At 45.0% G+C, this 135,312-nt stretch overlaps 16 protein-coding genes, 4 long non-coding RNA genes, 1 other non-coding gene and 1 pseudogene across 30 annotated transcripts; 12 read left to right on the top strand and 10 right to left on the bottom strand.

Annotated features, from left to right (window-relative positions):
- The first annotated feature begins 4,852 nt into the window (after positions 1–4,852).
- LOC106865763 lies at positions 4,853–7,126 on the top strand. Of its 5 annotated transcripts, none has more exons than XR_002964482.1 (5): positions 4,853–5,023; positions 5,108–5,742; positions 5,834–5,891; positions 5,983–6,549; positions 6,637–7,126. It is a non-coding gene; the product is annotated as an uncharacterized LOC106865763 (long non-coding RNA). The 5 variants fall into 5 exon arrangements; XR_002964484.1 differs by having other exon boundaries at positions 4,853–5,742; positions 5,983–6,162; positions 6,318–6,549; XR_002964485.1 differs by having other exon boundaries at positions 4,855–5,742; positions 6,637–6,769; positions 6,876–7,126.
- Positions 7,127–8,957: 1,831 nt separating this feature from the next.
- Positions 8,958–10,217, bottom strand: LOC100826524 (peroxidase 1). Its single transcript, XM_003563978.4, has 2 exons — positions 9,930–10,217; positions 8,958–9,839 (listed from the first exon to the last, which is right to left on the bottom strand). Exons 1-2 carry the CDS (start codon positions 10,143–10,145, stop codon positions 9,093–9,095), a joined length of 963 nt encoding a protein of 320 aa, XP_003564026.3. The 5' UTR covers positions 10,146–10,217; the 3' UTR covers positions 8,958–9,092.
- Positions 10,218–23,714: 13,497 nt separating this feature from the next.
- LOC104581600 (peroxidase 1) lies at positions 23,715–25,187 on the bottom strand. The gene is made up of 2 exons (XM_010229506.3): positions 24,873–25,187; positions 23,715–24,703 (listed from the first exon to the last, which is right to left on the bottom strand). Exons 1-2 carry the CDS (start codon positions 25,086–25,088, stop codon positions 23,957–23,959), a joined length of 963 nt encoding a protein of 320 aa, XP_010227808.3. The 5' UTR covers positions 25,089–25,187; the 3' UTR covers positions 23,715–23,956.
- Positions 25,188–27,513: 2,326 nt separating this feature from the next.
- On the bottom strand, positions 27,514–31,408 carry LOC100828652 (putative xyloglucan endotransglucosylase/hydrolase protein 1). Its single transcript, XM_014896475.2, has 4 exons — positions 28,832–31,408; positions 28,589–28,689; positions 28,232–28,431; positions 27,514–28,088 (listed from the first exon to the last, which is right to left on the bottom strand). Exons 1-4 carry the CDS (start codon positions 29,091–29,093, stop codon positions 27,689–27,691), a joined length of 963 nt encoding a protein of 320 aa, XP_014751961.2. The 5' UTR covers positions 29,094–31,408; the 3' UTR covers positions 27,514–27,688.
- Positions 31,409–31,642: 234 nt separating this feature from the next.
- On the bottom strand, positions 31,643–37,460 carry LOC100828348 (NLR family CARD domain-containing protein 3). Of its 2 annotated transcripts, none has more exons than XM_003560820.4 (17): positions 37,006–37,460; positions 36,443–36,649; positions 36,244–36,302; positions 36,005–36,142; positions 35,608–35,682; positions 35,447–35,530; positions 35,299–35,360; positions 35,099–35,168; positions 34,150–34,225; positions 33,922–34,052; positions 33,243–33,302; positions 32,801–32,875; positions 32,631–32,735; positions 32,453–32,548; positions 32,279–32,359; positions 32,091–32,192; positions 31,643–32,008 (listed from the first exon to the last, which is right to left on the bottom strand). In XM_003560820.4, exons 1-17 carry the CDS (start codon positions 37,358–37,360, stop codon positions 31,940–31,942), a joined length of 1,845 nt encoding a protein of 614 aa, XP_003560868.1. In that variant the 5' UTR covers positions 37,361–37,460; the 3' UTR covers positions 31,643–31,939. The 2 variants fall into 2 exon arrangements, with proteins under 2 accessions (XP_003560868.1, XP_010227806.1); XM_010229504.3 differs by having other exon boundaries at positions 36,443–36,656; positions 37,006–37,148.
- A 730-nt stretch (positions 37,461–38,190) lies between these two features.
- LOC100826209 (chaperone protein dnaJ 16) lies at positions 38,191–46,163 on the bottom strand. Its single transcript, XM_003563977.4, has 12 exons — positions 45,682–46,163; positions 42,541–42,664; positions 42,370–42,452; positions 42,168–42,279; positions 41,990–42,094; positions 40,233–40,283; positions 39,666–39,752; positions 39,467–39,575; positions 39,237–39,385; positions 39,095–39,148; positions 38,732–39,018; positions 38,191–38,650 (listed from the first exon to the last, which is right to left on the bottom strand). Exons 1-11 carry the CDS (start codon positions 45,846–45,848, stop codon positions 38,737–38,739), a joined length of 1,323 nt encoding a protein of 440 aa, XP_003564025.1. The 5' UTR covers positions 45,849–46,163; the 3' UTR covers positions 38,191–38,650; positions 38,732–38,736.
- Positions 46,164–48,318: 2,155 nt separating this feature from the next.
- On the bottom strand, positions 48,319–60,624 carry LOC100825895 (putative DNA glycosylase At3g47830). The gene is made up of 5 exons (XM_003563976.4): positions 60,196–60,624; positions 59,924–60,124; positions 51,703–51,759; positions 51,385–51,632; positions 48,319–49,235 (listed from the first exon to the last, which is right to left on the bottom strand). The coding sequence occupies exons 1-4, from the start codon at positions 60,526–60,528 to the stop codon at positions 51,390–51,392; spliced, it is 834 nt and encodes a 277-aa protein (XP_003564024.1). The 5' UTR covers positions 60,529–60,624; the 3' UTR covers positions 48,319–49,235; positions 51,385–51,389.
- LOC112270160 lies at positions 52,684–55,247 on the top strand (annotated as a pseudogene).
- A 4,198-nt stretch (positions 60,625–64,822) lies between the features above and the next one.
- On the top strand, positions 64,823–67,002 carry LOC100825276 (U-box domain-containing protein 39). Its single transcript, XM_003563974.4, has one exon. It carries the CDS (start codon positions 65,121–65,123, stop codon positions 66,726–66,728), a length of 1,608 nt encoding a protein of 535 aa, XP_003564022.1. The 5' UTR covers positions 64,823–65,120; the 3' UTR covers positions 66,729–67,002.
- A 400-nt stretch (positions 67,003–67,402) lies between these two features.
- LOC100825581 (protein CREG1) lies at positions 67,403–70,376 on the bottom strand. The gene is made up of 6 exons (XM_003563975.4): positions 70,152–70,376; positions 69,288–69,323; positions 68,989–69,190; positions 68,294–68,372; positions 68,001–68,118; positions 67,403–67,771 (listed from the first exon to the last, which is right to left on the bottom strand). Exons 1-6 carry the CDS (start codon positions 70,313–70,315, stop codon positions 67,741–67,743), a joined length of 630 nt encoding a protein of 209 aa, XP_003564023.1. The 5' UTR covers positions 70,316–70,376; the 3' UTR covers positions 67,403–67,740.
- Positions 70,377–71,244: 868 nt separating this feature from the next.
- On the bottom strand, positions 71,245–76,146 carry LOC100824971 (protein JINGUBANG). 2 transcript variants are annotated; one of them, XM_024458598.1, is made up of 3 exons: positions 74,921–76,146; positions 73,279–74,762; positions 71,245–72,816 (listed from the first exon to the last, which is right to left on the bottom strand). In XM_024458598.1, exon 3 carries the CDS (start codon positions 72,779–72,781, stop codon positions 71,540–71,542), a length of 1,242 nt encoding a protein of 413 aa, XP_024314366.1. In that variant the 5' UTR covers positions 72,782–72,816; positions 73,279–74,762; positions 74,921–76,146; the 3' UTR covers positions 71,245–71,539. The 2 variants fall into 2 exon arrangements, with proteins under 2 accessions (XP_024314366.1, XP_003564021.1); XM_003563973.4 differs by having other exon boundaries at positions 73,279–76,146.
- Positions 76,147–77,919: 1,773 nt separating this feature from the next.
- Positions 77,920–79,300, bottom strand: LOC100824667. The gene has a single exon (XM_003563972.4). It carries the CDS (start codon positions 79,123–79,125, stop codon positions 78,214–78,216), a length of 912 nt encoding a protein of 303 aa, XP_003564020.1. The 5' UTR covers positions 79,126–79,300; the 3' UTR covers positions 77,920–78,213.
- Positions 79,301–79,400: 100 nt separating this feature from the next.
- Positions 79,401–82,167, top strand: LOC100824367 (ribosomal RNA small subunit methyltransferase G). Of its 2 annotated transcripts, XM_003563971.4 has the most exons (8): positions 79,417–79,718; positions 79,811–80,012; positions 80,121–80,230; positions 80,513–80,591; positions 80,677–80,744; positions 80,841–80,907; positions 81,643–81,729; positions 81,818–82,167. In XM_003563971.4, exons 1-8 carry the CDS (start codon positions 79,515–79,517, stop codon positions 81,841–81,843), a joined length of 843 nt encoding a protein of 280 aa, XP_003564019.1. In that variant the 5' UTR covers positions 79,417–79,514; the 3' UTR covers positions 81,844–82,167. The 2 variants fall into 2 exon arrangements, with proteins under 2 accessions (XP_024314380.1, XP_003564019.1); XM_024458612.1 differs by lacking the exon at positions 81,818–82,167 and having other exon boundaries at positions 79,401–79,718; positions 81,553–81,691.
- Positions 82,168–82,412: 245 nt separating this feature from the next.
- Positions 82,413–84,196, top strand: LOC100828046 (metalloendoproteinase 3-MMP). The gene has a single exon (XM_003560819.4). The coding sequence runs from the start codon at positions 82,798–82,800 to the stop codon at positions 83,947–83,949; it is 1,152 nt and encodes a 383-aa protein (XP_003560867.1). The 5' UTR covers positions 82,413–82,797; the 3' UTR covers positions 83,950–84,196.
- Positions 84,197–88,485: 4,289 nt separating this feature from the next.
- On the top strand, positions 88,486–89,232 carry LOC100823744. The gene has a single exon (XR_001407434.2). It is a non-coding gene; the product is annotated as an uncharacterized LOC100823744 (long non-coding RNA).
- Positions 89,233–105,126: 15,894 nt separating this feature from the next.
- On the top strand, positions 105,127–106,174 carry LOC104581599. The gene is made up of 3 exons (XR_002962319.1): positions 105,127–105,545; positions 105,853–105,911; positions 105,987–106,174. It is a non-coding gene; the product is annotated as an uncharacterized LOC104581599 (long non-coding RNA).
- Positions 106,175–106,940: 766 nt separating this feature from the next.
- On the bottom strand, positions 106,941–110,263 carry LOC100827435 (protein NRT1/ PTR FAMILY 5.8). 2 transcript variants are annotated; one of them, XM_010229500.3, is made up of 5 exons: positions 110,106–110,263; positions 109,766–110,021; positions 109,443–109,663; positions 108,118–108,656; positions 106,941–108,051 (listed from the first exon to the last, which is right to left on the bottom strand). In XM_010229500.3, exons 2-5 carry the CDS (start codon positions 109,848–109,850, stop codon positions 107,280–107,282), a joined length of 1,617 nt encoding a protein of 538 aa, XP_010227802.1. In that variant the 5' UTR covers positions 109,851–110,021; positions 110,106–110,263; the 3' UTR covers positions 106,941–107,279. The 2 variants fall into 2 exon arrangements, with proteins under 2 accessions (XP_010227802.1, XP_024313411.1); XM_024457643.1 differs by having other exon boundaries at positions 110,134–110,227.
- Positions 108,501–109,764, top strand: LOC112270022. The gene is made up of 2 exons (XR_002962320.1): positions 108,501–108,639; positions 109,277–109,764. It is a non-coding gene; the product is annotated as an uncharacterized LOC112270022 (long non-coding RNA).
- A 2,944-nt stretch (positions 110,264–113,207) lies between the features above and the next one.
- On the top strand, positions 113,208–118,524 carry LOC100827123 (O-fucosyltransferase 15). 2 transcript variants are annotated; one of them, XM_010229499.3, is made up of 10 exons: positions 113,208–113,649; positions 114,432–114,521; positions 114,604–114,718; positions 114,839–114,906; positions 115,517–115,605; positions 115,722–115,842; positions 115,937–116,080; positions 116,404–116,732; positions 116,928–117,168; positions 117,523–118,501. In XM_010229499.3, the coding sequence occupies exons 1-10, from the start codon at positions 113,383–113,385 to the stop codon at positions 117,841–117,843; spliced, it is 1,785 nt and encodes a 594-aa protein (XP_010227801.1). In that variant the 5' UTR covers positions 113,208–113,382; the 3' UTR covers positions 117,844–118,501. The 2 variants fall into 2 exon arrangements, with proteins under 2 accessions (XP_010227801.1, XP_014752880.1); XM_014897394.2 differs by having other exon boundaries at positions 113,517–113,649; positions 114,436–114,521; positions 117,523–118,524.
- A 339-nt stretch (positions 118,525–118,863) lies between these two features.
- LOC100826819 (glutathione gamma-glutamylcysteinyltransferase 1) lies at positions 118,864–122,919 on the top strand. Its single transcript, XM_010229498.3, has 6 exons — positions 118,864–119,473; positions 119,566–119,729; positions 120,464–120,515; positions 120,600–120,827; positions 120,910–121,416; positions 122,457–122,919. Exons 1-6 carry the CDS (start codon positions 119,003–119,005, stop codon positions 122,541–122,543), a joined length of 1,509 nt encoding a protein of 502 aa, XP_010227800.1. The 5' UTR covers positions 118,864–119,002; the 3' UTR covers positions 122,544–122,919.
- Positions 122,920–126,920: 4,001 nt separating this feature from the next.
- Positions 126,921–130,589, top strand: LOC100823445. The gene is made up of 5 exons (XM_003563968.3): positions 126,921–127,407; positions 128,760–128,884; positions 128,965–129,056; positions 130,066–130,152; positions 130,309–130,589. Exons 1-5 carry the CDS (start codon positions 127,073–127,075, stop codon positions 130,423–130,425), a joined length of 756 nt encoding a protein of 251 aa, XP_003564016.1. The 5' UTR covers positions 126,921–127,072; the 3' UTR covers positions 130,426–130,589.
- Positions 130,590–132,873: 2,284 nt separating this feature from the next.
- On the top strand, positions 132,874–133,017 carry MIR5199 (microRNA MIR5199). Its single transcript, NR_126950.1, has one exon. It is a non-coding gene; the product is annotated as a microRNA MIR5199 (primary transcript).
- Positions 133,018–135,312: the final 2,295 nt, after the last annotated feature.

Here is a 135,312-nt window from a genome sequence, read left to right as displayed (position 1 = left end):
GGGAATATATAATATCATAGAAAAAAAGGAAAAACATGATCAACCAAAAACTACTTTTTTGGTCCAAGATGTCAGTAACCCCTATGTTTCAAAACAATATATTACGGAGTAATATTTTATGGAATTCTTGTTACTGCCATATTATTTTGTTCATACAATATGTTTGTTTTGTACAAATATGCAGCAGTTAAGGGGAAAATTTTTAGGAAAAAGAGATGCGGTTTGTTGGATATCAACGTTCATCTCTAACTCTACTTATTTCTTTTTATATGGAAAATAAAAACATGTGTGGTCACTTGACACCAATATTTAAACACAATAATTTGAGTAAAGTTCGGTTTGTACTACTCCAAAGATCACGTTTTGTGATAGTGAGTATTCCATTTAAGATTATTTTTTCATTGATGTACCTCATTTAGGGAACTTGTTGACAAATGTACCACATTTTACAAATTACAATGAATAGATAGGGCTTCATCTTACTGGCTGACAATGCAAGCCACGTGGACACGTATTCCTAAAAAAGCATTCTCACCCCATCTCCTTATTCCATTCGGCGAAGTTCGTAGGTTCTTTCATCACCAATTTGAAAGAGTGTTTGAGCATCACCTAAATCACGTAAAAGTCTAAATTTTGTAGTAGTTTTTGGGCGTCCTATGAATTCTTAATAATGGGAGGGGGTTGTTGGTTGTTGTCAGGGAGTCCAAGATTGTCGATTTGCCTGGTTCTAGAGAAAGCAACAAGCCTTTGTCTACTTGGTTTGACTAAACCAGACCAAATGGGCCAACAATGCCTCCTTTTACGTGGCAGCGCTAGACAATAATATCCAACGCGATAACGAAAACTTATGTTGTATCTGGGTGAAGATGGGCCTAGGTCTGAAGTTGCGGGGGGGGGGGGGGGGGGGTTGCCTTCTTTCTTCAATTGTAAGCCTAAAAAAGTACCTGCTAATTTAAAAATTCTAGTCTCGACTCGAGGGGGCAGGACCCGACCTCCGCTAAGCTCCATCGATGCCCCCTTTGCTAGCTTGGAAGCTTATTATAGGAATTTGTGGCCAAATGGCATGCCTCGTCAGCCCAACGGCTGGCTGGCCCATTTCTGTCAGTTTGGGGCATTTTATTAATGGCACACATTGTATGAACAAGTTCCATAAATGTGGCGTTGGTTACAAGTCTTAAATGAGGTAGTCACCAACAAAAACATAATATGTATTGTACAAATTGGAAAATGCTCATAATTTTTAGTGGTATCGTGGTGTGTGTTTTCAGGAAAACCTACATGTTGAAATAATTCGTTGCATCGTAATGTGTTTATGTTTACTAAGATAATAATACATGGCTCGTGCCAACTTACGATTTGGCTTGGTGCGAATTTAATTCCCAGAGGACCCAATTAGATGTGTACAATGTGAATTTGTCAGCCTTTTTTGATGATTAGTTTTTTTTTACTCCATGTTAACGTGTGTTGTATTTCTATGCCTAGCTGACATCAAAGGTTATGTAGGTACACCAGCCAAAAAAAAAGGCTATGTAGGTACATTCTCTAAGGGACTCCTAGCACTTTCAGCTCCAATTAGAGGAGGTAATCATTTGCTCTCGTTTCACTGACATCAGCCATCAGGTCTTAAGCATGACACATGGAGCCCCACAAAGCGTGCCCCCACATGCCAAACCAAAATCAACAAAACCGAAGAGCGCTAGATAAGGGTCCCGTGGCCGTAGCCCTTTCTTCGTGTCCTTCCCACTTCGGCAGGCCCACGACGATTTGGGTTTCCAATCTTAATCAGAGCCCGGTGCACGTCCTTCGTTGTTTTGCACGCCGTTCACGCCAGCCCTTTCCACTGACACACTCGTCCTAACGTTTGTTGCCCACACGTCAGTTTCTATCAGGGACAACGAGGCTAACTGGCTAAGTTCGTCTTTTGCGAGCACTGAACGTCCCGTGCGCCGAAAGCGCGCCGCGCGCGCCTATCCGCCGTCCGTTCGTTGGCGGGCCTTGGAAGTGGACGGAGACGATAGCTTTCACGGGACCCCTTGCTTGTTTAGATTTTAGAACAACACCGTGGGTACCATGCGGCACGCCGATAAGCTTTGGCGGCTAACTAACCGTGGTTATGAGTTGGCAAAGGCCGTTTGGGATTTGCGTAGTCTGTGGATGGATCGGGGCGGAATCTGGTTTTTGCCTGTAAAGGCTGCTATTCTTTTCACGGGAATCGTGTACGGTTGCTGGGGCATTGATTGTCGTTGGGTTCCATCGCAAGTGCCATGAATCATGATGCTTACGTGCAAGGTTAGTGTAATCTCAAAAGCGTACATCCTCACACGAATGCCAGCTGTGCTTTCGGTGAAAAAGGTTGCTTTATGCCCCCCTGAAGATACATGAGTACAGCTAACATTCTCTTGATCAACAGACAGCAGGTACATTTGATTTGGCCACGCGCTGCTGCAGGGTACATCGCTGCTCTTTTTTTTCTTCTTTTTGAGAGAGAGTGCATTTGGCGCATGTGTAGCGAGTAGCGACATACTCCTTCAGTTTTGCTCCTTGGACCGCTACAGCATCACTCATAAGACGTGCCACGGGAGCCTCTCTCGGCCCATAAAGTGCAAGCAAGGTGACACTAGCTCTGTTTGGTTCCTCCCTCTCAAAAAAAAAAAAGCTCTGTTTGGTGCTCTAAAAAAAACTCTGTTTGGTTTGAGAGCAACGTGAAATGAAATGGAACGGTTTTATTTTTACATAGATGGAATGGAATGCAAAGGTCTAGTTCTTTATGTTTTAGGAACCAAACACCTAGAAACTGGTTCCATTTGACCAAATGATTTCTATTTATTTGAGAAACCAAATGGTTACATTCCAGTTTTCTATATTTTATGAACCAAACACATAAATCATCTCAATTATTGGAATCATTCTATTACATTCTAGTTCATGACCTCAACCAAACACTACCTAGTAATTCCCTCTTAGTATAATTTAGCATCACCAAACCGGCATTTTCCCATTTACGGGCTAGAATGTGGCATGGCCGGTCAGAGACCTGCAAGATGTGACCGAGTACACTATCTATTCCATGGAGCCTGTGGATCTCATGATTTGTACTTTTGTTATTTCGGTTTTTTTTCTCGCCGGTTCAGCAACAAATCAACGGTTCGACAATCCACGGTACGTACGCCGATCTTGGATTCTCATCTCTCGGGTTGAGCGAAGCGACTATTCAAACCTACGAGGTTTTTCTAGCTTGTGCAGGTTTGGTCTTCTGTAATTTCACCACCAGAGACATGGAAAGATATCACGACACGGATTACGATCTAGCAATTTTGACTTCAAAAAATCTTGATGCAACTTTTAGCTTTATCAGAGATCATTATTGTTGATTTTTGTTTGCGATTATTCAATCATTTGTACAATGTTTCTCCAGAGATTTTTGTTGTTGGTTTTTCTGTTTTAGGTCTTTGATGGTACTATATTTCTTGCATCAGGAACACCGAAGTTTCTAATAAAAAAAGATGTATGGGTAAAATCATGAAACGAGCCAATTTTTTTAAAATTTCTTTCTTCTAGAGGAGAGGATACAACAAAGTACAGAGATGAGTCCAAAACAAGTTCGCGCCTTGATCTGAAGAAGAGGGCAAGAAGCGACTCTAAGATTCCTATTGATACAAGCGAAGCTGGGAGGGACTACATCTTCGTATCGATGAGCCGCTGCATTGTTATCCTTGAGGGTGTGGATCACCTTGTTTTGACTCTTGAAGTGGAGGGAGAAGAGCTCATCTACCCTCTCCATTTCTGAATATAAAATATTTTAGTTTTGTTCTAAGTTGAAAAGAAAGTTTGATCGATATGATTTATATTTTCATAGTATAGTTATTTAATACTGTGGATGTTCATTTATTTCAGATTTGATCAAATTTTAAAATTTTGACTTACGACAAAATTAGAATATCTTACAGCTGGAAGCGAAACGGAGGCTGTAACTGTTACCCGACGATTCATGATCCATGACCAGGGTCTTGGCAAACATTCTTCCTGTGTGGTATTGTCGTCCTTTGGTTTGAGCCCCGTGGGCTGCGGGCTGTGGCTGGCCAAAAACACACAGGGGCAACGAAATTGCGCCCTCGTTGAAGGAAAGCGAGCTTAAAATACACGTGAGCTCAATAAAGATACACGTTAATTCGCCGACCAAACACGATCCCCGCATGTTCCCAGCTAGCCAGCCAGGCAACTCGATTATCCAAGGTTGCACCCAACCCAATCAAAGAGACCCACGCACCTATGGTCGCCGCGTATAAAGATTAAACTATGTGGACTAAAATTGGCAATGATGAGACTCAACTATTGAAACAGAATGTATACAAATGATTGGATGAATGAATGTTTTAGTATTAGTACCAGTATATCCTATTGTATACTCCGTATTTGATTACGAGATTATGTATACTACGTAGCAGGTAAAGTCAAATCTGCATGTGGGCTTCCCCCGCGGCCGCGTCATATACATAGTTGTAGCAAATTGAGCGATGTATGAATGACAATGTCACAATGAGGAGATTCGGCCACGACCGGACAAAAATCTTCAAGTCAATCGGCCGGCGAATGATTCAATTCACCCGGTCATGCATCTTCACGGGTTAGAACTACTTTGCATGACCAGTTATCAGATGCATCATTAGCACTTGTACCAATTGTTAAGCCCCACCGCGCGCGTCGATCTCGTCATCCCACGTTTTAATTTTCCGCTGTGTGGAGGCGTGGAGCTGATCAAGGACGAGCCCTGTCTCCGCGTCCTCCGTCCAGGACAAATCTCAGACGGAGCACCTAGTTAACGGAGCACCGCAGGCTAAGCTCCCAGCGTTCATTTTTCTTTACTGTTCCTTAATTTTCAGTTGCGTTAGTCCGTGGTACGTCCGTCCTCAGTTCCTCACCCCCGAGCGAAAAAGCAGCAACCGATCCCCACGGGATACCCAAATCAATCAATCAATCAATCAGTGCCGCGATTAACTCCAGCGCTCGCCCAGAAAAACCATCGGTACAGCAAACCAACCGGGTATCCACCAACTGCATCTTCTTCCACCGCACTCCCGATTATCTCCAATCCCGTGATTATCTCCAGGAATCGAGCCGCCCGCGTGAGACCGTGATCGCCGCCTTGACTCAAGCCGCCGCACAAGCAACCGCCTCCTCAGATCGATGCCGGCGCCTCCATCCTCCTACAACCGCTCGCCGTCGACCTCGACAACGCCCCTCGGCGCCACCTCACGGGAATCACCTCGACGTCGCCACTAGCCGCCACCTCACGGGAATCACGTCCATGTACGGGAATCGCCACCGCCATCGACCACGATCCGGCCACCGCCCCGCCGGCTGCTGCTACATTGCCGGCGCCCCGCCGGCCGTTGCTGTATTGTATCGCTGGGGAGAAGGGTCTCCGTGGGCAGTTCCGTATTCGAGCCCGTCTCACGCTCGAGGGCGGCTGTCGGATCAGGAATCGACATGGGAGGCAAGCAGGGGACGCAGCATACGGCGACACGCACGTGTTTCTCACGGTGGGCCAATCGACATGGGAAGCAAGCAGGTCTCGAGCGCCCCGCGCCCGGGAGCAGCGTGCATGCACATGGAGGCACGGCTGTGCTGATTGCACAAAACGTGTTTGACGAAATGGCTCAAGGGTGCTGTGTTCACAAGAAATGCTGTGCAGGACGCCCATGTGGATGAATCTCCTGGTCTGCAATTTGTATGTTTGCTTTGGTAAGAGCTTAACTAACAAAAAAATTGCATCCTTTTTTATTATTGTGCTAGATGTCGAATTATGATTGGTTTTTATTATTGCTTGGTAAAGGAGTTGCATCCATTGGACGTTGCAGATCATATCAGAATTCAAAGGTTTTTCCATCCAGGTAAGCTATGTGACCCTTGCTAGCTCGTGTTGGTTCCTAGACATCAATCTTGTTTAAACTAGCTAAGCTAAACATTTCAATATTGATTTAGTTACATTTCAGATAAAGTGGTTCCAGTGTGCTCGCCGTTCTAAGGAGCATGCTTGCCGTTCCAGCGTGCCGCAACCAAAAGGCTCGCCGGAATACTTGCCACATGCTACAACTTATCCAATCTTAAGTAGTTCACAGTTGCATCGAGTAGACTTCTCCAACTGTTCTTCCTGCATCCATGGTATGTGCCTCTTTCAAATCTCCACTACCACTTGTATAACTAGCTGATTTCACTCAGCTCACAAATCAAAACTTCAGATTTTTATTCATCAGTAGTGTCAAGTGTGCTTGAAACTACTAGCGATATCATATAACAGTGCTTGGGAATAATTTCAGGAAAAAAATATAGTTTTTGTTGGCTAGGAGGTGCCTATAAAGTGTATCTTCTGCATCTTGGCTTAAACACTTTCCAACATATATGAAATGTAATGGCAACACTAAACACAATGTGATGTGTCTTGAGCAAATCATCAATGAGCATGACCAAAGCTGGTGAGCTTGATGGAGGAGCTCGGCCAAGAGAGGTGTACCTTGTGTGTCATATCTCAAAAAATCATATACCGAGATGGTAAGTTTGAGCCGTCCTGATTCCATCCATACTTCTCTAGATTGTGATCTTTATGATGGCGTTTGGGTAACTGATTCTTGCTTACAGTCTTGCAGGATCTCACTAACAGGTACAATTAATTATTGATTGAGCCGTGTTGCATAAATGCCTACATACAAATCATAATCTCCAAGATGCCTGTAATCTACCTTCTGTGATTCTATCCTATTATACAGAACAGGTACCAAACTATGCCAGTTGTTAACATCAAGTCATGTTCTTGTTTCTTCAGTCTCTCTTTCCTAAAAAAGTTGTGTACTCTGGCATATCTTATATTTGGTGAGAAGATCATTTGGTAGAAATGAGGGGCTTGAAGATACCAATGGGAGGCTGTAGAGAATGGCCACGTTGTTCTTGTAGGCTGTTAGTGAAGGTTTGCTCCTACCATTTCATCAGCTAATAGATGTGGTCCCAAGTGTTTTTATCGTCAATGCTCAGGATCTTTGTTTCCAATTTGCCTCTCAGGCATATTTTTTATTGTAATATAACTACTTGAACAAGCTTGCCCTATTAATAGATTGTTCCGGTTTACGTTTCCTTGGTGTTGTTTAAGGTGGTACTTTAGATAGATCTGTTTATGTATTCTTGAGCTCTCATATTATTTGTCGTCGTTTTTCAATGTTTTGATATTGTCGATTTTTGTTTATCTTATCAATTCGGTATAGCCGATATGTATCCCATGCAAAGGACATACTCCCTCCGTTACTTAAAAGATGTCATATTAGCTTTCATTAAGATAAGGTTTTGACCACAAATTACTATGTCAAGGTGTGGTTTATATGACATGAAATTAGTATCACTAGATTCGTTATCAAAAATACTTCATGATACTTGTAATTTCATGTTATATATATATATATATACACACACACATTTTAACATAGTAATTTGTGGTCAAATCGTTGTCTTAATGAAAACTAATATGACATCTTTTAAAAAACGGAGGGAGTACACCTTATTTTTAATATTTTGATATTTTCAATCTTCGTTTCCATTACATGTTGAACATGAGGCCGTCGCGAAGCACGGGCATTCCACTTCCAATTTTTCATAGCTTTCCGTTTTTCAACTTCCATGAGAGAGCTTACAAATTTAAGAAATTTAAGTTTTTTTAAATAAAAATAAAAGTTACTCACTCCGATCCTAAATTGTTGTCGAAATATTACATGTATCTAGACGTTTTTTAATAATAGATACATTCATATTTAGGCAAATTTGAGTCTAGAATTTAGAATCGGAGGGAGTAATTTAAATTTTGTTTCGAAGAAAATTGGAATGGCCTAAGCTGGGCTGCTTTGTGGGCTTCTAACATTTTCTTCCTTTTTTCGTAAAAGAAAAAAAACGCAATGCTATGGCTTGCTACGCTGTGTGATGCATGCGGCCAGGTTTATCGCTCCAATAGTATTTATTAAAAGAACCACCTTCCATACAGGACTTAAAAATAAACCGACTGATAAACGACGGCTTATCTCATATGATTTAGTTTTCACACAACAAAACTGATTACTACCAACCCGCCCAACCAATGCCGCCTGCACACACACCAACCTATACCCTAGCCAAACCCTAGTGTTCTTATCATGTGCTAAAAAATGTATCAAAGACGACCCCATGCCCTTCAATTCTATGCCTCCTAGCCAGGGACGGAGCCAGGAATTAGACATGAGGGGGGCGAGTTGTGATTAGGGGGGGGGGGGGGGGGGCGAAATTAGAGACTTTACCTATTTTAAGTGTTTTTTAATGAAATGATTAGTAAGTACTGAGTAAAATGTAATTTCTTAGCTCCGTCCCTGCTCCCGGCCTCCACCAATGTCCTCTCTTCCTCCATGCACAATTAGTGACGGCGAAGAACCATGATCCTTTCTTCCAGTCACATAATACTCTTCCTCCCCACTGATCAATGCCAATGGACCCTATCGATCTGTGGCAGCCTCGGTGGAAAGGCCGAACTACCAGGGTTGTCCAAGTGGCGGTGTGCAGCTAGTGCCAGGACAACAATGCCACATGGCAGCTGAGGGTATTCGTCATGCAATGGTATATTGAGAGGTGGAGGGCGGTGGTTTTGAAAACGACTCTAATAGTCTTCATTTAATAGTGGTGGTTCAAATGGGTCGCGATGCTCCGTGTGTCTCGTACTCTCATGTTAGTAGGAATTCTTTTAGTGGTTATCGACGTACTCGTCGACAGAGCCTACCAATATTGTGACTTCGTCAATCTCAAGGACTCCATGACTCTGGTATTCTCTAGGCGTCGTGTGAGTGCATGCGTGTGTCTACGTGTAATCGGTGTTTCTAAAAAAATGCCATCACATGTCGATCGTTGCATGCACGCCTGCACATCCAGTGTCAAGAGATTAAAGCCTAATCAGCTAGCCTTAGCGAAGAAACAATTTACTGAATATATGATGATAGAGAATAATTTCTCACACTACAAATGAATACCATCAAACACACACAGATATGCATGCACCCCGCTTAACAACACGTACTGGCTCCACGTCGTAGCTAGTTGAGGACGTAGCACTTTTTCCTGATCTCCCCCTGGCTCCCGGTGAGCACACCGACATTACCCATCTTGATCATGGACTCGCTAAAATCCCTAAAGAACTCCGCGTCAAACTTCCCCGAGGCAACTCTCCGGACGTAGTCCCCAGTAGTTGCATCAGCCAGGAGCGCGGCGTCGGAGCGGAACAGGCCCCTCCGCTTGGCCACTTGCCTATAATAGCTCCCATCAAAGGTCTTGTAGCTCCCAGGGTCCATCTCCGCCAGCACACCGCCGCTCCCGCACTTGAGCCTCAGCCTGTCGGCGTACTCGCTGTCCAGCGACGGATCAACGGTGGAGTTGGAAAGCCTGTCATCGAAGGACGCGCAGTGCGCCGTGCCGAGCGTGTGGCCGCCCGAGAGCACGGCTAGGTCCTTGAGGTTGAGCCCCTTGGAGGCGAAGATCTTGGCGAGGAGCGGCACGTCGCCGGAGGCCGGGGGAAGCTCGTTGCTGGCCTCGGTGGCGCTCGAGGCCATGCCATCCCTCCGGCCTAGCGCTACTGGCCAGTGGGGCCCGTGGGACAGGACCACGGCATCGCGGGACATGAGCGTGAGCACGTCGGCGCAGGAGACGATGCCCGGGCACGCGGCTTCCAGCTTGGCTTTCACCCGCTCCACGGACCCGAACCCGCGCAGGCTCTTGTTCGGCTTCGCGTCCTTCTCCGCCGTGTTCCCCGGGGTCGACTCCAGCAGCACGGACGCGTCACACCCCTGCAAATTATGTAACTCATGAGTATATGTTCCATGATGACTGATGAGTACGAGAAGTAGAAATGAGACGGATTGACGGCAAGTATGTACCCTGACGAAGCAGTCGTGGAAATGGAGCCGGAGGAGAGGGCCGGCGAGGCTGGGGGCGGCGGCGATGATCTTGGTCATTTCCTCTTGTACGATCTTCTCGGCGTCAGGGCACGTCTTGCTGTAGAAGCCGATCTCCAGCTGAGCCGCTGCGGCCGAGCTAGCTGCGAGGATGACCAGGAGGGCCAGAGGGAGCTGCCAAGACCTCATGATCTCCATGGACGTGCACGTCAAATAACTAAAGCTTTAATTGTATGTGGCTATACAGAAAGAATGTTTTGCTGCTAGCAGTTGAGTGATCTATGTCCTTACAAACTCCCAGTATTTATAGATGTACATGTGCGTTTACGTAGTCTTGGCCCTGTTCGGTACATGCATGTGAGCATGTCAACGTGACAACCTGTGGTTGTACACAGCCACACAGGCATGTGCTAACTTCCAACTCAACGTCGTAACCGCCTCGATTATCGAATGCAAGCGCGGCTAAATGATTGGAGCCTGCAGTCCTGCACAATGTCTGTCCCTGGGCCGCGGTTTTGGGACAGTTAACCAGACCACATTCTCTGGTGGAGTACGCCCACCGGGACAACGGATCGAACGTCCAGTAATTTTGGTGGGTTCTAGATTGGACGGCTAGTGCGGCAGATGGCCCGAGGATGTCTGAACAGCAGTACTCCTTCCGTACAACAAAAGATGTCTCAAGTTTGACTAAATTTGAATGCATCTATACACTACACTAAGTCATGTCTAGATAAATCCAAATTTTGACAAACTTGAAACATCTTTTGTTGGACGGAGGAATACTGTATTTTGTTGTCTCTAATCTTTATGTATTGTATAATTGAGTGACAATAGTTGATTTGGTAGCAATCGAGGGAGTATTCTACCACTTAAATCTTTATAAGTGCAAAGATAAACATAAGTTGCAAGTCAAATAACGTATGCATGAGATTAGCTTGAATATAGGTCTGACTAGCTAGGGCGGTGGGCCATAATTTGGCCACGGTCTAAACAGATCAACTTAAACACCCTGTTGAAGGAAAGCGCATAGAGCAATAAGCGAACTTATGGGGTGAAAATCTTTATTGAGTAAATTTCACAGAATTACACCCTCTGTGGCAGTTGTCTTACAAAACCACGGTTGCTTGTAATAGTGTCTCGAAACCACAACTTTTGGGACAGCTGGTCTCAGAATATCTTAATCTTGTAAATCAAGGTGGTTGATGGTGTTTTCGACAACTTTGGGGCCACCGGTTAGATGCCACGTCATGTTCCCTGACCCGTTTTCGATGCCACATCAGTTTTTACCCAACCCAACCCGTTAAGGGGTCTATTACCACCCCTCGGGCGATCCCCCAAATTCCCCACACGACAGTTTCCTCAAAAGTTGTGGCCCCGAGTTGTCGTAAACACCATCAACCATCCTAATTTTTGAAGTTAGGGTTTTTTGAGACCAGATGCTTCAAAAGTCGTGGTTTTGTGAGATTATTACAAACAACCGTGGATTTGTGAGACGACTACCATAAAAACTGTGGTTCTGAGAAATTTACTCATCTTTATTCAGTTCAAACTTGTTAACTTTCAACCCTGCCCACTAGATTTTAAATAAATAGATAAGATAAAATGTGAAACCTTTCATCACTTAAGGACTTAAACACATTTCATGGAGAAAAAAAACTAACGAATCCCACATCATGCTTTTTTCTAAAATGACTTTTAAGTGATTAGAGGTTTAGAGGCCGGTTCCATCTTTCGCCTAAACTTTTTATGATAGATCTATGCTGATTGAAATTGCAAATTTTCATGTTTCAAACGAACAGAGAGAGGCTTTCACATATGTCACCGAGCTTCAAGTACGGGTGAGCTTAATACGGATACACGTTAATACGCCGACCAAACACGACCCCGCATGTTCCCAGCCAGGCAACTCGGTTATCCAAGGTTGCACCCAGAGAGATCCACATATATACGATTTCCGCGTACGAGGAGTAAACCATGTGAACTAAAATTGGTAATGATGAGGCTTATTATTGAATCAGAGTCTATTATATACTAAAAGCAATATGAGTGGTACTGAGGGGAGGCTCCACGTTGATCCACATCATCAGAATTATTTTGATCCTCAGATCTGAGATCTGAGGGCCGCGGCAAAAGTTTGTCTATGTCCTCACAAACACGTTCAGATCTGTAGAAACAATATTACGGTCACGTCACGTTGGGAAGTTGGCTGCGAAAAGAGTTAACCGAATTAGCCTACTCCAAACATGTTACCATATATACATTGGGCTCTGGGCTTTTGGTAAAAAAAAAAAAGACATGTCACGTTTCTAATCAATTCTCTGTCCATCACAACTTATGTTAAACAACACCAGTTTTATACGTACATTCTCTGGAGACCTAGAGTCGATTAACACCACGGCAAGTATAGATGTCTGATGTCGCCTGGTAAAAAAAATAGATGTCTGATTCCGCCATCCCTCATCGCCAAGGCAGTGAGAACCATGCCGAGGAGAAGCTGCCATCCCTCATTTGAGTTCTGGTAACGATTCGATCACACAGGTTTTTCGCTCCTTTTCACAAAAAAAAAGAAAAAAAAAGGAAAAATATCTCCGGCGATAAGGTAGCAGCACATCTCCGACGGGAAGGTATGGCCCTTTTCTCGCTGCACGTTTTCAACAATTGATGAAGTGGTACCTTCACGCAATCCAAAAATTTCGGCTTTTGGTGAAAAGTTGTAGCCTACAACGAGTGTCTAAAATTGTTACCTGTTGCACAAGATCTTTGAAATTGTACTAACAAACTCCAAAACCAACAGACTGAGTACTCTCCAACAATCGGTCAAATGACCTTTCGTCACAAAGCAATATGAAGGGTATTAAGGGGAGGCTTCACGCTGATTCACACCACTTGAAATATATTTAGACCGTTAGATCTTATTTCTGATGGTTAAGATTTAATGAGGTGGGTATATCTGATGGGATAAAGACAAAATATCAAAGTGGTTTGAGGCTCATATAGACCCATTATGCTGACTAAGCTAAATATTTATTTGTATGCTATCAAACACAACATCAGAATGCGTTAGACGATAAGTATGCTACGCCATGACAACTTTTTCATTGTTTTTTCACGGATCAAAAGAATATTAAGTTATAAACTCGCTATATTCGCCATAACCTATATTTTGTAAACACAATTTATTGACGAGCATTAAAATAATTATAATTGTACATACCAATATGTGATCCTAAAATTATCTATGACTACTAATTAACGCCTATACAAACGACTGGCAAGAAAGAAAATGAAATAGAGCTACAAAAGTGTGATGGTTAGGATTTAATGAGGTCGGTATATGGCTATGGACTAAATATCAAAGTGGTTTGAGGCCCACATAGGCCCAATATGCTAACTAAGTCAATATTTATTTGTATGATGTCAAACGCAGCATATTGCGTTAGACGATAATATGCTATGACATGACAACATTTTCTTTGTTTTCGCGGATAACGAGATTATTAAGTAATAAGCCCACTGTCCGCCAAAATCAATATTTTGTAAACAACTTTATTAACGGACATTGAAAGAATTATAGCTCCGCATACCAACACATGATCCTAAATTTATCTATGCTACTAATTAACATCCTATATGAGCAACTTACTAACTAGATATCCTTACGGAGTCAAATACCAACAACCAACTCACGATCTAAACTTTAATGCACGCTTCGGTAGCATAATCACGTAAAACTTTAATCCGACATGGTAATATTTTTAACAAAAATCTATTATGCAAGCAATATGAGGGGTCCCGAAGGGAAGCTCCGTGCTGATCTACATCATCTGAATTATTAGACAGCTAGATCTTATGTCTGATGGTTAATATTTAATAATTTGGGTATATCTTATGGGATAGGGACAAAACATCAAAGTGGTTTGAGGCCCACGTAGGCCCAATATCCTAACTAAGTCAAATATTTATTTGTATGGTGTCTAATGCAACATAGTGGGTTACACGATAAATATTTCACGGATCACAAGAATATTAAATTGAAAGCTCACCGAATTCGCAAGAATCTATATTTTGTAAACAAGGTTTTACCGTACATGATGTTTTTTCAAAACTACTCTATCCGATCCATATTAATTGTCTCAAATTTGTCCAAATATGAATGTATCTATTTGCCTAAAAAGCGTCTAGATACATGTAATATTTCGACAATTAATATGGACGGAGGGGGTACTAATATAGCTCATACACATGACCTATCGGTGCAATCAAATGATTGGTCAATTCAACTTGTGAACTTTATTTTTGTGAACATATGTGATTTATATACCACGCATGACCGGTCACCTTAGGTAAGGAACATCATGCACACTTGACTTTAACTACAAATACACAACTAATATCATTCAAACAATAAATTAGTTCGATAAAAAATTGATCAACCAACGTGTGAACTTAAAATTACGGACTACGATCTAAAACCACATAAAAAATATCGTGTCATATTCAAAACAGATATACTTCCATACTTTTAGGTGTATTGTGATTTGTTAATTCTACTTCTCTAGATGTATATTTTTTTAGCTTTGACTGTACTCCCCTGTTCCTAAAAATCAAGGCATTTTTTGTTTTCTTTAACCGGGCTTTTGACCAAAAATTACTCTATCGACGTGTGATCGACTTATGTGACACAAATCATAACAATAAACAAGTACCTTTGAATACGATGCAATGGTGTCAATTTTAGTTCACATTATTTCACAAAAAATATAAATTAGCAGACTAAGTTTGGTCAAAAGCTCGATCAAAAGAAACAAAGTACGCCTTATTTTTTAGAATCGGAGGGAGTATATCGACGCATTGTTTGAACTTTATTTGAGTGTATCTGTAGTATCGTTTGCTAATTCTGTGTTTCTAACAACCAATCATGCTCATAATTTGGGACACAAATTTTACTTTCATAATGGTCTAATGCTACATACAAATGACACATCATTGGTTTGGTACTTTTGAAATGATACGGCAATACATATATCTCTTTGAGTCAAGATATTAAAGATGTAAAGGTATTTCCCGCGCGATCATGCGGGACACCATGCTAGTGTACTTAATACTTAAATGCACAATGCAGTGCTAGTATATCCCTAGCATGCAAGTCAAATCTGCATGTGGGCTTCTGCTGCGGGGTACGGGCTGCGGCCGCGCCATGTATACATGTTTGTAGCAAGCGATGGATGAAGAGGTCACAACGGGGAGATTCAATATCGGCCGGGACACAAATCTGCAAGTCAATCGGCCGGCCGGTGCGCGCACTAGTACAAAACAGGCTATAGGCGACCCCCATCAGTGGCGGATTTCAAAAAAGCGCCACTGATGGGGAGCCATCAGTGGCGAGCCCGCCACCGATGCCTTTCTAGTGAAACCCGAAAAACCCAAAAACCATCCATCAGTGGCGGTTTTTCTAAAACCCGCCACTGATAATCCCCTATCAATGGCCATGCTATCAGTGGCAGATTTTTATCTAAAAACTGCCACTGATGGGGGTCCATTAGTGGCAGGTTTCGGATTAAAAAAACCCGTCACTAATGGCTCCTGAGAATTATCAAAATCATAACTAAATCATAAAAAATTAGAAAAATATGGTTCTTTTTACTGAAGTCTCCATTTCTATTGCTTAACATTTTTTTAATATTAATATCACATGGTGTTTCACACAAAAAATTATTTTCCATTTATTAAATGCAAAAGGTGGAGTATTTTGTGAAACAAGTATAGTTTTAATAGTTCAAAATGACCGCATGAGGCATTTTTTGAGACAAGTATACGAAAAATAGTTCAAAATAGCAAGTGTCCGATTTTGACACAATGTCGACCGCATGTATGAATTTTGAAACCAATTTTGTTATAGAAAATAGTTGTATATTATACTAAAAATGCACTTTTAGACCAATTTATATCCTATCAGTGACGGTTATGCTGTAAAACCCGCCACTAGTGGCCTTATATGCAAAACGCAGCACACACCTCCCTATAAAATGTAACAACCCTAACCCATCCCCTCCCACCCCTTTTCTTTCTCCCTGCAGCCGCCACCCCCCTATCTCTCTTCTCTCCCCCGATTTCTCTCCCACGTTCTCTCTTCTCTCCCCTTTCTCTCTTCTCTCCCTATCTCACGCCGGCGATGAGGACGAGCCGAGCGCCGCCCTCCCTCCCTCTCTCTCTGCTGAGGGCCTGCAGACTTCTTTCCCCCACCTCCCTCCCAAGCCCATCTCCTCCCTGCCACCACTGCGCTCTCCTCCCCGACGACGGCCACCGCCACCCTTGCCATCTTGGGCTCCGTCGCTGCCGGAACTGCTGGATCCTGCCTCCCTCTCCCCCAAATCGGTGGATCCGGCCATCCCAGGTCCGGATCCGGCCGCCCTCTCCCCCAAATCGGCGAATCCGGCCATCCCAGGTCCGGATTGGGTCTTGCTGCCACCAGATCCGCGGGCTGGGCGGCACGCTCTCCCTTGGCCCGCGGGCAGCTGCTGTTGAATCACTACTACAAAATACCCCTTCCATGGACCCCCTCTAGTGGCGGTTAAAATGGGCCCAAAAAATCACCGCCACTGGAAGCCTTTCGGGGCATCCACGAATAGTACCAGTGGCGGTGGCAAATCACCGCCACTGGTGCTCGAACACGAGTGGCGGTGATTCCCGTTTCAAAATAATCACCGCCACTGGAGCACCAGTGGCGGTCATTAGGACAGCCACTGGTGACCTCTTAGAACAGCCATAGGTGACCCTCCGCCTAACAGGGATTCTTAAAAAAAAATCAAAATGATGTGATTCTTTTTGTTTAAGTCTTAATTTTTATTGATTAACATGTTGGAACAATAATATAATATGGTCTTTCTCATAAAATATGATTTTCCATATTTTCAATGCAAAAGATGAAATAGTTAGTGAAGCAAGTACTATTTTTATGGTTCAAAATGGAACCTACACAATTTTCACACAAACTAGAACATATTTAAATGTCTGTGTCCAAAGGCTTTGAATTTTCTAGCTATATTGATACTTTTCTCCATTTAAATGAATTTCTAGCGATTTCCCATAAGTAATTCAAATTTGAACTACAAGTGTGTGATAGTTTGTTCCTAAAAAATTCAAAAAATCATTTTAAGGTACCCAAGTAAGTATTATGTAAGATTCATATAGGGTGTTGAAATATCCATCTTGCGAAAATGTGAATAATATGAAAAAATTGTCAAAAAAAGTCAATTCTTTGGCATGGAGTCCTTCTATGCGTATTATTGCCATGAAAAATGATAAACTTGTATTTTGACAAATGTTCAAAAAAATCCTTCACAAAATTGACTATCATGTATGAATGTTTATGAGTTTTAAGCCAAATGACCAAAGGCACAACCATTTCTATATCATAGTTCGTGATAATAATCCAATTTTTGCACACATGTGCGTCTTTGCATGCCAAACAATTTGCCAAAGAGCTTACAGATTTTTAGTTTTTAAAAATGTTTTTTCAATTTCTAAACACAAAAAATGAGATATTTTGTGAAGCAAGTACAAGTAATATGGCTCAAAATGGCACCCAATTTTTACACAGAATGTAATAGATTCATAAACTTATAACCCGACATAGTGTAATCCAAAACACAAGTATATTGTACTAAAAAAATAATTTTTTTAACAAATTTATAAACCTCCAATGGCAATTTTGCAATAAAACCCGCCACTAGAGATAGAAAGCACAAAAAAGCCAATCCAGATGAAGTCGGATGCTCATCCCTGATTGGCTGAGGCTAGGCGCAATGGATCGATGGGCTGGCGTACCCGTGACTCCGTCCGTCCCCTTTCCTTCTCTCCATCCCCTCTCTCTCTCCTATTCTATTCCTATCTCCCCACCGAGTCCCTCCTCCACTGGCCCTCTTCTCCCCACGAACTCCTCTCCCTCTCCTCTCCTTCTCCAGATCTCAGCCTCCTCCTCTCCTCTCCCTCTCCAGATCCCAGCCGCCTCCCTTCCTCTCCAGATCCAAGCCGATCTCCTCCTTCCCGACCTCTTCCCCAGCGCCTAGCACCCTCCCTTCCCTCTTCCTCCTCATAACAGGCAGCAGGGGCCGGACCGGAGAGGCAACAACGGCGGCAAGATTCCCTTGGATCCGGGGCTCCAGTAGCAGGCAGCATCGGCGGAGATGCGCCCGCGACCCCGTGCGGGTCCCTTGATCTCCGGCACAGCGACGGCGACGGCCCATGCAAGGTAAGTGCTCTCATTGCTCTCTCCCTCTCTCTCTGTCTTCTCTCACTGCTTTCTCCCTCTCTCTCTGTCTTCTCTCACTGCTCTCTCCCTCTCTCTAACTCTCACGATCTCTGTTTCCCTCGCGATCTCTCCGTGCTGATGCAGTTATGTCCTCTTCTCCGTGCTGCAGATGTAGGTCTTCTCCGTGCTGCACCTCAAGATCCAGAGAGATGTGTTTGTGATTGTTAAATTGAGTTTTGTTTCTGTGTGTTGTAACTCGATTTGGTTCTGTGTGTTGTAACTCGATTTGGTTACATGTGTTGTATGTGTTGAACTATTGATTCGTTTAACAGGCGGCAAAATGTGTAATTTCATTTTCTCAGATTTTCATGTGTTCCGACCTGTGATTCGCTGTATTTTTGCATCCCCGGCAACCGCGCAGGGCAGGCCGTGGCCTGCCTTTTTTTTAAATTGCAAAATGGTTACCAGTGGCGGTCATTTCGACCCGCCAGCAGCAGAGGTAGCTCCGGTGGCGGTGATTTCACCCGCCATTGTTGCTCACACCACCAGTGACGCGTGGTTGGTGGTGGGTCGTATGCCCGCCACCAACCCCTATTTCTAACCGCCACTGGAGGCAGTTTCTATAGTGGTGAATCGAAGATTGACACGATGGAGCTCGAGTTCTTCCAAGCTAAGTCCCCCTGTCCCTCCCTCTATTATTCATTCTCTTGTGATGCTTGTGATTGTCAATCTCTTGTGATGCTTATGATTTCCAATCTCCTGTGATTTCTATTCTTGTGATTATTTCAATCTCTTCTAACTGTGTAGGTTCTTGACTTGGAAAAGGGAGATCTTAAGTAGACTGCATGATTAGGTGGACTATATGCACATGGAAGTTTAGTTTACATTTTGTTTCGATTTGAGATTCAACAAAGCTGGATGTTGTTGTGCCAATTTCGTGTGTATGGATGTAATGATGCCTCTGTATAATTTTATCCGAGAATTGCATTTGGAATAAATAATTGTATGGACTGTGTATAAAATAATATGTACTTCAAATGCATATGGGCATATCACTACAACACAAATTTCTTGTAGAGACATTTTCATTGAGGCAATATACTCTTTGTCTCTACCTAGAGACAATTTTGAGACAGAGTTTCATGTATAGGCAGTTTATGAGATACTATGGATAATGTCTTAAATATAGAGACACTAGTTGAGACATTATGTTGTAGAGACATTTTTTGAGGCATTTAGTAGATTGTCACAAGACTCATGTAGAGACATGGTTTTGGGATACTTGATGAAATGACCTTATGGTATGGTTAGAGACACTATCTGAGACACATTTTATGTTGTGTAGAGACATTCTTAGCAAGTTTGAGACATGTAGTAGACTACTCATAATAATTTCATTAGAAGTATAAGTAAGAATTGGTATCAGGTTGAGATGGTTAGGTGAGTGTGTAGTTTTCCTTAAGGTCTTGAGTTCGAGTATAGGTTTCAACATGATTTTTTCAATGTATATTTTCTAGCACATGAGTATAGAGACACAATTTAATGTCTTTACAAAATGTCGCATTGAATGTAGAGACAATATATTGTCTCTATGAAATGTCTAAAAAGTATAGAGACATAATGCAATGTCTTTACGAAATGTCGTATTGAACGTAGAGATGGTATAGTGTCTCTATGCAATATCTAAAACAATAGAGACGTTTTAAATTAGTGTCTCATCACACATAGCGACACTGTCCGTAGTGGTAGTTTTGTGGCATTGTACGAAGTGTCTAAAGTTATGTACACTAGTACAAAATGGGCCATATGCAACCCTCATCAGTGTCGGGCTGACTAGACACGACACTGATAGCCCTCTATTAGTGGCGGGTACAGAGCACACGCCACTGATGGACCGACTTTGGGCCATGCTTGATTCCTCGGGACATCCATCGTGGCGATCGAATCTGATACTGCCACTGATATGCCTCTATCATTGGCTTGGGGTATTAGTGGCGTGTATCACATGGAACACGCCACTGATAGTGCGATCATCAGTGGCGTGTCCTAGATGTAGCCCGCCACTGATGGTTCTGCCATATAAATAGCCCTAGCGGCGGCGGCTGGTCGCACGCTGCGCGTCTTCATGACATATTCGAATTAAGTCATTTGGATGTTTGTTATATGTCCTATGTCAAATGCAGTATATAACTTTCTATTTGGCCTTTATTAAATTATAAACAAAAGGTAAACAGGAGCAAAGAGCACTATCAGTGGCGGATTTTCATGGGGCACGCCACTGATAGTTGACCTGCAAGACTTAGAATTTTGGAAAATTTTGTTAACCTATCAGTGGCGGGTTTCGCGATTATACCCACCATTGATAGATCAGAGGGATTGTGTTATTAAATTTTTATTTAATTCTTTGTTCACCCAAAAAATTAATGGACTGTAATTTTGAGTGTGTTTAGGCATGTTTCTATCCCAATCAAAAAATGAATCCAAAATTCCAAAAAAAATGTCACATATTTGTATGATTTTGAGGGTTGCTTTTATTAAATTTAATTTATAAATTTCAATTTTGATCAAAACATTCTGAAACTTGTCATGGAAACAAGTATTACAGTAATATAACTACACAAAAAATTTGGTGTGAAAATATGAAATGAAGCACATAGTTCATCCAACTTTGGCTCTTATGAGTCAATCTCCAGTACACCTTTTAACATGAGATTCCAATTTGGACATATTTTGTACTTAAGTTTCTTATTATTATTTTTGTATGTTAAGGTGGACAAATTGAGCTTCAATTCCAAATTTGAGCTATTTTTGATGTAAAATGAATTTTACAAATTTAAAATACTCTAAAATGCCCCCAAAAATCATACAATTATATGCTAATTTTTTGAATTTGGGATTAATTTTGTGGTTGGGACAGAGACATGCCTAAAGACATTCAAAAGTACAGTCCATTGGTTTTTTGGGTGAACAGAGAATATTAGGAATTTAACAATTATTGGAAATCAAATTTGCTATCAGTGGCGTGTTTTTCTTGGGGCACGCCACTGATAGCTATTTGCTATGAGAGACTTAGATTTTGAAAGTCCAAGTCATATCTATGTGATAGTTTATGATAATGTATTCATTTTTTGCACATAAGGTGCATCTTGGAATGCCAAACAATGTTGCCAAAATGGATTTATTAAAAAACATTATTTCCATGTTGTAAAGTCAAAAAAAAGAAAATTTAGACCCATCGGTGGCGGGTTTTCAAGATGACCCACCACTGATCGGTCTAAAATAGAAAACACACCGAATATGTGTTCCTGCATCTAATTGGTAAAGCATCTCACCCATGGATCGATGACATGTATCTCCCGACACTGTTGATCTCTCTCTCCTCCCATCTGACGCCCGAAACTCTCCTCGTTCTCTATTCCCTCCCAAGCGGCCATCTCCCCCATCTCACTCACTCTTCTGCCTCTCTTCCTCCCGACCTCGTTGACGCCGGCAACCGCTGCCCTCGGCCCCGTCCGAAGATGCCAGAACCACCGCCGCCCGGCCGCCCCAGGACTCCGTCGAGCCCGTCCTCGGCCCCGCCCGGCGCCCCCAGATTCGCCGCCGCCCCGGAACCCCGTCGAGCCCGCCCGCCTCCGTCGACCATGCCACCGTTGGATCCGGTTTCCTAGGACCCCGCCGCCGCTAGATCTTGTTTCCCCGGACCCCGCCACCGCCGGATCCGCCCCCGTCGAGCCCTTCACCGCCGGACCTGCCTCTCCCTCTCTCGGTGCGTCTCTCCCTCTCCCCTCTCTAGGATCTCTCTCTCTCTCTCTAACTCTCCTGAATCTCTCTCTCACTGTCCACAGAGGAGGTTGCCGCCGGTGTCCCTCGCGCGCGCGGAGACCGAATCGGCAGGCAGCGGCGGGGCGGCTAGCTCCCAGCGGCGCCGACGAGCTTCCTGGGCCTCCACATCGCCAGATCCGGCCTTTACCCGACACGACGCGTGCGGATCCGGGCTCTCCCTCGGATGTAGTTCGTCGGCCGGTGCAAGGAGGACGACTGGAGATGGTGGCCCACGGCGGCGTTCAACAAGACGCGGACTCCCTCGGCATCTGGTACGTGTCTGCTTGTGTTGTTCTCCGTCCACACCATCGATTTGGAGCTCCACCATGCCGTCTACAAGATTGCAAGGCTGCTTGGCCATGACATTTTCTATTGAATTTACATATGTGAATGTGTAATTTTGGTATACTGTAAATCTTTGAGAATAGATCCGAAAATTGTATGGACTGTGCATTGTATGAAATAAGAAAAAAAGAGTAAATGTTGATTAGTTGTTTGCATGTGTATATAAATTAATATGTAATTATATTTTTTTAATCCCTAAATGACCATCAGTGTCGGGTGAGACATGACGTCATTGTTTGCACACGAGTATCAATGTCGGGTATAGAATACCCGACACCGATGGGTGACCCCATCAGTGGCGTGTTTTGTGTCCGCCATTGATAGCCTTACTATCAGTGGCCAAAAGTCAGTGGCGTGTGAGGCACACGCCACTAATAGCGTTTTTTGAATGACACTGATGGCCAGCTGTTTTGTACTAGTGGTAGAGACAATTATAATGTCTTTACGAACCAAAAATCTACAGGCTATTTCTTTTGTAGTGTATGGAGTAATTTTTTTTGTTTTCTAAATACCCATTAGTGTCGGGGCAGCCTCACCGCCACTGTTGGCATATGGGCATCAGTGTTGTGTTTCTACCCTCCACTGATGGATGACCCATCAGTGGCCATTAATCAGTGGCCGAAGGCATTTTTTGCCCGACAGTGATGCTCTTTTTGTAGCAGTGGCGAATTATTCAATTCGATCACTAGCTCGTCGTTCATGCATCTTCACGGGTTAGAACTACTTTGCATAATCAGTTAGCACAGCCACCAACCCCCTCGTTTTCTCCCGCGCCGTGTGGAGCTGATCAAGGATGACTGGATGAGTCCTTTGTGTATGTCTACGTGTGTGTCTACCGTCCAGTACCACGGCTGTTCACCACATGAATGACCATCCATCTTACACCTCTAATCTAATCTCACACAAGTATATGGGGTCTCGCAAGTATATAGGTAAATTTCTATCTTTAGCCCCGGTTTTAAAATATAAGACGTAAAAACTGTCGATTGCCCAACTTGCTAAATTTTTACCAAGCTTATTTATTGTAAAAACTATCAACATTTAGAATGCTAAATCAAGATCGCTAAATCTATTAGTATAAAATATTTTTTCATAATGTATTAGTTTGAAATAGTAGATGTGTTATCATGTTAACATCTTTAGGAATCGACGTCTCGCGCGATGTGCCACACAGTTGCCACGTCAGTCCGGCCCACATAATCACAACTGGCAACACCCCAAACACTATCGCATGCATGCACAAAGAAAATCGAGGGTGTGAAGGTCGACATCGCATTGCTATATGCATGAACACTGTTGCGAATCGTGTGCTTTATAGATTTTCTGAATATCATTTCCTATATATCTTCTATTTTGGAACAGAGCATATCACACAATGTGTGACACATGTCTATTTATCAAAGTACTGCGTTACATACATGCATACTAACTTGGTAAAGAAATAATTTACTGAATATTTGGTGATGACAATAATTTCTCACACTACAATGAATACCATCAGACACACAACTAAAATTAACGTACCCCACCTTAGTCCGCTACTCCGCTTAACAACACGAGGACTTACGTACGAATCGCTGCTCCACACAGCCTAGTTGAGGACGTAGCACTTCTTTCTGATCTCCCCCTGGTTTCCGGTGAGCACGCCGACGTTGCCCATCTTGATCATGGACTCGCTGAAATCCGTGAAGAACTCGGCATCAAACTTCCCCGAGGCAACTCTCCGGACGTAGTCCCCGGTGGTAGCGTCGTCGAGGAGCGCTGCGTCGGATCGAAAGAGCCCCCTCCGCTTCACCACGTGGCGGTAGTAGCTTCCATCAAAGGTCTTGTAGCTCCCGGGGTCCATCTCCGCCAGCACGCTGCCGCTCCCGCACTTGAGCCTCAGCCTGTCGGCGTACTCGCTGTCCAGTGACGGATCAACAGTGGCGTTGGCGAGCCTGTCGTCAAACGACGCGCAGTGCGCCGTGCCGAGGGTGTGGCCGCCGGAGAGCACGGCGAGGTCCTTGAGGTTGAGCCCCTTGGAAGCAAAGATCTTGGCAAGGAGCGGCACGTCGCCGGACGCCGGGGGAAGCTCTTTGCTGGCCTCGGCGGCACTCGACGCCCTGCCGTCCCTCCGGCCTAGCGCTACTGGCCAGTGGGGCCCGTTGGACAGGACCACGGCGTCGCGGGACATGAGCGTGAGCACGTCGGCGCAGGAGACAGTGCCTGGGCACGCGGCTTCTAGTTTGGCTTTCACCCGGTCCACCGACCCAAACCCGCGTAGGCTCCTGTTCGGCTTCGCGTCCTTCTCTGCCGTGTTCCCCGCCGTGGACTCCAGCAGCACCGACGCATCACATCCCTGCAATGCAAATTTACGTAGCTTGTGAGTCGTGGAAATATGGTTGTGTGCATCAATCGATGTAGAGGCCAGGGGGCTTCTAAGCTTCTTCCTTTTCGAAGAAAAAAGTGAGTCGTGGAAATGACAAATGAGACGAACGGCAACGCAAATTAATTGTGTATGTACTTACCCGGACGAAGCAGTCGTGGAAATGGAGGCGGAGGAGAGGGCCGGCGAGGCTGGGCGCGGCGGCGATGATCTTGGTCATCTCCTCTTGGACGATCTTCTCGGCGTCAGGGCACGTCTTGCTGTAGAAGCCGATCTCCAGCTGAGCCGCTGCGGCCGAGCTAGCTGCGAGGATGACCAGGAGGGCCAGAGGGAGCTGCCAAGACCTGATGATCGCCATGGACAACGTACACGATCAAATTACTAAAGCTTCAATTATATGTGACTACAGAAAGAATGTTTTTGCTGGTAGTGCTTGAGTGATCTATGTCCTTACAAACTCCCTGCATTTATAGATGCCCGGCTACGTAACGTACGTACGTAATCCTGGCCCTTGAGTACATTCATGTCAACGTGACAACCTGTGGTTGTACACAGCCATGTGCTAACTTCCAAACTCGATCAATGTATGTAACCGCCTCGATTATCGAATGCAAGCGCGGCTAAATGAAGCAGTCAATGCAGGAATTATGAGAGGAAGGAACCAAGGCAATTATCCGTTTGTGTTACATAGTATTGATTTGAGGCATCGGTCATGGGAATAACCTCCCATGTGCTTAACTGACCAATGATTTGGGCCAGCGCTGGAGTACTCTGTTTTTGATCGGAGCTGACTATATGCAAATTAAGGATATTAAGAACCAGTCATGGTGTGTTTGCGGCTGTCAAGGTCGAGCCGACGCGCCCCACCGCCACGCACCAACGTCTTCCACCTCTAGATCGGACACCGCTGCCACATGCGCTAGATTTTGAGAGGGAACGAGAAAATTAATTCAGCTTCTCAACTGGATTTTGGGTACTGAGAGCTCAAAATTATAATCTTCGAGTTCAAAGCTATGATTTGGGGTAAATTAGTTAGTTGCTGAATTATTTGTGACTGAAAGTTCCAAATTGTGCCCTTAAAAGTTACTCCCTCCGATCCATATTAATTGTTTCAAATTTGCCCAAATATGAATATATCTACGCTTAAAAAACGTCTAGATACATGTAATATTTTTACAATTAATATGGATCGGAGGGAGTAACTGCTTAGCGGGATCTTGTCGTGTAGGTAACTCGAATGCTACCAGCCTACCACAACCGTTGGATCTCCCTCCAAAGGTCCCTCCCCCTCCTGGACTCAAACCATAATCCACGTGTTGAGTAATATCAGCAATACACTTATACAAATATATATACCCAGCAGGGATTTTAATTGACACCCCCGATTCCAAGACTAATTATTGACATCCTAGAAATCACAAACTTGGTCATCTAATTTAGTTGGGTTCACATGCATGTCATCCGGAAGAACCATTTTTTGGCTCAAGGCTGAACTGGTTTGAGTTGTCGAACCGAACCGAACCAAACTGAGAAAAGTTAGAACATGAATTAATTTTGTTAGTTTTAGAACTATTTGAATTTTTTGCAAAAAAGAAATGACTTCTTAAGTGGGGTTTTAAATTTCATCTCAACCGGCACATTTGTTTGAGACATGAATTCAACAAACATTATTTAAAAGTTTGAACATTTCTAGAAAAAATTGGCATTTCCATAAGCTAACACAGGAGGACACACCTCCGGTGTTGCTGCGACATACGAGGGACATGTAATGACCACAAGAAAGTCTTTCCAATGTCTGATACGGTTTGATGAGAGTGGATTTTTTGCACCAAGTGGCATTCGCACCTGAAATCAGAGCCGTCCGTCCTCATCTAATGGAGTTTCTTCTTATCTTGGACGACCATGGAATTCAGTTTTGAAATCTTATTAGCATCTTAGTTATGAGTCCTTGCAATTTTTGTTGCTCGCCTTTCATAAATATGTGTGGTGTGGTCTCGTTGTCGAAAAAATATATGCATGTTTAGTGTTCTCTTCGTGAATATAAAATTGGACAATTTTTAAGTTTTGTCAACAATCTTCTTTTCTGAAGGCCAATTCTAAATTTGAAGTCTTAATTTGATCTTTTCAACGCAGAATTTATGGGCCTTTTAAGGCTGTGTTTGGCATCGCGGTGGATTATCATAATCCCATGTTTTCACCCGCTTATCGCTATTTTCGTGTTTGGCTAACCAACTTAGCGCTACTTATTTGTGTATTTTTTCACAACAGATTATAAAATAAGTTCAACGCAACATGGTTCAGCAATGCTAAACTGAACCTAAGAAGGGTGACTGAGAATGGAGAAAAAGACATAACCTCGAGTGGTCCTAGGAGTAGCCCACGCAGACCCACTGAAACATCAGTCTCGGTATCGTTCTATGCCACCTCATATCCAACCATCATAATAGATGAAACAGTTTTGCTATATCTAAGTTGCTTCATTTTTAGTTAGAGATAAGTTGATTCTTGAGCCGTTGGATATGATTTGTGTTTTGAGATTCGAAACTGATGATGGAAAAAGAAAAGTAAAATGAGATCTAGATACTAATCTAACGGTTCTGATTCGTCAATTTGGGTTTAAGACTTTTGCTTAAAAACCAGGCAACTTGGATATACCCACACACCCTGAAACGAACATAGTTATTTATCGGTCAAATTTGTATTTCTTTTGCTTCTTGATACCACATATTTTGGCTGAAATTCAGTGGCGTGCTATATATGCCCGGCCGCATGTTGTTTGAGTGTTGTGAAACCATTTTGAACTCTTTTTTAAATCACTTTTTGAATGGCAAAGCAGAGACCAGCTGCACTTGTGCACTACTAGGTCTCAGTGTGCATACAAGTCACTGGGAGAGCAATGATCTGAACTAATTATTTTGATCCAAGCTACTAGGTAGATACACACATAGACAGGTAGCTCTAGGCGTAGCTGCACTCCGCGGGCAGCTTGTTCTTAAACCTCCCCTTGTCAGTGCAATAGTCGTAGTTCATGTACTTGTTCCTGACGTTCTCGTAGGCCGCGTGCTGCTCGGCGGACAGACTCCTGTACCCGCCGCCGTTCCACCACATGCCCGGCGACGACTGCGAGTCGCACGGCGTGGAGCTGGTGTTGGCGCAGCCCGCGACGTCGAAACCCCTGAACTCCGCCGCGAAGGGTCCCCGGCTCCAGTCCACCTTGGTCCTTCCGCCGTCCGTAGCCCAGTCGGAGCCGTCCCACACGCTCCCCTGGACGACCATCTGCTTCTCCGGGAACTCGTAGTCCGGCACGCTGCCCGTCAGGTTCCTCAGCACCCTCACCGGCGTCTCGTCCACGAATAATCTGCCAAGAGAAGAATCAATCAATTTTATATTCGCTCCGTTACTAAATTCTTGTCATGTTTTAGTGCAAATTCGAACCAAGAAAAAATTGCTTTAGTCAATTAGTTACATTAGCTGCTAATGGACCTAGGAGTATATACGTACACGATCTGGAAACAGTTCCAGAGGATCCTGTAGTCGTGGAAGTCGGCTGCTGGGTCGAACCAGAGGGACAGCCTCTGCTCCCTGTCGCCGTGGCCGTTGACGAAGACGTTGGTCTGGAGGGTGATGGGCTTGCCGTCCACGTTGCCCAGGAACTCGAAGTCCACCTCGTCACGGTCAGGCGCCGAAGAATCCGACGCCAGCTACGTACAAGTCATAAAAATGTTACAGTAAATTGCTTTCAACAAATTAACGAGAATTAGATGTAACAACATCGGTCGAACGATCGATGCAGATGCCGTGTTCCCTAGATTCTTTTAGAAGAAAAACAATGCATATAGTGGATCAGCAACAACTCACATAGAAGGCCGTGACAACTCCGGCCGTGTACCCGGAGGGCACCTTGATCCTCATGTGGAAGAACCCTGAACCGAATCTCAGCTTGGAGACGAACCCAGCACCTGCACCTCTCATGGGAAAAATCGTACGTGCAGAAGTAAGTACACAAACTGAAAGTTAGTTCTATCATGAATTCCTGTAGATTGCAGTTAGGCACATGTCATATATATATATGTGCACCAGCTGCTGATTAGCTGACGTTACCGTTCCGTCGATCCAAGGTGAGACGAATCTCTGTGCCCATGTCTACCAGGTGATAGCCATCTTGGCCATATGAAGGCACGTAGTTCTCATCGAACGCCGGCGTCGGCTGCGGTGGTGCTGCCGCCGCCGTCTGTGGGCTAACCAGGGCCGCCGGGAGGAGGATGAGGAGGAGGAGAAGCCATGGCTGAACATTGGAAGCAGCCATTGCTAGCGGTTGTGTGTTGCCACGAGAAATGTGTGCCCGCTTGCTACCTGGTACCATGTAATATACTCCCTCGGCTCCATTATTTTTGTCTCAAATTTGCCCAAAAATGAATGTATCTATTCCTAAGAATCGTCTGGATACATGTAATATTTCGACAAGAATTATGGGACGAAGGAAGTACTATGCAAGTGTGTCGCAGTCTCTTACGTACCCAGCTTACCATACACGCACCCATGCATATGTAATGATAGTCGTCTTAGTTTTGACCACTTTGCTCAATTTTTTTTTTGAAAAAACACAGTACAGACACAGACGTTCACAAATACGCACGCACACTCACCCCTATGAACACACACCCGCACACACTATCCCTATGAGTGTCTCCAAGAGACTGGTCCGGCACATCATCTTGAGAGTGACGTAGTCACCACATGCGCCTCGTAATTGACGGGTACGTCGCTCAACTGATATGCATGGAACCATAATGAAGTTTGATTAATATTGGAAGTTTGGACTCTGGTAAGGTAAAAAGGCTTCTTTAACGGAAGTGTGAACTGCGTGTGTCGTGTGGACTTAGATCGATTCGTTCTACCTGCCAAGGCTTCTCGACCACGCATATTAATGCATGAGTTGTGCATATATCAGCATATCTATGTATGTTTCGTCGTCGCCGTCATCGTAGTGATGCCTTCTTCCACATGGGTCTGTTGCTTAGTTATCCGTGGTTCTTACTATCTGATGAAGTCATGCATGTGTATCGCGTACGAGCATGTATAGATTTGCTCATTCAGACGTACGGAGTACGTACCATCATGCATGCATACAGTCTTTGATGAGGGCATGCATAGCATATCTATTAATGTGATCCTGTCTTTGAGGTCGTGTTGCAAATATGCCTCGTTTAGAGAGAGCATAAGTGGAGTACTAATATATCCAACGATCGAGTTGTTTCATCTTTTTTTTTTTCCCTTCCGCGTTCACCATTCTTATTCCAAACTTCTCTGCTAATCGATGGCACAGTACTACTAAAGATAACTGCTGCTTCTGCAAGTACGTCTTAGGAAGTCGGATACTAAAATGTTTGGCACGAATAGGACGGAATGGCTTTAATTAATGTAAATGGCTGTCTAAGAAGCTGGATATGCAATTAGACTTGTTTCCTCACGAAGGTGATTTGATGACAGATCTTGTCCGGCAAGGTTTTAGAGTTTTTATTGGCTAATTAATTGCATCTGTCATTTTTGGAGAATTAGACAGATAATTGCCGTCAATTAAGATACATGACAACATCACAGAACTTTCAAAACTGAAGTGCCTGACGAGAGCTACAGAGTCAAGGTCACGCCAAGTTTATGATGTCACCAACCTTGCAAAGATAGATCAGTAGTTGTTGCTGGACAGTGCTTGTTCTACCAGACTTGTGCTGGGGAAAGAATATGTTACCATCAGCACATCCCACATGCTGCTGTCCGAAAATAACATGTTATCGGTATACCCAGATGCATGGTGTGAATATCTGAGAGTTACATGGAGGTATTACAATGGGAAAGCAAAGACTATTTAACGGGCACTAGCATCCAATGCAAGGAAAAAAAATGGCAAGCTTCTTTCCTTTTTTTGTTCTGGCAGACACTAAATTAGCTGACAAACAAGATGTCTACGAAACTACGAAATAAGAAGTTCGCAGCAATTGTGGTAGCCACAGTAGCATAGTACGAGTAGCATGCTAAAAACGACAGAAAAGTGTAGAACATCTCTTCTGATTTTAGAACCAGACTGAACCTAAAAGCTACCATTACCCCAGGGTGTGGCACATGACATGAGAGGGCAATGATATGTGTGCCCCTCATAAAACTGAAGGGTACTGTATCACATTAACGGCCAGATGTTGGGTTACTAGTACAAAAATTGCTGTATATAATAGCGGCCAGATTTTGATGTGTGGCATAAATCATAATAACAAGCACAACCAGATACAAATTCAATGACGTTAATTTCGTGTCACATAAACCATTTACTAATGAAGTAATTATCGGACAGAGTCTCATCTTAACCAATCAGAGTATGTCATACATATTCGTAGGGCAGGACTAACATTTAGTAGTGTCACTAGTCAACAAAATGACATAAATTGAAATGTCCAAAGTTGATTTTGCATTCATCTTTTATTTACCACCCCTTCCAGAAAAAAAATGCATTTGCATTTACAAAATCCAAGGAATGCTGAGCAAAGTGGCCGGGTTATTACAGTTTCCATCACAAGAGACAATAGAAGATGACCTCAGTGAATCCCGTTCAACATGGTACATATTGCTAATTTGGAATGTACCACATGAATCTGTCTGTCATGTTCAGATCACAACACCATTGAGGTGGGCGGTGTGGGGATGAATGGAAATGCACAGCAATATGGTCTAGTAGTCAGTAGAACATCATAAGAGCAGAAATGTTTTTTTAGACAACCTCATGACAAAATTATTTGGCATGAAAATGACTTACTTGGTACCTAAGTGACCACTGTATGATTCCAAGAACAAAAGTTATTATATGTTCAACAAGACTTTGAGACAAACTGGCAGAAGTCAGTACTAAGTGGCCAAAATCCAGACCAGAAAAGAGCATATTGGCTATTACAGTCGATATGAAATTATGAATGCTAATTCAAGATCAGTTTTTTCGGAAAAGATTGCATATAAACAGCTGAGTGACTAAACTACACAGTCAAGTAGTTTACCAAAATTTCGTATGACAAGCATAAACCATGCTCTTCCCCCCAATTTCTTTGCTCTACTTGAATAATGCCCAAAAGCCTCCATTATGCGGCCTTGTGCAAAAAGCATGCCTTCCAGGCAGAAGCTAAACCATTTTGCAGCAGCTACAGTGCAAAGAGAAAAAGATGGTAACTAAAAATAAATATCTATTTCCTTTTCGCTCATCTCGTATACATGATCCCGTGCCTCCGTTAGAGCAACCTGTATTGACTCAAACAACCCGTCAACCTACCTTTAAATGCGGAAGCATATGTAGACACAAATTGTTAAGGAAACAACTAACCTGTCCAAATTTACCGAAGAAGTTGTTTGCAAGATTTAACGATGTGATTGCAAGATCTTCATTAGCCTTAAGTGCTTGCGCTAATGCAAATGCCCCATCGTCCTGTCACAAGTATAAACGATGTTGAACATACTGAAGATCTAGACAGATCCACCAATAGATAATAAACTGAAAACTGTATTTCTTACTCTAATCTCATTAAAACCCAGGTCAAGTGATTTCAAGGACTCATTTATTGTCTTTAAACTTCGTGCCAAACAGATAGCACCCTTCAGAAAAAAGGAAAAGGGTAAAAAAAAAAATCAATAGCATGGATACATCAAGTGTGAGTTTGAGTAAAATGTATCAATGGTTTTGCATACATCATCTCCAAGTCCATTTGCCCGCAAATCCAATGTAGACAATGTTGTATTACACTTCAAACAATCGGCAATGAACTCTGCCCCTGATACACCTATCTGCAGGATAAATAACTTGGCTGTAAGAGGCAAGAGCACTAAATTTTGTATCTAGGATTCTATTTTTTCTGAAGATTATTACCTGGCACCAACCAAGCTTAAGGGTCTGGAGTTTGCCGTCAAACTTGAGAACATCGCACAAAGCCTTTACCCCCTCTGGTCCAATTGGATTATAACTCAACTCCAGCTACAGACAACATGAATCAGTGGAGGTACCTACTGTTGTGCAACAAAAGTCTTAAGATGACTTACTGTTGTCAGCACTGCATTCTCTTTCAAAGTCTCAGCTATTGCAGTTACCCCTCTAGAATGAATGTTATTACCACCCTGAGAAGTAAAACAAATTCAGGGCTACAGCATGCATACATATCTCTGTTTACATGCCCTAGGTTCCATTTGGAACACATTAACATCAAAAGGGTTTTCTAGGATGTTTTTATGCCCACCTACAGTCCGACTACGGCCTAATGTTTAGCTGATAAGCTGACATTAGAAGAGCAGACGTGCTCATGACAAAAACTCAAGTGGAAGTAATAGTTTATGAAGTTAGCACAGAGCAACATAAAATCTTGTTCTGAGCTTATGTGGTAATGTTAAGTTTTTTAAGTGATGTGTGGTACTAATGTAATACAAAGTTAGAAAAAAATAGAGACGTATCTGAGAATCTTAGTGTCGATAGTCAAACGGTACTCACAAAGTCCATAGTAGAAATTGTTTGGTTCTGTTTCAGAGCATCTGCAACCTTTTCTGCTCCCTGGTAAAAATTCTGTTAGTCTACATTAAAAGCCAGAAGAATTGGAAATGCAACGTACAGCATTAACAAGTATGCTTATATATTCAACATATGGGAACTCATGTGAGGAATGATGTGTTCGTTATTATCAATGCAATGCAAAAGTACGAGACTATAAGATTCTTTTCTAAATGAAGGCAAATGATTTGCCTCAACTCATTAATTAAGAAGTTTGTTGCTAAATTAGAGGAAAACCAGGTGGAAACCATGATTACAACAGAACAATGAACAAGCATTAAGACAATAGAAAAATAAACGGCTGACATGCTAGCTTCCAGCAGTACAACAAATACGTCTTGACAGGCAGCCATTGGCCAAGAAAACAATCAATCATCTGAAAGACAGTAACATAGATAAAATCTTATTTGTTTACTCTTTATGTTTTCTTCTTTGATTCAGAAAAAGAAGTAGAGATAACGACATATACATGTCAAGTTCCATTAAAACAGAATAGCTCCACAAGTTCCAGAAGGAATGTAACTGACAGCCAATGTTCTAAAGCAGTCCAATTACATATAGACATCATAACATTTTTAACTAACAAGGGTAAGTAAAGACTAAACAGTAACAACAGTACTACCTCATCGCCGACATCATTCATGTACAGACTGAGCCATCGTAGAGACTTTGTCCTTTTGATGAAGTCAGCAACATAAAGAGAACCTTCTGATGTAATGTTGTTGTTGCCAATATCCAAGACCGTGATCTTGCCTGCATTGAGCAAAGCAAGCTGTGAATTATGAATTTTTACAACAAATCAACTAAATATAAGTTAGTTTCACATGATATGGTTAGCCAGAGAAGACACCTTTGTGAGAAGATAACGCAGACATCAACACACGTAACCCTTCGTTCACAAACCCATTTCCATGTAAGTGAAGTTCCTAACAAATGTTTAAGGTTAATCAACAACCTGATAATTATGATATAACAAACATGCAGAGAGGAATGGATGGCAGGCTTTAATTAGACTAAAAGTCACCATAGAGTCATCAGCAATGTAAGTGAGCAAAATGAAGAAACATAAGAGTTCACAGAGAATTCCTAGTTCACTATCAACCTAAGGTCCTAATCATTTTTGGTCATATATAATATCACCTTCAGAACATGTACCAGCATGACTTAAAAATTCCAAAAAAAAGTGAAGTTCTTTTTCAAAGTGAAGTTCTTAATGAACTGATCTTTTAGTTCTGCCTGCTAGATAGACAACATGTTTGCAGAGCATTAAATCCAATTTATGCTAGTATATGTAATCTAATAATCTTTCCTGCTTTTATATACATCTATTTTGAAAAAAAAATGGAAACAGATATAACTTTAATGTTCCATGCCCCTTTAATGTTCATTTCTATCTTCTTTTTTAAAATAAATCTAGTCAGAATTCCAACTTTAAACCCGAGCAAAACAAGCAGATTTAACAAAAAAAAAAACAGAGTGTAAAGATGTAGCAGAGCAAATTTGTCATATACTCCCTCCGTCCCATAATTCTTGTCTCAAATTTACCCAAAAATGGATGTATCTATTTCTAAAAGGCGTCTAGATACATGTAATATTTCGACAAGAATTATGGAACAGAGGGAGTATATGATATCTGGACCCATCCAAAGATGTACTTAGCCCTTTAGAACCAAGCAAATATTTGTTTCGTACTTAATAGAGACAAAAATGGAAATCTGGTTTCCATGGAAACATTGCAATTTCACAAAATATCCAATATTTGAAAATTTTAGAAGTATTTAATCAAATATATGTAGTACCCTTAGAGATTTGTTCCCGACAACTCCTTTTGCTAGGCTGGATGCACCGAGAGGACCACCATAGTTGCCACTAGAATACATCAAAGAGTACCATTAGTTAGTCACACAAAATAAATACAAATCAAAGTCTCAACTTTTCAGAGTTTCATATGCACATTAATTGTACACATGTAAAACCACTGGGTTTCGAAGCGACTAACTTCAGATACAAGCTTCTTAGCGCATTATTCTCCAGAAGTGCTTCTGCAATACTTGCAAAACCCTGTTCCAAGACAAGAAAAAGGATGCGATCATATGGTAAGCCCATTCAAGTGCATGTCATTGCTTCAATAGATATTTTATGCATACACTGTATTCTATAACATTGTTGCTGAGCTGTACAATACGTATTGTTTTGTTCTTTTTCAGCATATCTGAAATTGCTTTTGCCCCCTGAAAAGAGAATTTCATGTTACATTTAACCAGACAAACATGGAGGGAGGGAGTTGAGCGAGTGAGGGAGGGATGACCTCATCTCCAATATTGGTACTGTTCAGCAGGAGCTTCTGAATACCTACGTTTTCTACCAATATACCTGAAAGACACTGTAAATATTCATGAGTGTTACATTCAGTCGGAATAGATGCAAATTTAATATATCCAATTTAGTATTTTGCTTAAAATTTGCAAGCCAAGGCTGGGCTGCTGCTAATGCAAACATCTCAGCAAATAAGAACTTAAATATTTGAAAAACTAACATGAGGTGAAACCTTCTAGTTAGCCTGGGAAAACAGTAAAAGTAATAATATAGGTAATTACTGACTGTATAGGTTGAGGGCACAAAAATCAGAGCATAATGTATGGTTCGCATGGTATTCATCACGTAAATTACAGGACAAAATGTACGGATGATAAAGTTGAGAAGACCTTAGCTCCTTCATCTCCAATAGCATTTCCAGATAAATTGAGAGTTTTTAGAGCTGTGTTTATCTGAAGAATGCCATCAAAGGCTTCTATTCCCACAGCTGTTATCGCATTGCCAGAAAAGTCCACCTCTTCTGCACTCTGGGAGTAGGGAGCACAAGCATTTTTCAGAAAGATGGGTATAAACTATTTGTGCAAGTCTGCATTTGGATTGAATTCAACCATTTTGTGGGATGTCTGACCTTGTTATAGGCTAAGCTTTCTGCTAGAAAGAATAGACCCTCATCCCCAAATTGACGGCCTGCCAAACAACTGGACTATTGAAGAGAAAGACAGTATAGTACTCTAGTCGAGATAAAATAATAATTCAAAGCTTGCAGCTTTAGCTCAGCATGGCAGCATTTGCTTGTACAATTATCTAACTTCAGTTCTTCGAGTTACCTGCCATGTTAACGTTTTTCAGAGTCCTAAGTTCCTTGTAGAACCTGTTCAGATTTTTCTTCGACTCCTTTTCAGCTTTAAAGCTCGTAGATGTTGACAAATTGGAACCAGCAGCAAAGGACCACATGATCCCAGAAGATGTAGGTTCTGCAGAAGTCCGGTCCTTTTTCTTCCCGGGGAGAAAATTCAGAACCACCCTCCATACGACTGTCCTCTGAAACAGAGAATTAGTAACATTCTAGAGACCACCTTTCAAAGTTTAAACATATGCTACATCATGTCATCAAGTTAACGAATACAGCATCCCATATGGCATACCATGTTGTCTAAGCGACTAGGAAGTTCCGGCTATCAGCAGGCCTATGCTGTGGGCACATTCAATGGACCACTAATCGCCCATATAAATCAGAGTATTTCGTATCGGATGTGCTTTGAAATGAGCAAGGAACAGGGCATTTAATCGTGATGCTAAGATAACTGTTCAAGTTCAATTATTGGAAGTTGGAAGAGAAAACGAAATGGTCAAATGGGAACCGCATAAGGAGGAAGCAGTCAGGCCATACCAAAGCTCAGCGCGAGCAGCGCTCCGGCCGGGACGATGTAGCCAGTGACGCCCCTCGCTGGCACCGCCAGGGGAGGGGCGGCGGGCTCCCCTTGGACCTCGCGGTAGGCTTTCCGGCGCGCGCCTCCGCGTCCGACCCCGGGCGGATTGTGCTGGCTGTGAATTCCGTCGAACACCTCAGACACGGCGCGCGGCGCCATGGTCCACCGGCGGGCCCGCGGCGGCGGGGACGGGAGGAGGCATCGAGACAGCGGGCTCGAGCCGAAGCAGGCGTGGCGGCGATAGGCGCGAGAGGAGGGAGCGAGCAGGGACGGCTTGAGGGGGCGGGAGGAAGAGAGGAGGAGGGAGGACTCCATCGGATGCGGATGGTGTCGGCCGGAGGCCGGATGAGAAGGTCAGGAGGAGACAAGGAGGGGGTTTTGGGAGGGGAGATGCTTTCGTTCAGGGTGAAGGGTAAGGTTGTGGTCGTTTGTGGATCACGTCGGGTCAGGTTTAGGTTCGAGGAGCTTCAAAAAAAAGAAAAAGATTTAGGTTCGAGGTTTAGGATCAGAGATTATCAGAGGCGTGGCGTCCCCGGTCCTGCCCATTTTCGATCTACAGGTATATTTAGAAAATCAAGATATACAAAGAGTGACATTTCGTCTGCGGCGGAAACATTATTTTAGTTTCGCGAAGGTGACAACTTAAATCCGTCACGCAAAAATGCTAGTGAGCGAATGTTTCCTTCCTGCGCGTTCCTTTTGTTCACTAGTGACCGCACATCAACTTTTTTATATTTTTTCACGAAATGCAGCCTCACTGTCTTTATTAAAAATAAGAGGTAACAGTACAAGTTACAACATCACAATTAAAACCTCTCGGTCTTGCTACGCACAGCAGATCAGAAAGTGGACGTAAACAATGTACACAAGCTTATCGTTCTACAGTGCACACCAACTTTAAATAGGCTCCATACCGACTTTAAATAGGCTCACCTGTAAAAAAACTGTAAATAGGCTCTTAATACTTGTAATGTTTGTTTGCAGTTCAACATCCTGGTCAGGTGGGACTGGGCTGCAGGTATACCATTTACCGCAACAAGAATCTTAAGATGTGATTACATGTGTTATGTGCCAGAGGTTTTTCAATAAAGAGCGTATTGGCGAAGACGTCCGCTAGGTTAGGAATTGTGCACAAGAACTGAAACTGCACATGAGCTAAAAGCCTAAAAAGAGGTGAAAAGATTGTGTTTCGTTATTTACACATCAGCAATCCAAAGAGAAGAGAAAGAGAAAATGTGCACAGCAGGTAATTGGACAACCGAACAAGATAACACTATTTACAACCGGCCAGAAAGCCAATCAAATCAAGCTACACATCATCACTTTGAAAGAATATGGAATTGGACTACTAGCAGCATAACCTTACATGCTACGCTTGCTTGTCTCATAACCACACAACATGAACTCGTCTCAATCAAACTCAAGGGTGGCCTCTGGCAAGTAAAAGCTTCAGGGAGAAAAAGAAACGAGATATCTTCACAGCACCTCAGGCTTGACCTTCAATCTTTCTAGCGAATAAACTAGGCAGTACAAAAAGGAATGAGGTAACCGCAAAGAGAGTGTTCTTCAGGGCAATGACAATGAAAATGCTGTGTATTTGCTTACCTACAACAGCAGAAAGGTGAAACGTTAGTACTGCAGCACAGTGGATGATTCATAACAGAGCACAGCTAAAGAATATATTACACTGCTCAGCATGGCTTTCTCCTGTCAACTTTGAAAGGAATGTTTAACCATTTCTTTCTCGGGAACCGCTCTTTGGTTTTCTTTTCACTTGAATCATTATCTTCACTTCCACATCCCTCCAAGGGCTGATCCTTCACTTTCTTTTCCTTCCTCTGATTTTTTTCTTCATCCAATATGGACCCTTTTAAAGGCGATTTCGCTTTATTCCTGCTCGAACTCCGTTTTAATGGTGGATTGGTTGTATATGATGCATGGATTACATTCCTTTCATTCAGAAGCTCGTCGATCTACAAAAGGCCATGTGTAATCAAATTAGAACATCACGAGAAGCAAAAATGACTTAAGCATCAAGACCCCACATACTGTTTGCATCTCTTGCGTGTATTTGCTGGTCATTTCAGTGAACTTTGCCAAAACCTGCAAAAGATGGTGTTTAAAAAATGTACCCCTTCAACATTAAATATGCAAAGAAAGAACCTGATAGAAAGAAAAACTGAGCACATACTTCCCTATACTCTGCCTCGAATTTAGACAGCTCAGCTCGTTTTGTGAGTATCTTTGCCTCTACACTTTGTAGCTTCTCCTTTTCAGCAGGGAAAGACTCACCACACACAATCTCTATAGTATAGGTTGCACTTTTGAAGAAATTGTCACCTGAATGAAATAATACAGTTTTAACTTTTAAGACATTCCACGCTCAATTAATTAACACTGCACCAATAAAAAATGGCATACCATAGACTGCGAAGAAGTGGGTTCCTGGTTTCAGTTCATTAATGTCACATGGTTGAAAGCTATCCAACCTTTTAAAAAATGCACTATCAGGGTCCTTCGCAGCAGGTGCCTGAAAGTAATTGAAGCTTAGTAGGGGGTAAAGATCATAAAATCACTTGGGGGACCCGAAAAGGTGAAAAGCAAAAATTTGTAAACTCACCGAGTTATTTTGCTCAAAGCGATACACAGGAAACCCGAGAAAGTACATCCCTGCAGAAGTAACTTTGCCGGCCTTTACACTGTCTTCCTGCAGCAGGCTGCATGTTAGGTGAAACATACTCAAGCTACAACACATCATAAATCTTAACAGAACTGTTGCTGATGTGATTTAGTCAAGGTCATGAAAGCAAATACATAGTTGGTCCTGACATGGCATTGCAGTTTTTTTTTGGGGGGGAGACATGGCATTGCAGTTGGACAATAAATCTACAATCCAAGAACATATGAAACTCAAACTTGCTCATGTGAAGTTCAGTCATACCACAAAATACGTGCTATGTGATGTTGTCATGTACTCTGAATTACATGCAAATTTCTTAATTTCTTACGATGAATAAGAGAACCCACAGGTCATCTGCTCACAACAATATTTTAATAGGCTGATCTTTTTCTTACTTTGTCATCCAAAACTTCCCAATGATTGAATCCACCAGCAGATTTAGTTATCTAAGTATACGACTCTGACAAATTCGTTTCTGCTTTTGAGATGTAAGTTTGGTCTATGTACCTGCAGAGCAAGGCTCAGCCCACCAGTTTCTTCGAGCTCAAAATAAAGCAGCTGCAATTGAATAAAATAAATCCATGTTTTATAAAGGCCTGAGTAAAGGAAAGCAGACATGAAATTTGGAGGGATTGAAATATCCGTTCAATAGAGCATGCAATGCTTAAATTTATGACAGTCAGAGCACAGTTAACCAGGCAAAAAAAAACTCATGTTGTAGAAAATTTGCTTGTGCAAACTTATGATAGTTTCCCATAAAAAATGCTTTCACCAGAATGTATGTAGTGGAATAACACTGGGGCTTTTTGTCAATTCTATTCACAGAAGTGTCATCTTCGCTCACTGTTTTGTGGAAGCACATCCCAATTCCAAATAAAATCCTGGTTTTGTCAGGAAAATGCTACCATATAGTGATGATGGGTGCTAGACAACTAATGTCTCTGTTATTCAAGATGCCCTTATATGATCCATTTCTACTAAGATCTGTTCCAAATATTAAAATAGCAAACCTCCAATTAAATATAGAGTTGTGAAATGACAACCAAACCTACCAGCTATTAATAATACGCTACTAGTAAGACCACCCACATAGCAGTCTACACATAGAGTTGTCAATCTACCAACTGGATTTGATCAAAAGATCAGTTTACCCTTTAATTTCGTTCAAGACACCCAAGAGAAGCTTGCATGACTAAAGGGTATGTTTGGTTGAAGCCTAAGAGTGCCTAGGTATGCTTAACATGCTACCTTGTGGCCAAGAAAAATGAAGCCACCACCAATTTGCTTGGCCAAGTGATCTTCTCACAACTGCATGCGTCTACGGCATGTGGACCAATCTGCCAAATACTTGGCTAACTCGGTCAAACTTGGCGATGGAGTGTGGCAAATTGTGCCAAATTTAAGAAAATGAAAAATTAGAGGGCAAACTGAAAGGAGAAGTGGAATTACCCGCACTAATATGGGTGCTGTTTTTTTGAGAAAGCTAAAACAAATCGTAATTTCTTAATCCAATCCTGACATATTTCCACTCCACTGACACACAAATCATAAGTGTGAACAAAACTTCCAGATATTACGTATGGCAATCTTGTCTAATAGGAAAATATACTCCTAAAACAATAGGTACAAATTTCAAATATGTGCATACCAGGATCAACAGTAAGTGAGATAATTATTACACACTAGCTAAATGCACGTGCGTTGCTACAGGATTTACATTTTTTTTTTGCATAAGTTGCATAATGTATTTTGCCCTTATATTTTCAAAAAAATTCGAAATAACAATTATCTCAAAATATGCATCAATCCCAAAAATTCTAGGTAAATTACGTTGATTTTCTAGCAATCTGAAAAGATTGTGATATTTATCTACGATTTTAAATGTGTGCAATTATATTGATTTTCTAGCAATCTATAGAATAGTCTCAATGGAGTGAACGGACTACCACCAACTCAGATCTTTATAAGAAGTAAAGATGTGAATATTGCATTTACATGTTGACCACACAGAAAATATAGAAAACGATAGGTTATCATTATTCATTACTACCATTTGTTTATACTTTATAGAAAATCATTTAAACATCACCAAGTAAAGGAAAAGTTTTCTCTCTGAGGAAACAACTGTGACTTCATAACTCAAGAATACAAGCAAGCAACTAGAGAGCTTAATTCAAGCAAACAAAACAGAGCACCATACAATGCATCGTTAAGTGTACTTAGATAACATGAAAAGAAAACTACATTTGCAAACAAACACCAACCTTAAATTTGCTTCTATCAATTGAGTGCACACGACAAACTAACCCCTTCTTAGCTTCCTGTTCTGTTATGTCTACAGAATAAAAATGAGCTGTTTGCTTTTCCACCTGGCCACATGCAATAATTTGGTGTTACTAACATGAAAAAGAAACATAGCATAGCGGAAAGCTAGTTGCCAACCTTCTTGCGCACAGAGGTTCCTAGCTGGAGCTGAGAAACCATAACAGACCCATTTAATGCTTCCTCCAAAATGGTTGCAGAAACTGTTGTCTTAATCGGTACACCAAGTTTACTACATGTATGTGCATACAATCAAAACACAGAAAAACACAAGCTAGCAAACTATTGAAGGAAAATTGTACTTAGCAATTACAAATTTTACCTAAAAAGAGCTGCAAACATGGTGTTTACTGTATTGAGACTCGATAGGTCCAGCTCCAATTCCTGGCTATCAGTTTCAATGGCCTGAAACATAGTGCAGCAGTTGACATAACAATATAACATGTTAAAAGAAAATGATTAGCACACACCAATTCAGCAGTTGATTAATTACCTCGAATCCTGATGTGTCATACTGCCGCCTCTTATTGGGATCCGACAGAATGCTGTAAGAAAATGTGACTTCCTGGAACATGTCTGATGCAACAGGGTCATCAGCATTCTTATCCGGATGGTACCTGCCGAAATTTACCAGTAAAAACACTGAAATCAGTACTGGATCAAGCTACTATATGCACAAACCAAACGTTCAGATGAGAATGCCTCCGAAGTGAGACAGGGAAGAAAAGCCTAAACATAGCTCATAGCTGAAAACTTCACTAAATAAAAGCACACATGACATATCTGCCAGCACTCAGTATGTGCACCATTTCGTGCAAAAACGAACAAAAAGTTTCCACCTAAACACGGACATGGAGACATGGGTGAGACATATTGGCTGAACCAGCTGATCAGTGTCCGTATGACTTGGTCTCATCTATAATCTCTATAAGAGTGAAGCCCACTAAAAGCAACAAATTTAGCAAAGTCAACATGCACTGTGTCCACGTCAGCAGGTCCTGAGTTTTTTTCCTTCACTACCTTTGTTCTGCCTTGGCCCGGGTTTTTTTCTCTCGCTGCCTCCGTTGCCTTGCCGCACGTTCCTTCCGCCTTCCCACAACTGCCGCAACCATATCGTGCCTCCCGCACCCTTGCCGCAACCATCGCACCCATCGCGATCCCCATGGCACTGACTCAGCCACGGCTCATCTTCCCTGCTAATTGCTTCTTTGATGTCGCCTCATCTTCTCCACGTTAATGCTGCCACTATCTCCCCTGCGCCTCATCTTCTCCACTTTAATGCTGCCACTATCTCCCCTGCCACTGCGATCCACAATCTCCCAGCCACAAATGCATATGAAACGGCCTCAAGCACGCATCGCATTTTCCGGCGACTGCAGAAGAGATTACTCCATTTAACTGATCCTCCACCACCATGGCTTCTAAAAACCTGACTCTGCTGCCATCGTTACCTAACACGCCAGCCTGCTCGCATCTACATCTTCGTCATGGGCCTCCTCGGAAGGTAGCTGGAGCTGGGCACTCCCGATTTTCAGCCTCCCTTGAATTTTTCAATCCCAAGCTTATGTTTTAGAATTTGCCAGACGTTAGATTTTGTCCGGCTCAATGGGTGTTTGCAGTTTTTCCGGCAAGGGTCATGGCTTCTTCGTTGTTCCAAAGTCGGTGCTTATTGCTTCATAGGTCTGTTAGCATTGATGCAGAAGCTCTTATCTTTGAAGTTTCTTACTTACATTGCATGAACACATGCATCTTATATTTTTTTTACCCGAGCTGCTTGCATCTAGCTCCCATCTCTAAACATAATTGGTTACCTTTTATTTGTCTCTGTGCGTATGAGATTGCGTAATTATTTTTTTGACAACCTAATATTCGCTGTTCAATGGCACAAAGCTGGAGGGTCTCCAAGACCTGCAGCTGTAATCACCTCTTTCTATTTCATCTTTGGCAGCTGGGTAATGCTGTAGACGCCACAGGAGAGGTCTATCCTCAGCACTGGTACCTCCTCAAACCTCACTGCCCCTGTTTTCTAGAGTTCTCATTGCCCCTCTTTTCTTGAGTTGTGTCAAGTCATCTCCTTTAGCAGTTCTTTCTTTTGATGCGTTGCAGATAAGATGTATCAGTATCACTATCACCCTCATGGACTACTCATCCTGCTGGGGTCGGCTTATCTTCCCTTTGTTGGTTCTAACAAGGTGGCCCTTGCAATATGGCAGTGTTCAAAACAAGGATGGGATGTAATTCGCTCAAAGAAAAGCAATCTCCTGTATTATGAACAGAGCATCTGATCCTGGTATGTGTTTACTGAAATTCCCACGAGTGATGGCACTGCTATAGATTGCTCCTACCTAATATTTCAAAGCAATGCAAATCGTTCATTGGATTAAACTGGAGGCCTCCCTAATTTTTCCTGTGAGCCATTCGGCTGGTTTTGCTAAATAGCTTTACTTTCCTACTACATGTTTACTAAAATTTTATAATAACTTTGTAGAACTATGCATGTAAGTAAGCATTTTCTAGCGGAACACTTTCTACAGGATCATTTTGATATAAGAATATGCATCGAGGTTTCCCTCACTCCACGTTTGTTACTCTCTGATTTCTTCAGTTTCTATTGCAGAACAAAGCATGGTGAATTGGTGATGCTAAGATCTGTTTCATTTTCATATTTCTCATGGCAGCAGCTGGCTCTTTAGTTTTTTTTCTGCCTCCTCATACTGTCACCGTGCAGAATTATAGGAGTAGTCCTAATTTGCTTCAATTACGTATGTGCAGATAACTCATTAGGTTGTGAGATGAAAGTAATGCAGAACGATGGACACTTCACTCTTTTGTGTTTTGTTTGATTATATTAATCAAGTGGTAGTCTGCACAAAGTTGATCCAGCCAGAAACATCATTTACTAAAAAAAGCATGTTCTTTTAGAAACTCCAATTATGAGTGATCTCTAGATCTTACTTTTTGAGATATAAGTTCTGTGTGATGAAATACACAATAAATTTCTCTCGGCATTGTAGGTTTTGCCAAAAACGGAGATATCCCACCTAATGTAGTCTTGCTTGATCGGCTCCTTGGTTTATTTGTAAGTTCAAGAATTGATGTCACAATTTTGAAAGATATGGCTGAGTTTAAACAAAAAAAGTAGAGCATTTGTCAGCCACAACCCAAGAACCAGAACATGGGCATAAGGTGGAGACTTGAGGGACGCAAATGTAGCTCATAGAGTTTTGACTAAAATACTGTTTGATATTCATGTATACATTTTTAGCATGTTTTCTCTAATCATAACAGAAGCATTTTTAAATATTTTTAAGCACACGGTATATTCTCACAAAATTATCGTGCTTTTGGTATTCATTTTTGCAAATAATTTGGTACTAAATTCCACAGCAACGCGCGGGGTATCACCTAGTTCAATAAATGGGGCTGGGGGCAAAACCCCTATTTTTCTTTTTTTTTAAATTGTCATTCCGTCTAAACTGAAGCTTGCCTCTTTTTTTGCTAATTTAATCATTTTTCTTACTTTAATTAAAGGGACTTTACTCAGGAGAGGAGCCTGGCAACTGGCCGGGGTGGCCGAGCGTCGGCTCCGCCCATGGCAAGACATGGAATCTGAGAGCAGAGTCGGCGGTCTTACTTGAGCGCCATGCGGCGGAAGGCGCTCTTGATTTCCTGGTCGGTGGCGTTGCGGCCCACCCCGAGCACCTCGTAGGGGTCCTTCCTCTGCGCCGGACCCGCGGCGGCGGCCGCCGCGGCCGAGTCTCCCTTCTCCGACTTGAACGACCCGAACCTCGACCCCACCATTGCCGCCGCCTTCCTCCGCCACCAACCTCTTCTTCCAAACGGTTGCAGCCACAGGCACTGGGCGCGGGCGCGCTTGGATCTCGCCTCTGCAGAACGTCCAGGTCACGCGCCCGAGCGAGCGGCTGCCGCGGCCGGCAGTGGGGGCCGAAGGCAGGCTAGGGTTACAGCACGCGGCCCCGACGCGGCTGCTGCACGCGCGCTCCCCTAGTCGGCGGCTGCGTTGGGGATTCGGAATTGGAGCTGGGGATGGATGGAAGGTGAGGTGGCTTGGCTGGCGGCGAGATGGGGGGAAGCGGGGGCCTCGGGGCGGAGAGAGTGAGGTGTACGCCTTTTTACACCGTGTACCTCGTGGTGGGCCCCGATGCTCAGTGGGCGTTGGGTGCCACCGTTACCGGGTGGTGGCTGGAGTGTGAGCGTTGGCTCTGGCTGGCGGTTAACCGGCAGTCCGGCAGTTGGCAGCAGGATTCGTGCTTACGACCCGCGTGTCAGGGTCCCTGGAAAACCAGGAAGAACGGCTATTTATGGCGGGAGGCCGCCGTTTAGTTCGGCACTGCTTCGGTTTCGGCCGGCACGACCTCCAGCTCTCTTCTTGTGAGAGTGAGAGCCCGCTATTAAATCCGTCGGACCGACACGAGCTGCTCCCAGGGCTTTCTGCCTCGACACAAAAAAACATTTTCGTACATAATCATTAGACTTCTAAACATGTTCATTGGATTTTCTATATAATTATTGGACTTCTAAACATGGAACTTTGTTGTGCATATAAGGTCGGGTATTGTTTTTTAGGCAAATGACCCTGTTGTACCGACACATCTAGGCACAAAATCGGCTGGTTCTCTCACAAAAAATGTTTCGAGCGTTCGTCTTTCTCTTTCTTCATGTCTCTCGTTTTCTTTCTGCATTTCATCCTCATGGATTCTTTCGCTCTTTTATTTCGTGTCTTCTCGTCTCTACACGAGCAGTTCCCTCTGTCCTATATGCAAACCTCTTCCTATTCCTTCCAAGCTCCATCTCTTCCTCCTCTGTCCTCTGCCCTATATGGAAACCACTATGGAGCTTCTGCTTCCTCCCTCTCTTCTATAAGGTTTGTGTCATGGACGACTTCACATAGGTTGAATTAGAATAATAAGGCTTCAAAAGGATCTAGAGGAATGGGTTCGGGGTCATCTGATCTGGTTCAGTCCGTATCTCTAAAATTGCATGAACATCTTGAGAATTCCTGGTCAGTTCTAACTAGATTAGCGTTTAGTTTAACACTCACGTAATACCCATGCAGTGCTATGGCTAAATATACTACTCCACAGTAATTAGAGAAAATGTTGTACTTTCATTTTCCTTCAATCATATAATTCATATTTGTTCTTGTTTCGTTGATCTATGCCAAATGAACAAGTGATATGTTCTGAAGGTACAACGGACCGCTCTCATTAATTGAGTCTTCTATATGAAAAAAATTGAATCTTTTATAAAGTAAAGATAAAGAGCCGCATGGTCACCCTATGCAAGAGGTAAGAAACTTAGATTATTGGGCCCATCCAAGAGACACAAAAGAAGATGCACTTCTGATGTACTCTTTCCATTTCAAAATACACCTCATATAGATTTGTGCACTTGGACCAATGCAACTCTCGTTTCTAGTGCCTGACCATTCAGATTGGGTTAATAATAAATGGATGTGAGTAGTTATTAGCTGGGTGCGGGTACCAAGAGAAAATGAGATGTATTATGAAACAAATGGGAAAAATCTATACACGTTATATTGTGGAATAGAGTGAGTATGGTGTAGGGATGCAAGCGGCTCTTAAAAAAGAAGAGAGAGATGCAAGCGAGATCTCATTTATGTCACATTTTCAGGCCATCAAAGACTTGCTAATTCAAAATTTTGATGCTCCCTCCGTCCAATAAAGGATGTCTCAACTTTGAATAAATTTGAATGCATTTATACACTAAGTTATGTCTAGATACATCCAAATTTTGACAAACTTGACACATCTTTTGTTGGACGAGAGAGTACAAAATTTGAATCCCGCTGCGTCCCTATTCTGGTGGCTTTTTAGCACTACCCGACCAGTTTTCCTCTCTTTTTCTCCATGTCCGACCATGATGGGTTTCAAGCTAGCTTCAACCCAGAAAAACCAGATAAAATTTAACAAGTCGACCGCTGATTTGTTGGGACTCCAGTGACGGGTTGGGATCACTGAAGTGTTGGCAATTATCATTTGTTGCGCCTGTCTCTATCAATGGATTCTTAAGTACTCCTTCCGTTCCTAAATACGTGGTTTTAGTGCAAACCAAATTTGTACTAAAATCACGACAAATATTTAAAAACGGAGGGAGTAACAAACATTAGCGACCACTCCATTTTACTGCTCAGTTCACATATACTCCCTCCGTCCCAAAATAACTGATATACATATCAGTCATTTTGTTATTTTGGGACGGAGGAAGTATTCTTCTAACAAAGCAGCCGAGTTAGAATCGTATTAATATCTGTGATGTGACTACACTTCCGTTGATGCCATGCTCAACACTTGAAGCAAAGATCACACTCTATCATTCATGGGGTAGCTAAAGATGTCCTCGAAAGTGGTGGTTACTTCTCAGAGAGAGGTTACAAAAAGTGCTCCACTTTCTCATCAGATGTTCCCACCAACGCAAGGCTCCAAGATTAGCCTGCAGGAGTGCCTTACAGCCTAATGAAAGTTTTAAAGCAAGTCCTTGAGTTTACCAAGTTCATGTAAGCAAGAAGCGAACCGCCCAGCTGCTCCAGTCACATCACAGAGCACATTGCTCTACTCACAAGCATCAAATGCGGATCAGGGGTCCACCTCTTGTCCATGCAAAATTCCCAATGCCCAGTCAAGATCAAGTGCCTGAGCGGCTGAATCCACATCCCTTTCAGGCTGGTGGGGTGGAGACACTCAGCTCCAGGTTGCATTTAGATGAATCTTTTGCTCACAGTCAGCAAGTGCTTGCTCTGAAAATCACAAGCCACCTCGACTGGCGCAAGAGGTCATGTGCACCAGAAAGCGAGGTTACCAGATATACACAACTGGTTGGTCTTCATCTGTCAGCATCTTCTCTCTGTATCAGGCGCTAGGTAGCGAAGTCTTTTGGTGTTCTTCAGTCAAATTAACCACATCCTTCTGTTTCCTTACTGCTAGTAGGTAAACATGAGTTCACACGAGACCTAGCTTGACATCATAGAGCTGGAAGCTTCCTAATAACTACACAAGATGTGGAACCCGAGAAATCATACAACTGGATGCTCTCGACCAAACGCTACCATGTATGCAAGTACAGGGCACCAAAAAACATAAATTCTTTTACCACTACAGCTGTTGGGAGGGTTACTCTTTTGAAAGTCCAAGACCAATAGAAGGTTCCCTACACAGAGAAGGAGCATTTCAGTTATGCTTGGACGGATTGTTGCAACTATTAGGGATGCATATTTCAGATGTTCATAAGTGCTTTTGGCAGTAAGCAAACGTCTATAAAACGGGACATAAGACTACACTTTTACGGTATCCAGATACAAGAAAAGGACCACAGCTCAATATCAAATAACTAGGTAAAATTAAAACAGAGAATGATGAGAGCAAAAAATAATAATTATATAACATTCTAAAAAACTCAAGTTACTCGATATCAGGCGTTGAGCATGACCTTATAACATCCCCCCGCTAACGCTAGTTTTCTATTGTTTTCGTTTTGCTGCTAGGTGGGTGCTTCTGCGCTAGATAATTTCTTTTGCTGTTTGATAATAGTTGAAGTCAGGTCTTTCCTTCTCACCGCTGACTAGAGCGCCACATATCTTTCGCCTCTCTGGATTGGCGCTAATACTTTTACCCCAAAATAGGTGGCTTATCGAATGCACGATAGCTTGATGAGATACCTATAATTTGTATCATTTCCTTTTCTTTCACAACCACGCTACAGAAAACTTGACCGATTTGAATATGGAACCACTTGAACAGATTGTTCTTGGCCATAGGAAATCATCTTCTTTAGTATGCAACATTTTTCAAAAACCCTAATTTACATGTTTTGGCACTCATCATACTCAGCAAATATTGATCAAGGTACTCTAATACTGTTATAGTGTTATCAACTACGTTGCATCATACTCAGTAAGTATTGATCAAGGTATTGTTATTGACTACATTGCATGTATACGGCTCAGAACTGCCTTATTGGATACGAAGAGTATTCCATTTTTTCAGATTTAAATTTTTGGAATACAGCTGGGATACTTTAGAGGATACTTGGTAAGTAAAATACTTGGTCCAATGCCCAGTTGTAGCACGCTAGATCATCCCGCTGCAAAGGTCTCCACTGCTTGCCTCTCCCCTGCACTATCCCTGCACCGCCTCTAGCACCTAGCCAGCTCCAGACTAGGCAACTCCCCCCTCCCCCCGTGTTTTTAATTGGTCAGTGATATTGGTTGCTGGATAGCTGCTGCTTGTTGGCCGCTTTAGTTTGTTGATTGCTTGCTGCTTTTCACTGGTAGGGAAGGTCATGGCTTCCAGTGGCAGCATAACAGCCAGCACCAGTGGCCAGTCGAAGATTGGTAGTGGCATCAAGAGTGGAAGTGGGAGCTATTACGATAACCTTATGTAGCTATCACGGCCCTAAGTATCCTCTATAGTATTGTTTACAGCCATACATTTGGTATTTTTTTTCTTCTCTATATACATAAACTAGGTGATTCCCCGCCGTTGCCGCAGAAAATTCTATATGCATGTCTGAATATGATTTTAGAAACAAATGATAATAATATGATTTAATGTAAAATAAATATGAATATTGCAGTACAAAACGATTTTATCATTCATAACACCTATGCAACAAAACAATAGGTGTAATTTTGATGTGCATGAACATTAACAATTTCGAAGAAACCGAAAAGTGAAGTTTCGTCAACCTAAATATTCGTAGATCTTAGAAAAATTGGCATACATATCGTGAAAATATGTGTGTTTGGTGAAATATTTATATGCAACGCGAAGATGAAAAATCTTATGTATCAAAATATTAAATTCGAATGGACCACCAAAATGGATCCCTATTGTACAACAAGCATATGATATGGATGGTGATGTGGAGCCTTTTAATGCCCATGATGTGGATGATGATGTGGACACCTTGCATGTCAAACTTGCAAACATTAATTGCAGTTAGTGGTGATCAACTTTATAGGTTATATAGATACTCACTGCATCGTCCAATGGCAATTTTTAGAAAATGCAGTATTCCTATATCCATATCCAGTACCCGTATCCCCGTGCTGTGAAACTTAGGTGATTGATATCTCCAGTATAAAGGCAACTCTAGCGAGGCTAAATCATGTAAAAGAACTTCATCCGTAAAATCAGCAGCCTAAACTAATGTTACTTTACTACTGAGTCCTCTTAATGAGTTTCTTTCTCAGTCTTATAGATCTGCAGTACATTTTGTTTTAATATATTTACTAAGTAGGAACCTCCACTATTGTCCACTGAGAAAAAATATCTATACTCTGGAGCGAATAGCTTACCTTGGCTATTGCTGTATCTTTTCCGCAATACAACAGTAACTTGCTAAGGGACAAGTAGCATTGGCAACCTTGAGTTTCTGTGCTCCTAGCTTTTTTGTACATGATGGACAAAGCTTGCCATGAGTAACGAATAGACAATTCAAGTCAAACTTCAGATCATCAGGAATTTTCTTATTCAGGTGAATGTATGCCTTCTCCCTAGTTGCTGTTGAAGGAACCCAACCAATAGCCTTTGTAATGCGGAGTACCTATAGCAGAAATATGTGTTACCACACATACTTGGTGCACATTAAACAAATGCCCAGAGGTATCACGTACATGAGTATCTACAGGAAAATCATCCTTTTGAAGATAGAACATCAGCACACATGCCATCTGTCATAACATCCATAATCAGAAAAATGGCATCAGTCATATGTTTGATTCTGCAGCCTCACGCGATCAGAAAATCAAACAGCTGCAATAATGGAATGAAACAAGTAATTAAAACAGCACTAACACAAACTATAGGACCCTTTTGCGTTTTTATTGAGTAGGAATGCTGGTGTTTCATTCTGGATCACAAACTATAAATGCTTCTGGATCACCAACTTCAGTTAAGAAGAGAAGGATAGGAACCATTGTACTCTATCTATAAAAACATGGAAGAAGCTCCATGCCTCCATCATATTGCTGAAACATACCTCAATCACTAGTTAGGGTCAGCCATTCATTTCAAAGCTAAAATTGGTAGTTGGTGGCTATTGCCAGCCTAAGCTCAAACAATGTAAAAATAAATCTCTTCCATCAAGGCCCAAGACTAACTCATATTAAAATGCAACTTTTTTTTAGATCACCAAATGTACAACAATGAAATCGCATAGTGCAGTACCATGATCGATCTCCCTTGGCTGCTTCTATCGATCTCATCTATGTCGTTGTGATCAATCTCAATGACATGCCTCAATCACTATGCATGGATGTTCTGTCCTTGTGCACTTAGAACAGTCACATGCCTTCTGGAATTAGGCTATTTGGGCGCGTGCATAAGTATACATATAGAATGAATCCTTGCTAAGATTGTGTTATCTTGTGGACGTTTTGTCCAGGTCTCCCATCTCATACATTTCTAATTGCAAACCAGATTGGCATTGTTTAACAAAGTGGTCCACTGAACATGTATATGCATGTACGTAATATCTCGTTGACGAACCTCTTCACCATGAGACAGTTGACCAAGGCATGCCTAGTTCCACGAGTCCTTTTGTCGAACTAAGATGGGGCAATCAGTTCACTGTGCCACATATATACCGCTTCACATGTACATATTGTGCTGGGAGCCTGGGATTGAGTTGTTAGCAAGTCGCCAGGCAAAGAGTCACAGCTTGGACGGTATCTTTGATGGACCAGCTCAACTCTCAATCAATAATGTGCATTTAGTCATTATGGGCCACACGCTAGATAGCTCGCATGTGAATTATGATAAGGATTTTTCTGGAACTATGTACGGGTATCAAATATGAGCAGTACTAATCTCCACCTTTTCTTTATTGTATATGGTGCACAAAGGAAATAAAATAGTCATGCATCCAAATAAAATATGATTGGTGTTGGAACAAATCCAAGTCTGTCTCATCATGATATAATTAAATTCTAAAATTATTAATTATGTGGTTTCCAAATTGTGTCGTGCATGTCCACAACCTTAGGGAAATTAATCTGTACGGAAATGACTTGACTGGCCGAATACCACCGTATTTGTTCAACAACACGCCTTCCCTGATGTCCATCAATTTTAGAAATAACAGCCTGTCAGGTCCTATACCACAAGTCATTGCATCCCTATCCATGCTTGAGTCATTGAACCTAAATTTCAATCAACTCTCTGGCCTAGTGCCAAAAGCCATGTACAACATGTCCAGGCTGCAAGTTTTGGCACTAGGAAGGAACCGTAACCTAACAGGAATGATTCCAAACAATCAAAGTTTCAGCCTCCCAATGTTGCCAGTTATCGAACTATCTAGTAATAAATTTTTCGGTCGGTTCCCGTCAGGGCTTGCATCATGCCAATACCTACAAGTTATTTCCTTGGCTGGAAATTCTTTTGTGGATGTTGTGCCAGTGTGGTTAGCGAAATTGTCACACCTCGAATGGCTTACCTTGGGTTTTAATAACCTTACGGGCTCAATCCCAGCTGCTCTAAGAAACCTTACCAGACTTGCTAAACTAGACCTATCCAATGGCAATCTAAAAGGAAAGATTCCACCAGAATTATCTCTTATGCAAGAACTATCATATCTGTATCTTGGAGGCAATCGATTGACGGTAAAATTCCAGCTTCTATCGGCAACTTATCCAACTTGTCTTACCTATATTTGGGAGGGAATCAACTATCTGGCCAAGTACCAACAACACTTGGGGAAAATGCAGCTATGAACGTGCTTGATTTGTCAGATAACAATTTAGAGGGGAACCTAGACTTCTTGTTGGCTCTTCCCAATTGCAGACAGCTTGAAGTCCTTGTGATACAAAAAAAATCTTTTACAGGCCTCCTCCATGGGAATGTGGAAAACCTCACATCACGGTTAACCGCTTTCATTGCAGGTGACAACAAGTTAATAGGTGGACTTCCATCATCAATTTCAAATATAAGCAACCTTGAGCGGATAGATCTTAGTAACAATAAATTCACTGACCCTATCCCAGAATCGATCGCTATGTTGGAAAATCTTGCATACCTTGATCTCTCCCACAATGACATGTTAGGCCACATCCCAACACAAATGGGTATGCTCAAGAGTCGAAGTTGTTTCTCCAAGCAAACCAATTCTCAGGCTCTATACCAGACAGCTTTCATAATCTTAGTTGGTTAGAAAATATCGACTTGTCCAATAACCAGCTAAGTTCAACGATACCTGCGAGCTTTTTCCACCTGAATAAGGCTGCCTTTGTTTAGGCTAGAGCTGAACTCAAGCTAGCTGGTGCTGGAAAAAGCTAATTTTCTGCTGGAGCTGGAAGGCTGGAGCTGAACCTGACCTGCTGTTCGTTTAGGATGGCAGTGAAACTGTGGCTGCACATGGATGAAAGTGCAATGTCCGTAATGCCCATGTTCAGTTTGCTGATTTAAGCGCAAATGACGAATTTAACAGGGTTTTTTCGGTGTAAAATATTATTCCTCCGATCCTAAATTTTTGTTATGGTTTTTAGTACAAATTTGAACTAAAACGACGACAAGAATTCAGGATCAGAGGAAGTATTATGTAACGTTGACAATGAGAAAAATACTACTAATGGAGCCATTGTCATAATTAATCGTAGTCCAAAAGTTAACCACACAATGTCATAACGGATAATAGTAATATTGACTTATTGAGTACATTTTTCCATAGTCCATAATAGAGAAATAGCAACGTACTACACAGAGTTCACGTGTTGAAACTGTTGTGCACTAGACATAAAACACCATAGTGCACAGATTGAAAAAAAAAATCATCATCCCTACAGGAGACATAAAGCATCGCTCATTCCTCATATCACCATAAACTTTTCTTTTTTAGAAAGAGGCAGGCTCCTAGTTTCATTAATGAAATCACATGCAGGTTCAGGTACTGGAGTTCAAACAGGAAAGGAAAAAGCGAACACTGCCAGGAAGAGATGTCAGATGTAACAGCCGCTGCAACCAATTTCACTTTTGAATCACCAATTTTACTAATACACGTTTAGGCATAAATCAAGAACACTGGATATGACGAGAACACTGGATCCAGGAACACTGCATCTGGCTGACCCGGACGGGACGACGTCAAGCGGGCGGAGAGGAACTGACACAGGGCCAGTGCACGATGGGGATTCGTTGAGGCAGGCCAGCGGCGCACTTGGCTGGCTACGGCGAGATCTCGACGCAGATGAGGTGAGGGCTGGTCGGCGGGTTGACGGCGTCCAGAACACTTGCGCAGATCCGTTCGGATGGAGGAAGATGGCGAGGAGGCGGAGGACGGGAAGGCGACCGGCGGAGGTGAGCCGGCAGCGGTCGGAGGCGGAGGACGCAGAGGGGCTGAGGCAGGTCGGCTTGTCTCGTGAAAGGGGAATGGAGCGTCGGGATGGCTTTCTGGTGGACTGCGTGTTCGTGGGGAAGAAAACGATTCGGTTTCAGGGCAGTGGCATTTCTGGTGTAAATAGAGGATACGTGAGAAGGGTAAAGGGGCGTGGGAATTTGTACAAGCTCCAGCCAGGAAGAGAAGCACCAAAAGAGGTGCTTGTGCTGTGTAGTGCAATTTCGGCTGGAGCTTCTTCTCTCCGGCCAGCTGGAAGTGAGATGTTTGTTTTAGCTTGTTGGCTTATAGCCCCTAGAAGCTAAATAAGCAGAAGCTACAGCCTAAACAAAAGGGACCCTAAACTTATCAAACTGGATATTTCTCACAATTCCTTTGTTGGTGTACTACCAGCCGATGTTTCTGGTCTAAGTCAAACATATCAAATGGACCTTTCTTCCAACTTCTTGATAGGAACGATCCCAGAGTCATTTGGACAACTTAATATGCTAATCTACCTAAATTTATCACACAACTCCTTCAGTGGCTCAATTCCAGGCCAACTAGTAAAACTAAAAGGCATAACATCATTAGACCTTTCATTTAATAATCTCTCGGGTACCATTCCCATGTTCCTTGCCAACTTTACCTATTTGACTACCTTGAACCTCTCATTCAATAGTCTGCAAGGCCAAATACCCGAGGGAGGTGTTTTCTCAAACCTCACTGTGCAATCATTGAATGGGAATGCTGGGCTATGTGGCGCTCCACGCCTACGGTTTTCACCATGTCGTGACAGATCTCACTCAAGTAATAGACACTTGCTACAATTCCTACTTCCAACACTCATATTAGCTTTTGGTGCCATTGCCATTTGCTTATACCTCGCGATTGGAAAGAAACTTATGAAGGGAAAGGACAAAGCTTCTATTGATCCAACCGGTGTCATGGGCCATAAGATAGTCTCTCATCATGAGCTCATTCTTGCAACTGATAATTTCAATGAAGATAACATCTTGGGATCTGGAAGCTTTGGAAAAGTCTTTAAGGGCCAACTAAATAGCCGTTTGTTGGTTGCAATAAAAGTTCTTGAATAAAAGTTCTTGACATGCAGCTAGAGCATGCCATCCAAAGTTTCGATGTTGAGTGTCGAGTGCTTCGCATGGTGCGACACCGCAACTTGGTAAAGATACTCAGCACCTGTTGCAACCTTGACTTCAGAGCACTAGTGCTTCAGTACATGCCAAATGGAAACTTAGAGACGCTCCTTTACCAGTCTCATAGTATAGGCCGCCTGGGGTTCCTTGTGAGAATGGACATCATGCTTGATGTGTCAATGGCAATGGAGTATCTGCACCATGAGCACTACGAGCTGATCTTGCACTGTGACTTGAAGCCGAGCAATGTGTTGTTTGATTGGGAGATGACTGCGCATGTGGCAGACTTTGGCATTGCAAGGTTGCTTCTAGATGAAAACTCAGTGACATGTTCGAGCATGCCTGGAACAGTTGGGTACATGGCACCAGGTACTTAATCAGCTACTCTTGTTATCCTGCTCAACCAATTACTTAAAGGATTGATAATTATGGCTCCACTATAATTAACAAGGTTGCACAGCTATATTTTAATTTCCTTTTTTTGTTTTTAAGCAGAGTACGGGTCTTTTGGAAAAGCATCACGGAAGAGCGATGTGTTCAGCTATGGGATCATGATCCTTGAAGTCTTCACTGGAAGGAGACCCACCGATGCTATGTTCGGCGCAGAACTAAGCCTTAGGCAGTGGGTTAATCGGGCATTCCCAACAGAGCTTGTCCAAGTCATCGATGGCCATGTACTGCAAGACTCCTCTCTTTCGGGCTGCAGCTTGGACAATGGCTTTCTTGTGTCAGTAATCAAGCTGGGTTTGCTCTGCTCCAGCGACTCGCCTGAGCAGAGGATGACAATGCGCGACGTGGTCGTGACGTTCTACGAAACACGGATACAGCTCTGAGCCGGCGTATCCGTATCGGATACTGCATGGATACGGGGATACGCCCGGATACTCCCCGATACGTATTTTGCCCGTATCGGATAATTTTTCGATCTAAAAAAAATTAAAAAATATCCGATTCGTGAGGGATACTTCCCGATACTTGTGGATACGGGAAACTAAACATCAGAAGAAGCCCATCAGCCATCGATTTATCCTACCCATCTCCCTTCTCTGTTCACGCGGAATGGGTGATTGTTCTTGACTTCTCTTCTCCCAGTTCTCTCCTTCTCTGCCCAGGTCAGCCATAGCAAGAAGAGCGTCAGCTTCAGTTGGGAGCTTGAGCTCGAGCACTGCAGGGAACTGGGCAACAATCTTGCAATGGAGTTAAATTTTTGGCTGCTTCTCATATAATAATTTATACTTTCTGTATTTTTTTATTATTTAACATATATATAGAAACGTATCCCCGTATCTATGTTTTTAAAAAATTGATGTATCGCGGTATCCCCATATCGCGTATCAGATACGTATCAACGTATCCGTGCTTCCTAGGTGACGTTGAAGAAGATCAAGACCGAGTACACCAAATGGATAGCGACGACATTGCATAGTGGGGCAAAGTGATCGATCTGATCCCTTGTTGCTTGTTTCTTTCTCGTCTATAACTATGTACAGTTTTGTTTGTTCTTCTTCAGCACTTGGAAAGCCAAAGGCCTTCTGGTATGGACAAGGATGGGCTTTGTTAGTTCTAATCAGAAAACACAAAGCAATAGCAGTAATCATGTATCCCTACTAGGGAAGCATAATTGGACAGCAAATCTGTGCAGCAGACGCAATTAACAATTCAGTTTCTAATTTCTTAACTTTTTGAGCTCTTTAAATTAAAGGTTTTTAAAGGTGTTAGGATATGGAGATGGAGTCTTAAACAACGCGGAAGTGGCAATGGTGGCGAGAACGACCACTAGCAAAATTTGAGTGATAAAAGTCCTCCGTGATCCCACAGATTTTGTGGCCGTCCCGATCAGCCCAACCTGTCATCCCTACCCTTAGCAAACTTGAGTGATAGAAGTCCTCTGTTCACTCAAGATTTCGTGGATAGCGGAGCATGTTGGTGGATATATATATATATGTGAGAAAATGATCATCTATATACAGTGTAGTGTTGTCAGAAATGTTTTAGGTCTTCTACATCAATGCCGTGTGGAAGTTTACATGTTGTAAAGCTGTAGAAGAATTGTTACTCCAATAATCCATGCTGTAAAATAAGAGGTTTGCTTCACCACACCCACTTGGATCTTTTTACGGATCTCAAAGTCATTTAGAAAGGGTAGTTTGGTACATCACTAATTATTAAACTCTAACTGAGATTTGACGGGTAATTAGGCCCTCACTCTGCCCTCTTGATCTCTCGAATGGACTTGTTCTCAAGAGGCATACCACCCGATTCAATAATCGCCGCCGGCTGGCTAGACTACCCGAACGACAAATTCTCTTGCGGCCCGGAGCCTCACGTCGCTAGCCTGCATGACTTGGCATATTTGCCAAGTATCCCTGACACCCGGCATACGTTTTGCCGAGTGAGACACTCGGCATAGAAACAGATGGGAACTACCATATAAACACTCAGCAAAGAGCAGCTTTGCCAAGTGCCATGCGTGGCACTCGGCAACAACAACACACGGCAAAATAAATCTAACGGATGCACCACTGCACGTACCTTCTTCTCCTGGCCAGTACTAGTATAGCACCATGTGGGTCTGAATCTAGTGTTAATTGATCTGGATAGAGAATTCTGAATTGCTAGCATGTATGTTCGTGAGCTCATGTACTGAATTGTTACCAAGATTCTGACCAAATAATCTAAGCGTTTGTGTTGTGCTTCTTACGTTTTGAAAGTTTTCAAGTGTTAATGCATGCAGCATGCTGAATTGGTGCCGGCTCATGAGCGTCATGTATATATTTGTGTGTGATCTTGTGTTAAGTCAGATAGTCATGCCAAGCGTTTGCGGCTACCTTTAGATCGGCCTTCTTGAGCTGATGAGACCATAATGTGGCATCGAGGGATGATGTTCCGAATTATTACAGACTGGATGAGGAAAGTATTACGAAAAACAACACTATTTCTAGATCCCAAATCTTCCAGAGAATAGTAATTAGGACATCTGGCCAAATCGAATGTTACAGGTGAGCAGGTGGCGTTGGGCAAGGCACCGGGGGTGTGGGGGCTAGGATCCCAAGAGAGCTCCAAACCGCTGCACTTAGAGGACAGTCGAAGAAAATATGCAACAATTTCAATCACAAGATATAACTTGAGTTTTTCATATTTGCAGTCTTTAGTTAAAAGCTTGAGTTCATATTAGTAAGTACTAAAGTAGACAAGAAGAACCCAATCATAAACTGTATTTCCTTTGATTGGTGTCCTTTACAACAAACCGAGAGCTGTTATCTTCAGTTTGAATTGCATCGAACTTCAGAAACTTCCAACAAACAGAACAGAAAATTCTTGCATTGGGATGAAGTATGAAGCAGCAATAAAGAGATTAGAGATGTAACTCACCGTCTTCGGTCCAATCCCCTTGAACTGGGAGAGTTCCCTCTTCACCTCATCAACGGACAGCTCCCGCAGGTACTCAAGGCAAATCGCGCCCCTCCTCTCCCTCACGTCCCTCAGCATCGCCCGGATCCTTGCCGCCTTCGTCGCCGCCAGGCCCCCGCACCGGATGGCATCCTCCAGCCCTTTCCCCTCCTCGTCGACCACCTCCAAAACGGAACAATGTTAGGGGCGGGAACTTCCAGAAGCTTCATGAAAGGGTTCTGGTGGCTACCTACCTGATCCCAGGAGGGGAAGGCGGCCTTGAGGGAGGCGAATGCGCGGCGGGAGATGGCGTCGGTGGTGTTCTGGGAGAGCAGGGTGGTGACGAGTCCGTCAAGGACGGTTGGACGCTCAGTCAGCGGGTCAGCCTCGTTCTCCGGTGAGAGGCCGAGGCGGAGAAGGCGGAAGAGCGCGAACTCGTCGGGGAAGCCGTGGAAGGCGAGGAGGGCGTCGCGGACGGCTAGGCATTGGGCGGGGGAGGGAGAGACGTGTCCACGGTAGGGCTCAAGCGAAGTAGAGTCGGACCTCGCCGGCGAGGCCGGGAGCTTCCGCTTGGGCTTCCGGGTCATCTTGCCGGTTGCGCCGTGGAGGCGGCGGTCGGCGGCGAGGCGTTGAGGAAGGAAGGCGAGGTCGTAGTAGGCCGACCTTGGGCTTGAGTTGAGGAGGCCGAGAAAATATGAGGCCTGAACGTCGTAAACGGGAATGGGTTTATGGGTCCATCTAGATGGGTGGGCTTGGTCTAGAGACAAGAGGCCTAATGACAAATACTAGTCTTCTTCCTCTCTAAAAAAAAAGACAAATACTAGTCTTCTGATATTCTACTTCCTTCAAAAAACCAAAAACAAAATCCACTAAAAAAATCGTGTCTCTAAAAAAAATTATTTTTTTTCTGGAACAAAACTTCTACATTTTTGCTGGAAAAGAATGTTTTACATAAAAGTTCTCAATAGCCAATAGCAACAAAGTCTTCTTCTGCCTGAAAAGTTTCAGTATTGTGGATGTTGTTTCAAAGATTTCTCCAACGACTATCTGGTATTCTACTTGGCATCTATGTAATGAACAGTGCATGTCAAACAATAAGATCTCTTTCGGTTAGGATCAGAAAAGAAAACGATGAAAAACGGTTATAGGGTGTGTTTGGTTCTTGTCCAAACTTTGTCCTACCAAAATTTTAGCAACCTATATTATTATGGTCCTTACTTGGTTAATGGTTAAAAATTTGGTTGCCAAAAAAAACCTTGCCGGCCTCCTCACACCTCCCTTCACAATGGGCCAACAAATTCTTATATTTGTCTAGTCAATTGTTGACAAAAATTGACATGACATGGGCAAGAACCAAACAAGGCCATAGACTTGATGCATCTGCATGGAAATCAGATTCGAGCATTGTCAACTGGTTTATGGAAGCCTATCGCGTGCAGGCAGCTAGCTCGGTAGCCATTCTTCTTTCAGCTGGCCGGGTAGTGATCGATCTACCAGGTTAGCTTCTCTGCTTTCCAGGGGAGTACTAATAGCACCGCTCGACGGTTTCTCCTTTCGCAACTCGAAGAAGGGAATCTATTCGTAGATCGTTCTTTTGGGCAATCACGCAGCTAATGTTCCGTACCAGCTGGACGTTTTGACTTTCTCCACAACAGACATATCATACAGCTGAATTCATGCCAATTATATACACTTATACGTACTCCAGCTGTTGATTAGTACAAGTAACAAATTTCACTAGGAGTTGTACCAGAATCCGTGTCAGATTAAGCGAGAGTAAACAAGAAGGAACCGAGAGCTTGACCAGAAGGCAACACCCGCGCGAACAGAATTTCCGGAAAACCCACATGAATGCTCCGCCGTGGTTAATTAACGGAACGACACTTGACAGAACCAATCATTGTGCTTAATTAACACGACAGCATTGCTTGAGTGACAACGACGTGCTGGTAGAGTAGAACGAGCCGATCCAAACCTCGCATTTTCGGCCGCGGACTTTCTTTCTTTTTCAAGATACTCCGCAGAGTATTTTTATTCGCAGTGGCTCAAAGGGCACAGAGGAGCTTGATCAGAAAGGTGCTCTTAGATCGATATCGCCACGATGAGTTGTTGGATCGAAGAAGGGACTACTATTTTATGAGCCAGCAATGGAACAGAACAGACACAGAATCTGTGTTCTTGCTTAACAAAAATAGATTAATTAGTAGAGAGAAGACAAGCACCTTTGTCTTGTTTTAAATAACCTGTCAACATGGCAATATCATTCATATCATTGCCCATTAGTACAGAGCGTCGGAGTACGGAGTACTTCAGTGGATGATGCCGCTTCAAACAGCGATTTATCATTTTCTTCAATCACGACTCAGAACGATGGCGTGTGTGTGTGTGTGTGTGTGGTATGATCCTCCTCCATGTGACCGGATCAGCGCTGACAGAAGCAACTACTCGCCGGTGAGGTCACTGCTGATATCGAACAGGTACTGCAGGCAAATTATTGTTCCAGGAACAGCTGCTCATCAGAGCTCCAGATCTTCAGACATATCACTCACTGTATGTGCAGCACAAATTGCGCCACAATCTCCCTTCCATCCTTTTGCTGCAGTTGGCGAATCACTAGCAAACGAGCATGCCTCCATTAAAAGGGAAGTTTTCGAGAAAGGGCCCTTGAGAGCCTAAGATGATCGGACTAACCAGTTGAGCTTGAGCCAAGCTAAGGCAGTCCAAAATTAAAGTCCGCTACTGTACTTTGGACCACACATTGCTTGCAAGCAAACTGTTTTATGCGCCAAGTTTGCCTGCAATCTTTGCCTTGCTAGAGAAAAGAGCCTTTTGATCCATCGCAGTGATCCAGACAGTGTGGCCAAAAAGAGATCCAAACAGGTGAATAAAGATTGTATAAAATCGAAGAGAATGGTTTGACCAGCTTGGATTGATGCCTTCTGTCTCTGGACGTGCCATGCATACCAGTGACTGCAACAGTGCAACCACCAGCAAATTCCATCGCAATGACAGGGGACCCGTTCGATCGATTGACATTCCTCGACAATTATAGTTAAGTACTTCCTGCGTCTCATATCAAGTGACTTCCATTTGTCAAAATATGGATGTATTTATATCTAAAAAGTGTCTAGATACATGTTACTTGATATGGGACGGAGGGAGTAGTTATTAACTTAACGACTCGACCAGCTGTTAGCGCTCTGGCCCACTGGTATGTCGAATAATAACAGAGCTTTCCAGATATCAAAAGCACAAAGTGATTGTGAATGAAATGGAAGTCAGATCGCATCAATTACATATGCATCTTGGTTTATGTTTGTGTCCGAAAGCTGCTGCATTAGTTCTGCTGATTGAATCATTTCCTGGGTAGTGGGAAATATGCTTCCTTTCACACACTGTTTCGTGGGAGAGATCCATGATTTGGAGGAGAAGCATACCAGTGCCGGAGATGGATGAGATTTAGCTTAGTCCATGTGTGCTTTCATGCTAGCAATACATGTTATGTTTACATGCTTCATTCTTCAAACATAGCTGTTGTTCAACGGTCTCAACCTTTTGTTGTCCAACCCCTTTTTAGTGTCCAATTTATGCTTACATTGTTTTCGAGTCATCTGCTTTGGCAGCTCCTTTTGGTTGGTTATTATGTTTCACCATGCAAGGGTGCTAAGAGTAATTTTGGTGACGTGATTTGTAAATCAAACCTGTTTACACTGGTTTCATCACTCTTTTGTAATTATCTTATCTTTTTAAATGTGGAGTTAGTACACAAGATGCAGCCTTCAAATTGGGGTTACACGATTTATAATTTCTTCTTGTGGGCACCTCCATTATCACATCGAAAATTTATTAAGCTACTCCCTCCGATCTATAATAAGTGTCGGGAATTTAGTACAAACTTAATACTCCGTTCTAAAATAAGTGACGTGGATTTGTATAGATTCTTATGCAAATCCACGTCACTTATTTCAGGACGGAGGGAGTACAACTTTCTATTAGACACTTGTTATGGATCGGAGGGAGTAATAAATATTTGTAAGTTACTGTTTTCGGACCGACAGTCTGTAGTCAATGTACATACATAACAACATATGACTATCAGTATCCTTTCCTGCTATTTGGTTCATGATTACTTGATTCATTATGGCCTATTTGGATTGTATGTATTTTTTGTGTGAGCTCCAGTTTACTTCCCAATTTACACTAAACACTACAATTCACCAAGAAAAAATAATTTCTCTTCCAAACAGGCCCTTGAACTATATTTATTAGGCATTCTAGACAAAACATCAACCCTTCGAAGATGTGTGCGAGAGCCCGTAGGGGACGGGTTGGACGTGGATGAGGGGAGGCTGCGGAGCCAGATGGTGGTGGTGGCAGAGCCTGCCGAACCCTAGCTGTGGGACGGCCTAATTGTTGAACTGCCCAGTTTTCAAGTGGAAAACAAGAAAATACAGAAAAACGACTCGATTGAATGATACATAAACCATCCGAACTGGTGCATTAGACTAAACTTAGTCCAACATGACTTTTCCATATTGTTTTTGGACTGCGAAAACACTTGTATCGTTCATAAATTAATCGAGTCCAGGTGAAAAAGCCACGTTGAAACATTTTTTTACTATATTTCGTACATAAATCAATGTTATATATGTTTTCGCAGACCGAAAGCAATATGGAAATCATGTTGAACTAAGTTTCTAATGCACTCTTGTTTTCTCCTTGAAAACTGGGGAAATTCAGTGATTGGAGGAGGGAGAAACGCTGGGCTCCGGGGGATAGGGCATAGAGATGTGTTCAGGAGTTGGCTCGGCACGGCGACATTCTTAGGTAATTATGACACAAATGGAAGGGCATCTGTTTAAACAAGGATGTGAGCGCTGAGCGTTCTCAAGGCGCTAAATCGGTATTGGGATTTTGATTTTTGAACTTCTCCAAATTCGTTCGGATCAAAGAGGAAATCATAGACTATCCAGTTTGGAAGGGCTGGAGACTGGAGTAACATGTCCGGCGCACGGGAGTGGAAGTGTGGAACACACCCTCAGTATACCGCTTCCATCCGTGTCATAAAATTCGCCGGCGCATCCGGAAGAAGCGATGGCGACTGACTTCTCCAGGAGTCGCTAAAATCCACCAGCACACACCTTCGTCACAAGCAAAGCATCAGCATTCAGCACCACCAATGGGCAGCGGCCGGCTGCGGTGGAGGCCATTCACGGCCTTCGCTTCCTCCTCGCCGCCTTCCTCCGCGTCGTCGTCACCGTCCTCTTCGTTCACGGTGGACCAGCCAGCGGAGTTCCTCTGCCCCATCTCCGGCAGGCTCATGGCGGACCCCGTCATCGTCCCCCCGGGCCAGACCTTCGAGCGCGCCTGCATCCAGGCCTGCGCCGCGCTCGCCTTCTACCCTCCCGTCGTCGCCGCCGAGGTCCTCCCTTCTTCCCCCCCTCTCGTGCTCATCCCCAACGTCGCCCTCCGCAGCGCCATCCTCAACTGGTGCGACCGTCTGATGCTGCCCCACCCTTCCCCTCTCCCCCTCGACACCGCTGGCCACATCGTCCGCCGCCTCATGCCGCCGCCGCCGCCACGCCAAGAGCAGAGGCCACCCCCGCCGGCCAATTCGGTTCGGACAAGAAACCGCTACAGCTACGGCGGCGACGAGTTCCTGCAGGAGCCGAATCAGACGACGGGCCGCGGTTCGCTGGAGGAGGAGATCATGGCGGTGCTGGCGGCGGAGGGCGCGAGCCCGTCGGAGCTGAAGGCGGCGATGGCCTCGTTACGGCAGGCGACCCGGGAGAACAGGGAGATGCGGATCCAGCTCTGCACGCCGCGGCTGCTGGCCGCGCTGCGGCCGATGCTGCTGTCCGGGGACGCCGGCGTCCAGGTCAACGCGGCCGCGTCCATGGTCAACCTGTCGCTGGAGGCGGAGAACAAGGCCCGGATCGTGCGGTCCGGGGCCGTGTCGCCGCTCGTGGACGTGCTCCGGTCGGGCCACCCGGAGGCGCGCGACCACGCGGCGGGGGCCATGTACAGCCTCGCCGTGGAGGACGAGAACCGCGCCGCCATCGGCGTGCTCGGCGCGATCCCGCCGCTGCTGGAGCTCTTCGCGACCGCGAGTACCCAAACAGCCGTCGGACACCGCGCGCGGCGCGAGGCCGGGATGGCGCTGTACCACGTCTCGCTGGCCGGGATGAACCGGTCCAAGATCGCCCGCACGCCAGGGGCCGTGCGCACGCTGCTCGCCACGGCGGAGTCGGCGCCGGCCCGATCCGAAGCCGAAGCCGAAGCCGAAGCCGGAGCCGGAGCGGAAGCCGAAGCCGCGGCGCTAAGGAAGCTGGCAGTTATGATCCTGGCGAACCTGGCGGGCTGCCCGGAAGGGAGGGCGGCTCTGATGGACGGCGGCTCGGTGGCTGCGATTGTCAGGCTCATGCGCGGCGGCTTGGCCGCGCCGGGGAGCGCGGAGGAGGAGTACTGCATATCGGCATTGTACGGGATGAGCCGGGGCAGCCTGAGGTTCCGCGGGCTGGCGCGCGCGGCGGGGGTCGAGGCGGCGCTGATGCCGGTGGCCGAGGGCGGCGGCGGGGTGGGGCGGGACATGGCGCGGCGCACGCTCCGGGCGATGCGCGGGGAGGACGACGACGCGGGGATGCTCGCGGCGGCCGGGATTCTCGGGAGGGAATGGGACGACGACGGGGGGAGCGTCGTGTCGGAGGGGCTCGTCTCGCTCCGGCGGCCGCCGCACCACCGGAGCAACTACGCCGGGCCGTCCGGGTCAAACACCACACAGTTCTGAAAAAGTCAAAAGTCTTCGCTTGTCTCCTCTGCTCTTGTTTTTCGTTTTTTTTTTCAAGTCTCTTGAACTGTATTTACCATATAGCCTACTTTCGTGCTGTAAAAACCTCTGTTGTTCGTGTCTTCGAGGTGAATTCTTTCATTGGAGTTGAAGTGTAGCTTTATTGGGTCGATGCAGTTTTTCATGATTTGCAACTGAAATGTAGAATTGTATAACTGTGATTAAAGAAGTATTCGAAGAAACTAAGACACTACTGCTACTTTGGTGTGGATCACTTTGGCTGTGTTCATTATCCTCAGTGTTCTTTAAGCATGTGTCTCTCATTGATGACAATCATGATCATGATCATAGTCTATCTTATGCTTTTGTGATTACATTTTTGTCAGCCGCGCTCGCCCACACTCTTTTTGAGCTGATTTCGGCAGCCTTTTCTTTTGTGGTTCTCTGATGGGCCTGGAACTGACCATGGATAATCGTATCCCTAATTGTATATGCAATTGTATGCAAAGCAATAATATTTCACGGTTTAGCCACGAGTCAACTCTAGATAATGTCCTCTCACTACAGCTCAGCTTGAACAATTCAACACACTGTCGCTTACTTTGAGGATCAATCAGCACGAAGAGGCTTCGTGTAAATTAGTACTATCATATCTCCTTGACAACGGTGTGCCATGAACGAACTAACAGCATAATCCATGGTAAAATCACAAGCTATCCGATATAACAAAGTCATGGACTCGGCTAAAGGCTAATTAAGGCAATTCAGTTTCAACTTTGAACTCGTCCAAATCCAAGGCAGGAGTCCAGAGTAACTTGATTGGTAGCCTTTCTGAAATGTATTTTGGGAACACATCAATAATTTACAAGCCCATGTAGATATGATGGGCAAAAACGTCAATACGCATGATACGATGTTTATTCAACCCGTAGATCTTTTGAGTCTTTGTAGTATATAGTATGTACAGGTGTGAAGAGCTAACTTTCAAAAGGATTTCACAAGGATTCCCCAGTCAAGAGATCATCCGCGAGCCTTGCAGGTTCCTACATAAATTACAAGCTATGTCAAGACAAAGGGTCCATGTCTTGCTATTGTGGCATGATGATGCACGTTAGTTTACTTTCTTCCGTTTTCAAGCCAAGTAGGGGTCTCCCCCAATTGTTTCTTTGGATTTTTCTTTTTTGTCCAGGTTGCAATTTGGAACTACAAATATCTTGGCAGCACAAAGTATTGCATAGTGAACTCAGATTTTAAAGGTTTTGCGTAACTCACCTTCCATATTCAAGGTATTCCGAAGGGGATATAGGTTTAGGACCCCCAAACCAGTCAATCAAGAATATGTTTTCAATTTCCAATTTGAAGATCTCAAAGTGATGGTTCTTTGGCCAACCTATCAAAATATAAGAATGCCGACATTAAAAATAATTCACTTTATAACATAACACTGTCCGTACGTACAAGATAATACTCCCTCCGTTCCTAAATTCTTGTCATTGTTTTAGTTCAAATTTGTACTAAAAAACGACAAGAATTTAGGAACGGAGGGAGTAGTAAATTTAGCTTACCCTCCATTTCAGAATGTTTGCTGAAAAGTGCTGCTTTGGCCAAATCTGCTTCAGATGACTGACGGTCAACCAACTTCAACTGCAAAATCACTAAATGTTACTCCTACCTCAGGTCGCAATGACTATCCTTCTTAAGAAGTGTAAAGCATAGTTGTATCCAGTCTCCGCAACATACAGCAGTTAGTAGATCACATCAAACCTATGTGCTCTATAGGAGGGATTGTAGTAAGTTACCCTTTTTTCCTCATCATGAGAAATACTTTGAGAGGCATAGCTTTGAAGGCTCAAACTAAACTGTTACTGCTTCCAAAATGGTCAAAGTCTAACAGCATCAAATTGCAACTGAAATGCTTCAAGGTTGCTGCTTCCAAAATGGTCAAAGTCAAGCCCCCACTATTATTACCCTTGTGTTTACTTAGCAATACCCATATGAGAAAAATACAAACGCATCAGAATCACTAACTAGGAAGTGGGAACAAAAGAAGTGCCTACAGATATACTCCCTCCGATCCATAATAAGTGTCTTGGATTTAGTACAAAGTTATACTAACTTATAGCCCGAGACTGTAAGCATGATAAAACTTAAGATGGCGTTCCCGGGATTACAATTCAAACCCAGTAAGAGTAAAATTGCGCCACGGGGAAATAAACAGCTACTGAAAAGTTATCTTATCATAGATTTATTCCGTTAGTACCTTTCCAGTAAGAGTAAGTTTAGCACATGTAGGGTTTTCAGGATCAATCTTCCCACATGTGCCAAGAGGGAACTCACTAAGGGTCAATGATGTCCTATCATCCTCCAACGCATCTCTTGCAGTGGGATCCAGAGTAGTCAGATAGAAGTACGGGATTCCATGGCTTTTACCTGGTACTCCATCACTATACGAAACTACATTGCTGTGTGTAGAAGAAGCAGGGAACTAAGCTCAGCAGTCAGCAACAAACGAGAGTATTATGCATTGGTTATTTACAATAGTTTGATAATGAGGAATACCCAAATGGAGCACCACTTAGATCACTCGATATTGTGCTGCAAAGGAAATAACAAAGCATTAGTGAGTGGCCAGTCAAATAGACATCAATAGTGTCAGATGGGAGAAACTATAATAATCTTAGCAAAAACCAAATCATCATGTCACCTAAATTGCAAATTTAAAATTCATTTCTTCTATAGATATTGGAGATGGTGGTCCTCCACTTAAAGAACTTGCTGACAAGACGAACTACCTCTCCATGATCTCCACCTTTGCAATTTATGTAATATGGTTATATTTATGGTTTCACTATTTGTGGCCATTACATTTTTCTCGAAAAGATGTGGCCATTACATTTGTATGGGCTATGGAGATTGAGGCATCACATGCTTGGATTAAATTATTAGTTCTGCATCAAAGCGTGGGGATTCAGCTTGTTCTTGGTAACAGCAAGTGAATAACTATGTTGAGCCTGGCATAACAACCGTCGAAACCTGGCTGGAGGGTTTCAACTTTGCATCAGTTTTAGTGAACCGCGAGTCCTTGTTATCCAATTGGCATAACATGATGTAAACCAAGACAATTGTACCTCTCGAATTCTGAAGTATGATACCGGACAATGAAATCAATATCTGATTTTAGACATCTATACAGGACTCCAAAGTCCACTCCAAACTTTTTTTTAGGGAAGTCCAATCCAAACTAGCAACAAGGTATGGGATCAAAACAATTTCCTCAAACTAAGAGGCCTCGAACAGTTAGTACCCACTCTTACCAGCACCACGAATCGCCAATTCGATCAAACCACATATTGCTAAAGAACTCAGGCAACAAATCGTAATTGATTACAAGAAAAGGAAGACAGAAGGGATGGGTGGGGGAACCTGAGGACGCCCCATGTGTTCTCCCCGGCGAGCCACCTCGCGGTGGCTGCGGCCTCGGAAGGGGCGGGCTTGCGGTCGATTAGAGGGCGGCCGGCGACGGCGGGAGCCGGCAGCCGGAGGAGGAGGAGGACGGCGACCAAGACGAGGTAGGCGGGGGAAAGCATGATGCTTTTTTTGGGTCCGGTTGTCCCTCTCGTGTGGGAGTGGGACTTGCTGCTGCTCCGTCCCCGTCATTTGTAGCATCTTTCTCCCGTTGCGGATAGGACAGAGACCAAGCCCGATAGGAACGGATGGGCTGCGTTTAATTCCATACATCATGCGTAGAACTTCCATTACAACATGGTAGCGTGGAGACGGAGGCTGAAACAGATTTCTGTTGCACGGATAAGAAGTTGTAGCCCCTGCAGGAATTCAGGAAGCTATGCATTGTCGATTATCGTTACTAACGGACTTGCTGGGACTCTCTGCCATTGCACAATGCCGCAACAGGCCCCGGAGCTGAACCCATCACCCGGATAAAACAACCTATCTGTCCGATCCCAAAAAAATAACCGTTCTTTTATGGTTTCGGCGGAAAAAGACGAACCGAATAGAACCTGCATATTAGTGAAATTTTATTAAAAAAAAACCCGGATCAACCAAGTACTAGATCTGCGTCCCGTTCCAGTTTAGACATTTCAGTCTGTTTTTTTCTCTTCCATAATTATCAGTAAAAACTTTTGAAGACAGATATATTAATATAAATTTCATGTATGAAAAAGCCCACGCCGGTGTCTCGTTCGCAGATTGGTGGCAAGCTCCGCCCCTTCTGCAGCTCGAAAGGGCACTTCGTCTGGATCTGAAAGCATTTGGGCTTGGAGCGTCCCTCCCGACGAGCACTTAGTTGTGTAGCGTTGTAATCTCTGGGTGTTGTCCTCTTGTGCTTGTACATAACTCTTTTTTTAATATGCATCGAGATGTAGAGCTTTTGCGTTCTCAAGAAAAAAAATATTTTTTGGTTAGAGTTTTGTCTCACGAAACCAAATACGGCATACTTTGTGAAAACGAAGTAGTATTGAATAGAGGACAAATAAAGAGCTCCAAAATGCAAACATACATGAATCACCTGTAACATTCATGAAATAAAAATGATAGTACTTCCCACGAACTGGTTGGAGAAGCCAGCAGACCTCCGTGAGCACATGGTTGTACTTGCAGCAAAAACTAGAATGTGTTTGATTTATAACCAAAGCCAATCCATGACCAGATTTTTGCCTCTTGTTTAGATGATTGCCAAAATATTAGCCAGGTAATAATCCATGACCAGTTTTCTTATATTTTTAGCCAATATTAACCTTAGCTAAAATATTTGCAATACAATTTTTTGGAAAGGTAAATTTGGGCTAAAATCAAGTCACCCTCCAAATCTTCACATCACAGTCCAACGAACCGCTGCAAACAAGAGCGGAGGAGCCACACGCTGGCGAGCTCTCGTCCTTGCACGAGCAGCCGTGCCCGTGATCGCCTCCTGCAGGCAGTCCATCCATCAACACCAATGCCAGGCTCTTCACGGCGGCGCCATGGCCGTCCAGGACGGCCAAGCAGGAGTACCCCTCGCCGGCTCCCCGCCTCCTCCACACCCTCACCGTCCTGTCAGCCGACCCGCTGCACACCATTGCCCCGGCGGCGGCCAGGCACAGCACCGCCTCGGTTTGCCCCCTGAGCGTGTCCATGGCCACCATGGCCCCCATGGCGTCGGCCTCCCACACGACAACGGACCGGTCGCACGAGCCGGAGTACAGTACCTGCCCGCCGGCGCCTACCGCCAGCGCATTCACCGCGGAGCTGTGCCGCTCCATGGTGCCGACCAGCGTGAGGTTCTTCTGCCCCGGGTGGCGCCTCCAGGCCTTGATCGTCCTGTCGGCCGAACCGGTGTAGACGCACCCGTCGGCCGACACGGCAACGGCGTTGATGGCGTCGTCGTGGGCCGGCGCCACGGACTCCACGCAGCGGAGGCCAGGCACACGCCACACCTTGAGGCTCCGGTCCCAGGACACGGAGTACATGTGTGCGCCGTCCGGGGACACCGCGAGCGCGGTGACCGCATCCACGTGGTGCACCCAGGTGCACCTCCTGTGCCGCCGGACCTCCACGTAGTTCTTGGGGAACAGGAACGTGCGCAGGCAGTCGGCGGTCGTCGGCAGCACGGCGTGCAGGGTGAGGTGGTGGTGATAACCCCCGCTGCTCCGCCGCCTGGCCTGCTGCCACACCCTGATCTTGCCGTCCTGGTGGGAGCTGACAAGACCATCGCCGGTGACCATAAGGCACTTTATGGAGCTACTGGTGATGGCCACAACAGAGTCTCCGGGCTGGTCGTCCTGTTTCATGGTCGCGTCCATGTCCAATGGCCACAGCCTGATGTGTCCGTCCGATGAGGCGACGTAGAGCGCGTCGCCATCGACGGCGAGGCCAGACACATAGGAGGAGTGGCCCCTCAGTGTAGAGACGCACTGGTAGTGGCATGAGCTGCAGGAATGGAGGGAAGGGACACTCGAGTGTGATGAGAGTAATACTGCTCGGGAGACAACGCCTTCGTCTCCCGACTCATCCTGGACTTGGCTTGGCTGTTCTTGTCTATAAGATGGAATCATGGATTAATAATAGGAGACAAGATCTCACTGCAATCCTGCAAAGCAAATGAGATGTGTAAGATAAGCAGCAATCTGCATGGAAGCACAGACGACACACAGGGGGTTATAATAAACTGCAGTCGTGACTGACGAGTGACGCATCTTTATAGAAAATCAGCAAGTGGCCTAAACGGATTCTTTTGGTCTTGTAATTGATGTGTTTCAGAAAGTTTCAAAAAGAATGCGATGCAGAAAATTCAACTGACAGGTACTTAAGTAGGGGAAAAGGTGGTCTAGAATGCTTTAGATTTTTCTTTGTTTTGGAAGGATGAATGTGTTAGATTACAAGCACGAAGTGGTAAAATGTTCGTGTCAAAAAAATGCTTGCGGTCAAAACTAAAATCATGTGCTAGATAGCCCTTTATGCAGTCGTTCTTTATTGCTGACAGAAGTAAAAAGTAATTCTAAGATGAGTCAAGTAGGCCAGAAATGCAGCAAACATCAAGAGGGATGAGTACCTAACAGGCTAACATGGATCTGCCTTGTTAGGTTGGGAGTACAAGCAGCTTCCTTCCTGTCCACGGCGGACACCTTTCCGCCCACACCTTCCACCATGCATGTTCTTCCATCAAAGCTGAGATAATCACTTGGACTGTCTGATCCGATCTTTTCTCCATGTGCAGCTCACTTAGGAGTGATAACTGATAAGGTTCATCAGCTCCTTGCAGCAGCATTGCAAACATCATTATCCCTTGGGAGTGATAACTGATAACTAATTAACAAGCTAAAGGAAACCATGTATTACGCTTTGTTTATCAACCATGGAGATATTTCCTCCACCCAAAATTTAAGGGATAATACAGTAGCACGAATGTGCTCCTGCATAAAACCAGACAGCTATGCAACAGACAGCCACATCAATGTACGGCATATCTCACACGCACAAAATTCTTGAGGCACAATTCAATTGGGAGTAAAGTTATAAGGAATAAACCTAGCACCCGTGTTGTTGTCTCCGGGAAACTTTGAGTGAAATGCATTGTCTTATCTAACAGTCCCACTCGGCATCAGCAACAGTGGCCTGAAGCACACAGCCATACAACCTGCAAACTTAGAAGGATTCACAAATATAGTGATATTACAAAGACAGGATTAGCTATATTATCCATTCATAGTGATGTATTGCGGCAACTGCACTCTGCAACTGACCACACATACATAAAGTTGTTCATATTCTATACAGGTGCTGCTGCACTTCAGACTTGTTCATGGCTGCCTGTCCAGCCTTTTGAGGCTCCGAATGGAACTTGGGTCCAAGTATTTGGCCCGCAGATCCAGCTTGAAACCTATAATAATATATTAAGAAAAATATATTTTGTTTTGCAAGAAAATTATGAAAAAGAAACTAATTTGAAACCCGAAACGTGAATAGTCCAAGCCTGGACCTTGAACTGGTCTATGGCCTAAAGTCATTTTCAAAGACAATAGTAGGTTCTGAGAAGAAGAATACTACTACTACTACTGAAGTAGGGACTAGAGACAACCAAACAAGACCCACCTGAGAAGGCCAATCGTTCTCTCAGTTTGCAAGAGGCAGACAGCCACTTAGCATGTTGCTCTGTGGATCGTTTCACCAAAGACCAAAAACATGATGTAACATCAACAGAGATAGGATAACCATACAAGAACTGGGACCACTGTTAAAGAGAAAAGCCAACTGTATCAACAGGAAAATCTGGTGTGCACTCACATTCAGTGTATTCCTATCTCTAGGATTCAGATCTTTTTACTCGAGCACAACAAATTCGCAGCTAAGACCAATAGGAATAACATGATAAAACTTATCTACTTAGAAGTTATGTAAAATACAATCAACTATGAATATAAGAAAGTACTCATATGGAGCCTTTTAGAAACATTTGCATGGCTGGTGCAATCATACAAGAATGAATAAGATCGCAGTGCTCACAGAAAAAGCCCAGCTTCATGGCTACCTTGGTTCCTGAAACAGAAGGCCATTTGCTTAGAGACACCATGCCTAGCTCATCAAGAATAGTGTTCTATGTTGGAAAAAGCAGGAGTGTATATCACAAGCAAGAAGCAGGTAAAGCGAAACATGAACAGTTCAACTGAACAACTGGCCAGAAAAGAACAAGCTACCAGTACTATCTATGAACATAGTTGTCTCTCAATTCTGACACATTCCTTTCCAGCCTGCTGATTTTTCAAAGAAACTACTGTTGGCTTGGCTCTTGACAAGTAAATTCTATCCATGAAAGTTGTATCTAAAGCAGCCAACACAGCTCAAAAGGGGAGGGTTCCTCATTTCTGCAGGCTTTAATACTTTTTGCTTAACAACAAATGATCAAATCTGCTAGGCAACTTGCAAACGACAGCAGCAGATAACACACATGACTTGGCAGACTCGTGGTACAACTTGCACATCCAGCCTATTTGTCGCGGGACACCAATATTGCTACTGCACTGTCCCTAAAATTTAGGGAAATGAACAATCCTGACATTGATGGCAAAGTGTATGACCTTGTTTCTTCCGTACATTTGCATTGATGAAAGCGGCAACTGGTGATCTGCACATAGAGAAAAGAACAGACCACAGCGAGCAATCTCTCAGCTTTGGTGGAGGACATGCTGGTGGAAAGTGGGGGAGGAAAGAGCCAAGAAAGAAAAGAAGCTGCATGTACTACCAAATTGGCAAGGCAAATACATGTTAGGTACATCTGTTGATGTGTATCTGCATTTCTGGCCTACTTGACAGACCTCGTCTTGTTCTAATTATCCTTTCCCCAGCAGAAACGACGAGTGTAAAAGTGAAGTTTACCTTTTACTGTTGAAACACCAATCGAAGGTTACTTTATTTCAGGTTTTGTCATTTCAGTTGCATGTTTAATGTTTATCCTACCCATTTTTCAGAAATTCGGATTTCAGAAAATCACAGAAATCTATACATTTCTCGATCCATCCATAAGGTAGATCAGCGGCTACTCCTCCGATGCGAAAGTAAGTGTGCATCATTCGCATACCTGTAGCAGTTTCAAATATGTCGTATATTAATTCTCTCTAAAAATATATCTCACTTGACCTCCCTAGCCAGTGTTCAGTTAATTTATCAAGAGCAGTCCTCCAGTGAAAGTTCCCTTCAAGATGCTCCCTGCGTTAGGATTCCCAGCCATCTAGTTAGGCCCATACAAACAATTACTTCACGTCCACCCTCCAAATGAACAACTAAAGAAAATTATGCTTCATGCCTCGTGTAAGAAAGAAGAAGCCAGTGGACATACATTATCTCTTTGATGGCCACTAGTTGTCCCTGCACTATATTACTTTGGAAATAGTGGCTTGCTTGGAGCACAGGTATTCCCCAGGAATATCACATGAAACATTTAATATCTTACAAGAATTAGGGATAATTCACATATTAAAAACAGGTCCCAACTAGTTCAAGGCAGGAAAAAGAACAAATTGGCCTGTTTTTCTTTTTAGTCTTTTCTTTTCAAAGCAAGAATTGAACTTGAGAGAAAAGAAACTCTTGGTACACAACACAACAGATTTGTCTTTTTATAGATACAGGGTAGCTCATCCCGACTAAACATCTGCTAATTGCACAAAAAAATTTGGTGGCCAGCCTTTGAGGTAAACAATCAAGTGTTACCAGGGTAAAAGGGTCTCACCGGAAATTGCCCAGGAATAGCCCTGAACAGTCTCTAGTGTGTTGAGGCGGTTTGTTTAATCAAGAAGAAATAACCTTTGATTTATTTCTGCAAATATAACATCGAAAGTGTGATAGTTGCATAAGATAATGTCCTCAACTTCTACTGTGCATATGCTGAATGCAAAGAATAGCTAGCGTTCTTTTGTTGTTAATATTCTTGGGTCCACATGCATGGCATTCCCACAGGTGAAGACAAATTGATGAACAATACTTTCAGGTTTTGTCCACATTTTTAATTACGGATAGCAAGGATCCAAAATCTTGATTGATGAAGAAAATTCACATAAGTTTAAGCACATTTTCTCAAGGGTAATACTATTTAAGGGATTGCTAAAAGAAACTTCCTACCAAAGAGCATGGGGATTCGAAGGGTAGTGTGAACCTAACTCACTAAAGATGGATATCCAACTTGAGATAGATACTAACAGAATTGAGAATTTCAAACTTTGTTTACACTAAACCGATTCTTCTACTGAAAGTAACTAACACAAATCATATACACAAGGAACTAGAAGATCAATGAACAAGAATGTCCATGACTTCAAGCAGAAGAAAACCAAAAACCAGTTTTCAGCCGACTTGTTTCTGATGGAAGGTGATAAATGGATGCTAGATTCATGATAGACAACCTCATATACTATGACGACCATCATTGTTTAGTACTTTAGTGCAAACATGGTCACCTGAGCTATGGTCCTTGCAGCAAGTTCTGCAGAAAAATCCTCGCTTCGAATGGCTTCGAAACTTGGGGCCACCAGTCCATCCAAAAAAGATCTAACACAATTATCAGCATTCATCCTGCATCGAATCACCTACAAGAAAGAACAATTTAGCAAAGAGAGAGCCACAGCAGTTAAATGTTTTCACTGCTGTGGAGTTAAAACATTTAAGTGCGACAATTTGTAGTGCCCTCTTCCTTGGAGTTTCGAAGGCTGAAGGTTTTACTCCCAATGGATCTGAAACAGTAGTTATGTGCACGCCTGATGGTCCTATCACCCAAGTGCTTCTCAAACCAAATCTTTGGCCACAAACTGTCACCAATTCATTAAACACGATGATTACCTCTACTTGAGCTGTGTGATATCCCCTTCACTTGAAGAAACATGTAACTCCTCAGCATTGAAATGGCTCCGAACAGATAGAAACAACTTCTATGAAACAGTATAAAGTTGCGCACTCTCAGTGAGAGGAGTCAAGAATGAATAGAACAAATGGAGCAGAGCTGCAGAAGAGTTGAGGATTTGGATTGCAGATTTCCGGCTTCTGCTTGAGTGTACTACTGGCCAAAGGGTACTCAATCTCATTGGTTTACCCATATTTACTTCAGTCTACTACCCTAATACTTATGCCGCAGTATGAAGGAACATACAAAATTACTAAAAGTTCAAAAGATTGAAGCAGATAACAGCTGGTCACACACAGTGCTAAATAGAGTAAATGCTTTGCTGTCAAATTAAGCATTAGCTATCTTTATTATTTCCAAAAGAACTATCTGACCGACCACATTACAATAGTGTACAAAAGCTAAGTTTAATGTGTGCATATCAAATTGTGCAAGATCCCTACTCACGCATAAGGATCTCAAGTATGGGAAAGAGAGTACCATACTGAAATGAAGTATCAGAACACACAAACACGATGCCTCATCATTCTTTCTGCAGGTATCCACCATTCCACCTCCAGTGGACTATTCTACAACAAAACCACCCCAATACCACCTCCATCAGTTGGATTCAGGGGCGTGCAACGTGATCTGGTGATGGGAGTGCACCCCATTAGCCACCGGGGTCGCTGCTGGGGTTGAGATCCCTTCATCTTCCTTCTCATCATCTGAATCGAGAGTGAACTGCGACGACGGCACTGCCATACCCTCCATCTGCACCTCCTTTCCCAGCATCCTGTACCCGCTCGGTGGACTGTTCGCAGAGGAGAGGACGGCCGCGTAGGCCGCCGCCCCAGCGAGCACGAGCAGCGCGAGGTGGCCGTTGAACTGCAGCGTGGCAACGGAGCGCGCGCGGTGGTAGTCCTCGTGGGTGCGGCACTTGATGGTGTAGTCCACCCGGCTCTCCGCGTGGAGCGTGCAGCCGTTGGCGATGGCGTTGGTGAAGAAGGAGAACCCCATCTGCATCATCCAGGTGCCCTGCAGCGCCAACCCCGCGGCGCGGGCGAGGCGAGGCGGCGCGGCGTCCGGGCGGTGCGCGGCGAGCAAGGTGGCGCCGAGGCAGACGGTGATGGGGACAAGGAACAGGTCGAAGTAGCGGTTCTCGATGCCGGCGGCGGTGGACTGCCGCCTGTGCGCGAAGAGAAGGAGCTCCTGCGCGAAGGCCGCGGCGAGGAGGAGGTCGAGCAGCGGCAGCGGCAGCGGGGCGGCGAGCGGCGCGAACGGCGCGAGGGAGTAGAGGAGGAAGAGCGCGGAGGCGCCGAGCGTGGGGAGGGAGAGGTGGTGCGCGGAGAACAGCGCCGAGAGGAGGCAGAGCGCGGAAAGCAGCGCCGCGAGGAGGTGCCGGGCGTGCAGCGGCGTGGAGAGGCGGCGCGGGACGAGCGGGAGCGGGGGGAGGCGGAGCGGGAGGGACTCGAGCGCGGCCAGCGCCAGGAGGCCGAGGCCGGCGGCCGAGTAGGCGACGAGCCCCGCCATGGGTCCTGGGCGTGCCGCGCCGAGTGTTTCGGCCGGCGGTGGATCTGAGCAATGCCGGGGTGTGGCCCGGTTGGCAGCGAGTACTTGCTTTTGGAGCGACGGAGACGATCGGATCGGCGTGGGAGTCAGCGGCGGTTGGTTTGGTCCGTCGGGAAGGACAGCTTGGTTCGGTTGGTTGACGAGCCGTGCAGGCCAGCTCGGTTGGTTCGGTTCGGTTGGCATCACGTGCTATAATTCGTTTCTTCTCCAGGAAAACGGAGTCATGTGCTTACGTATTCTGGACAAGAACACGTACCTACGGCACACAACCCAACCCCATCTCCATCCTCAGTTCCCCACTGCCTCAGGCCTCAGGCGCGCGCGAAGCTCCGCCGCCGCCGCCGCAAGGGATGTCGCTATGCTGCTGCAGCGGCGCGAGTCGCCGCCTGCTCCTCCCTCGCCTCTTCCTTGGCCAGCAGCACCAGGTCGGCCGCTCCCTCCTCCAATTTCGCGCCACCTCAAGCGCCGCCGCCTCTTCCTCCGCTACACCCCTCTCGCCGGCGCAGCAGCGCCAGGTCACCCTGTACGTGGACGCTCTCCTCGACTGGAACCAGGTCTCTCTCTCTAAACCTCGATGACCGGCTTGCATCCTAAAACCCCATTGCCATTGGTCGTCCTTTGTTAACCTGTTGTTTTCGCTGTTCAGAGGATGAACCTTACCGCCGTCACCGACGAGGCCGAGGTCATGACGCGCCACGTGGAGGACTCCCTCGCCGTGCTTCCACCGCTAGAACGTGCATACCGCGCCCAGTCCACCTCCCACGGCGGTGACATGGGTGGTATCAGTCTTATTGATGTTGGCTCTGGCGCGGGGCTCCCCGGTTTGATCCTTGCTGTCGCGCGGCCAAGTAAGCAAGCACAGGCGCAGCTATTTACCATTAGCATTTGGTGACCGTTGTTGACAAAAGTTTATTATGTTGACAGTTGCAGTTTGAGTTTATATTGCTTTGTTTCAGGCTGGAAAATTACACTGCTGGAGTCGATGCGGAAGCGGTGCACGTTCTTGGAGCATGCAGTTGAGGTCATGGAGCTGTCAAATGTGGATGTGCTGTGTGACCGAGCTGAGGTAAGCTGTCCTTATACTGTGATCGATTAGGGCATTAGGCTTTGTGCATTTCATTGATTTTGCGAAACAATTTGATTCTCTTTTACTTTATTAGAGTTGGAATTGTAACTTGAGTGTATGCTTAGTTACTAATTTACCAGAGAAGTGACGACCTGGAAATTCTCAATTCAAGACATATTTATGTGCTTGATGGTGGAATAGATCTGTTCTTCAAAAACATTTGGACCTTTATCTATGACTGTTATATTTTGATTATTTTTCTTACATTCACTTATAGGACAGAATGTTGGCCAAAGTCACGATTTCAGAGAGGCATTCGATGTAGCAGCTGCAAGAGCCGTTGCAGAACTTAAAATTTTAGGTATCCAATCATGCATACAACCTTGTTTTTTGACGATCAGTAGACAATTCATAACAGTCAATCCTAATTTTTTTTTCCTTTGCAGCTGAGTACTGCCTCCCATTGGTCCGTGTTGGTGGTCTATTTATAGCTGCAAAAGGGCACGATCCACATGTAAGTCTTGGTTATTAGCCTACTGTGCATTCTGCTAAATTTACAAACATATTGTCTGCAACTTATGCTTCTTCTGCTTCCTATCTTGCTGGGCAGGACGAAATAAGAAATGCAAAAGCTGCAGTTCATACATTGGGTGCCTCCATGCTAGATTTGTGCACCGGTACGATATTTTTTCTTCAGCTCTCAAGATTTTTTTGACGGAATTAGCTTTGAAAATTGTGAAAGGCTATCGTGCAGGTTTCTAAATATTATTCTCAGTTTATATGGTATTCAGCAAGTACCTCTCTGAAATAGAACTAAGAAAAGGAGAGATAGTAGCCATGTCCGTGTTAGAACTAAGAAAAGGAGTACATAATATTCAGCTAGTAACCCTCTTCAAAACGGGGAAAAAGAGGGGAAAAGAGCTACTAGCCATTTAATGGTTCTTCCCTCTTTTACTTGCTGGCATCCCCTGAACTAAAGTTTCTCTGAAATATATCACAGTCGGTAGTATTTATCAGCATCGCAATTTCTATATGTTTAGTACATTTTTTGTACATTCCTGCAAGAGTTCCTGCAAGAAACTGTGGATTGTGGAAGGCAAATAGTAGACGCAGTTGTAGAACTGATAATCTGACGTTTTACTAATTCATGTCTGTGTGCAATATCCATGTTGACCAAAGAATAGACGCAATGTTGGTGCTCATCCCTTTAGGATTTCTTGACTGTTCGATATCCATATTGACCGTCAAAGAGTAAAGCAACCATTGATCTGATCCGTTTACTAATTCATGACTGCAACATCCATGTTGTATGTTGAATGCAGTATGTGATAAAACATAGAAGTATTATCCGTGTTCATCCCTATAGGGCTCTCTTCATTCACGGATGAATCCGTGCCTCTTTTCATTCACAGTTGAATCAATGGGACCCCATGGTCAACGAACGGCTGTTGTATACCTAAAAGAACGTGGTACTCCAAGAAGATACCCTCGGCATCCAGGTAATCCTAGGTTGCCTTAATGGAAGGCACACCATTCAATTTTTTTTACAGTTTTTCAAAAGTTAAACATGCGGTTGGTGTCATCCAGGTACTCCTTCGAAGACACCATTATGAGAGGCACGCTGCCATTGTTGTAGACTTCACAATTTACAATACTCAAAAGCTGAGAACTGTGGCTGATCTCACTCCGAAGAACACCCACTGGAAGATGATTGTTCTTGAAGCATGATAGATCTATTCTGCTACCCTGACATCAATTATGTTCTTAATAAAATTGTAATCTCAAATGAATTAGACTGGCACTATGATTCTTGTTCGCAGATGCAAGAATGGCATATTTCTTGTTTCCATGGAAACATGGGCATTGGTCCCCATCACTGTAGAATTGCTTATTATTTCAGTGAAGAACCCTATCATGACATAGAAGTTGTCTCAACAGATATCGTCTTCTGGCGATGTACATTCTGGACAAGGGGATTGAGCCAAAGTCCTCAACTGCTACAAATACAACTTGCTCACTCCCATTACCAATAGCCAATTTGTTGTTCTTGTCATACTTCAACGACTCTTTCCATTCATCTCTTGTTAGGTAGTAACCAAATCCCCTGTCAAACCAGCATATTATAATCGCATGCTTCCACGTATTCACAATTTAACATGGACACATCATTGCTTTCTGAGAACATCTTTTCAACAACTTGCACAAACCAACATAAAACTAGTCCAACCGAGTGGAGGGAAACTTCTCCCCTTCTACCTTCCCCCCCGGAACAGGTCACCAGGCACATCACCACAGTATTGACGATTATTACAACATGGAACAATCAATCACGGGGCCAATTCCCGTCTTGACCCAACCAAAGTCCCCAGCATTATTAGCTTTTGCAAGTCATTATACGATTTAATACTACTAGAAGGAGAAGGACCCAACATCCAAGCGTGTTCTTAGCCGGCTGCGAGCGGCTGCCGGCTGACCAAGTAGTCCTTCCTTGGACTCGTCAAGCTTTATAACACGGGTTGATTTTGTTTCCTAGCTTCATCCATCCATCCATCTTGGCGAGAGCTACAATGGCCAGCACCAGCAGCGCGTCCCGTCTCATGGTTCTCCTCGCCGCTGCGGCGGCCATGGTGCTCGTCGTCTTGCAAGCTTCGACGGTGTCCGCCGCCTCATTACCGTCCGGTCTCCCAGATCCTGACGACCTCAAGCCTCTGCTTTCTCACAACCCATGGTCGGCGTTCCAGAACCTGTCCGGGTGCCACTTCGGGGACGAGAGGCAGGGCCTGGGCAAGCTCAAGGACTACCTGAGCCACTTCGGCTACCTCCCGACGCCGCCGCCGTCCAACGACTCCAAGTTCAACGACATGTTCGACGCCGACATGGAGCAGGCCATCAGGACGTACCAGCAGAACTTCGGGCTCGACGTCACGGGCCAGCTGGACCCCTCCACGGTGACCAAGATGATGTCCCCCCGCTGCGGCGTCGCCGACATCATCAACGGCACCTCCACCATGGCGAAATCCGCCTCCATCCACGGCCGGAACCTCTACTCCTACTTCCCGGGATCCCCATCATGGCCGCGGTCCAAGAAGAGCCTGAAATACGCCATCACGGCGACCTCGGCCACCACCATCGACCGTGCCACGCTGAGCCAGGTCTTCGCGCGCGCCTTCGCGCGGTGGTCGGAGGCGACGACGCTCAACTTCACGGAGACGACGGATGCGGCGGGCGACGCGGACATCACGATCGGGTTCCACGGCGGGGAGCACGGGGACGGGGAGGCGTTCGACGGCCCGCTGGGCACGCTGGCGCACGCCTTCTCGCCCACGGACGGGCGGTTCCACCTGGACGCGGCGGAGGCGTGGGTGGCCGGCGGCGACGTGTCCCGCGCCAAGGCGGACGACGCCGTGGACCTGGAGTCGGTGGCCGTGCACGAGATCGGCCACCTGCTGGGGCTGGGACACTCGGCGGTGGAGGGCGCCATCATGTACCCGACCATCACGTCCAGGACGAGGAAAGTGGATCTGGCGTCGGATGATGTCGTGGGGATCCAGAGCCTCTACGGGGGGAACCCTAATTTCAAGGGCGTCACGCCGTCGACGCCCACCAGCAGCCGGGAGATGGACAGCGGCGCCGCGGCTGGCGCGCTCTCACGGGCGCGGAGCGGCTTCTTCGCTGGTGTAGCCATGGCCGCTGGGCTCGCGCTGGCGTTGTCGTGGTAGTAGTTTCTCGATGTTGTTAGTACAACCATTTTTGCGAGCACTTATTTAATTTGCTCTTGATACGCTTGTTGTTAACTTAGGATATATACGCAGTACTCCCTCCTCTTGATACGCTCTGTTGTTAACTTAGATATATACGCAGCACTCCTTCCATTTCATAATTCTTATCTTAAATTTGCCCAAATATGAATGTATCTATTTCTAAAAAGTGACAAGAATTATGAAACGGAGGAAGTAATTAATTGGAGACTTGGAGTGCATGTGTATAGATCGAGCTGTTTATACGATATAATTTGTGCTTGTGCGCCCATGTGAGCATGTGACCATCTCAGACATGTTCTGCGGAATACCGAAAACGTTTGCTCGTTTTTCAGCAGTACTGTACTTCTGCAAGCTAGTCCAGCGGGGACTTTGGATCCCCTGACTGGTCACTGACAGGTGGGGCCGGGTCCACATGTCAGTGACTTTAAGTCAGGGGATCCCTCTCCGTCCAGGGGCCAGGCACCACATGCTTTTGTGTCGGATCGAGCCTGGTGGCAGCGGGGGATACGAGAGCCGCGAGACGACATGAAGAAAAGCCACGCGATTTTTTGAGTCATCCGCGTTGATGAAATCGAGGAGAGCGGAATACGCGTAAACAGATCCTGGTCCTTTGTCTTGTCGCACGACTCCGTCTTCGCAGAGAGGCAGAGGGTTAGAGAGAACGGTTTGATCGAGTGACTATCTAGATTGAATTTGAAAATTTTGAAAGTTCCCTCACTTCGTATACTCCTCTGGAGTAGAATTGTACGAAGTATCATCGCAAAAAAAAAAGTATTGTAAAGATACAAAATAACAGAAATAAAAAAAGTGGCTGAAACTTCACGAAAATAACTAAACTTCTCTATGTGACAGCACGTCGCGAAAATTTCTGAGTAAATTGCACCACTAGTAATCAAATTTCTAATACCCGTTCAATCTAGTCCCCAATCTTAGATAATGCTTATTTGGATTATCATACTTAATTTAAAATACAGTATATTACGGTCTTACATAAGAAATGCATAAGTATTTATATTTTGATGGCATGACTACCATAGTACCCACTTACTAACGCTGCAGACTAATTGCCCTGATTATTGTTTAAACTCTTCGAACTCTCTGCACGTGTAGCTAAGCCGAGAGATGCGGGACCCCTGCGGGAAGGTGCATCTTTTGCATAGCATCAATTTTGAAAGGTCGAAATGTTTTTTAGCTTGTGGTAGCAGGGCCCATGTTTTTGAAGCAAAGAAAACATCTCATGTAACCCTCCGTGGCTCCGGCGCTCCAACCGTCCGCATTCCTAGCAAGCTAGACAGGGGCAGGCATTTGTTCCCTGTCCGCACGCAGGGACGCCGCGACCCACGAGCCATCCCCCAATTTCTGGAGCCCCGCCCCCAATTCTAGGATTTTCTTCTGTTCTTCAGAGTTCAGAATGTATGATCAGAAATTTCTCCAACTCCTGCAATCGCCTTGCCTGTAATTTCTTAGTCAGTTAGTCTCATCAATTGACTTGTACTCCTTCTTGGGATGAATGGGATTTAGGTTTTCGTTCTTGCAAGCAGAGGAAGATAATGGAGAGATTTTTTTAAAAAAAATCAGCTAATAATATGCCTGAACTTGTTGATTTGAACAAACTTCCTCGGGATCCATCTAAAAGGAAGAGGATTGTAGATTACAATGTCAATCAGCACGAGGATATAAGGAAAAAAATACTTGACATCAGGGCCTCATCGGCCTCGTCCGTCCAAGTTTAAGCCTAGAAAAATTGGGCAGATCACTCGCTATTTTAGTGCTGATTGGTATGATAAATATGGTGGCAATTGGCTAGAGTATAGCGAGGAAGTGGACAAGGCATATTGCTTGTGCTGCTATTTGTTCAGGGACAACATCAAAGGTAACAAACCTGGACATGATGCATTTGTAGTAGATGTGTATTGCAATTGGAAGAAGCAGGAAATATTTCTGACTCATGTGGGTGATCATAGTAGCTTCCACAACAGAGCACTAAAAAATTGTGAGGATCTAATGAAAATAGATCAATCAATTCCTGCAGCTTTGCATAAGCAAAGTGAAGTTGAAATAACAGAGCATCTTATTCGTGTAAATGCTGCAATTGATGTGTCTAGATACTTGCTGCATCAGGGGCAACCATTTTGTGGCCATGATGAATCGAAAGAGTCAGTAAATAAAGGAAATTATAGGCAGCTGATGGAGTATACTATTAGTCAGAACGATGTTGTAGCCAAGGCATTCAAAAATGCCCCACAGAATAATCAAATGTTGTCTCCGAAAATTCAGAAAAGCATCACTGAATGTTTTGTAAAAGAAATCTTGTCAACTATTTTGCAAGAAATTGGCACTAATGTCTTCAGTTTATTGGTTGATGAGCGTCGGGATGTTTCTGACAAAGAAAATATGGCAGTGGTTTTAAGATATGTGAGTAAATGTGGACCGACAAAAGAGAGGTTTGGTGTTGTTCATGTGGAGGAGACAACAGCTACTTTTCTGAAATCTGAAATTGATCTTATCATTGCCGAGTTTGGTTTAAGTATAAAATAAGTGAGAGGACAGGGTTATGATGGAGCAAGCAACATGGCCGGTGAGTTTAATGGTTTGCAAACCAAAATTATGAGAGAGAACAATTCAGCTTATTATGTACATTGTTTTGCCCACAAGCTTAACTTGGCTGCCGTGGCTATTGCAAAGAAAATAATTGATGTTGGAGATTTTTTTTGATATGACATCACTTACGGTGAATGTTGTTGGATCATCTTGCAAGAGAATGGATAAACTTAGAGAGAATCATCAAGAAGAAGAAAAGCAATTGCTACAGGAAGTGGACTAAATCAAGAGATTTCTCTTCAAAGGCCGGGAGATACTAGATGGAATTCTCAATACAGAACTTTGGTAGGTTTGTCAAAGATGTTCCCTTCAGTTGTTAAAGTGCTTGAATATGTTGAGGAAGATGGTTCAGATCCTATTAAGAAACGTTAAGCCCGTGGAATTTTGAAATATTTTCAATCATTTGACTCTGTATTCTATCTACACATGATGATGATTATATTTGCTTTGACAAATGGGCTATCAAAAATATTTCAGAGAGAGGATATTGACTTTGTCAATGCCATGTCAAATGTGGAATCTACAAAGAGAGAGCTACAAAATCTTAGATCTGAGCAAGGTTGGAATGATCTTCTGAGCAAGGTATGTTCTTTTTGTGAGAAATATGACATCTCAATGATGGACATGAGAAGTGATTGTGTGAATCCAAAGAAGATAAGACAAAGGACTGGTATTAACAATGAACATCATTATCGGATTGATTGTTTCTTTGCTGTCCTAGACATGTTGGTAGAAGAGTTAAATGGCAGATTCATTAATACAAATTCTGAGTTGCTTTGTTGTATGCATGCTTTGAGTCTAAGTGGTCACTTTTATCACTTCAATGATCAGAAGTTGCTGAAATTGGCTCAGTTTTATCCTCATGACTTCAACTATTTGACGATTCTTGAGCATGAACTTCATCTCTACTTGGATAATGTAACCCATGATACAAGGTTTTCTAGCTTGGAAAATATTGTTGATCTGGCTGAGCTGATGGTGACTACAAAGAAGCATATATACTTCTTATCCTTTAGTTTACTGACTTGTAAAGTTAGCATTAACGCTGCCCGTTGCCACTGCAACCGTTGAGAGGTGCTTCTTAGCTATGAAGATCGTCAAAAATGCTCTCCGTAACAAAATCAGCGATGATTTTATGAACCATAGCCTTATTTGCTTTGTAGAGAAAGAGTTGCTAGACATAATTCCCAGTGAAGTGATAGTTAAACGTTTTCACGAGGTGAAAGATCGTCGTGGGATGAAACGAAAGGTAAATTGAACATCCTTTTCTTCTTGCAGGTTGTAGGCTAGCTTGTTAGAACTTAGAAAGATGTGTCGATGTTATCTTTTACAACTTTGGAACGAGGTATTTTCTTCATATCACTATAAAAACATCTTTTCGTATGAATAATGCATATAATTTAGTTTGTATGGATGCTTGCCTTCTGAGCTATGCACACCAGAATATATGGCCATATATTTTTGCCCCCTCTTGAGTTTTTTTCTGGGTCCGCCCAAGACGTGTTGATGTGATGTTCGGACGCGTGCTTTCGGCTGCAGGGAAGAGCGGCTTCCACAAGTTATTCGCCGACCACTGCGTCACCGCGTCTGCTGGCGCCGTCGGCGGCAAAACAGACAGCATACAGCCAAAAAGGAAAGCGCTTTCTATCTCCACGGCAGAGCATGAAAAATTCTTGCTTGCCAAACCCTCTGAAAGGATCTCGGAGCCCCTTTCAGAGTTTGTTCTCGTGTACCGAAAGCACTTTCTATCGCCCGTAAAGAAATGTCGTCCTGCGTTCACTTGGCTTCCACAGATCGGTGTCAACCCATAGCGAACCCAACCCAGGAAGCTTCACCTTGTGGTGCCTAGTCAGCGCAGCTTCCTGGTCCAAGGCACACCTTCAACTCCAAGGTTCAAAGCCGTTCTAGAACGCGTAGACAAAAGCGTCATGGATGAGCATCTCGCGCCTCCGCCACTAGATTTATCTGTCGACTGTCAAACCCAACCATTCTTCTAACCTTCCGCTTGAATTCCCCGCCTATATAAACCCCTCCGTTTCTTGTTCTTCTTCGGTGACCACAAGAGCAACGCAACCATCGATCCTTTCCTTGGTTCCCGAGAGCAACAGAGTTCTGTCGCGCCTGCGGTTGTTCTTTTGTGGCCGAGATGCAGCGGAACAGCTCGTTCGGAACGTCGTGGGCGGACCAATGGGACACCGGCGCCGACCCGAGCCCGCGAGCGCGCAGCAGCGGCAGCGACGGGAAGAAGCAGGGCGGCGGCGTGGAGAAGACCAAGGCGGCCGCCGCGACCGGGCTGAGGAAAGTGAAGGAGGGCACACAGCACGGGTTCCAGTGGATCAAAGACAAGTACCAGAAGAAGAGCTCGAAGAACAACAACAGCAAGCAGAGCGGGTCCGAGATAGCCGGGTACTGACTGACAGATCAATCACGACTACACGGGGAATATATGGAGGTGTTTGTAATGGATGGAATTTTTAGAAATTATTAGTACTCAGTAGTACTATATGTAACTAATTAATATTCTTGTGTACACATATATGCCCGCCAAGTTCTGTTCTTAGCCCTTCTCGTGTATAAAAAGGATTCAATTTTCTTCTGTAAGTGGTGTGATTAACAGTAAGTTATACTCCTTCAGTTCCATACTTCTAGACACTTTATAAAAATAGATAAATTCATTTTTGAGCAAATTTGAGATAAGAATTACGCAACGGAGAAAGTATTAAATTGATTAATGCACAACGTTGTTCCGATTCGCAGAGTCATCGTTCTTGATTGAGAGGACAATAAAAACTAGGATTACTACCTTTTTTTTAAAAAAAAAGGAGAACCTTTCCATGCCACTTCATCGGAGCGATACATACAACCATTTCATTACAGAGTTATATACAAATCATGGGTCGCACAACGTAATACAAAAATAAACCAAATACAAAAGAGGGATTACTACTATGCCCAACTCATGTTTTGCAGCCTCTAGTTCCGGTATTTCATTGTCCAGTGCATGTTAGGTTATGCTTCCACAGCCTTAAGACGTTGAGGTACTAGTACGACTGTACGAGGGCTTAATAAAGATATACTTATGTTTTTAAAAAGAAAAATGACTCCGATATCCTTACATGTATAGTTCCCCTCCATAATAGTCAAATGTGAATTTCATCCTATTAGAATCACTCCTCGATTTGATTCAGATAGCAATTTGTTTTCATAGGACGTAAATAAGAAACTGTTGTAGCAAAATAAAGTCTTTATATGGGCCGGACCGTGAATCCTACGCGGCGACGACTAAGTCAACATTTTCTAAGCGTGAGTCAAGACGCCCGCATGGCGCAGTCAATCCTACGTGTCAAATGAGAGAAGTCAGTCAATCCTACGTGTCAAATGAGAGAAGTCAACAAGTCAAGCCTCTCATGCCATGGTCTAAAGGTGGAATCAGCTAGAGTACGGGGCAATAAAGGTGTGGGGATGAGGCGTTTGGTCCATAGTGGACCATGAACCAACCTTCACTTTCCCCCTCCCGGTGCACACAAAAGTTATGGACCAAGGAACAACTTTTACCATTTTGCCCTACTTTTCTCTCTCCCTCAAGGGTAGTCATGATCTTTTGTCATGGACCCCTAAACTATAAATACCCCCCATGGGACCATGTACCATTCACTCTCAACTTGAATAAACTCAAGGGGAGAGGGCTAGAGTACTCCCTCTAAGGTTCGCTCTCGACTGAAAGTCGACCGGCCACGAGGAAGCCTTCTAAGGAACTCTAGTTTCGAGGCTCCGAGCTAACCTTGGTTAGCACGGGTTCAAAGGAGAAGGAGTTGGGTTAGAGTTCCGAGGGTATCCTAACCTCGATACTTGGAAAAGACGCGTTTGGTCCAAGTACGAGGTGGCCCCGACGAATCTCTCGCTAAAGGTGACTTGGGGAGATCCGCTCGGCCCAAGCACCCGGCTAACAACCCCCTTGAAGCCTTTCCTAACATAGAATTAAGTCGTACCTGCAGGGTCGACCGAACCTATTCAAAAAATATCGACGTGTCAACTTGTCCAAGTTTACGGCGACCTTCGCTATAAGGCCGGCGTACACGCATTATTTTTACACCCGCACTTGTGCCATCGAGCATTGGCACCCTTACTCTAATTGTTGTCAAGAACAACAACAGTGGCGCCGACCGTGGGGAACTCTTGCCGCAATTGAAGATTTAATGTCCCCGACGAAGCCTACTTCATTAGGTGTCCAACTTGCCGCGAAGTCTACACGGTTACAAACGAAGAAAGCAAGTGCTTCGAGGGCTCCCGAGGAAGAAGGAATCCTCACCAATCCGGACGTCGCCGCAAGCATGGCCGCTACGACGGAGGTCGTCGCCGCCCCTTCGCTCCCGACCGTCCCGGAAGGAACCGAGGTACTCAAAACCGTCGTAGGCGTTCCCTCGACACTCACCAACGTGGTGGCAAGGATCGGTGAGCTGCCTACGGTTGCCGCCCCCGCAGGGGATACGGAACTCGGCATACCTTGCTCGATGGGCTTCGCACCACCTTCCCTTCAACCGGTAGTGACCTTGCCCTCGAAACCTACAAGAAGAAACAATGTGGCGTCAGGAGGATCCGTGCCAGAAAACCAAGGAGTCCCAGCCTACGACCCCTCCAACCCGGGATTGCCTCCGCTGGCGCTCTCCGCGATCGCCCATGAAGCTCCCTGGTATCATCCTTATTAGGGGCTTTCGCTGCAAGGCGCTCTCCAAGTCGCACACGCTCAACAGCAACCTCGCTATGCGAATGCCCCGCAAGCGCCCCTTGCTCCCCCCGTTGGGGTGGAGCAAGGTGGCAACCAGGTACCGCCTCAAGCTGTGCCTCGCGGGGAACGAGACCCCAGCGTGCATGGGAACGAGCAAGTGGTGGAGTCCGGAGCCCGTGCCGGCGGCGAAAGGAATTCCCGTTGATGCTCCGATCCCCCAAGAAAACGCCGAGATCATTCTCTGAGCGATCCCTCTAGCGACGAAAGCGACTCTGACAAGGGAGGACCTCGCCACCAAAGGAACCGGAAGAATCGGCCGACTTGCAACCCACTCATGCGGGAGATCCAAGACGTGCCTTTTTCGCCAAGTTTCAAGCCGCCTACAATACAGCCGTACGACGGGGAATCGAATCCTTTTCAATTCTTGGATGTCTACTCCATCGCCATACGGGCCGCCGGGGGAGGTCCCGTTGAGATGTGCAACCTCTTTCTGCTCGCGCTCACCGGGATGGCGCAAACTTGGTTTTATAACCTGCGGAAGAACTCCGTGCACTCGTGGGAGCGTCTCCAAAAGGTCTTCATCGCCAACTTTCAGGAAAACTTCAAAAAACCCGTGCAGGCTCACGAGCTATACGCCGTGAAACAAAAGCCGGAGGAATCCCTCCGAAGCTTTTTCCATCGCTTTGTGAAGGTATGAAGCCAAATCGCCAACCCACCGTCGACCATCGTGATCGACGCATGCATGCAAGACCTTCTCCAAGGAGAAGTGAATCGGGCCCTAAGTCGCAACCCTCCGTAGATGACCGATGAGCTCTATCGAATCTAGCAAGAATACGCCCGGGGCGAAGATGGGGCCATTGCCAAAAAAGACGCACCGCGCACCGCTCCTGAAGGAACTCCCTCGTCCGACAAACCCCCTGCACCCACTTCGTCTTCCAAGAAGAAAAGGAGGTGGGGGAAAAAGGCCCCCGGCGACCAAGCCCGGAAGATCTTCGCCGTCGAAGGACAAGCACCATTCCAAAAGACTTGGCAACCCAAGAAGCCACCTCGCCTCGCCGAGGGAGGAACTGGGAGATGCCTCATCCACAACTCGGCAAGCCACAGCACCGAAGAGTGCAGCACTCTCATTGCGGCTCGCGAAGAGTTCCAGGCACGAATGCAAGCCCGGCGCAAGGATGAGAAGACAGCCGAGGCTCCACGCCCCGCCAACGTCCTTGTCACTGACCCAGCACCCAAGGAGGATAACCTCCCGTTTCAGGAACCCGCGCATCAGGTCGGAGTGATATTCAGGGGCTCCGCCACGGGACACGGATCGAAGCGGCAACGCAGGGAGTATGGTTGCGAAGTCAACGTCATGGGAACCTTCACCCGACACCGCCACCCAAGTGGGCGAGCGTGCCAATAGCCTTCACCGAGGAAGACGCCAAGGGGATACGCTTCCCGCACAACGACGCCCTCTTCGTAACAACGATCGTAGCCAATTGCGAGCTCAAGAAGATTCTTGTGGATGGCGGAAGCTCCGCCGACATCCTATATCTGAGCACATTGAAGAAGTTGGTGGAGCCACAAGGGGGATACAAGAACGGCTCGCTGCAACCATCCCTTTATCCCCTCACCGGCTTCATGCCAGGGAAGTCTATTCAGCCACTCGCACAAATTGAGCTCCTCACGACCTTCGGAGATGCCACAAATCATCGGACCGAGTTCGTGCGCTTCGACGTGGTGGATATTGAAGCCTCCTTTAACGCCATCCTCGGGAGAACGACGCTAAACCGCGCCGACATCCTATATCTGAGCACATTGAAGAAGTTGGTGGAGCCACAAGGGGGATACAAGAACGGCTCGCTGCAGCCATCCCTTTATCCCCTCACCGGCTTCGTGCCAGGGAAGTCCATTCAGCCACTCGGACAAATTGAGCTCCTCACGACCTTCGGAGATGCCACAAATCATCGGACCGAGCTCGTGCGCTTCGACGTGGTGGATATGGAAGCCTCCTTTAACGCCATCCTCGGGAGAACGACGCTAAACCGCGCCGCCATCCACCACAACTTCTTGTGCATGAAGATCCCAGACCCGAAGGGCGTGATAACGGTCCGCGACGAGCAATCTTCCGATAGGAAGACACTCTACCGCCATGAGACCAAGTGCGCCAAAAAGGGAGAATCATCCAAGATTATTAACATGCTTTCGAACGCGGGAGCATCCGAAACCAATCACCCGGAGCGCTGATTGGAGCCGACCTCCCGAGTAAACTCGAGGACGAACTTGTTGACCTGTTTCGAAAGAATTCCGATCTCTTCGCTTGGTCACCTTCCGATATGGGAGGAGTCCTGTGCGACATCATGGAACATCGCCTCGCCGTGAGACCCGTCAAAGCTCCCGTAAAGCAAAAGCTTCGGAAGCTCTCCACCGAGCGAAGCGAAGTCATCAAGCAAGAAATTGCCAAACTTTCCAACGTCAGTCTCATCCGAAAAGTTTGGCACCCCGAGTGGTTAGCCAATCCGATCTTGGTAAAAAAAGCCAACGGCAAGTGGCGAATGTGTATCGACTTTATCTTGGTAAAAAAAGCCAACAAGACGTGTCCCAAGGATGACTACCCGCTCCCTCGGTTCGACCAACTGGTCGACTCCACGGCGGGATGCGAAAAGTTGAGCTTCTTGGACGCCTATTCAGGGTATCACCAAGTCCACATGGCCAGGGAAGACGAGGAAAAGACCAACTTCATCACTCCCATCGGCACCTTCTGCTATCGCAGAATGCCTTTTGGTTTGAGGATCGCCGGCGCAACTTTCCACCACCTCGTCAGCCTCATCCTCAAAGAACAATTGGGGAGAAACGCCGAAGTCTACGCTGACGATGTCGTTATCAAAAGTCAAATTGCGAAGACCCATCCCAAGGACCTGCAAGAAACCTTCGACAATCTCCGCAAGTATGGCGTGAAGCTCAATCCGGAGAAGTGCGCATTCGGAGTTCGAGGAGGAAAACTCTTGAGCTTCCTCGTCTCTCAACGAGCGATCGAGGCCAACCTGGAGAAAATCTGGGCCATCATGGAGATGGAGCCTCCTCGCTCCGTCAAAGATGTGCAACGCCTAGTGGGAAGAATGGCGGCCTTGGGGCGATTCGTCGCTCGGTCAGCCGAGAAGGGTCTTCTTCCTTTTTTCAAAGCCTTGAGAAGCCTCGACAAGTTTGAGTGGACCGACGAAGCTCAAAGGGCCTTCGAAGAGCTCAAGACCTATTTGTCGACCCCTCCGCTTCTCATGAGCCCAAAGCAGGGGGCGCCTTTGCTCCTATACCTTGCCGCGACCCCGGTCGCCGTAAGCGCAACACTCGTGAAGGAAGAAGACGGGTCACAACGCCCAGTATATTACGTGAGCGAAGCCTTGGGAGGAGCAAAGGGTCGATACACCCAGATCGAGAAGATCGCATACGCCCTCCTCATGGCCTCTCGAAAACTCCGTCATTACTTCATGGGCCACGCCATCATGGTGCCAACTACCTTCCCACTCAAGCAAGTCTTCGGCAATAAGGAGGCCGCCGGAAGAATCGTCAAATGGGCAACGGAATTGGCCCCCTTCTCGCTGGAACTCACAGCGAGAACTGCCATAAAATCCCAAGTCCTGGCTGACTTTGTGGCCGAGTGGCATGCTCCACTAACCCCGACCGAAGAAATCGCATCCAAGATCGAGCCCCCCGAACCACATTGGACAATGAGGTTGATGGCTCCAAGCGCCTCGACGGCGCCGGGGCTGGAGTCATACTCATCAGCCCCGAAGGCAAGATCTTGGAGTACGCCGCCCATCTTGACTTCAACGTCACCAACAATATGGCAGAATATGAGGCGCTACTTCTCGGGCTTCAACTGGCCAAGGCGATGGGAGTCCAACGCCTTCTCATCCAAGGAGACTTCCAACTGGTGATAAACCAAATGGACAAGTCATATCAATGCCTTGATGAAAGGATGGAGAAATATATCGAAGAAGTTCGCAAGATGGAACGGTATTTCCTGAGCATGGAGGCGCGACGCATCCCACGAGGAGAAAATCACCTGGCTGACAGGTTAGCCTGAACGCCCGGTTCCAAAGAACTGCTGCCACCCGGTGCATTCTTCGAAGTAATTCGCGCCCCATCCATAAAGGAAGAAGCTGACGCCCTTGGCAAAGCTTCAAAGACCAGCATGGTCATCGACACTCCACCCTCTTGGATGACACCGATTATCCGCGCCTTGAAAGGCGAGGTGGATGAAGAAGCGGAAGGCCCAAGCACCAAAACTCTTCTCGCAAAAGCCAAGATGTACGTCCTCCTTGACGGCATACTATATAAGAAATGAGCGGCCGCATTGCTTAAATGCATAACTCCTGACCGAGGAGCCGAGCTCCTCACGAAAATCCATTCAAGAATATGCGGCCACCATCTTGCGCCAAGAGCCACCGCGGCAAAAGCCCTACGTCAGGGATTCTATTAGCCCACCATGGTGCAGGATGCAATCACCATATTGCGGAAATGCGAAGTTTGCCAGAGAATGGCTAAGTCAATCCATGCGCCCGTGACTTTCCTGAAGAACATCCCGATAACATGGCCATTGGCACGCTGGGGAATGGACCTTCTCGGGCCTTAACCCGCATGCAACGCGGCTGCAAGTACCTCGTGGTGACAATTGATTATTTCTCCAAATGGATAGAAGCAGTGCCGCTTGGCAAAATCACGTCACAGGCCGTCAAGAATTTTTTCTAAGAAAACATCATATGTCGATATGGCGTCCCGCGAGAGCTAACCATGGATAACGGCAAATAGTTCGACTGTGCGGAATTCATCAAATTCTATGAATGCCTCGAGATCAAGTTGCACTTCGCATCCGTAGCTTACCCCAAGAGCAACGGCGCATGCGAAAGGGCAAATGGACTAATCCTCCAAGGACTCCGCCAAAGGATAAAGCACACGGTTAGCAAAGCAAGGGGAGCATGGGGAGATGAACTCGCTAGCGTGGTTTGGGACATACGCACCTCCGTTAGCCGTTCAACGGGCCGAACACCATTCTCTTTGGTGTATGGAGCCGAAGCAGTTCTTCCCGCCGAGGTCGAGTTCCGCTCACCTCGGGTCGAAAGGCTCCAAGAAGCCACCCCAATTGCCTTCATCAAAAATGAAGAGCATCACAAGACGGCCGTCGATCTTGTGGAAGAAGCTCGTGACAAAGCCCTCATGAGGCACGCCGTCTACGAGCAAAGCGCCGCACGCTTCTACAACACAAGGGTGCGGGAACGAGCCTTCTCCCAAGGAGATCTCGTGTTGAAAAAGAATGTCGACCCAACGCTCCAGCGCAAACTGGACCCTAAATGGGAATGACCATACCGCATCGCCGCAGTATTGGGAAATGGTGCATACCACCTCCAGAATATGAAAGGACAAAACCTTGTCCATGCCTGGAATGGTGACAAGCTCCGGCGTTTCTACGCCTAAGGAGGACCTTCAAGGGCAATCCTTGCCGCTCCCAAAAGGAGCCTATCAGCGCCCAACCGGCCTTTACCCTACGAAACTTCGAGGGATCGTAAGCGCCAACGAGGCCGCGTCTACATAAGGCTTGTAAGTGCCCATCGGGCCATACTTTATGACAAGGAAGCAAGGATCAATAAAGCGAGTCCTTGAGAAAAAAATTAAGAGTGACACGAGACACTCACACGACTCATCTTCGTAAAAGAGCCGCTGCCCCTGTGCCGCTCACCGAGGACACGGAAAGGCCTCCGTTGGCCCGAGCATCCTCTAAAAAATGTCCACGGACATAGGTCGCTACTACCGACTTGTTTCTTGGTGGATCCTAGCGTGCCTCGAGGCCATCCATAAGGTAGAACCAAGTCCCACGAGGGCCGGAAGCTCCTGTAACGCATTTAAGGGGAACCGTAAATAAGCGAGTTATGCATGAGCTTACTTACCTCGGAGATCCATGCTACCCGTATGCGAGACGTCGTGCACGGGCCTGCATAATAGTAACCAGGTTAAGGCTCCATAATAATCGCGGGAAAGCATAGCTTCCTAAAGTCCGAAGAGGGAAAATTCCGCATGAAATTTTCCGAACGGCAGGTCGAAATGTCCGGATCACTACCGGCATATCGATAACGACCCTCACAAGGGTACTAGGACTCATGGCTCGTAACCATGGCCTAAGGCGCCGAAGCCGAGTCGTATCCCAACGGCGACAACAATTGATAACACAAAAGTGCAATCATAGCAAACGATCGTGAGCTGTATAAACTGAGGAAATATAATACTTCACAAGAAGGAAATATAGTACTCCAAGAAACACATGTTGAGTCAAGTTAACATTTCCGATAATGTCGACTACATGGTGAAACATGAGAAATACATGCTGAGCTAAGTTAACATTTCCGATAATGTTGACTACATAGTGAAGCATGAAACACAACAAAAATGCTGCCTTACAACCTCTACGACTAAGAGCCTAAACATGCTAGCCATGAGGGTAAGTCAAGTGGAGATATGCAACATCGCATAAGTAAGCAGCTGAGGTACATCACCACCTCCGAGGGCGACGAGGCTCACACCTCACCGTCACCCTCCTGAAAGAGCAGGCTCAAGGCAACGCACGAAGCGTCGAGCCTGAGCGCGAAGAGGAGCACCCTGGTCCGCCAGAAACTTCTTCGCCCCGTGAGACATCTCGCCCTCAAGTCCGCTCATCCCGGCACTGCCGTCCAGGACTACCTCAACCGCCGACGAAACAAGTCGGGCACCCGTATTCAGGAGGCAGTTCTTCACGGTAGGCTCAATGAGCTCCACCTGGGAAGTAAGCACCCTGCTCGCCTCATCCTCCATACGACACGGAGGAAGATCCGGCTAGGGAACACTCCTCAAGCAAAATCATTGTCTCCCGAATCTCGGTGGCCTGAGCAAGTAAAAGCGAAACCACCTCGGTAGGACGATCCGGAGGAGGGCGAGCACGAGGAGCAAGCATCGGACCGTCACCCGCTGCCGCCAACTCCACCTTAAGGGAAGCAGCCTCCGCACGGGCATACTCCCTATCAAGGTTGGCCACCACCAAGTTCTCCTCAACTCGACGGGTCCTCGTAATCTCGTCCTTCTGGCGCTCCTCAACAAGTTGAGCCCTGGTCTCCGCGGCCACGAGCTTCACCGAAACGCGGGAAAGCTCGGCCTCCATGGCCTCGCGCCGCACCCTCTCCGAAGCCAACTCCCTCAAGGCAAGGGTAGACTTGGACATCTCCACGTCCAAAGCAGCGGAAAGTGCCCCCACCTGAGTCTTGAGGGCAGGAAGGGCACCCACGGCCTCGACCAAACCCCTCACCTACAAAAAAGATGGAGTTAGCACAAAGCTAACCCGAAGGACCAAGGGAGATACGTCACGGATGCTCACCAGCTCCAGTGTCATGAAAGGGTCTCTTGCTCCATCCTCGGTCGTCGGAAGTGCTCCATCCCTCGCTTGAGTCGGGGGCTCGCACTCAAGAACCCCGGGCTCCACGACCCTCACACCTAAAAACAAACCAAGGAGATCATGTCAAAATCATTCGGAAAAAGAATGACGTGACCAAAAGAGAAGGGTACTCACCCGAGGTAGGAGCATCCTCCTCGGGACGCTCGCGACCAATGGAGAACACCTGGACGCCCGCACCGCTGGCTCCGGTCGACAACTCCACCACTAAGTCGCTCCGAAGCCGAAGCCCCATCTCGCGAGTGAAAACCTCAACCTCGTGACTTGAAGGAGGAAGAACTTGCTCAAGTCCAATCTTCCCCTTCATGTGCAGGTCCAAGGTCACCCTCAGGGGGGACCTCGACTCGCCCACAACGGGATCTGCCGAATCCGCCGGGGCGTAGTCAAGGAAAGGAGAAGGAGCCGGGGGAGCTTTCCTCTTGCATCCACTCGACGGGCGAGGTATCTTGGGGACCAGCGCGACAGGCACCGCCAAGCCCAACACCGCCGTTCCCACCTTCGCCTTCTCGCAAGAGTCCCGTAACTTGGACCCCACTGCTAACATCAACGGTGTAGCCAAGCGGGAGTAGCGATCGCCCACTCGGAGAAGGCGACCAAGCTTCGGGTCCTGTCGCATCGGCACCATCTTCCCGAAGCACTTCGCGATGATGTTGTGGCATCCCCCCTGGCTGATCTTGGTCTCGTAGTCGCGGTGCTCCGGTTCGCCATACGGACCTATCAGTTGTGCGGCCCACAACGCCGCCCTCTCCTCGGAAAACGTCGCTGAAAAAGACAAGCCAAAATTGTTAAGTACCTTCACAAGGGAAAACAATCAAAGCGCAAAGGGGAGAGGAGTGACACTCACGTGTGGTGACAAGCTGTGGAGGACGGAAAGATCGAGGGATCCCAATCTCGGACCTCGGACGACTCCTCATCATGAAGCGCCCCGCCATCACCATCTCCTCCATGAGGTCACGAAAGCTCCTCTCGGCGGACACCTCCTTGATCTTGGCCCCCTTCTAGAGGTCGGCCGACCGAGGATCGCCGGGGTGAGACACCTCCCTGAGGCCTCCGGCCCCAGAGTGCCGAGGGAGATCCCCCGTGTGCCGAAGAAGGGTCTTCAAGGCCCGAAGGAGAAACCACTAGGACTCTCACTTGACGAACAACCTCTCCGCGCTCTTCCCCGGCATGAGCAGGAAGTTGTCCCCAAAGCCGGAACGAAGCCTCAGGTTCACTGAACCAAAGGCGCTCAGCGCAAAGCCGTCCGGAGTGAGCAACTCCCTCACCTCCACGGTGAAGTAGAACAGCAGAAGCTTCATCAAAGGCTCCTCGTGAAGCGCCGTCTCACACAGCCACCTGAAAATGTTCAACCTCACGATCGTCGACGGGTGAAGCTGGGCCAACTCGATGTCGTACCACTCCAGGAACTCCAGCAAGAAGGGGTGGACAGGCACACACAGGCCGGCGTGGAACCAAGCCGAGAATGCCACGATGCATCCCGGACGCCGCCGTTGGTCGAGCCTAACCTCCTCGCCATCGGGCAGGATACCGTCCCCCTTGGGGAAGTATCCCGCCTGCTTCAGCTGGGCAAGGTCCTCGGGGCTCATCGACGAAGGAAGAAGGTGGTCATGTGCCCAACCTCCACCGTCCACCAGCGCCGTCGGGACCAAGGGAGGACCACCACGAGGGCGGAAGGAGACCTTCTTCTTCCATGACGGCCGGTTCGCCGCAAGCTGCGCCGCGGACCCCTTGGAAGGCCCCCTCGACGGCTCACCGGCTGGACGCTCGACATCGGGTCCCCCATCTCACCTGCGAGAAAAAGATCCGCCAAGAATTAGCAAAAGTGCGGAAAATTCTGAAAGGAATCAACAAAAAAAAGGACCAAGCTCCCACGCCGCCCAAGCAAAAAAAAGGAGGTGGAGCTAGGTTCTTTGGACCTAAGCCCCTCGGCCCACCTACGAGGCCCCCCCCCCCCCAAAAAAAAGGGGAAGGGAGGCCGGATGAACGTCCACCCGCACCCGCAGGGTGCTCGGCAGCATGCGTCCGCGCTCGCGCTCCCGCCGCGTCGCGCCCCAACTGTGCCCACGCTCCCGCCGCGCTGCGTCGCGCCCTGACCGTGCCCGCGCTCCAACCGCGTGGCGCCCATCCTGCCGCTCCGCGCCCCGGCCATGCCCGCGCTCCCGCCACGCCGCGCTACACTCGCACCCCCACGCCTCGCTCGTGCTGTGCCAAGCCACGCGCCCGCATCGCTCGTGCCTGCGCCGTGCCCGTGCTGCGCCCCGCCGCGCGCGCGCCTCGCCCGTACCCGCGCTACGTGCGCCCGCGACGTGCTCGCGCTGCGTTAGGCCGCATGTGCGCGTCGCCCATGCCCGTGCCGTGCTCGCGTTGCGCTAAGCCACGCGCGCCTCACCCGTGGTCGCACGGCGCGCGCGAGTGTCGCCCGTGCCCGCGCCCGGCTCTGCCAGGTCGCGCGCTCGAGTGCCGCCCATGCCTGTGAAGTGCTCGCGCCCGTCAGGCATTGCCTCGGCCATGCCCGCGACGCGCCGAGCTTGAGCCGCGCCCGCCGTCCCCGCAAGCCCGCGGCGCAACTAAGATGTTCGACGAAATGCTCGCAAGCCCCGCCGACGACCAAGGAGCGTCGAAGCTCATGCCACGGGACTCCTCTTACCCTCACACGAGCAGGAAGGACGCGGCCGACGGCAAGGGTCTCCCGGCAGCACTTTTAGGCATGACCGGCACCTCGCTCCAAGCGGCCTCGGGCGTACTCCGTGTAACCACAAAGGCTCGACGACGAGAAGCTTCCACGGCGGCTCCTCGGCCACCAACGCGACCTCCGCCGCTGCTAAAGAGTGGCTAATGCCCCTGCGAGGCCCCTACAAAACACCAACCTCTCGAAGAAATGTCGGGCGTCACCGAACTCGTCTTCGACGCTGTACAAATCAAACAAGCATGGTGTGAGCCTCCTCAATGCCCGGGGGTGCCATTTTATAGGCCGCCGGAGCTCCTAGGCATCCGGGTCGGGCCAATGGTGCGGCGACACCTCGCCGTCCTTCTCTACAAGGAACAAGAAAAGAAGAGGAAAAAATGGGCAGGGGGAGCTTTGCCTTTTCCTAAAAGGAGGCCGGCCTGGTTGAAGAAGGGCGCCCCCCGCTCGGGCCTCGTGCCCCGGCCGTGCCGGCGTCACCGCCGGTGACGAGCGCTGCCTGCAAAGGCAAAAGCAAGGACCGACCGGTCCCTCCCCGTACGAAGGAAGAAGACGACCTGTGGCCATCCGATCTAGGGCGCCCAGTCGCGCGTAGCTGTCGGGTCCCCTTACGTAAAACCGAACCGGTATCGGGCCTAGCTGAGCCCCGGCCCAGTAACGGCCCAAAGAAGCCAGCCAAAAAAAAACTGAGGAGAGCCTCCCGGAGGTGGCCCCGCTTGCAGCCTAGCTCGCGTTTGCGCACGTGCAGTGCTAGCCCGGCCGGCAAGGTTCAGGTAAATTTGCAAAAAAGCCCAAGATTTCGGGAGAATTGCCACTAAGACCTCAGAAATTTCGGGGAGGCCCATAGGGCCCCTGATTTTTGCAAAAAGGTCTTCCGGGACACCGGATTTCTCGCAGAGAGGACCCTGGGGTCCCGGTTTTTGCTAAAATACCTCCCAAAACTTGATTTCTCGCAAGGAAAATCGCCGTAGGCATGGAATTTACCCGAAACGCCTCCAAGGCTCCCGTTCTTTGTAGAAAAATCACCACGTACCCCCGTTTCTCACAAGGAAGCTCGCCAGGGAATCCATCAAAGACACCATCACGAATACAAGAAAATGAATCAAGAGTCTCGCATCGAAGGTTGAGCCGAAGGCATTCTCAATGCCTCCAGCTCAAGGGGGCTACTGTTCTAGTAAAATAAACCCTTATGTGGGCCGGGCCGTAAATCCTATGTGGCGACGACTAAGTCAACATTTTCCAAGCGTGAGTCAAGACGCCTGTATGGCGCAGTGAATCCTACGTGTCAAAGGAAGACAAGTCAACAAGTCAAGCCTCTCATGCCATGGTCAAAGGGTGGAATGATCTAGAGTAATGGACAAGAAAGGTGTGGGGATGAGGCTTTTGGTCCATGGTGGACCATGGACCAACCCTCACTTTCCCCCTCATGGTGGACACAAAAGTTATGGACCAAGGGACCACTTTTACCATTTTGCCCCCACTGTTCTCTTTCCCTCAAAGGGTAGCCATGGTATTTTGTCATGGACCCCTAGGCTATAAATACCCTCCATGGGGGCATGTATCATTCACTCTCAACTTGAATAAATTCAAGGGGAGAGGGCTAGAGTGCTCCCTCTAAGGTTCGATCTCGAGCGCCGCTCTCGACTGAAAGTCGACCGGCCTCAAGGAAGCCTTCTAGGGGACTCTAGTTTCGAGGCTCCGAGCTAACCTTGGTTAGCACGGACTCGAAGGAGAAGGGGTTGGGTTAGAGTTCCGAGGGTATCCTAACCTCGATACTTGGAAAGACGCGTTCGGTCCAAGTACGAGGCGGCCCCGACGAATCTCTCGCTAAAGGTGACTTGGGAAGATCCGCTCGGCCCAAACATCCGGATAACAACCCCCTGGAAGCCTTTCCTAACATAGGATTAAGTCGTACCCGCAGAGTCGACCGAAACTATTCAAAAAATATCGATGTGTCAACTTGTCCAAGTGTACGGCGACCTTCGCTATAAGGCCGGCGTACACGCCTTACTTTTACACCCGCACTTGTGCCATCGAGCATTGGCACCCCTTACTCTAATTGTTGTCAAGAACAACAACAGGAACATTTGACGCAAGTACACATCACAAAACCAAAAAAACTATAGAGGTTTGATGCTGTTGTCATGATAGTTCGTTATGGAACTCAAACAAATACAGAACACTGGAAAGCCCTGTGGAACATCTAGCAAAAGCATGAAATTCAATTGAAACTCACAAGAACCATAGGAAACTTCATGATTAAAATAATGGTTTTAAAAGTTTCATAAATGTTTCAGTAATTTCTTTTGAAAAAAACTTAATCAACATCAATGTGATTGCTAGCTATAGCTGGACCATAAATACTAAGCGATGGACTATTATTCTGTTATACTAGCGACTAGCGCTATAGCTTTAAATAGCTTCGTTGTTTGTCATTGCTTGTAGTTAGAGATAGTTCCAGCTATTCCATACAAGTGCATAAGATTAAAATATGAGAAAAACATATCAAGAAACTCTGCTTTTTTTTGGTTGTTAATATGTACTTCATATACTAAAAAATATATTTTATAGTTAGTTATTTCAACATATATCAATATTCAACAGTAAAGTCACACAAAAGCAGCAGCAAACAATCAAGCAGAAGAACCAAAACCTCTAAATGACTAAGACAAAACATATATCCTCCCTCGCCAAGCTCTTCGCACAACAAGAATGACAAAGAAAAGAAGAAGTTACCAACAATCCAAACCAAGAGAACTAAACAAGAAGACTCTAAATGCACACGAAAAACAAGAACAATCCAGGACTAGCACCAACCAACCAACAAAAATAACTACGGAGAAACAAACACAACAGCATATGCTATAACATAATGAACATCACTAAAAAGCATCCAGTCTACGCAACATGTGCGTTAAATTACATTCCAGTGTGTATTTACTAGGTGGAAGGCTGGGATACAAGAACGAAAATGATTCATCTATGACTGAAGTACAACTCGACGTGGCTACAACGAGTTCCTTGATGATATGTTTCATCTAGATGACCAAGCACCACGATGTGTCAGGGATTGGCTGGAGCTGATGGGTCGTAGGTGAAGGTGAATCGTACAGATAATGTTGTATGTATAGCATTGTTTATAAAGAAAAGAGGTTTTTTAGGTACATTTTGATACTAGATAACGTTGTATGTATAGCATTGTTTATAAAGAAAAGAGGTTTTTTAGGTACATTTTGATACTAGATAACGTTGTATGTATAGCATTGTTTATAAAGAAAAAAGATTTTTTAGGTACATTTTGATACTAGAGGAGGAAATGAGTAATAGAACGTTAATTAGCAGTGACCTAAACTTTTTTACTCGAAAAAACAATAACTTAACCGGGCTAGGCCCATTAGGCACAGAACAGCTGATTAGATCGATAGATCGATAGATTGTGAGGAAAAAATAGACGGTGAAGAAAACATATGCCTGTGGTCCCGTCTCGGGCTCTCGGCCGTCTCCACGTTACATGAAGTGGGGCAATTCTTCTTGTACCTTGGGCCCACTTACTACTGGGCTGGAAAATCTAGTTGGGGGAGATGCCCCTATGGGCATAACGTGGATCCGTCCAATTTTGACCACGCTTTGCATGCTAAAAAGGAGATGGACTTAAAGTCAGACAATCCACGCCGGGTTGTATGGTGTCTATCGCTTGGAGCGACGTCTTCAATTTGCTTGGACACGACCGAGAGCCCGAGACGCACCGCCCTGCCGCCCCCGGTCACGAAGCTAGGGCGCGATCCAGGGGCGCTCGACCGAACTGGCACGTCCGTCCCCAGTGGCCATTCGCCCTCGCCGCTACCGCCTTGCCCTCCGCGGCTCCACTGTTCGCCTAGTCGCCGCACCGCCGTAGCGGCTGTCCCCAAATCCCCAATCCTGCACCATATCGCTGTCCCTAAATCCCGAATCCTGCACTACGTCGCGCGGCCGTTGCAGCCTGCAGCCCTGCAGGCGCTTGCTGCGTCTTGCAGCCAGCAACCCAATCAAGGCGACAGGGCCTGAACCCCAATTCTGCAACTGCAATTTCCCTTCACGAGGTGCCACCCAAGGTAAGCTATAAGCAGTGTAGAAATATGGTCTTTTTTTTTCATGGTTCTTAATTTTTTTTTTAGTCTCAATGCAGGCCCTGTCTCAATTTCTCATCAATTGACGCGTATGTCTGTATGATTTATCAAATTGGATGATTAGGTCTCTCCTTCACATGATTTTTTGCAAGATATAAAATTTGTACTGGCATACTTGACTGCAATTTCGGATCACCCATTAGTACTTCCCAGCAGATTCCTTGCATACTTCATGTAAGGTAGTATAGCAGTTTAGCAGTTTATTTTATGTTTCGATTTTTGACACTTGCAGGCAGGGGAAGCTAATGGAGAGATTTTTAAAAAAATCTTCTAATATGCCTGAAACGGAAGGTAATGTGCTAAAGCTTTTTTTCCTCATGTAATACCAGCCTCAATTTGAAAACTGAACACCTATTTTTCTTGCAGGTTGTAGGCTAGATTGTTAGAAAGATGTGTCGATGTTATCATTTGCAACTTGCAACTTTGGAACAAGGTATTTTCATATTGATGTAAACCATTTTTTCGGCTTGTCTTGTTGGCTTATGTTGTTATGCATAACAGAATATGTGTGTATATATAGCCATATATGCATATACATTTTTGCCCCCTCTCAACTTTTTTCCTGGGTCCACCCACATAGCCCTAGTTTCAGCGGAGATCTGTCAACATGTCAAGAGAAACAGACAAGAGTACATAAAAGTTGTCACATATTTGGCCATTCCAAACAAATATGACACATCTGCCAACCAAAAAAATATTAATTTTTTTCTTTTGGTATACAGGTGGAATTTGTTGGTACCGTGGTAACCTCAAATTTCAACCCTCATGAAAAATCTTGTATCACGGTCCACGTTTACGTACGAGCTGGAGAGCTTATAGACATGCGCAACAGCTAGTCCTACGCCACGCGAGGACATCTAGTAAGGCGGCAAACTGCACCAAACGAGAACTATGTTACAGTTTGTTGTAGATATCTCCCTTGTAACCGAGTTTGGTTGGTATGATATAAACCACTAGGACGTTTTAACATGTAGATAAGCTAGTTTTTCTGCATCAAAATGATGCACACAGCTGCATTTTATTAATTTATTATCAAACCTGACAAAATGAACACAACAATCAAACAACCCAAAGCCACCAATTTATGCCTACAAGCCTGACAAAATGAACACAACGATCGAGCAACCTGCAGATAAGCTAGTTCTTAGCTTGAGAATCACGATTATAATCTTGTTGTACCAAACCGTCGAGGTCGGTTTTACCTCCCATAAATACAGTTGTGCGGCCTTGAGAGAGGTTCAACACTTCGACATTGCTTTTTATTATACACTACACCAGACCTGGATGCACTGGCAAAGAGCGAGCGGTCCGAGGGTGCCCTGATGTCAGTAAGTCAGTTCTAGCTCTAAAAATATGCACTACTCATTTTTACATGATCCACCAAGCAAGCTACCCCACATATCATAGAGGGGAAGGTGGGTAAAAGAAGAGAGTAGTGTGGGACATATGCCTATACATCTTACACAATACTATATACACTAGTAGAGTATCTGAAATGTATTATAGAAAATTACATTTTATGGAAAATCTGCAGAACACACCTGAACTAGCTCACCCTGTCACCTAGCTACTGTACGTGTAATTAAGTTGCAACAGCAGGAATGCGATGCGAGTAAGCGACACAATTCTCCTACTCCCAATCCTAACTCCAATCCCACACTATTTATAGTACTTGCAAAGCTGTGTGAAAATCACGAAGCTGATGGCGCCGAGGAGCGCCAAGAACCAGTAGTAGCTGTCCAGGCGCGCCTCCCTGGGATCGTCTGAGAACCAGCCGTGGCTCGTGCTGTTCCTTGCGGTGGCCATCTCGATCGCCGAGATCAGCATCGCCCCGACCAGGCTCCCGACGCCGAAGACGCTGAGGTAGAGCGCGATGCCGATGGTCCTCATGGCTCCCGGGACCTGCGTGTAGAAGAACTCCTGCATCCCCACCACGGTGAACACGTCCGACACGCCCAGCAGCAGGTACTGCGGCAGGAGCCATGCGATGCTCATCTGACCCACCACGAGGCGGCGCCGGGACTCGATGACGGCCGCGATCACCATGGCGACGACGGAGAGGACCATGCCGACGCCGATCCGCTGGAGCACCGTGATCCCCTTGCTGTCCCGCGTGATGATGCTGATCATGGGGATGATCATCCTGTCGTAGAGAGGCATGAGCAGGATGATGGACACGGTGATGGTGCTCTGTAGCATCGCTGGCGGGATCACGAGCCCGCTGCCACCCACCCTGTGGTCCATCAGCATGCCCTGCTTCGTGAAGAACGTCATCGGCTGCTGGAAGATCACTGCGAACATCAGCAGCACCGTCCAGATCGGTAGAAGCCCCAGGATGATCTTGGCCACGCCGGGTTGAGCTTGAGCCTCATTCGACAGGCACTCTTTTGGGTCCGTCAGCTCGGCCACTTTCAGAGGCTTCTCCTGCAACCTGCACAAACAGAGTTCAGAATTCTGCTTCCTAGAGCTGAGCTGAGAATGCACGAATTGATCTTACTCTAGCTCAGAAGCATCGTCGTCGCCGTCCTCGTGTCTCGACGGCAAACGGATCTTTCCGGCGGAAACAGTCTTGAGAAGCGACCTGAGAGCCCTGAAGATGCTCCCAGGAGAACGCCCATCATCGACGCTTCTCGGTTGCTTGATCTGCTGCTTGTAGAGAGGAGTGCAGCAGAGGAAGGCCGCGAGGGAGAGCGCCATGGCGGCGCAGGGGATGGCGAAGCCGATCCCCCAGCCGATGGTGTCCTGGACGTAGGGCATGGTGGAGTTCCCCATGAGGCTGCCGCTGCAGATGCCGAAGTACCACCACTGGAAGAAGGCGCTCTTCACCTTGCCCTTCTCCTCTGACGAGCTGCCGGAGCCGGACTCTCCGATGCCGTCATCATCGTCGTCTCCGATGTCGAGCTGGTCGGCGCCGAAGGCTTGCAGTGAAGGGTTGTACCCGCCTTGCCCGATCGAGATCAGGTAGAGCGGGAAGAAGAGGGAAGAGCGTGGCATCCATTTGCGGAGCAGTTCCCATGAGGTTAGTCCTATCAGCCCCTGCCAATTAAACAGTGTTAGTGAAAAGTGGAGTACTAAGCAGCTTCCTTTACAACTAGGAAGAGTCTTGGTGCGTTTAGAACTCTGTGGATACTTTTGAACTCTGTGTAGTCCGTTATCGGTAATAGTGGAATCCGATTGCAGGATCGTTTAAAAAGAAAAACTAGAAAGAGTCCTATTGTCATATGTAGGCCCAATTAGTAGTTCTGCTAATTCTTTTCTTTGATTGGTACTAGTACTAAGCAGCTTCCTTTACACATTTAGGCTAAAACTGCAGTATTGATATAGTGCATACTTTAGTCTGCAGGGTTTATGTAGGAAGTTAGTAGAGTATGAACATGGTTGGATGGATGCTAATCCAAAGATTACGACAGGTGGCATTGTTTTTAGAAAATTCAGGAATATTATAAGTGCAAAATAATATTTTTACTTGATAGACTATGTTGTTCGAAGTGCTCTATCCGTCACAAACCCACTGCAATTTTTGGTTTGCTGAAAATAACCAAGGGTAAATTAATCAGTGTTTCCCACATTGGTGCCACCTCCTCCATCTTGTCCTAACATGTCCTTATTCTAGTAGTAAGATATACTAATGCCACAACCCTCTTAATTATGTATAGAGCAACCAAATCTCCTGACGACAACTACAAGGAAAGAAAATTGAAATGGTGATTATTTATTATTCGTTGAGATTCCGGGCTATGGAAAACAAAACAAGTTCAGAAACAGACTGGAAAAGCACAGACAAGAACAAGACAGAGCAGATGGACGATGAACTTGTCTTACGGCGACATAGAGCAAGGAGGAAGCGACGATGGTGGAGTAGCGATCCCAGCAGTAGGAGTCGGCGAGGACGGCGCTGAAGAGCGGCAGCATGGAGGTGACCCCGGCCCAAATGCTGACGCTCTTGGCCGCCGCCGACGTGCTCATCTCCACCACGCCGGTGAGGTAAGTCACCAGGTTGCACGCCACGCCCTTGTACGCGAACCTCTCCACGCCAGCCACCACTGCACGCATGAACAAACCAACAACAGCTCAGCCCTGCAGGCCTGAATTGATGGTCCAACACATTTGTATACAAATTCTGATCAGAAGTTCAGAGCATTTACCTATGATCAGAATACAGGGCGTGCTCAGCGTCGCCCTCTTCGTCGTTGTCGTCGATGGTCTCTTCTCTGGCGTAGTCGTCGTCATGAGCGACGACGAACGATTAGCAAAGGGTGGCTCCTCACTCACTCAATTGGCTTGAAGTCAGATTCACCTGTAAGAAGCTAGACCGGAGGAGAGAGCAGGCATGCTTTGATCTGCTTAATTTATGCTCTCCACCAAGGACCGGTGCACATTAATGTGCACTCGCTCTGTCATCTGCGTGATCAAAACCAGTTAAGCCAATATAAGCAGAAGCTCGCAAGAAGCAAGCAAGATCTCTTTTCTAAAAGAGAAGCAGACCAGCTCTGGAGTTGTAGGTAATCCGTACGTGCTAATGTGCTATAGCCAGTAAGTGGAATCCACCAGCAATTGCACAAATGACAAATCCTCTAGCACTCGAGCTTAGCCTTTTAAAGGAAAAAAACGAAAGGGCCTTTTCCTTTTCCTTTTCCCCTCGGGGACAGGGGGATGGCGATTATTTCTCTCCATGGTGGCATCTCCACGAGAGACGGACAGAGCTAGTGGTGCATAAACCATCACCAGCTTAAAAGAATGACCTCGTGCTTGACCCAACGGCATGTCATGTATATATGCATGTAGTAATCTGTTGCAACGTGTACGTAACTCATGTGGTAGTATGGTGACCTCGTTGTGTGACCTCGTTGTTATGCATTTAACAATGGAGCATCAAAGCAGACAGACAGTTCACAGTGCTGCCGTTCTATATCTGACAATCGGGATCACATGAGGAAGTTAATAACGGGCAATCATGAGTGCACTAATAAGAACTTGCACGAAAGGCGAAAAGAAAGCAAAATGAAGGGAGAAGATCGATGGGAGGGTAGCTATTTTCCCGTTTTCCCTTTTCCCTTTTCGTGTCAGAGTCGGAAAAAAAAATGTCAGAGTCGTACTCGACAGAGGGGGTATCTCTCCTGGACCCTGGAATTAAACGGGACACTTGTATGCCAGTAGTGCCTGTATCCTCTCTCTTGTATGGCCGATTAAACAAACAAAAGCTCATAAATAGTGTCGACACTGGTAAAAGAGTTCGTCAATATATATTCTGGGAAAAGTCTAGACGCACGGGAAATCGAGAACACATACCTAACTAGCGTTCCATCACCGAGGATCAAGTAGTATTCAAGTGCCAATTTACCAACGCAGTGCTCGGTTACGTACTTTGCCCTGACCGATCGATCTCACATCTCCGGAGGATAAGAGATGGCAAAGGAGGCCCAACATATTCTCCCATTCTCCCGACGTAACCATCGATCTCTCTACGGCGGTGCTGCTGCTTGCCGATGTGGAGCTCACTTCACTGCTCGATCTGCTTTTGATGTCTGTTTCCCTTTTCTTTTCTTTCCCCCAGAGACTGCATGAGTCATGCAGCATGAGTGGCTGGTGACAAGGTTCACCCTGTCTGAATTTGGTGGCAACATCTTGTGATGTGCTGCTAGACTTTAGCTTGGGAGGCTTCCTTTGGGCAAATCGATCCAATGGGGTGTTGGGAACCACTTTTCGTATGCAAATTCTGATTTCTCCATGATTCGAGAACTCTAAGAAAGGTTGATGGCTATTTCTTGATGCATTTGAAAGATTGGGTACGCATCTGAATGATTGATGTACTCTCTTTTGTGGGGGATCAATATGTCTTCTAGAGAGCATATATATATAGAAATGTTCCACTTGAATTGATAATAAACTGGTAAAGGAGATTGTTCCCCTGAAGTAACAAACTATGTGCAGACTCCCAAAGCTGTTGGAAAGAGCACTTCCACCTCCTCTAGCGGCAACGGCGACTGGCGGCACTACCATTACCTGCGACATGTGAATCGACTTGGTCTTTGTCAAGAGCCTTCAGGTCCATTGAATTGTTGCAACTTCTCGGGCAGCAAGTCTTCGACTTGATGCAATACAATTTGTTGTCAGTTCAAATGGCTAGGGTAAATCTCCTAGGCGCGTAAAAATTCCGGATTACCTGCGTAACAATCCTCACCCCCATTCTAGAGTCCCTGCCCAGCAGTCTAGCACGACTACATGCAGGCCCAGGAAGTACCTCGTTTTGGTAATGTACCATTACTCATCGCCAATCTTTTCCACGCGATCGAAATTCTAGAGCTTTGTATTAAATCCAACGACTTTCTACTGCTCTCTCCGATCCATACCTACAATTTGGAAGTTCCCGATTGTATTCTAGATCTTTAAACACAATTTATCAGTTAAGTTAAAATCAATAAAGTTGAACTGAAAAAGACCCTCAGATCTGGCTTCCTTGCCCCACTTCCTCTAAGGACAAGAACCAAATGACAACGACATTCACCAAGCGAATGGTGTGTTGAGAACTCTGGCCTAGAGCGATACAGAGGATGAGAAATGTGATCAGGTGTGAGCAGAAATCAGGGAAATAGCTATAAGCCATCTGGTGTATTTTGTTAGTCGCCTATGACTTATGTTCAAGCCATCTTATGGATTTGCATCTTACTTTTAGCTGCTATTCTCTGATATATTTGCTTCTATATGCATCGGAACTCGTGTGCTATCGCTAAAGAAAAACCGTGTGCTATAATAACTTAATTCAGTATCTTAAATTTGTAATAATATGCATGTTGGTGTTGTGATATAACTGAATATGCATGCGTACTTACTTGATTCAAGAAAATACGAGTATATCCCTCTTCCGGAGTACTTATGATGTGTTTGGTTCTGGGTTGAGCGGGGCGGCCGCGGGCCGCGTGCAGTGGTTCCGCAGAAATTGGAGAGCGAGGCGGATCGTTTTTCTGGGCGCAGTTTCTTCCGCGGGTGGCTCGGGATTTTAGGCTCTCACCGATCCAAACCGGTAAAGTATGTGCGCGGCCGCCCCAACCAGCTCCACACAAGAACCAAACGTATCCTTAGTCTGTATTGTCTTGGAATTGATTGTGCTTTTGTCATTAAGTGGACAACTATATAATTGAACTCGATATAGCGTAGGGTACAATAATCTAGATCCGTAGGATGTATGATATTTCTTGTTAAGTGAAATGCACAATTAAGCAACACAGTCACACTATGCTCCACAAATTTAACAAATACATATTTAAACCATAAACTCGATAGGTAAATGCTTGGAAGGGACTTTGCCATCAGCATCGTGCTGCTCTCGCAATTTTCGATTTCCAGTTTGTGTGTGTCTTTTTCTAAAAAAAACCGTATACCAACGTTTCAAATTTATTCTCTCGATTTCTAAATGCTTGTCGTTGTTTTAGTGCAAGTCTGTATTAAAAACAGCGACAAGTATTTAGAAACGAGACTCCGTTTAAATTCGGTCCGCAACGTGCCCCGGCTGCAGCTTCCCTGCCACGCCTACGCCAACGGCCCTGCGATCCGATCCGCACAAGCACAACTCCGGCATCCATCCCAGTTCCCATTATTAAACTAACCTCGCAATCAATCACATCCGCAGCTTAGCTCAGGCTAACTAAACCCGCACCGATCATACCGCTCCGGCGCTCCCCACACACGCAGCTCGATTTTCCCACTCCCACCAAACCCCTCACCCCCGGTGCGCCCGCCCGAGATCCAAATCCAGCACCGTGCGATGCCGGAGGCGGCGTTGCCGACGACGCCTGCCGCGGCGAGCTCCCCGGCCGCCGCCTCCGTGCTGCTGCGGGCGAGGCGGCGGCGCAAGGCGTGGCGGCGCCCGCGCGGCGGGCTGCTGTGCTGGGGCGCCCTCGTGGCCTTCTTCTTCCTCATGAACTGGTGGATGTTCTCCCGCCTCCAGGACCCCGCCACGCGCCCGCGCTTCCGTCTCCGCCGCCACCCACCCCGCGTAGCCGCCGCGGCCAACTCGTCGCTCTTGACTCTGGTATAATGCTGGTGCTTTTCTTAGCAGTAGGCGAGTGCTTACTGTCTTTGATCCGATTAACTGTCTGAAATTAGGCTACTAGGGGAGTCAAAGGTGGAAACTTGACTTGCTGCTTCATTGCGAAATCTGGCTTGGCATTAGAGTGGTTTTGGGTAATGGACTGGAAGGCGCAGAAAATAGGAAAATCCTCGGAGTTGTAATGCTAAGCTAGTGTTTCACCCGCTTAAAAATTATTGTTATGTTTGTCAATTGGAAGTTTGTAATTTTACATCTACTGCTACACCATACTATAACTTGCATTAATACTGCTAACTAGGTCTTATTTTCTAATAATTTATCCAGCAACTCCAAGCTCAAAAAGCCCCTCTTAAGTTGAAAATTTTCCTAAACTATTTGATCCATACATCAGGAAAGAAAAACAAACCAGCAGGATTTCCTTTTTGTTTTCTCAATTTGTTAGTCGAATTTGGATTCACAATTTTATGATATTGTAGATGCATCTGTGTCAATGCTGGTAACTCTTTTTTTCCCAGAATTTTTCATGGCCTTTAAAAGGAATTTTTTGGTCTTGGTAGCACCAAAGTAGTGGATACAACATCCTTATTTCAGTTATGGCATACATTTATCAGTTTAGAATGATGCAACTCCGGGATGCCCATTGACTGCATCTCATTTTGGGGGAATAAAAGCTACATTTTTTTTGTAAAGAGGATAAACAGGTATGTTGTTTGACATTGTGTAATGGTTCTGAGGAATGATTTTTGTTGTTCAAATATTTCAAGGAAGAGGTGAGGCATGCTGAAAAGGGGAAGAGACCTCACCAGGTCATGCTCACCCGCCTGCTTTCTTTGGCAGCCCATGCCTTAGCAGAGGTACAGTTCATAAATTCAGCTATGCATTATTCACATGTTCACGCAACTTCATCATTTGTAACGTGTAATGTTAATTACCTAGGCAGAGACTAGGCCAGAACCGAAGGACTTGTGGAAAGAGCCAGTAAATGCCACTTTGTGGAGACCTTGCTCTGACCAAACGGATTGGGAAGCATCAGGGAACACCAGTTCATCAGGTAAGCATTGGTCTTGTTGTTTTGCACTTATTACTCACACACTAGTATTGATCTTCTGTCTTTCGCCCCATTTTTGGGTTTTAAAGTTGCTCTAATATGTCTTCTTTTTGTTAACTACAGATGCAGATGGAACCAATGGTTACATTATCATTAGTGCCAATGGTGGAATAAACCAGCAAAGGGTAGCGGTGAGTATTCCTAATTAAGTGTGTAACATCAAATGTGCAATATTTATTCCTCAGGGTTTTGAGTGTAGAACACGTGTGTGATTGTTGCATGTAAATAGACTATCAGAAGATGACTCTGTCCTTTTTGTCCCGTGATGGAAGGGAGTATGCTGATTTATTTAAATTCTAACATCATGTGGGACACTTGTTTAATAATGGCGATCTATATCATACTGTCCGTTTTTAGGGGGTACATTATTGTATCTCTTTTCCAAAGAAGTAATCGGTTATGATTTATTTCTTATCCACATACTAAATGATAATGTTATGTGTTAAATTTGTATATTCCTATAGAAAGGAGTTGACATAAATATGATGTCAAAGCTTTGTAAAGGATGGTAACTATCCTTATTGGCATGAAACCCAATCCAAGATTTTACTTGATAACGAGTAAGAGCAAGATGTTTCTATCTTATGTATTGCTGATACTAGAACATATTTTTATCTTATGTAATTTGAAACATCCTCAGTTTTGCTGGCTTAATTAAACAATTGCTTGAAGGAAATTGTGTGAACTGCTGTTCAAACCTTTTTCGTTAATTTAACTGCATTTTGTTTTATTTTTTAACAGATCTGTAATGCTGTAACTATATCCCGGTTGCTCAATGCAACCCTTGTCATCCCGAAGTTTTTGTACAGTAATGTTTGGCTGGACAAAAGGTATAGTGCAGTCCTCACAAAATAAGTTTGCGTGAGCCTTATGTTTTGATAGCTTTTTTGTGAGGTTGAATAATTCTATTATGTCCTAAAGTGACAAATTAAATTCAATATCTTAGCCAGTTTGGAGATATATATCAGGAGGATTATTTTATCAAATATTTGAAATCTGATGTTCGGATTGTGAAGGAGCTTCCTTTGGAGTTGCAATCATTAGACTTGGAGGCGATCGGCAGCATTGTAAGTAATCTTTGTTTTGGGAAAGCTCAGAAAAGGTGGAAAATTTGTTTTGATGCTCAATATTTTGTCCAACTTCTCTCTTATTCTTCTGTAGGTTAATGATACAGATGTCATGAAAGAGGCAAAGCCAAGTATATATGTAAAAAAGATCCTACCAATTTTACTGAAGAACAGAGTTGTTCACTTTGTGGGATTTGGCAATCGTTTATCTTTTGATCCAATACCTTTTCAACTTCAGGTATCACCATTATCTATTGATTGCTTACATTTACCTGCAAAAGCCACATAATGTGAAATTCTTTGTGTATGCTTTGAACTTCGTTAGTGTAGGTTGAACAAATACTGGTAAGGGGCAGTGTATTTACAAGACACATACCAGAGATACGACATGAGTTCCAATTCATATATGATAAAGATGCTGTAACTATTTTGTTTGCTAGCACATATATAAGTAATTACAACGAACATGAATATAGCATTGTAACTTTGTGTTGCTAAGAAAATAATAATTCAAAAGCCTGTTCTGACTGTATATTAACATATATGTCAAATGTGATACAGAGATTGCGATGCAGATGTAATTTTCACGCTCTTCGTTTCGTACACAAAATACAAGAAACTGGTGCATTACTTGTGGGGAGATTGCATGGCCACATGCCCCATTTGTCACCTTTGGAAGATAATCTTTTAGGTCATTTTGCTGGGAAATCCATTCCCAATGGGAACAGGAACGTCTCGTCCAAATATCTTGCTGTTCATCTCAGATTTGAGATTGATATGGTTGCATACTCAATGTGTTACTTTGGTGGTGGAGAAGATGAGGAAGAGGAATTAGAGAAGTACCGTCAAATTCACTTCCCTGTTCTTACAGAAATCAAGAAGACAACAAAGTATGTAGACGATCCCATGTTTCCATTCCAGTTGTTTCCTGCCCTGTTTGGGTATACATTACTGTGACATGATTGTTTTTTCTATCTAACTTTGAAAAATGGTCCATGCCAAATCAAAAGGCCATCCAATTGAATCTATTGTCTATTGTGTTATTTTGACAAGATCTATTTCTGAAAGTCCCATTACTGTTTCAGGTTGCCCTCTGCTGCTTTCTTACGATCTGAAGGCAAATGCCCCCTTGCACCTGAAGAGGCTGTGCTTATGCTTGCTGCTATTGGTTTCAAGCGCAGCACCAATATATACATTGCAGGTGCTGAAATTTATGGAGGTAGGCAAAGGATGGCTGCCATAAGTCGTCTGTATCCTGCTTTAGTAACTAAAGAAACCCTTCTGTCTCCATCAGAGCTTGAGCCGTTCAGGAACTTCTCATCACAGGTAACTTCATAAGATATTTCATTTGAATTCCTTGTATAGGTCCAAACGAGACGAATGCAGTGTTGTACACATGAATGTAAACTACAAAATGAGTAAACATGCTTATTGAAGGGCCTTAGATGGGTAGGAAACACAGAACATGAAGAACACACAAGTTTTCTAGATCTTAGCCTACAATACAATCATGTAGAAGGTTGCATCCACAAGCACAATGCTAGGAAAGCTCTAATTATATGTGCTCAATTGTACGGTTACTCATGTGGGCAGCGTAAGTATTTGTTATCAGCTCCATTCTAAAGGTTACTCATCTTACCACTTGATGAAAATAATTTATTTTGCTATTGCCATTTGCAGTTGGCAGCCCTGGACTTTATTGCATGTGCATCAGCTGATGCATTCGCTATGACTGACTCAGGCAGCCAGTTTTCTTCTCTCGTTCAAGGATACCGCATGTACTATGGTGGTGGGGACCTTCCCACAATAAGACCAAACAAGCGCCGGCTAGCCAGCATACTTGTGAAGAATGCCACCATAGAGTGGAAGGAATTTGAAACTAGAGTAAACAAGCTCATACAACAAACTAAGCAAGTCCATGAGAGGCCAGTTGCAAGAAGTATATTTAGACATCCACGCTGTCCAGAGTGTATGTGCAGAACAGATATGTCAGATACTTGAGACATTTTGCCAGTTTCTCGTGCCTATAGCATCATTATTCAGCCAAGCTTGTTTTTGGTGCTTTGGCTGATATATCTGACATATATCTGATATATCTGTACCATTTGGATCAACTTAAAAAATGGGGCAAATGAGCTTTCACTCCAAGGAGAACAACAATTGTGGTAGGATTAACTTTCATCGGCTGGCTGCCCTGATCTGCTTAACATTGTATTGGATTTGGATTCTCCGGCAGATTATTTTTCTGCTCTGATGGAAGTAGATCAAGGACTAAACATGTATGTGGACTGAGTTGTTGCTGCTGCCATATTCTTTTCAGAAGTCTCAGCTGATAACAATCTTGTCACCGGGACTGCGTTATCTGGATCTGACCAAAGAAGAAGCAACAGATTCATTTCAGGTCAGACTTCAGAGCGTCTTTGGTTCGATGCTCCTGGTTTTGCACAAATCGGGTAATGCCATAGCCGTTGTGGCATCCTTCATCATTAGGTGAGTGTACTCTAAATGTCAACCTGCTGTGCCCATTCTTTCCCATTCTTGTGTTAATTGGGTAGTCTTGTGTTATACGAGCTGTACATATTTTGTAAACTTGTAAGTTCATACCAAAGTTAAACTACAGCGAGAGAAGAAGAATAGTGGAGTACCTCTTTTCTGTGCCTATGCAATGTTGTGTTATGGTTTTGTGCGCTGCTGCTGCTGTTTTCTGTTTCCTAATTATCTGAATCGCAAGTTGGTCTGACGAGTGAAGTCTTAAAATATTTGGTCTGACCAGTGCAAGGGGCATTGCTGTCTTTTCCTGTACTAGGTTGATGGTCAAATGAATTAACATATTGCAATAATTAATCCTCCATAACGTGAATTTAGTGGTGACAACTATGTACAGAAAAAACAAGTATAAAAACGTTTTGTCAACTATAGCAAATTCACAAAGGATGCCAACTTTGGAGGAAATCTACAATTCCCCTTTGAAATCGAATAGCATCGAAAAAGGAGTGGAGGAGCACAAAGTGGGCGACATCAAAGGACCCGAGGAGGACTTCCAAGTTGAACCGAGTCGAAAGGAGGGAGACCGAGAGCGAACAAGAGTCGACAGGTGGAGAGAAGAGGCAAAGAAACCCATCCCCATCCGTTAGATCGACGAGAAGAAGCAAAGGCCTCGATGGAGGTGGCATCTCTGTACCGGCGGGTGCTGCCGTCGCCGCCGGCCGTGGAATTCGCCTCGACGGAGGGGAAGCGCCTCTTCGCGGAGGCGCTGCAGGGCGGGACCATGGAAGGGTTCTTCAACCTCATCTCCTACTTCCAGACGCAGTCGGAGCCCGCCTTCTGCGGCCTCGCCTCCCTCTCTGTCGTCCTCAACGCGCTCGCCATCGACCCCGGGAGGCCCTGGAAGGGCCCCTGGAGGTGGTTCGACGAGTCCATGCTCGACTGCTGCGAGCCCCTCAACAAGGTCAAGTCCCAGGGCATCACCTTCGGCAAGGTCGTCTGCCTCGCGCACTGCGCCGGCGCCAGGGTCCAGTCCTTCCGCGCCGACCAGACCACCATCCAGGACTTCCGCTGCCATCTCACCCGATGCGCTTCCTCGCAGGACTGCCATTTGATCTCCTCCTACCACAGGAGCCTTTTCAAGCAGGTATATATATATACCCATTTTCTGCCCCTTTGGCTGCTTTTCGCACTCTACCCCAAATACTAATCCCAGTGCGGCGCCGTGCTTGGATGCAGACTGGAACGGGCCATTTCTCACCGATCGGTGGTTATCATGCCGGGCAAGACATGGCCCTCATCTTGGATGTGGCACGCTTCAAATACCCTCCTCATTGGGTTCCTTTGACACTTCTTTGGGAAGCCATGAATACGACTGATGAAGCAACTGGACGTCTCAGGGGGTATCTTCTGTTATCAATCTTTCTCTCTGTTAGCATCGTTTCCTTAGCAAACATGTATTCTGTTCAATAATCTGTTGAATGTAGTTGACATTGCTATCTGAGTATCTTCTTACCTCATCAACTGCATTTTGGCTGCACTACCATTCATCCATTATCAGGATAATCTTTGTCTCTTTGCTGCTTTGATTTTATATTGACGCGCAAAGCACATGCCGGTTGCTAGGAGATCTATGGTTGGTATTTTGATGTATTTTGGTGCCTTTGTGAAGTTTGCAGCTTGCCCTATGGACTGCAATTTCACTATTAGGCTCTTGAGATATAAAGTTATTGCAGGGAGCATCACGATTTCTTCAGTTGTAATCTATAGTCCTTTTTTCTTTTTTATATTGGTTTGGCATGTTCATTGGGAAACACCGGGTGTTTTCTCTAACAGTGTGCTAGTTGTGGTTTTGCTAATTTTGGTCATGATGTTTACAATTAGCTGCATCGGACTTTCTGCTATGTGGAGTCATATAGATCTTGACATCACGTTAGACGCCTTACTGCTTGTACATTCAGAATTTGTTTAGGAGGAAACCGAAACGAGCGCTCATTTATGGAAGAAAATGATTACAAATTGTAGCGCTGCTCCAGTTTTTCCCCATACCAAAAATAGGTTACAAAATCACGGTATTGTTTCAATTTTATTCTTCATTCATGCCACTTTAAGATGATGGTGTTTTCATATTTGGCAGGTTCATGCTCGTCTCAAGGCACAATTCATCTCCTTCATTGCTCTACACAGTGGTAAACACCCAATGCTTTGATGTATCAAATGCAAATGGATACCTTCGCTATTCTCCTTTTTCCATTGGTTTCAATTTTCTGCAGAGTTGTGGGGATGAAAGTTGGCAAAACATGGCAAAGTATTGTGTGGAGGATCTACCCAATCTTTTGAAAGATGAGAGTCTAGACAATATTCCAACACTTCTATCGCATTTGGTGGAATCCCTTCCAGCCAATGCTGGAGGTTTGATCAAATGGGTTATTGAAGTTAGGAGAAAAGAGGAAGGTGGATCAAGCTTGAGCAAAGAGGAGAACGAAAGGCTTATTTTAAAGGTCAGTTTCCTCTTGCTTTTGTGATGATGCTTCAACTGTCTCCCCTTCTGTAAAACGGCTCATACTGTGTGCTCATTTGCAGGAAAAGGTATTACAGCAAGTTCGTGATACTAAGCTTTTTAGGATTGTTCATGAACTGCAATGTCCCAAACGGTCATGTTGTAGTTGCTCAGCTTTAAGTGATGAAGATTCCCTTGCCCAGATTGCAGCCACTGTGTGCTGTCATGGAGCTGCAATCCTAACTGGTAACACTGGATCAAGAGATGGGTTCTGCTGCAGAGAAACATGTATCAAATGTGTGCAAGCAAATGGTGATGGGCTAAAGACTGTTATCTCAGGCACCGTGATATCCGAGGGCAATGAACAGGGTGTTGATATGCTTTTGCCAACATCCTCATCAGAAACAAGCTTGTCCGATTCAAACTTGAGGAACGAGGTTGTCAAATATCCATCAAAGTCAGATGTCCTAACTGTCCTTCTGCTGGTTTTACATCCGAGCACATGGTTTGGTATAAAAGATGAGAGACTGAAAGCTGAATTTCAGAGTCTTGTTTCAACAGAGAACCTTCCTGACCTTCTTAAGTGGGAGGTGTGTTGACTCATTCTGATCCAAGTATCTTGCATATCTACTTACCTTTGCTCCTTAGCAACATGTTTCTAGGTAAAGGAGGTGCTTAATGGGTCATATCAAGTTTTGTGCAAAGGGATCAGTATCCCATAACACACTTGATACGTAACCTGACATAGGGTATCTGAAACCATGACTACCCACAAAAATAGGTTGACACAAAAGGAAAACAGCAATGAAATTGGAAAACCGGTTATGCTTTACATTTATAAAGTTAATCTTATGTACTCCCTTCATTGGGCATGGTAGTCTGTGTTATTGCAAGTTTGGCACTATTGAATTGGGATGACTTAAGCATTGATTGTCTGCTAGATGAGTCACATGAATTGATCAGAGCTTGCACATTCGATTTTAAGTTCTTTTTGTTTTTCTGAAGTGGATTTTAGTTCAGGCATAAATTGATCGACATAACCTCATATAAAATTAATATTCTACTCCCTCCGATCCTAAATTGTTGTCGAAATATTACATGTATCTAGACGCTTTTTAAGAATAGATACATCCATATTTGGGCAAATTTGAGTCAAGAATTTAGGATCAGAGGGAGTAACTCATAGCATGAGTCACATGAAGTGTGTCAAACTGTTGTGGCTCATATATGACTTGCACCTTTTCGCGAGAGAAATGTAAGAAAATAGGTGAGATTTAGGACAAGTATAGAAGAAAGAGATCTTTACTCTTATAAAGAACTCAATTGGTGGCAGTGGTCTGTCACCTTTGATTAAACACAGGCTAAGATGTTTGTGGATATGGATTATTTGATCTAGTATAACATTCTCTTTCGACATGTATTGATAATTTTTTTCATCCCATAGTGGCGCACGAGTTATGTGCTAGTTTTGAAAGTTACCACTGCAAGTTCAACAGCTGGTAACCAGGCACTTATTAGCTGGTTACTGCCTTACATGAGGAATGGACTAGCTTCCTGTTTTCACAATTAAACTCCAAAAGCCTATTTTGTATACTAAATGGTGTAACTAGACTCTCTTTCTTGTTGACAGATACTGCATCTAAGGCGGCAGATCCATTATTTGACGGGTTGTAAAGGAGAGGAGGCATGTGAAGGGCTTAGACCACCATCGCCTTAGCAATGATGCTAAGGTGACAATTCACTCACTTGATCATGAGAGAAGGCCCCCTGGAGACCGCACGAGCTTACTTTTGGACTTGGTTACCCCATTTTCCATCACTTGCATGCCACAAACAGCACAACATATATGATTCAATAAAGGAACTTCGTTCCTGAGGTTAGGGATCAAATTATAATCAGAGTAGCAGACTACTAGAGCCAGATTGAAGCCAGTTACTGCCTGGTTATAGGTCTATTTCCGATAACTATATATGTATATAATTTTTTGCTTTCCAGTTTTGTCCTTCGAGTATACATTTGTTTGGTTTTTGTAACAGTTAGCTCCAAGATCTTACTGGAAAGTTAGTATGCACCTATGTTGGGGCGATGCGAAATCCTGGAATAACTTGCAAACCAACTATGTCTTTTTTTCGAACCGGAGTCCAAAGGACATAATCTATTAAATTAAGAAGAATAGAGTTGCCTAGTTAATCAACGGAAAACCGGGCAAAAACCGTAACAAACGCCTAAATTGTTATCATGGAACATGACAACACAAAGGACCGGGCCGACCTGGCCACCCACACTCACTCAACGCACGTTGCTGAAAGAAGATTGCCGTCGAGGTTGCACGCAGAAGTCATCGTCATCACGCAAACACTCCTCCTGAGCTGGCGACTCCGACTTCCCCCACCAGCGCCCAAGAACGGGGACACTGCTATTGCAGGAACGCAAGCTCGCAAGCTTGCGCTAGCCCATGCCAAACAGTCGGCCACCTTGCTAGCGAACAAAATACGCCAATTCTGATGATGAGCTTCTAGGGGGCGATATGCAAGGCCTGCACCGAAAGGACCCCAGAGATCGGACCACCTCACACCAAGTCATCGTCATGACGCATCACTCCTCTGAGCAGGCGACTCTGACTCTCCAACGTCGAAGCAACCAACCCTGGAAACCACCGGACACATCAGAAGGACCGACTACAAAAACCATCGCCCGCAGCCCCACTTCTTCTCAACACCCTCGTCGCTACCACGAAAGTCACCAACGGACACCAAGCAGACAACCCGCCCACAACCACTAGCCCCACAGCAGGTGTGAACTCCAAAAGCGATGCTACCAAGGAAGGAATTGGCGCAAAGAGTGTCACCATCGCCCGAACCATCGCTGGATCTGAGGTTTCCCTCGGAGCTCGGACAGCAAGAAGAGAGTAGCAGGGCTGAGACAACGATGCCTTCAAGAGGGAGAACAACGCCCACGGGCGTCGCCATCGTTGGCCCCAGCCAAGACCGGAGCAGGGCTTTCGCCGAGGCTCTGCCATTCTCTTCTGACACACGGCAAAACGCCGCGCCGAGAAACACCGCCGACCACCACAAAGACAGCAGCGCCGTCGCCGCCACAACAGATCCGGACGGAGCCAGACCAACAGTGGCAGGGCAGCAGCGCCGTCCTTACCTCGCCCCAAGCCGTCGCGCCGCTGGAGAGACCACTGCCGTGCCGCCTGAGCGAGCAGCACCGCAGGCCGCTGCTCTGCCGAGGACGTCCGCGCGCTGCCTGCCTCCAGCGGGCGGCCAACCCCCCGCGCCGCCCACCCCATGCGCCCGCCGAAGCAGCCGCTGCTCCTCAGGAAAGACCCCGCCGTCGCACACGAGAAGACCCCACCGCTGCCGTCCGCCGGACGGGCTTAGCCCGCCGGCCTCCTCCGGCGACGGCGAGGGGAGGGACGAGCTTGGGAGGACAGGGGCGGCGGCTAGGGTTTCGCCCGAGCCGCCCAAAGACGACGCGGGCGTGGGGAGCCGTGCAAAACAACTATGTCATTGCTTTTGTGCAAAACTGTTGGATTCACATCACAAGGGAAACTTGGAAAGTACACAGTTCTTAAAGAAATTGAAAGAGGTATTCACAACAGCAAACATGAAACTTTTCCCTCGTTCTAACATCGTGCACCATGATGAGTCAGCTCATCACTTGTCACAGCGCTGGTTGGCTCTGCACTACACTGGCTCTGGAGTTCAGAAATCAGAGTGCGTTTAGTTCTTACAGAGTACTCCCTCCGTCCGTTTATTTCAGGCGTCTTAGTTTTGGCGCAAATACCAAGGAACCCAAGCAAATTCCTCTTCTACCCTCACAACAGTACTACTTTATCCCTGCCAGACGCTGCGTCGCTTCTTAATGGAACCAACAGGTTAGGATTTTTTATCCGGCTTGCCTAGTCACACGGGCTGCAGTTACCTGCGGTTGGTCCAATAGCCTACCATTATTTAATGCATGCAACCCCATGCGGAGGGTGTTTTTGGGAGCAGCTTGGCAAAAAGGTTCGATGCCAGGTATAGATGGACACGAAAAATTGAATAATACGTCCCCTAAATTAGGACGGAGGGAGTAGTTGCCAATGCCTGATACTTCACTGGCCTATACTCAAATTTGTACAAAATCTTATACGGTTTATACTGTGCCAGCATAGTTTTAACTACCGAGCAGTTGGTGTTGGTAAAACGCCACTGCGTATTGAAATTTGTACAAAATCTTTCTGTGCTACCTGCAGTACAAGACCGCATCCCTCCGCACTGACTTGTGATCCGTACGTCGCCATCGAAAGAGAGATGGACTTCTCTCTTAGACACTTGATTACACATAGAAATGTTTATAAGAAACAAGTTGGCGGTACTAAGCCTCTAATTCCCTCTAGTAAGAATTTTTTAAATGCAGTTTCCGCTGACTGATGTAGCGGAAGGACTTGTTGACCAAGGCAAAGAAATCGGACGGTCTGCCTTGTGGAAGGGGCTGTCCAGATGAAACGACTTCTTTTACTTGCTTTCCAAGAATTAGTTTCCCTCAATGATTCATTAGTGTAATTCTTACTTCTTAATTGAGGTAATCATCCAATTAATCTTCGAAATGGTGGATGCCGCTCATGAACTCTTAATCCGGTAACTGAAAAGTTGTTGGTGACACGCTTTGGCTGAGGATAAATCTTTTGCAAGGCATGCGACCAAACCGCCACTTCAAATCAAAACATAAATGCAAGCCATGATAATCCTAGCTTATGATATAGATCGTGACGGCTATGCAAGGATGGGAATAAGTGTGTGTTCGGAAGCAGTCCAGCTTCCTAACTTCTCACAAACTTCTCAGAAACCCGATGAGAATGGGCTTTCGGCCCAATCAAATTCAGAGCAGTGCCGAACGTTTTTAACTCCGATCGGGACGTCAGAGTCGCTGGGAGAAGCTGGATCGAGGGAGTTTCGTGAAGCCAGACCGTTCCCAAACACGCCCTAAGTCTCCACTATCGAATGGATGGGGACTTAAAGTTCTCGCTAATTCGTGATCCCCAGTTATTGCCCAATGATGAATGAACAGTTGGAGACAGGGAACCAGAAAAAGATTGAAACTCTGGCGGCTATGGCTCTTTGAGCTTTCCTATTTCCTCGATTCGATCTAATTATTATTGTCTTGTCTTTTTAGTTATTGTATATTAATTTTCAAAATTTAATCATTAGAACTAGAATAGATGATGCAACCTTTTGCCTTTAAGATCCGATGCTTTCAATATTACATTTAAGAAGTTTAGATAGTTGTGCTTTTTATACATAATAAATTTCAGATATTAAGCTTAAATTATTCGATTTTATATTTAGAATTCCTAGATAACATTTGAATTCAATCTTGGAAATTACAATCCTAAACTACTTCAATTATTTTTTCCTTTCAACTAACCAAGCACATGGATCAGACCAGGAGGAACCGATGATGTGAGAAATCAACAAGGGCTTGGGCTTCTTTGGAACATACGATTTACAGTACTCAAGAATAGGACAATGTTAGCTAGGTTGCGATATCATGAATTTTCGTTAAATCCTAGGGAAGATAATTAGATAAACACTTGATGTATTCACTCCGTCCGGAAAATATGGATTTGTATAGATTCTTATACAAATCCAAGTCACTGATTTCGAGTACCAAAAAATAGCTTGGCTACTCCACGAGAATTGCAAGAATTGGAGAGACTTTTTCTAATTTTATGACAAAAGTAACTTTTCCATGGGTTATTTAAAAATCAACGAAAGCAATTCATAGATTTTCTTTTCATAATCACATATAGACACTACTTTGAAAGGAGGTAATACCACACAATAAAAATCTTTCTGCCGACCCCTCGACTTCTAATTCCTTCCACTTGATAATCACATCTTGACATTGCTTTCAAATATGCAATTTAATGGATGAAAGTGAACATGCTAGCCAAGTTTAAGGATCTGCAATGCATTTCCTCGAACCTATATTAATGTGATTTTGATTTTTTTACAAAATTCCTTAAAAAAAAACAATATGGCCTTTGGCTTGTACTCTTGTAGCCACGCTGCTCTTCAGTCTCCACGTCACTCCTTTTGCACGGCCGCGCCTACAAGAACCCGCGGCCCCCAAACCTTTCAGCAGACCCCTGGACTTCTAATTCCTTCCATTCGATCCGCTGGTGCACACCGCCTGCTCGATCAATTGCCCCGCCGGTTGCTTTCCACCGCCGGTTGCTTTCCACCGCCGCCTGAGATGAGCTTTCTGGCCGGCCGCCTCGCGGCCAAGGAGGGTGCCTACTTCCTCCAGGAGTCTAAGATCGCTGCCGGCCGCCTCGCGCAGAAGCTCCCCGCTTCCGCGCTTGGGCCCAGGCCGGCGTCCCCGCCTCCGTCGCCGGACGTGCTCCCTGAGATCCTCCGCCACTCCATACCCATAAAGCCGACGCCGCCTCCATCCGACCCCTCCCTCTACGGTACCTCCCGCTGGGCCCTCCCACAGGGCGGCGCCGAGCCTGCCGGCGTGTCCCCCGACGTGCTCAACCCACTCCGCTCTTACATCTCGCTGCCGCAGGCGACCTTCGGCCCCAAAAGGTGAGCCTCTAGTGCCTTTTCTTATGCAGTTGTGCTCCAATTGTTTTGCTCACAGTAGTTCTGTTCTGAAATTGGTGCAGTTTTTGTGTGTATGTGCTGCATTAAGGAATGTGTACCCGATGATTCATGCTTGGATAATGAAAGATACATCTTTTGATCTATGCAAGTAATTGTTAGTCGGTGTGGACTGTGGACCTAAAGAATCATATATACGAGTAATATGCACAATGTAAGGGAAACGGGTTAAGAGCTTATCGAGGCAGTAGGTTTTTGTTTCATCTAAAAACTGTTCTTAAGAGGGGTTTTAGTTATTCAGTGCACTGAGCTATACAAGAATTGGTACAGACCAGTTCAGAACTTACAGCCTGCTAAATTAGCTATGTGCAAATGTACCAAAATTATTTTATTAAGTACATACCTAATTACACATGCTTCCCAAGCTATGTTTCAATCACATTTTTTTATGTCTAAACCCAAATAGTCAGTATTAACACTATTTGGATTCAAATTTATATTTTAACAAAATCTCTAGCAACTTAAATTATATTGAGCTTTTAGCTGCTATAGCTGCAGGTTTTTAAAGGGATAGTCAACAATAGTGAAAATTGATTATTGATGCAAGATGAATTGAAATTTAGAAGTGATTATTACATGTTTTTACTGTCTTACATATCACTGATAGTTAGGGTCGTTCAAGCAAGAAGTCAAACACATGCCTACAGTCCTATCTCCACTTTATAAACCAAGAATATAAGATAAAGCTCTTTTATTAATAGCATGCTCTCTGTAATGGTATAACTTCGTAAGTGATGGTCACACGACGTAGTCATGATTTTATTTGTTTTATTATAAGTGCAGAAGCATTCATCAAGGCTCCTCTAGGAATGCAACTGATTGCTGGAGCTGTTTACTTATGCATATGTGTTAGGGAACCGTAGAAATTTGACAGCTCAAGATTCCGTACTAACTGATTAGGAACTTAACTTGATATCAGAGCAGTAGGCTATATATTACTCCCTTCATTTATTTCTTAGAAGATGCCCACACATTTCAAGATTCAAAACCAGTATTGTTTGACTAATAATTAGTCCAGCAATTTATAGATCTAGTGACAGAAAATTGGTAGGGTTGTACCATTAGATTCATCATAACGAGTATGAATTTGTCTGGAAACCGTTTCTTTTCTGTGCAGTGTCTAATATGTTCATATGATTTAAATTTGTCACCTGAGCGTTTTCTATGCTCTCAGGCTCTCAGTTATTCCATGATAGTTAGTTAAGTGAATGCTAATAGTGGAACCGTATAATGCATTTTCATGTTCCTGAAGTGTTTTTTTGTGGATTTGTTTGCAGATGGGAACTTCCAAATGAGCAGCCTCACTACTCTGCATCAACTGCCAATGAGCGGCGGCATGATGGGCATCCTCCTCCCATGGACCCTGAGAAGTTAAAGTCTGTAATTGCTGGATACTCACAGGGTATGTTTGCTTCCCTCTAACATTTTGAGTTGGAGTGCTGTAATCAAGGATCTGTTGTTCTCACTTTTAAGTGCTTGCAGTTGGAAAGGCATTTGTTGCTGGGACTATATTGGTGTTTGGAGGAGCAACAGCTGTGCTATTGTACACAGCACATAAACTACAGTTGCATTCAGTAAGTGATTAAACTTGCTTTAGACTGAACAACTTTTCACGCGACTTGTTTGTGTTTTAGGACTGGTTCACAAATTTTGTAATATTAGTTCTTAGGACTGGTTCCTAATCAACTAATTTCCAGAAAATATGGTCTTCAATTGTTTGTTGCTCTGTTTTTCAAAATTGAACTTGCTCTGACCTAGTATGCTATCAATTGTTGCATTACTTGCATGACAGTTGCCATCTTGCATACAAATGGAGAAAGAAACTAGCACTCCTGATTGCTCAAAGTTTAGAGGTGGGGAAAATAGTGAGGATGTCGAGGTGTCTAAGAGATTTGAAATTGTGAAGGGTGTCTTTTATTTTTATTAAGGTGTGGCAACGGCGGACGGTTAGTAGTTATCCAGTGGATGGTGCAATAAAAAATTTATTCTCCCTTTTTCTGTTTCGAGTTTCTTGCCATGTTTCATGTACATAGTTATCTTTTCTTAAAAAGTTCAGCCATAGATTCAAATATTTTTGTTCCATCTCATACAACATCGAATGTTCAAATAATCAAGATAAGACGGCAATTAAGGGATTGTTAGGCAGGTTTTGAGATGTTCCGATGAGGTTAGGGGGTATTTTGGGAGTACTTGTGAAGCTGTGATGCCGAATGAATTAAGGGATGCCAGGCGATTTATAACTTCAAATCTTGACCATTGTCTGTGGGTGAATAGTCAATATGATAGGATGGCACAATCAACCTGAAGTCTGAGGAATTAGATTCGGATGATCGGATTCTTATCAAATATGGATGCAATGTGGGTTCATGTGGTAGCCAATGAGTGCCTATTTGGTGTTGATAAAACCACTTTTCAATATTTTTGGATAAAACGGCAGCAATATACTTAACTGTGACCATTTAGTATGCCGAATGAATTAAGTACAATATAGAAAAGAAAAACGATGAAACATCTTGGTATTCACAGTAGACTTTGAGATGGCAAATCTCCTCTCTCAAAAACAATATTGATATCTCCTTTCAGGTAGACGATGTCAGAACTAAAGGAAAAGACACTGTGCAACCACATGCTGATATGATCAAAGAACAAATAGCTCCACTGAGGAAATGGGTAACATTATTTCTGAACCTCTCTTGTATTTCCTGTTATCTTTCTGTGACATGGAGGTAGATTGTACATTTGTACTTCAGTGCTGGTTTAAGTCTGCCGTTTTCTGATCTGTGCAACAAAAGTTGATCTGCCTTTTCCCACATTCTGAAACTGTAGGCTGAAGACACGTCGAGAAAATGGCATTTTGAAGGCGACAAAGAAGCCAAGGAGAAGTCTATCCTTGTTAGAGAACTTTCAAGGTCACTTGGTGCTAAGACGGGGCCAAATCGATGAGCACTGACGGCCTGCTGTGTTGCTGTTGTTATTGTAAGTCTATTATCAAGTTCCTCACTTGTTGTACGCGTTTACCTTGTCCATATGTGTAAAGTCTATAAGAGTCAAATAAATGTACATATTTATCCCTGTATTGAATAAAGAACGGTTCCTTTGCTCTTGATCTGCTAAGCCTATAGCTGAATGTCTGAAGCCCTGAAATATACTACTTAGTTCAGTGGCATTGTTAGGGCATCCACAGTCTTTGGAGCTAATTATGTCTCTAAGGTGGGTCCCATGCCATTATTATCACTTGCCTGCAGTGTTAAGTTAACTGACCCTCATCTTCCCAAATATTTTCCCGCGATGGGAGAATTCCCAGCCACGAAATTGCTAAACTTCTTCTCTCAGTTCTTGCCGAGCGCACGCCATCTTGCTGGGTCTAGCGGCCTGCCCGCCCTCCACTTCCCCCGCTTCTCCGTTGGGTTCTCCCTTTCCTTCAACTCTTTCCATGGTGCTTGTCCGACAAGATCCTCGAGCATGGCTGGTTGAAGTCGATGCGCTCCACAGTTTGTCACAGTGACACGACAGACTCAATCTGGCTGCTCCTTGGGGGTGCAACTGGGACGGGACAAACCCATCCGCATCCTTGCCGGGTCCAGATTCTATAACTCTTCAGGCTGCCTTACCCCTATGGGATGCCCTCCCTTTACAATCCAATGGCTGGCTGGCTACAACTAGCCCAGATGCACAATCTAGTACAATTAAAGCCAGTTTAGCGATAGCAGTCAGGAATTAGAAAAAACTACATACACATTTAGTACAAAATATATATGAACTATTAGTTTTGGTGCAAAAATAAACAATAATTTAACTTCAATTTTCTAAAATTTTCCTGACGTGACACTTAGTTTTTCTAAAGTAACAACATATGCAAACACTTGGCTAATTAAACTGGGCTTTGGTTGTGCTAGAACGTGCATCTTGGCTGGCTGCAGCCGTTGGATTATAAAGGGACGGCATCTGGTAGGGGTAAGACATCACAAGCCATACAAGAAAGCACATCATATTTCTGAGAATTGAACTTCCATCATTCCAATATGTCAAAATTGCCATGTCATCCTTCAAACATGTATCAAGCTCTGTACGCTTTGAGCGACTCCTCTGCTTCTCAACAATGTGATGACACTCTGCCCAAAGATCATGACGAATTCCAGTCGTCTCGATTGCCTCTGTGTTGATGCTTGGTTCACCATCGTAAGAAGAATATGCATTGAATAGTTCCTTAAATGCCCTCTTCATGGCAATTAGATATTTATGTACCTCCATCTTATAAGTCTCATTTTTCAATATGTATTCCAAATAACCATACTTAAGAGATCTCCATACTTCAACTGCGGGTCAAGTATCACGGGAACACAAATTGTCAAGTACATCAGCTTCCAGTACTTCATAAATTTCTTTTTCATTTGATGAAACATTGACCAAATGGAAGAATTTGAATGTGTAGCTTCACTTTCCAAAACCTACTTAACCTTCCAAATATCATGGAAAACAAGATTTGATGTTGGATACATGGAACGTGAAAGTACCTCAGTAGCATTGTAGAACACCTCTAAGAGTGTGACCATCTCTTTAGCTAAATTCCATTGCTCAGCTGAGCAAGAGCAACGTAAACAAGGTCTTGAATAGCTAAAGCATCAAATGCTCTCTTAAAGACTAAAATAGTCTTTGCCATCACGAAGGTCGAGTTTCACCTAGTGCTAACATCTAGGCACACACTCTTCTTAGATTATGTGCCTTCTTGAGCTACAATATCTTTAAATTTTTGCCTTCTTGACCTTGAGCTCTGAACAAACAATACTCTCTCTCTGATATTAACTATAACGGCAGAACCAACTTTCAAACCATCTTGAACCATCAAATTGAAAAATGAGCAGCACAACGATCGTGTAACATCTTCCCTTTTCCAACTATGAAATTCCGTCCTAGCAAATTGTTTTTCACAAAGTTAACTGTTGAGTCATTAACTGTCGCATTGTCCAAGGTTATGCCAAAGACCCTATCCTCGACACTCCACTCAATCATGGTCTTTAAGATAACATTGAAAAGATTGAGTCCATCATGTGGGGTGTCCACACTAGCAAACCTAATGATCTTTTTGGTCAACTTCCATTTTTTGTCTATGAAATGGCAGGTTACGCACATGTAACCTAATCCTTGGTTGGAAGTCCACAAATTTGCTGTCAGAGATTCTCTACTTGTTGAGTTTTTTAAAGCATCTATCAGCTCTAGCCTGTGCTCCTTATACAAAGCCAAACAGTCATTCTTAACAGTGGTTTTGCATATTGGTTTGAATGAAGGATTTAAGATAGCTACGAACCTCCTAAGCCTTCATACTCAACAATATTAAAAGGAACCTCATGCAATAGTATCATCTTAACTAGTTTTTTTTGTTATGTCTTTGTCATACTTAAAACGCTTAGAGATGGGCAAAGTGCTATCAATTGTTTGAACAAACTTTGCCCAGTCTACGACATTGACTCGAACCTGATTGCTGAGTTTGTTCATACGGTTGATAGCACTTAGCCCATCTCTAAACAGTTTACGTATGACAAAGATATAGCAAAAAAAGAACACGTTGGGATGATAGCATTGCATGAGCTTCCTTTCAGTATTGTTGAGTATGAAGGCTTTAGGAGATTCGTATGTAGCTTAAATCCTTCGTTCAAACCAATATGCAGAACCGCTGTTAAGAATGATTGTTTGGCTGTGTATGAGGAGCAAAGGCTAGAGCTGTTAGATGTTTTAAAAAACTCAACAAAGAGAGTATCTCTGACAGCAAATTTGTGGACTAACAACCAGGGATTAGGTTACATGTGTGTAACCTACCATTTCATAGACAAGAAATGGAAGTTGGCTAAAAAGATCATTAGTTTTGCTAGTGTGGACACTTCACATGATGGAGTCAATCTTTTCAATGTTATCTTAAAGACTATGATTGAGTGGAGTGTGGAGGATAAGGTCTTCAGCATAACCTTGGAGAATGCGACAGTTAATGACTCAATGGTTAACTTTGTGAAAACCAATCTGCTAGGATGGGAACTCCTAGTTGGAAAAGGGAAGATGTTACACCATTGTTGTGTTGGTCATGCTCTTAATTTGATAGTTCAAGATGGTTTGAAAGTTGGTTCTGCATCTATAGATAATATCATAGAGAGATTATTGTTTAGAGTTTAGAGTCAAGAAGGCGAAAATTTAAAGATGTTGTAGCTCAAGAAGGCATAGAATCCGAGAAAAGTGTCTGCCTAGCTGTTAGCACTAGGTGTAACTCGACCTTCTTGATGGCAAAGACTATTTTACTTTTTAAGAGAGCATCAACACTTGCTAGTTCTGCTATTTCAACCAACCCATAGCTAATTTCTGTGGGCTACACCTACACTCGGCTACCCATACTATTTTACTTTTTAAGAGAGCATCTGGGCCTTTATCTATTCAAGACCTTGCTTACCGTTGCTCTCTCTCCGTTAAGCAATTGAATTTGGCTAAAGAGATGGTCACACTGTTAGAAGTTTTCTATAATGCTACTAAGGTACTTTTAGGTTCCTTGTATCTAACATCAATTCTTATTTTCCATGAGTTTTGGAAAGTGAATGAGGTATTGGAAAGTAAGGCTACACATTCAAATTCTACCATTCGGTTAATGGTTCATCAAATGAAAAGGAAATTTATGAAGTACAGGAAGCTGATGTACTTGACAATTTGTGTCGCCGTGATACTTGACCTGCGGCTTAAGTATGAGTATTTGGAAGACATATTGAAAAATGATACTTTGATGGAGGGACATAAATATCTAATTACTGTGAAAAGGGCATTTAAGGAGCTGTTCATTGCATATTCTTCTTGCCATGGTGACCAAGCATCGGTGCTGTGGCAATGGAGACGAGTGGAATTCGTCATGATCATTTGAGACGAGTGGAATTCGTCATGATCATTTGGCAGAAACACAACGGGAATTCTTCATGCAGGTGTTGATGTTGTGAAAACAATTACAGAAGATTTTGTCTATTGCACAAATGGAAATCCTGCATATCCTGCATGAAGGTATTTCCCCTTCTCTAAGTCAATATATGCATATCAAGTATGTATTAGTTTATCTTTGCTGATGGTTAGCTTCAGACCTGGGAGTTTGATTGGCCTATCAACATGACGTTCTTTGTCTTTGTGTATTACTGAAGAGTGATGTTTGTCCTTGTTAAGTGACAGTAGATTTTACCAACGTTTTATGTGAAAATGAACATAGATAACTAGTAAGGTGGCTGCCTATGCCATTCCTTGTAAAATCATATTCACTTTTAGGGCCTCTTGTTGCTGTAAATTCTTTGTCTTGCCATCACAAATTTAATAAGTTGCCGTTCTGATATTATCACTATGGTAAAGACATATGGGATGAAATGTCGATGTAAATTTGAGCTATTCTCAAATAGTTGTTCATTGAATTTCTATTTTGTTATTATTGGATGGAATGACTACTCTTGTGTAAAATTAGGGCTAAGAATTTTATATGGTTTGTGCTAACGGCCGGTGGTGGGGGCAGCGGCCATCAACTGCCAAATTCTTATTGGATTGACTTTACATGGTACAACTCCATAAAATCTTTGAAGCTAGGATGACTATGACCATATATTCATTTTTTTAGGGAAAAACTTCTAGGGAAACCCCTAAAGTATATTGTGAGTCATGCATCCACAGCTCCACCACCACGTAGAATGCATATATTTATTATTACGATACATAGAAATTTAGGGTGACTAAGCTGTTACACCACGGTTACATACATTGCTAATCAAGAGCAAAGAAACCCTACTCTCTCTTTTTCACAAAGAATATAACACACACATTTTGAGG

Source organism: Brachypodium distachyon, chromosome 1 (assembly GCF_000005505.3).
Source record: "Brachypodium distachyon strain Bd21 chromosome 1, Brachypodium_distachyon_v3.0, whole genome shotgun sequence".
Classification (NCBI taxonomy): Eukaryota; Viridiplantae; Streptophyta; class Magnoliopsida; order Poales; family Poaceae; genus Brachypodium; species Brachypodium distachyon.
This window is presented reverse-complemented; position numbering and strand designations above follow the sequence as displayed.

What these genes read in the sequence shown, in the direction of transcription:
- LOC100825581 (XM_003563975.4), bottom strand. Translation starts at nt 70,315, where the DNA reads ATGCTTTCCCCCGCCTACCTCGTCTTGGTCGCCGTCCTCCTCCTCCTC. An exon ending in CAAACATTCTGAAATGGAGG is followed by an intron (nt 68,119 to 68,293) that starts GTAAGCTAAATT and finishes ATATTTTGATAG; the next exon opens with GTTGGCCAAAGAACCATCAC. An exon ending in GAATACCTTGAATATGGAAG is followed by an intron (nt 67,772 to 68,000) that starts GTGAGTTACGCA and finishes TAATTTATGTAG; the next exon opens with GAACCTGCAAGGCTCGCGGA.
- LOC100826209 (XM_003563977.4), bottom strand. Translation starts at nt 45,848, where the DNA reads ATGGTGGGGTCGAGGTTCGGGTCGTTCAAGTCGGAGAAGGGAGACTCG. An exon ending in ATGTTTGCAGCTCTTTTTAG is followed by an intron (nt 42,280 to 42,369) that starts GTAAAATTTGTA and finishes ACATACATGTAG; the next exon opens with TAAACTTGGTGTACCGATTA. An exon ending in GAACCTCTGTGCGCAAGAAG is followed by an intron (nt 42,095 to 42,167) that starts GTTGGCAACTAG and finishes GCATGTGGCCAG; the next exon opens with GTGGAAAAGCAAACAGCTCA.
- LOC100825276 (XM_003563974.4), top strand. Translation starts at nt 65,121, where the DNA reads ATGGGCAGCGGCCGGCTGCGGTGGAGGCCATTCACGGCCTTCGCTTCC.
- LOC100828652 (XM_014896475.2), bottom strand. Translation starts at nt 29,093, where the DNA reads ATGGTACCAGGTAGCAAGCGGGCACACATTTCTCGTGGCAACACACAA. An exon ending in CACCTTGGATCGACGGAACG is followed by an intron (nt 28,690 to 28,831) that starts GTAACGTCAGCT and finishes TGAGAGGTGCAG; the next exon opens with GTGCTGGGTTCGTCTCCAAG. An exon ending in GAGTTGTCACGGCCTTCTAT is followed by an intron (nt 28,432 to 28,588) that starts GTGAGTTGTTGC and finishes ACTTGTACGTAG; the next exon opens with CTGGCGTCGGATTCTTCGGC.
- LOC100828348 (XM_003560820.4), bottom strand. Translation starts at nt 37,360, where the DNA reads ATGGAGTCCTCCCTCCTCCTCTCTTCCTCCCGCCCCCTCAAGCCGTCC. An exon ending in GAAAAACGTTAACATGGCAG is followed by an intron (nt 36,303 to 36,442) that starts GTAACTCGAAGA and finishes GTTGTTTGGCAG; the next exon opens with GCCGTCAATTTGGGGATGAG. An exon ending in TCGGGAACAAATCTCTAAGG is followed by an intron (nt 34,226 to 35,098) that starts GTACTACATATA and finishes AACATTTGTTAG; the next exon opens with GAACTTCACTTACATGGAAA.
- LOC100825895 (XM_003563976.4), bottom strand. Translation starts at nt 60,528, where the DNA reads ATGACCCGGAAGCCCAAGCGGAAGCTCCCGGCCTCGCCGGCGAGGTCC. An exon ending in AGGGGATTGGACCGAAGACG is followed by an intron (nt 51,760 to 59,923) that starts GTGAGTTACATC and finishes ATGTTATGACAG; the next exon opens with ATGGCATGTGTGCTGATGTT. An exon ending in ATTTTCCTGTAGATACTCAT is followed by an intron (nt 51,633 to 51,702) that starts GTACGTGATACC and finishes TTTCTGCTATAG; the next exon opens with GTACTCCGCATTACAAAGGC.
- LOC100827435 (XM_010229500.3), bottom strand. Translation starts at nt 109,850, where the DNA reads ATGACGACGACTACGCCAGAGAAGAGACCATCGACGACAACGACGAAG. An exon ending in CCTCCTTGCTCTATGTCGCC is followed by an intron (nt 108,657 to 109,442) that starts GTAAGACAAGTT and finishes TTTAATTGGCAG; the next exon opens with GGGCTGATAGGACTAACCTC. An exon ending in GACGATGCTTCTGAGCTAGA is followed by an intron (nt 108,052 to 108,117) that starts GTAAGATCAATT and finishes CTGTTTGTGCAG; the next exon opens with GTTGCAGGAGAAGCCTCTGA.
- LOC100823445 (XM_003563968.3), top strand. Translation starts at nt 127,073, where the DNA reads ATGAGCTTTCTGGCCGGCCGCCTCGCGGCCAAGGAGGGTGCCTACTTC. An exon ending in AATTGCTGGATACTCACAGG is followed by an intron (nt 128,885 to 128,964) that starts GTATGTTTGCTT and finishes AAGTGCTTGCAG; the next exon opens with TTGGAAAGGCATTTGTTGCT. An exon ending in TAGCTCCACTGAGGAAATGG is followed by an intron (nt 130,153 to 130,308) that starts GTAACATTATTT and finishes CTGAAACTGTAG; the next exon opens with GCTGAAGACACGTCGAGAAA.
- LOC100826524 (XM_003563978.4), bottom strand. Translation starts at nt 10,145, where the DNA reads ATGGAGATCATGAGGTCTTGGCAGCTCCCTCTGGCCCTCCTGGTCATC. An exon ending in TCCACGACTGCTTCGTCAGG is followed by an intron (nt 9,840 to 9,929) that starts GTACATACTTGC and finishes CATAATTTGCAG; the next exon opens with GGGTGTGACGCGTCCGTGCT.
- LOC100828046 (XM_003560819.4), top strand. Translation starts at nt 82,798, where the DNA reads ATGGCCAGCACCAGCAGCGCGTCCCGTCTCATGGTTCTCCTCGCCGCT.
- LOC100824971 (XM_003563973.4), bottom strand. Translation starts at nt 72,781, where the DNA reads ATGATTCCATCTTATAGACAAGAACAGCCAAGCCAAGTCCAGGATGAG.
- LOC100827123 (XM_010229499.3), top strand. Translation starts at nt 113,383, where the DNA reads ATGCCGGAGGCGGCGTTGCCGACGACGCCTGCCGCGGCGAGCTCCCCG. An exon ending in ACTCGTCGCTCTTGACTCTG is followed by an intron (nt 113,650 to 114,431) that starts GTATAATGCTGG and finishes AAATATTTCAAG; the next exon opens with GAAGAGGTGAGGCATGCTGA. An exon ending in CAATACCTTTTCAACTTCAG is followed by an intron (nt 116,081 to 116,403) that starts GTATCACCATTA and finishes AATGTGATACAG; the next exon opens with AGATTGCGATGCAGATGTAA.
- LOC100826819 (XM_010229498.3), top strand. Translation starts at nt 119,003, where the DNA reads ATGGAGGTGGCATCTCTGTACCGGCGGGTGCTGCCGTCGCCGCCGGCC. An exon ending in CTTCATTGCTCTACACAGTG is followed by an intron (nt 120,516 to 120,599) that starts GTAAACACCCAA and finishes AATTTTCTGCAG; the next exon opens with AGTTGTGGGGATGAAAGTTG. An exon ending in CTGACCTTCTTAAGTGGGAG is followed by an intron (nt 121,417 to 122,456) that starts GTGTGTTGACTC and finishes TCTTGTTGACAG; the next exon opens with ATACTGCATCTAAGGCGGCA.
- LOC104581600 (XM_010229506.3), bottom strand. Translation starts at nt 25,088, where the DNA reads ATGGCGATCATCAGGTCTTGGCAGCTCCCTCTGGCCCTCCTGGTCATC. An exon ending in TCCACGACTGCTTCGTCCGG is followed by an intron (nt 24,704 to 24,872) that starts GTAAGTACATAC and finishes TTTGCATTGCAG; the next exon opens with GGATGTGATGCGTCGGTGCT.
- LOC100824667 (XM_003563972.4), bottom strand. Translation starts at nt 79,125, where the DNA reads ATGGCGGGGCTCGTCGCCTACTCGGCCGCCGGCCTCGGCCTCCTGGCG.
- LOC100824367 (XM_003563971.4), top strand. Translation starts at nt 79,515, where the DNA reads ATGTCGCTATGCTGCTGCAGCGGCGCGAGTCGCCGCCTGCTCCTCCCT. An exon ending in CAAAAGGGCACGATCCACAT is followed by an intron (nt 80,745 to 80,840) that starts GTAAGTCTTGGT and finishes CTTGCTGGGCAG; the next exon opens with GACGAAATAAGAAATGCAAA. An exon ending in CATGCTAGATTTGTGCACCG is followed by an intron (nt 80,908 to 81,642) that starts GTACGATATTTT and finishes TTTCATTCACAG; the next exon opens with TTGAATCAATGGGACCCCAT.